This window comes from Saccopteryx leptura, chromosome 1, assembly GCF_036850995.1.
Source record: "Saccopteryx leptura isolate mSacLep1 chromosome 1, mSacLep1_pri_phased_curated, whole genome shotgun sequence".
NCBI classification, from domain to species: Eukaryota; Metazoa; Chordata; class Mammalia; order Chiroptera; family Emballonuridae; genus Saccopteryx; species Saccopteryx leptura.
In genome coordinates, this window is record NC_089503.1 from 188,981,564 (window position 1) to 189,125,742 (window position 144,179).

At 40.7% G+C, this 144,179-nt stretch overlaps 1 protein-coding gene and 1 pseudogene across 1 annotated transcript; one reads left to right on the forward strand and one right to left on the reverse strand.

Moving 5' to 3' along the window:
* Nucleotides 1–43,911: 43,911 nt before the first annotated feature.
* Nucleotides 43,912–50,422, reverse strand: ZP4 (zona pellucida glycoprotein 4). The gene is made up of 12 exons (XM_066360896.1): nt 50,248–50,422; nt 49,874–49,995; nt 49,695–49,797; nt 48,709–48,858; nt 47,830–48,017; nt 47,187–47,284; nt 46,276–46,406; nt 45,897–46,086; nt 45,677–45,824; nt 45,290–45,365; nt 44,217–44,321; nt 43,912–44,015 (listed from the first exon to the last, which is right to left on the reverse strand). Exons 1-12 carry the CDS (start codon nt 50,420–50,422, stop codon nt 43,912–43,914), a joined length of 1,590 nt encoding a protein of 529 aa, XP_066216993.1.
* A 14,474-nt stretch (nt 50,423–64,896) lies between these two features.
* On the forward strand, nt 64,897–90,751 carry LOC136388186 (keratin, type II cytoskeletal 8 pseudogene; annotated as a pseudogene).
* Nucleotides 90,752–144,179: the final 53,428 nt, after the last annotated feature.

Genomic DNA, 144,179 nt, shown 5'->3' on the forward strand with positions numbered 1-144,179 from the left:
CAAGGCACATATGAGAAAGCAATCAATGAACAACTAAGGTGCTGCAGCTATGAGTTGATGCTCCTCATCTCTCTTCCTTCCTGTCTGTCTGTCCTGTAAGGTATTTTTCCCCACCTTGAAGGAAGGAACGGGGCTCAGAGCCACCAAGTGTGGAATAACAAAAGGCTTTATTCAGTACAGAGCACGCATCCTGCTCAGCAAGGTTCCCTGGCCCCAAGGAAAGATGGAGGCCAGCGAAGTTGCCTGGATTAAACCACGTGGGAGATATTTAAAGGGGTCCCTCTAGGGAAGTCGAGCTAACATGACGTGGTGAAATCCCACTGGCTGGTAGACGGTCGCTTTTTTCCAAATGGTTCCTGTGAAGCCTCCTTTGGTGCGCTTGGTTGTGGGCAGTCCTAGACAAAGTTCGCAGGTCCGAGTTCCCCACCTGACCATCCCCCATTATCCACTGACCTTACATGTCCCTCTCTTAAAAATAAAATAGAGAGAAACAATACAATTCAGACATTCCATAATCTAAGAATCAGATGTCCAGCAAGAATCCAAATTTCCTATACAGAAAAATATGTCCCAGAAACAGGAAAATATAGTCATTATTAACAGATTTAACAAAAAGTTTAAAAACAATTAGAAATATTTTATATTTAATAAAATCTATAAACATGCAGATCCTAGATGCTTAACAAAATTGTACCCTAACACACCAGCACAACCAAAGTGCAGAAAAGCACTAGTAAAGAGGAAATAGTAAAAGCAGTTGGCGATATTATGTAGATGAAAAAAAATGACTATCCTCAGGAAAACACAAGCCAGAAGAAAACCTATTAAGTTATTTAACATACTTAAAGAGGAAAATGAAGCGGCAAGCATTTACAATCTATGCACAGCAAAAACTCCTTCAAACAATGAAGATTGAGCAGAACTTTTCCAACAAAATTCATTGGTAGCAGAAATGTATAGAAGATGTGCTAAAGCATATTTTATTTTGCCGGTTGAAAAGTATAAACTTGGATATGTAGAAAAGGATGAAGAGAAATAGAAAAGATAGTATGCGGTAAATAGAAAAGACTTTGTTTTATTATTTAAAAAATTTTAATAGGAAAATGTGAAAAATATATAGTATATCACAACAGAGTTACAGTGTCTATATTAGTATCAGAAGTGGTAGACTGCAAGAAAAAGGAATGTTACCACTGACAGTAAATGAAAGACATTTCACAGTGAAAGAGGGTTACTTCTTCAAGGAATTAATAAACCTAGCTATGAGTGCATCTGAAACAGCTGCAAAATGCATGAACCAAAACTGATGGAATTAGGAGGAATAATGGACAAATCCATGAAATAGATTTGAAAATTTCAACATATTTTTCATGAATTAATAGAACAATTACACAGAAAATCAAGAGATATACAGATGGACATAGAAGATATTGTGCTGAATGAAATGTCAGGTAGTAAAGACATATATACTGATACCATGTGAAATCGAAGGAACAAAATAAATAAACAAACAAAACAGAAACACTGATAAGTACAGAGAATTGACTGATGGTTGTCAAAAGGATGAGACTATTTGCCACCTATCCTGTGCATGCTGAAAATTTCAAAACACACTTTCTTATTTTTTAATTCTCTATCCCTATAAGCTTTGGTATATCACTTTTACATAATTGCATAATACCTATGAAAAATAATTCTGCACTTTTCAGCTAGGGCATATTCATAGTTTTAAGCATCATGTTATTTTGTTTGAGAAGTGCGTGCTTTGAGACAGATCATACAATTCACTTAGTTCATAAGCTGAAAACATTTTTTTGAAGTGCTATACTATTATTTTTTAATTTTTCAATTATAGTTGACATTGCATATCATTTTATATTTGTTTCAGGTGTATAGTATAGTGATTAGACAATGATATAACATATGAAGTGATCTCTAGATAATCTAGTATCCACCTGGCACTATACATGATTATTACAATATATTAATTACATACCCTATGCCAGGGATCAGGAACCTAAGGCTCGCAAGCCAGATGTGGCTTTTTTTGATGGCTGCATCTGGCTCACAAACCTTTCATACAAAAATAATAACGATAAAAATATAAAACATTCTCATGTATTACAATTCATTCATTTCCTACCGCTCATATTCATGGTTGTGGGTGGCTGGAGCCAATCACACCTGTCCTCCGAGAGAACATCAAATTTTATTGGATATTGCGGAACGTATACAGGTCGTTGTGAGGTCAGGAAGTAAACTTCCCTCCTTTTAATCAAGTAGTCAGCTAGCTAATTGCAGAAACCCTTTTGATGAAGAAGATGGCTAAAAGAAAAAAGATGAGGAGTATCATACTTTTCAGCAGAAATGGACAGAGGAATTCTCTTGTGGAGAGAGCAGGTTCTGCAATGCGTCTAATATGCAATGATAAAATTGCATCGATGAAATGGTCAATTATAAAGCAGCACTTTGACACACACCATACTACATTTGCATCGAAATATCCAGTGGGGGACAGCAGGAAGAAAGCATGTCAAGAGCTACTGTGCAGAGTGCAAGCTAGTAAGCAGCAACTCCGTGTTTGGACCCAACAAGGTGACTGGAATTTGGCTAGCTTTGCTGGTGCTTTAGCAATTGTGAGAAATAGAAAGCCAATCACAGATGGGAAGTATGCCAAAACATTCATGCTTGATGTTGCCAATGAACTTTTTGACTACTTTTCGGATAAATACAAGATAATCAAACAAATAATAGACATGCCTCTGTCGGTAAGAACTGTTCATGATCATACTATCATGATGGCAAATCAAACTGATGCAGCACAAGTTAAGGACATAAATGCAACACGATTCTTTTCTCTCGCTTTGGATGAGTCAACAGACGTAAGCCATTTATCCCAGTTCAGCGTGATTGCAAGGTATACTGTCAGTGACACACTATGTGAGGAAAGTCTTGCTGTTTTGCCTATGAAAGAGACAACAAGAGGGGAGGATTTATTCGTCTTTCACTGAGTTCGCTAAAGAAAAAAATCTACCAATGGATAAACTTATTTCAGTGTGTACTGATGGTGCTCCGTGCATGGTGGGGGAAAAACAGAGGATTCCTAGCTCTTCTTCGTGAACATGCAAAGAGACCCATCCTAAGTTTTCACTGCATCCTACATCAGGAGGTGCTTTGTGCTCAGATGTGTGGCGAGCAGCTTGGTGAGGTGATGTCGCTGGTCATTCGGGTGGTCAACTTTATTGTTGCCCTAGCTTTAAATGATCGCCAGTTTAAAACACTACTGGATGAAGTTGGGAATAATTATCCTGGTCTGCTTCTGCACAGCAATGTGCATTGGTTGTCGTGGCTTGTCTGAGTGAAATCTGGACTTTTCTTGAAATGAAAAATATTGAGCATCCTGAGTTATCTAACACTGAGTGGTTCCTGAAGTTCTACAATCTCATGGACATGACTGAACATCTGAACCAGCTTAATGTGAAAATGCAAGGCATTGGAAATACAGCCTTATCCCTTCAACAAGCAGTGTTTGTATTTGAAAACAAGCTGCAACTCTTCATTGCTGACAAGCAAACAGATTGTTTACTACACTTTGAAAAACTTGGAGAGTTTAAAAGATGCATGCACAGCAAATGACCCTGCTCAACATCTTGATCTCCAGCAGTTAGTGGGCTTCACATCTAATCTCTTGCAGTCATTCAAAGTGCACTTTGGAGAATTTCGTGAGCATACTCATCTTGTTAAGTTTATCACCCATCCACACGAGTGTGCAGTGGACAGCGCCGGCCTGAGTTACATCCCTGGTGTCTTCGTCAGAGATTTTGAGCTACAACCTGCTGACCTGAAGGCCTCAGACATGTGAGTGAATAAGTTCAAGTCACTGAATGAAGATTTGGGAAGACTTGCATGACAGCAAGCAGAGTTGGCGAGCAAACACAAGAGGGGAGAAATGAAAAAACTTCAACCCATGGACCAGCTGATTGTCAAAACTTGGAATGCACTTCCCATCACATACCATACACTGCAGGTGTGAGTATTGCTGTACTGACAATGTTTGTCTCTACGTATGCATGGGAGCAGTCTTTCTCACATCTAAAGAATGTTAAGACCAACCTACGATCATGTTTAATGGATGGAAGTCTCAACACCTGCATGAAGCTTAACCTCACCATGTATCTACCAGACTACAAAGCCATCAGCAAAACCGTGCAGCACCAGAAGTCTCATTAATGGTAAGAAGTATTTTATTTATTATTGGTTAGCAATAGCATAACAACATTATTAAAAAGAATTCAGAGACTTATTGTACTTTAAAAGTATTGGTCTTACATAAAATGCACACACTACTTTTATTTAGTGTTAAACATATTGTATGGCTCTCATGGAATTACAATTTAAAATGTGTGGTGTTCATGGCTCTCTCAGCCAAAAAGGTTCCCAATCCCTGCCCTATGTTGTACTGTACATCCCCATGACTCTTTTATAACTTCTTACTCCCTTCACCTTTTTCACTCATCCCCACCAAGCCCCATCCCTTTGACAACCATCAGTCAATTCTCTGTAATTATCAGTGTTTTAGTTTTGTTTATTTATTTTGTTTCTTAGATTTCACATGGTATATGTCTTTTACTATCTGACTTATTTCATTCAGCACGATACCTTCTAGGTCCATCTGAATTGTCACAAATGGTGAGATTTCATTGACTGTTACGCTGCATACTGTTTTCTTGCATATATATATAGCACATCTTCTTTTCCAGCTGTGTATTAATTAGCCAAGGTTGCTTCCATGTCTTGGCTATTGAAAATAAGAGTGCATATATTTTTTCAAATTAATGTTTTGAATTTCTTTGAATATATACCCAGAAGTGGAATTGCTGAGTCATGCGGCAATTCTATTTTTAATATTTTGAGGAACCTCTCTAATGTTTTTCAGAAAGGCTGGACCATCTTCATTCCTAGTGACAATGCAGAAGGGTTCCCTTTTCCCTCATCCTTACCAACATTTGTTTGTTGATTTATTTATAGTAGATGTTCTGACAGGTGTAAAGTAATATCTCATTGTGATCCTCTTTGGAAAAATGCCTGCCCATGTCTTCTGCCTGTTTTTTTAAATTGCATTGTTTGGGGGTTTTTGGTGTTGAATTGTATGACTTTTTAAATTAATTTTGGAGATTAACCCTTCATTGGATCTATCATTGGCAAGTATCTTCTCCCATTCAATAGATTGTCTTTTTATTTACCAGAAAAAAAAAAATTACTAAGAATAATGTCAGAGAGTTTACTGCCTATGAATCCTTCCTGAAATTTTATGGTTTTGGCTCTTATATTTAAGTCTTTAATCCATTTTGAATTTAATTTTGTACATGGAAAGTAGGTGGTCTATTTTTCTTTTCTTTCTTTCTTTCTTTTTTTACATGTATATATCTGTTGAATTTTTGGTGTATCTTTAGGGTTCTTTATATATAGTATCATGCTATTTTCAATCAATGACAGTTTACTTCTTTCCAATTTTGATGCCTTTTATTTCTGCTACTTATCTGATTGCTGTGTCTAGGACTTATAATATTATGTTGAACAAAAGTGAGGAAAGTGGACTTTCTGGTCTTGTTACTGATCTTCATGAAAATGCTTTTAGCCTTTCCCCATTGAACATGATGTTAATTGTGGGTTGTCAAATATGGTCTTCATTATATTGAGGTATGTTCTTTCTATTCTTATTTTTCTGAGAGATTTTATAATAAATAAATGCTAGATTTTGTCAAATGCTTTTTTGCATCTATTAATATAATCATATAATTTTATTTTATTTTTTACTTTATTAAGACAATTTTAACAGCGTAACATTGATCAATTAGAGTACATAGATTCAGAGAAAACATCTCCAGGTTATTTTGATATTTGATTATGTTGTATACTCATCAGCAAAAGTCAAAATGTCCTCCGTCACCTATTGTTTGGTTTTCTTTATGCCCTTCACCTCCTCCAACCCCTTCCTCTCTTTCCTTACCCTCCCCCTGGTACACTGTTGTCCATATACATAAGTCTCAATTTTGTGTCTCACCTATGTATGAAATCATATAGTTCTTAATTTCTTCTGGTTTACTTATTTCATTCAGTATAATGTTATCAAGGTCCATCCACGTTGTAAATGATCCTATGTTATCATTTCTAATGACTGAATAGTATTCCATAGTATATATGTACCACATCTTCTTTATCCAATCTTCTATTGAAAGGTTTTTGGTTGTTTCCATGTTTTGGCCACCATGAACAATGCTTCAATGAACATGGGGCTGCGTGTGTCTTTATGTACCAAAGTTTTTGAGTTTTGTGGGTATAAACCCATTAGAGGGATTGCTGGGTCATATGGTAGTTCTATTCTTAATTTTTTGAGGAACCACCATATTTTCTTCTATATCGTTGTATTACTTTACATTCCCACCAACACTGAATGAGGGTTCCTTTTTTTTCACAGCCTCTCCAATACTTGTTATTACCTGTTTTGTTGATAATAGCTAATCTAACAGGTATGAGGTGGTATCTCATTGTAGTTTTGATTTGCATTTCTCTTATAGCTAGTGAAGATGAACATCTTTTCATATATCTGTTGGCCATTTGTATTTTTTCCTGGGAGAAGTGTCTCTTCCCATTTTTTTATTGGATTGTTTGCTTGTTTGTTGTTGAGTTTTGTGAGTTCTTTGTATATTTTGAATATTAGTCCCTTATCTGAGCTGTTGTTTGAAAATATCATCTTCGATTTAGTTGGCTATCTGTTTGTTTTGTTGTTAGATTCTTTTGCTGTGCAGAAGCTTCGTAGTCTGATGTGGTCCCATTCATTTATCTTTGCCTTAATTTTCCTTACCTTTGGAGTAAAATTCATAAAATACTCCTTATGCCAAGGTTCCATGACTTTAGTACCTATGTTTTTTTTCTATATAATTTATTGTTTCAGGTCTTATATTTATGTCTTTAATACATTTTGAATTAATTTTGGTACAAGGAGACAAACTGTAGTTGAGTTTCATTCTTTTACATGCGGCTCTCCAGTTTTCCCAGCACCATTTATTGAAGAGGCTTTCTTTTCTCCATTGTGTGTTTTTGGCTTTCTTATCAAAGATGATTTAACTATATATATGTGGTTTTATTTCTGGGCTTCCATTCTGTTTTATTGCTCTGAGTATCTATTTTTCTGCCAATACCACACTGTTTTGATTATCTTGGCTCTATAATATAATTTGAAGTCAGGTATTATAATACCCCCAGCTTTGTTCTTTTTCCTTAGGATTACTTTGGCTATTTGGAATTTTTTATAGTTCCATATAAACCTGATGATTACTTTGTTCCATTTCTTTAAAAAATGACATTGGAATTTTGATGGGAATTGCATTAAATTTGTGTATTGCTTTGGGTAATATGGTCATTATAACTATATTTATTCTTCCTATCCAAGAACAAAAAATATATTTTTATTTCATTATATCTTTTTTGATTTTCCTTAACAAGGCTTTATAATTTTCATTATATAGGTCCTTTATATTCTTTGTTATGTTTATTCCTAGGTATTTTATTTTTGTTGGTGCAACTGTAAAAGGGGTTATTTTTTTTTTTTAGTTCATTTTCTAATGTTTCATTGTTGGCATATAGGAAGGCAATAGACTTCTGTATATTAATTTTGTATCCTGTGACCTTATGGCATTGGTTTATTGTTTCTAATAGTCATTTTGTGGAGTCTTTGGGGTTTTCGATGTATAGGATCATATCATCTGCAAAAAGTAAAACCTTTATTTCTTCTTTCCCAATATGAATGCCTTTTTTTTTCTTTCTCTTATCTGATTGCTCTAGCTAGAACTTCCACCACTACATTGAATAAGAGTGGAGAGAGTGAGCAACCTTGTCTTGTTACTGATTTTAGGGGAAAAGTCTTTAGTTTCTTGCCATTTAATATGCTGTTAGCTGATAGTTTGTCATAAATGGCCCTTATTATGTTGAGATATTTTTCTTCTATACCCATTTTGTTGAGTGTTTTAAACATAAAATGATGTTGTATTTTATCAAATGCCTTTTCTGCATCTATTGATAGGACCATATGGTTTTTGTTCTTTGTTTTGTTAATATGGTGTATTACATTAACTGTTTTATGTATGTTGAACCATCCTTGTGATTCTGGGATGAATTTTACTTGATAATGATGAATTTTTTTAATGTGTTGCTGTATTTTATTTGCTAGTATTTTGTTTAGGATTTTAGCATCTGTATTCATTAGAGATTTGGTCAGTAGATTTCTTTTTTTGTGTTGTTCTTTCCAGGTTTTGGTAAGAAGATTATGTTGACCTCATAAAATGTGTTTGGAATTATTGCTTCTTCAATTTTTTGGAAGATTTTCAGTAGAATAGGAACCAAGTCTTCTTTGATAGTTTGATAGAATTCACTACTATAGCTGTCTGGGCCTGGACTTTTATTTTTTGGAAAGTTTTTGGTATTTGTTTCTATTTCTTTCTTGCTTATGTGTCTGTTTAGGCTATCTACTTCTTCATGACTCATTCTAGAAAGATTGTGTTGTTCTAGAAATTTATCCATTTCTTCTAGATTGTTAAATTTGCTGGCATATAGTTTTTCAAAGTATTCTATGATAATTCTTTGTGTATCTATGATATCTGTGGTGATTTCTCCTCTTTCATTTTGGATTTTGTTTATATGAGTCTTTTCTTTTTTTTTCTTAGTAAGTCTTGCTAGTGTTTGTAAATTTTATTGATCTTTTCAAAGAACCAACTCCTTGTTTTTTTTATTTTTTCTATAGTTTTTCTGTTTTCTATTTCATTTATTTCTGGTCTGATTTTTATTCTTTCCTTTGTTCTGCTAGTTTTGGGTTGCATTTGTTCTTCTTTTTCTAGTTCCTTAAGATGTGACATTGTTTACTTGGACTCTCTCTTGTTTGTTCATATAAGCCTGTAATAATATGAACTTTCCTCTTATTACTGCTTTTGCTGCATCTCAAAATTCTGATATGTCGTATTGTCATTTTTGTTTGTCTGTATGTATCTTTTGATCTCTACTTTTATTACTTCTTTGACTCACTCAATTTTTAGAAGTATATTGTTTAATTCCCACACTTTTGTGGGTTTGTTTGCTTCATTTTTGCAACTGAATTCTAGTTTCAAAGCTTTATGGTCAGAGAATATGCTTGGTATAATTAGAGTTAGTCTGAATTTGTTGATGCTAGTTTTGTGGCCCAACATATGGTCAATTCTTGAGATTGTTCCATGTACATGGGGAGAAAAATGTATAATCTGGCCAAATGAGATAAAATGTCCTGTAGATGTTTTTCATACCCTATTGTTCTAGTGTTTAGTTTAAGGCCTATATTTCTTTATTGGTTATCTGTTTAGATGAATGATTTAGAGCCATCAGTGGTGTATTGAGGTCTCTAAGTATATTTGTATTGTTGTAGGTTTTTATTTTTAGATCAGTTAGTAGTTGTCTTATATACTTTGATGTTCCTTGGCTTGGTGCATGTATAATAAGAAGTGTTATGTCTTCTTGATTCAATGTCCCCTTTATCATTATGAAAGGACCATCTTTGTCTCTGATTACCTTTGCTGTCTTGTAGTCAGCATTGTTAGATATGAGTATGGCTACACCTGCTTTGCTTTTGATATTATTTGCTTGTAGAGTAGTTTTCCAACCTTTCACTTTCAATTTTTTATTCTTGTAGCTTAGATGTGTTTCTTTCTTTTTTTTTTTTTTCTTGAAGCTGGAAACGGGGTGAGACAGTCAGACAGACTCCCGCATGTGCCCGACCGGGATCCACCCGGCACGCCCACCAGGGGCGATGCTCTGCCCACCAGGGGGTGATGCTCTGCCCCTCTGGGGTGTCGCTCTGCAGTGACCAGAGCCACTCTAGCGTCTGGGGCAGAGGTCAAGGAGCCATCCCCAGCGCCCGGGCCATCCTTGCTCCAATGGAGCCTTGGCTGCGGGAGGGGAAGAGAGAGACAGAGAGGAAGAAGGGGGTGGGGGTGGAGAAGCAAATGGGTGCCTCTCCTATGTGCCCTGGCCAGGAATCAAACCCGGTTCCCCCGCATGCCAGGCCGACGCTCTACTGCTGAGCCAACCAGCCAGGGCCTAGATGTGTTTTTTGAAGGCAGCATACAGTTGGATTTCCTTTTTGATCCACTCTGCTACTCTGTGTCTTTTTATTGAGCAGTTCAATCCATTTACATTTAATGTAATTATTGACACTTAAGGATTTCCTATTGCCATTTTATATATTGCTTTTTGATAGCTCTGTTTCTTGTTTGGTTCTTCTCTTTTGTTTTTCTGTCATTTGTTTTTGGTTGTATTCCATACTTCTTTCCTCTGTTTCTTTTTTTTTTAAGTCATGTGTTTCTGTAGTGGTTTTTGCAGGGGTGGTTATTTTTAGGTAATAAAAAAAAATATATATTATATTCATTGTAATACACTATCTCATGAGTGCTTCTGCACTCCATACTCCCTTGTTACTGTTGTCCTCTCCCCTTTTTTGTTTTTGTTGTCACAGATTAATCTTGTTTTTATTGTGATCTTGTTGGAGCGTTTACTTGTGATTTTGTGTTAATTTCTTTGTATCTGGTTGGATAAGCTCCTTTAGTATTTCCTGAAGTGGGAGTTTTCTGGTGATAAATTTCCTCATCTTCTCTATATCTGAGAATGTTTTTATTTCTCCTTTGTATTTGAAGTATAGCTTGATGGATACAGTATTTTTGGCTGGAAGTTCCTCTCTTTCAGTACTTTAAATATTGGGGTCCACTCACTTCTAGCTTGTAGAGTTTTTGCTGGGAAATCTGATGATAGCCTAATGGACCTTCTTTTATATGTTGTATTCTTACCCTGGCTGCCCTGAGGTTTTTTTTCTTTGGCATTGGTTTGTGATAATTTCATTATGATGTGTCTTGGAGTAGGTCTGTTTGGGTTAAGGCCTTGGTCAGCAAATGGCAGTTCATGAGCCACATGCGGCTCTTTGTCCCCTTGAGTGTGGCTCTTCTACAAAATACCATGTGCGGTTGCTACCTTGATAAGTAATGTACCTACTTATATAATTTAAGTTTAAAAATTTGGCTCTCAAAAGAAATTTCAATAGTTGTACTGTTGATATTTGGCTCTGTTGACTAATTGGTTTGCCGACCACTGGGTTAAGGCAACTCAATATTCTGTTTGCTTCTTGGATCTGAGGCTCTAATTCTTTCTTCAGGCTTGGGAAGTTCTCATCGATTATTTGTTTGAATGAATATGTTCTCCATTCCATTTTCTCTCTCTTTTCCTTCTGATATTAGCATTATTCTTATGTTGTTCTTTCTGATGTAGTGAGACAACTCATGTAGTGCTTTCTTTTTATTTTTTTTAATTCATGAGTCTCTCTCTTCTTCTCTCTGTAATATCTCTAGTTGCCTGTCTTTTATGTCACTAATTCTCTCCTCTATCTGACCTGTTCTTTTAGCTAAGTTTGTTATTTCATTTTTCAGTTCATGTATTGAGTTTTTCATTTCTGTTTGGTTCCTTTTTATACTTTCAATTTCCTTGGTGAAGTAGTCTTTTTTGTCATTGAATTGTTTTTTGAGCTCTCTATATTGCCTTTCCGTGCTTTCTTTTATTTCCCTGAGTATTTTTAGGACTTCAATTTTTAATTCTCTGTCATTTAACTGCAAGGTTTCCAAGTGATTAACATTTTTTCTAGAGTTTTTTTATCATCTATCTGAGCTACATTTCTGTTTTTGGCATCCATGATATTTGATTTCTTTTTCCTTAATGGCATTTGAGAGTGGTATTGTTCATAACACTAATAGGAGATAATTTAAGAAAATAAAATAAAAATTGAAAAGATACAATGAAAACATAAAAATTCTATATTGATAAGTGGAACAAAAACTGTAGAGAACAGGGAGCAGGAATTGAAGGAAAATGACAAAGAGATAAAAAATGAAGTAAAAAACATGCAAAATGCCACAAAGAAAAATATGAATCCAAAATAAAATAATTTGTTGATAAATGATGATTGAATGAGTGAAAAAGAAAAAGAAAATAAGTTAAGGTTTTTGAAATTAAACCCTCATCAAAATAAGAATGAAGAATGTAACAACATGAATAATGAAGTTCAAAAGGAAAAGGAAAGAATAAAAAGAAAAGAAGACAAAATGTCCAAAGTGGAAAAAAAAAGAAAAGAAGTTATAAAACATGTAATTTATTCCTGGTTTTGAGAGGTAGCTTCATCTTCTTCTTCTTCTTTTTCTTTTTTTTTTTTTTTTTTTTTTTTTTTGGCAGGTAGCATTGTACTCAGGTCTTGCCCAGTGGGGCTCTTGAGCAGAGGTTTGCTGATGTGTCACTATGGCAATGACATAGGCTGGGCCTCAGTTACATTGTTAGGTGGGGCTTGTTAGGACTTGGAGGCTCCAACAATGGGAGACTTAGTTAGTTTCCCATGTGCCTCTCCCCATGTCTCTCCCTCTTGATCTAGCAGCCTGGGGACTTAGCTATGAGGTTTGCCCCAGCCACTGCTTGCAGAGCAAGAAGCTCTAAGAGCAGCCAGGTCCTTCTTCCTGTACCACTCAAAGCACAGTTCTGGGTAAGGCTGTGCCGACCAGAGTCAACAGGGAGAGCAGGCAGGGCTGCCAGCCCATTGCAGATCTTGGGCCTTTCTGAGGACCAGCAGACAGGTCTAGCACGTCTCAGTGTGCCGTGGACTGGGAGCCAATTGCAGATCAGTCACCTTTCTAAGGGACCCGGGTATGTTTAATACACCTCAGTGCTCCGTGGGTATAATCTCCACAGGCTTCTCCCTTGTGCATTGTTTGGTAGTCTGAAGCAAGCCACATGTGTGCCCAGCCATGAATTCCTCATTGCACAAAGAGGTTTGCTCCCGCCCACTTAGGCGCACAGCACCTGTGATCTCAATCAGAACAAGGAATGCAAGAATGGCTTTGAGACCTGTATCAGCTTTCATGGAGATACCCTGCCCAGACAGGTCCAGGCCTTGAGATCCCAGCCCTTGTGCACTTCTTTTGCTGTTGGTTGGGAAGCCAGAACTACACAAAAAGTTGGCTATAGCCCACGCAGATGTCCACTGCTGATAATTTCAGTTTAAGCCCTCCAGCCAGAGTGTGTTTGCGCCCATGCCAGAGGCGCCAGGTGGAGCCACATGCACACTGCCCACTATTGTGGACCCAGAAGCACACAAAGCTGCTCTGGTGTTGACCTCTGCTGGTCACCAACAAATTCATTGGAGCCTGCTACACATGCTAACCCCACGTCTACAATCTCAGACCAGGCCAGTGCTCTCCCTCTTCTGCTTGATCATCCACCCTACCCCAGCTTCTTCCTTCTGCCCCAGATCCTTCATTTCTCTCTTTTTCCAGATGAAAGCAGCCCTTCCTCAGATCAGTAAGGAAAATGGAATACTCCATTCTCTGTCTTATTTCCTTCAGAGTGGATTATATATTCAGCCACCTTTTCGCCCAATCGTACCTTTGTCTGGCGTATGTATATTTCAGGTGCTTCTGAGAATTTTTTCTCTTCTTTAGTTGTTGAATTTGTTGAAATTTCAAGGGGAGGTATTGGGAGCACCCCTCATGGTGCCACTTCTCTGACATCACTCAATCATATTATTTTTATACTTCATTTTGCTTATGTAGTATATCACATTAATTGATCTTTGAATACTGAAACAATCTTGCATCCCATAAATAAATTCTACTTATCATGGTGTATGACTTTTTTAATATATTGCTGTATTTGGTTTGCTAATATTTTGTTGAGGATGTTTGTATCTATATTGATTGGGGATATTGGTCTATAATTTTTTTGATATTATCTTTATCTGATTTTGGAGTCAGAATAAATCTGGCCTCATAAAATGTGCTTGAGAGCCTTCCTTCCTCTTGAATTTTTTGGAATATTTTGAAAAGCATAAATGTTAATTTTTTTTGAATGTTTGGCAAAATTCACCTGTGAAGCCATATGATCATGACTTCTGTTTGTTGGGAGCACTTTGATTACTGATTTGATTTCAGTGGCAGTAATTGATCTGTTCAAAATTTCTGGTTCTTTTTTATTTAATCTTGGAAGATTGTATGTTTCTATGAATTTGTCTCCTTTTTCAATATTGTCCACTTTGTTGGCATATAACTGTTTGTAGTTTTTTTCTCTCTATAATGTGTTGTCTCTCTGTGGTACAGTTGTCACTTTTATTTTTAATTTTATTTATTTGTGTTCTCTATCTTTTTTCTTGATGAATTTTGTTAAAAATGTATCAATTTTTTTTATCTTTTCAAAGAACCAGCTCTTCATTTTATTAATCTTTTTTATTGTTTTTTAAGAATTTATTTTGTTTATTACCACTTTTATCTGTATTGTTCACTTTCTTCTACTCAGTCAGGGCATTAAAATACACATTCTTTTTAAGTAACATGAAACATTCAATGAATCATAAGTTAATTGTTAAAAAATGTTGAATCCTTGACCTGTTGCTCAGTGGATAAAGTGTGACCCTGGTGTGCAGATGGCCTAGGTTCATTCTCAGTTAGGGCAAACATGAAAAGCTGTTGTAGACTGGAAGTGGCAAAAAGCCTTTCTAAATTCGAGGTTTAGCAAAAGGCTAAGTTCTCCCTCACTCAACCTCCATATTGGCTATGATGCTGAGTATTTGCATCAACTTCACTTGCTTGTTTAAGTTGCTGGAAGCAATTTACCTGCCCATCCTCTTACTCTTTGTTCAGTTGTTGGTTGATTTGGCTTATGTATGGGTGGAGGAATTCCAGTTTATGCCTTGGGAGAGTTCCTGTTTTTGCCTCAGATGTGTAACTTTGTATCAAGGACTTTCTTGATTTGCATATGGCTATATAATAAAGCAAACTGGGGCTATGGGACACTCAGATATTGCCATCAGCATTGAAGAGGCCTCACAATCCCATCCTCTTTTCTTAATAAGTCTGTTTTCTTAATTCTGCACCATTCTCACTCAAGAGCCAGAATTACAAACCATGCTGGTCTATGGCAAAAAGCGACCATCTCCTTCTTATCCCCTCTTTCCTCTTCCCGTTCTTTCTCTCTTTCCCTCTTGCAGCCAGTGGCTCAGTTGGTTTGAACATCAGCCTTGGGCACTGAGGATAGCTTGGATGGTCTAAGCATTGTCCCCAGACAAAAGTTGCAGGGTGGATCCTGGTTAGGGAGCATACAGGAGTCTGTCTCATTATACCCCCTCCTCTAACTTAAAAAAAAAAAGTTGAAATACTTTATATACTTTTGAAATTATCTAGTTTATTTTCTGACTAAAGCAGAATTGAATTAAAAAAATAATAAGATATCTAAGAAAGCAAAATATTAGAAATTAAGCAACCTACTTCTCCATAATCTATGGATACAAAGAAGAAATCACAAAGAATGAGGTAAAGAGCCTCTTTTGAAAGAACATGCTTTGAAGTTATTCAGACTTGTGTAAGAATTCATCTGTGCCAGCAGCTAATTTGGGTTCTTTGAAAAGGTTTCAATCCTTTATTTTCTTATTTTAAAAATAGCTAAAAGAATGTAAAATTTATTAATTTGTTGTGAATATTCAACATTTATACAAATAAAATGCCTTGCATTGCAATATAACACACTGTCTGTTATTCTACTTTAGATAAGTTCTCTGATGTCCTCTTTTTAGTACCCAAATTTTATTTAGAAAAAAAACATGTATGGTGTGTTCTGACTTTTCTGCATGCTGTTGTTTTTTGTTTTTGTTGTTGTTGTTTGCATGGGATTTGAAGGGCTATAAGAAGATGAAAAGTGCCAAGGTACCCTTAATGCACATACTCATTTTCTGTAGTACACAGTCCCTGCAGTTCTCAGAATCAAGATCTGTAATTGCTGCCTGTGAACTACAAATGCCTGGGTTGATTCAGGACAAAACCCAGCATAGAATAAGAAAGAAACAGGCAATCAAGACAAAGTAATTTTATTCAAAGGAAAAGAAAGAGTGTACCCTAGAAATCTGTAGATACATTTTGAATCCCAGGAGACAAATGACTGTTATGGAACAGATGGTTGCAATCAGATAAATGATCACAAGTCTTTATCCTGAGTCAGATACCATACCATTGGAGATAAGATAAAATACAAGCTTTAGTGAGTTGAGAATCAACCAAGGACTCACTCAGAATATATTAACAAACTTTTCAAAAATAATCACTTAGAACTTGCTGCCACCTTTACATTTTACTTCATGCAATATTGTCAATTTTTTCCAAAAATGAGGACATATTTGATTTATATGGAAAACATATAGTAAATGTAGGTGGTTTTCAATATTTACTAATTTTAATAATTTATTCTTCCCTGACCAAATGGGAGTGCAGTGGATAGAACTTCAGACTGGGATGCAGAGGAACCAGGTTCAAAACCCCGAGGTCACCAGCTTGAGCATGGGCTCATCTGCCTTGAGCCTGAGCTCATCAGCTTGAGTGCAGTATCCCTGGTTTGAGTGTGGATCATAGACATGACCCCATGGTCACTGGCTTGAGCCCAAAGGTCACTGGCTTGAACAAGGGGTCACTCGCTCTGCTGTAGACCTCTGGTCAAGGCACATATGAGAAAGCATTGAAGAATTGATGCTTCTCATCTTTCTCCTTTCCTGTCTGTCTGTCCCTATCTGTCCCTCTTTCTGTCTCTCTCTCTCTGTTTCTTTCTCTGTCACAAAAAATTAATAATTTATTCTTATTTTTTCTTTTTTCTATATACATGTTTGTTATGTTTTATAGTTGTAGTCATTTTGATTTTTTCTTGAAACATTATGTTTGAAATAAATACATACATTTCAAATACAATGGACTCTTTATTTATATTTTGTAGTAAATTTGGTAAACTTGAAGTATGTCATCTATTCTCTAAACATTTGCTAAATACTTAAGAAATAATGGGCCCTTGCAGGTTGACTAAGTGGTAGAGCATTGGCCTGGCGTGTGGATGTCCTGGGTTTGATTCCCAATCAGGGCACACAGGAGAAGCACCCATCTACTTCCTCACCCTTCCCCCTCTTGCTTCACCCTCTTTCTCTCTCTCTCTCTCTCTCTCTCTCTCTCTCTCTCTTCCCCTCCTGCAGCCATGGCTCGATTAGAGCGAGTTGGCCCCAGGCTCTGATGATGGCTCCATGGCCTCATGCGCTAAGAAGAGCTTGGTTGCTGAGCAATAGAGCAACACCCCAAGTGGGCAGAACATTGCCCCCTAGTGTGTTTGCCAGGTGAATCCCGGTCTGTGTGCTTGAAGGAGTCTGTCTCTGGCTCCCCTCTTCTCACAGAAAAAAAGGAAAAAAAGAAAAGAAATCAATAGGTGTCTTATTCCATTCAGGATACCATAAAAAAGAATACCACCAGACTGAATGGCTTATAAACAATAGAAACTTATTTCTCATAGTTCTGGAAGCTGGAAGTCTAAGACTAGGTATGAATATGTTTAAGTTCTGGTGCAGCTGCAGTCTACTGACTTATTGCTGTACCCTCACATGGTGGAAAGACTAGAGATTTTGTGAGGTCTTTTTATATAAGGGCATTAGTGCCATTTTTGAAGACTTCATCCTAATGATCTAAGCACCTTCCAAAGGCCCCACCTCCTAACACCATCACATTGGACAATAGGATTCTAACACGAATTTTGAGGACACACATTCAAACAGTAGCACTAGGCTAAGCTCTCACACTATGATAATGGTTAATGTAATAATATAATCAACATTTATATATTAAATATTATACACACAGTTAAGCAGTGGATTGATTTGGCAAGGGTTGTGTTTTAAAAATACTATCTAGCTGTATCATTGAAATTGATTTTAAAAACCTCTTGGCCAGAGTCATGAATATTATCTAGGAGAATTTCCTTCATTATCTGTAAGTGAATATAGTTTGGGGCTACATTGTGTTTCCATCTTCACATACTAAGGGAGTATTAAAAGGCATACCAGGGTAGGATTCAAAAATAATTACTAAACAATTTAATGTATTTCTAATGTGTTCTAAGAACATGCCAAACAGATAGGGTTATAAGGTTAGATTTATAATAAAGAACAAAATTTATTTCCTATTTCTGTTTCTCAATGTCTCACCTGTATTTCTAAATTATTCTTAACCTTTCTTCAACTACAGACTGAAGTCTCTGAAATTTCATTTCTAAACTCTATCTAGAAAGGCTCATTAGCCATTCTTTTCTTTTAAAAACCTTGTCTTGTGAAGACAGGTTTTTTTCAGCCATTTCTTACAAAAATTAAGACAGACTTTAAATCCTAGGGGACTTTTAGTTCTAGTTTGATCCATTCTTTTTTTTTCATTAAGTGAGAGTCAGAGAGTCAGAGAGACAGATTCTCACATGTGCCATGACCAGATCCACCTGGCAAACAGGTGATACTCTGCCCATCTGTGGCCACTGCTCTGTTGCTCAGCAACTGAGCTATTTTAGTGCCTGAGGCAAGGTCATAGTGCCATCCTCAGCACCCAGGGCCAACTTGCCCAAACCATTTGAGCCATGGCTTCAAGAAGAGAAGAGAGAGAAAGAAAGAAAAGGGGGTAGGAGAGGAGTAGAGAAGCAGATGGTTGCTTCTCCTGTGTGCCCTTACCTGGAATCAAACCCAGGACTTCCACATGCCGGGCTGACACTCTACCTCTGAGTCAACTGGCCAGGACTGATCTATTATCTTGATCAGCAAAACAAAGCCTAAGATTAGGTAAAACAGAATTTATTCTGTTATGTATCCATTCAACAAAAATTCATTGTCCTAGATAAAATTACAATCCAGGAATGCAATGATAATAGGGAAGACATTAAAATGGTGATCAAATTAAAACATAAACAGTAAATGGTTGAAAGGATGAAGGAAAGAAGACTTTTAAAAGTTAAATATTATGCCTTACCAGGCAGTGGCGCAGTGGATAGAGTGTCGGACTGGGATGCGGAGGACCCAGGTTCGAGACCCCGAGGTTGCCAGCTTGAGTGCGGGCTCATCTGGTTTGAGCAAAGCTCACCAGCTTGGACCCAAGGTCACTGGGTTGAGCAAGGGGTTACTCGGTCTGCTGAAGGCCTGCGGTCAAGGCACATATGAGAAAGCAATCAATGAACAACTAAGGTGTCACAATGAAAAACTGATAATTAATGCTTCTCATCTCTCTCCGTTCTTGTCTGTCTGTCCCTATCTACCCCTCTCTCTGATTCTCTCTCTGTCCCTGTAAAAAAAGAAAAATTATGACTTCCTAATTTAGCCAATGCTTATAATATTCTAAAGATGAACTCAGGTGTAGTAACAAGTAGAGGTGAGAAGGAAGATTTCCATTTTGGATATTTGGGTTCAAGTTGTTTAACGAACACACTAATAGAGGCATCCAGAAGACAGACAATTCATAGTCCTAAAATTCAGGACAGTTATCTACTGTAGAGGCTGATATGGATTTGGTTATCAATAAACTTCAGGTATAATTTAACACTATGGAAGGCACCTGATTTCATAAAAGAAAGCAGGTAGACTGTGGGAAAAAAAAGTAAAAAGTCAATTTTTACTTTAATAATTATTAAAATGAATAAGGGAATTACTTAAGGAAGTCAAGTTTAGAGAGCAACTTAAGAAGTTGTCCTGGGACTTTAAGAAAAAAATTGTATTCAAATTTTCTTTTGGATTTCTCAGAGTAGTTGGTTCTTTGACAAGAAGAAGTTTCCTTTGAGTTGTTAATATTGATACCAATCTTCAAAAAGTGTGAAAGGAAATGGAATCTTGGAATAACACATTGACTATAGATAACTTAACAAGTATAATTGTGAAAGTGAAAAAAATATTATGGGCAAGTATATTTTTCTGTGTGTTCTATTTTATTTTTGATTCAGAAATTCCCTTGTACATTAATTTAATGCTATTAGATTTTTGGAAATATGAACTCTGTTCACATGCAAAACTCAGGTTTTATAAGGATTAGAAATGAATACAATAGTCACTATGGCTTACATTCTGATAGATGGTGAGCACTGGGGACCCATTTAACACATAGAAGAGATGGATATTTGATGACAGATAGTTCTTGTCAAAGGTTGTGACCTATAAAAGGACTGGTTCTATTGAATACCTTCATTCAGTGATGTTGTTCGTTAGACCTGACCTCACCTTTTCTTAAATTATCTAATGTTGCCCAAGCCTCTACCTTATAGTCAATATTGACCTCTTTTCTACCATATGTTCAATCAGTCAATCAATCAGGAAACCCTTGGCTCTGTCTTCAACATAAACCTAGCATCTGACAAACTCTTACATCCTTTTCTCTCATGCTCTAAATTCATATTTCTAATTATGCTCTTGCTACCATAAAATTCTTTCTTAAATAGCAACCAAAATAGTCTTTTCTTTTTAATTAAACCATTGTTCAGCAAAACAATAACATTTGCAAGCTGCTGGTATTAGGGATAGATAACTCAATAAGGCAAGAACATTACCAGATTGTGGGCCCATGGCTGCCCATTGCATTATGGGAAAGTGCATAAACATGTGGACCTAAGACTGGGGTTGAGTGATGTTGTCCCACTTTTAATTGTGCCTTCAAGAGGACAATTATGGAAGTGTTCCTTGTGATTTGATCATGGACTAAGATCCAAAAGTGAGATGTCATGTCAGGTCCTTGACACTAGTTCTATCTGCCAGCCCACCACTGCAGAAGTACAATGCCCACTGAAGGGCTGGTGGCAGCCATACAGTATGGCATTGGGATGAGATGAACCAGGAGCATAATGTGACATCTCCACAGTGATTGAAGAGGAGAAGGGGAACTTTGATTCAGGTCTTTAGTTGACCAATATTATTGTTTAATTGCTGGGCTGTAGCTAGTTTCCCCAGCGCTCTCGCAGGCATCAGCCCTACTTCTGGGAGGCTAGATCATTCTCGGACAAATTAACTTTACCTCTCTGCCAGGTAATGTTGCTCTCCTACTAATATTCTCCAATGGCTCCTCAACCTCATTCAGAACAAAATTCAAGATCTTTAACATTACTACCAGGGCCCTAGATGATCCAGCACTCTTATCTGTCTCTCTGAGCTTATTGTCTACTCTCCTTTGGTTGTCACTGCACTCTAGTGAACAGACTACCTGTTCTTCTTCATGCGTGGCCTCCTGAGAACATGTTCAGTGCCACCGCATTGCTCTTGTCATCACCCACTCAAATACTAGTGTTTTCCAACATTCTGACACACTTTCAGTCACAATGCCTTCCATGGGTCAGTGTGTGAATTTCTTCTTTAGTCTGTTAATATAGTGGACCCTACTGATATCTTTTTAACTCTGGAAAAACCTTCTTATAAATGCTGTCATTTTAGGGGATATGTAGTGATATCTCATTGTCATTTTCATTTGCGTTTCTCTTTATTAAATCATGATAAGAATATTTTCATGTACTTGCCACCAGTATGTTTTAATTTAGAAAGTTTAATTCAAACGTTTTATCAATTCAAAAACTGGTTAATCCTTTGAGTCTTAGAGTAAGAGGGTTTTTTAAAATATATATTCTGGATATTCAGGATAATATATAAGTCTGTTGTCAGATTTCTGTTTTTAAATATTTTCTTCCTATTTGTGGATTGCCTTTTTTCTCATTTGTAAGTATGTTCTAAAGAATACATTTTTTTTTCCTTTTGAAGAAATCTAGTTTATCAACTCTTTTCTTTTTATAGGGTATGGGTTTTTGCTCCCTATTCAATATATTTTGGTCAAAGTCACTAAGAATTTCTCATACAACTTTTATATGCTTAACAGCTACATTTAGCTCTTTGGCAATGATGGTTGTATATGGTTAAAGGTAGCCATATTATTTTTATGCATATGAATATTCAATAGCTACAACAGAATTTAAGGAGAAAATTATATTTTTTTATTTAATGTCTTAAGACCACTGTAAAAATCAGACAATTTGGATAAATCTATTTCTGGATTGTTTTCAGCACCATTTATCTATGTATTCATTTTTATGCAAATTCCACATTTGCTTGATTGTAGTAACTTTAAAATACATTTTACATTTCTTTTTTTCTTTTTGAGAGAGTCGGGGAGAGAGAGCAAGATAGACAGGAACATTGAGTTGCCCCTGTTTGTGCCCTGACCAGGGAATTTAATTGATAACCTCTGTTTTCCAGGTCAGGGCTCCAAACAACCAAGCTATTCAATCAGGGCTTAATTTTTTTAAAATTTTTATTGATTTTTAGTGAGACACAGAGAGGAAAGAAGAGAGAGAGGTGAGGGAAAGAAAGCATTTATTTGTTTTTCCACTCAGTCATGCATTCATTGGTCACTTCCTGTGTGAGCTCTGACCGGGATTCAAAGTTAACAATTTAGTTAACTTGCAAATAATATGCAATGTGGGTAGTATAATAATTTTTCAAGCAATATAAAAGGTTACATATGAACTTCCCCTATTTATTTGACAAGAATAATATAGCTCTGATGATAAAACACCAAGAGTCTACTTATAACGTGTCTTTCCCAAGGCTTCAGTTCTCTGTTAGGAAGCAATGCCTGCATTTGGTTCTATCTTCTCTGCATAGGATAGAATTCCACGAAATTTTTTATTTTTGACTGTTCTGTGCCTTTGTTTACAGTATTCACTTTGCTTTTTCTTAATTTCATCTTAATTATGTGGCTGATTTTAGAATTTTGCTAAGAAATAAACACATGCCATTAAGCTTCCACCATTATTTTATAAACACTCTTGCTTTTCAAATGAAGGAATTATGAAAAACTCAGAACATCAAGGTTATAAAGAGAACAGGACATAATAATTAATTATTTCTGAGGCCTCTGCTTATTTCCCATCTCAGTAACTGGCGTTGCAGCTGTCCTAAATTAGCTGCAGATTCTCTATGAAGAGGACAGTACCAACTTCACAGATGACTTATTTTATTTTATACTAGTTCTAATCATAAGGAAGAATGAAAAGAGAAGATGTATGTTGAGCAGATAGTCTTTTTTTTTTAAGTGTTTATTTAATGACTTTAGCAAGAGAGGAAGGAAGAGAGAGAGAGAGAAACTGAAACATTGATCCGTTCTTGCGTGTGCCCTGACTGGGGATAGAATTGGCAATCTTTGTGCTTCGCAATAATGCTCTAAGCTACCAAGTTATCTGGTCAGGGCAAACAACTGGCAGTTTTATTTGCAGCTTTATTTAATTTAATTTTTTAGAGGTTGTGTGTCTGGGACTTGAATATGAGCTTACAGCCCATTAAAAAACATGTGTTGCTGTTGCACTATTTTTTTTCATGTTGTGTTTTTTACAATATTAAGTTGAAGGCATGGTGCTGTGTCACAAGGGAGGGGTGCAAGCAAGCAGTCGTGAAACATCTGAGGAGAAAGCTAAGAAATGACTACATCCATGTACATCAGTTGGCTATAAGGAATGACTATTAAAATTAATATATATATATATATTTGATATGGCAAAATTCTCATTTCTCATGTTGATTATTTTAAAGATTTTTATTCATTTTAGAGAAGGAAGAGAGAGAGTGACAGAGAGAGAGAGAGAGAGAGAGAGAGAGAGAAGGGGGAGGAGCAGGAACTATTAACTCCCATATGTGCCTGGACCAGGCAAGCCCGGTGTTCCGAAGTGGTGACCTCAGCATTTCAGGTCGACTCTTTATCCACTGCGCCCCCACAGGTCAGGACCTCACTTTGATTCTATTGATGGGTTAGAAGTGATTCTGAGAACACCACTTGCATATTATCATCATGATGTGAGAATGTTGACATTGTTTGTGATAATATTAGTAAAAATATCAATGTTGTCAATGTTCTGTATGTTGTTAAATTGTAAGAAATTTCTATTAAAAGTAAAAATTTAATACATTTATTATGCAAATTAATAGTAACAATATTACTTTATATAAATTTATGAATAGTACCCACTCAGTTGTGGTCCAGTTTTCTATGCAGTCAGGTTTTCATCTTGACTTTTTGTGTTTAAAATGGTGCAACATGTTTTTCTTTCCATTTTCTCTTGCATGAACAAGTTTGAAGCAACAAGTCTATAATTATCCATTTGTAATTTTCTACTGTATCGTTTACCCGCACAGAAAATTAAGCACACATCAAGAAATTATGTGCTCACTTTTGGTGTACTGCACACTTCATTTTACCTTTGGAAATGCTGATTAGTATTTTGGTTTGAGTTGGACTCCAAGAGTCTGTTTACATCTAGGCTAAGGTGCTTATAGAGGAGGGATGAATCGATTCTACATTGTCGCTTCTCTTGAGGAAAAATATGTTTGACATGATAAACTGAAATGTTAGAATATAAACTTTTGTTAAAAGACAAACTATTAAGTGTTGATTTTTATAGATCCTACCTGCCAACTCTCGGTTTATACCATTTGAAATTAAAGAGGTGTTAACCTCTTTACAATCTGTCTTTTTGTTTGTAGGATGGCAATTACAGTGTCTAATCCCATTCAATTGTCATGAGAATTAAATGATATAGCACCCCACACTATTTTTTTTTTCTGAACAATGCTTAGCAAATTGTACCCTTTGTCATACCTACATGCATGCTTCAAGCATGTGACAAACTCAGTACATTGGAGCTCCGTGGGGCTTTGGGTAGTTTAAAATGCTGCAAAGTCTAAGTGTAATTAGGGTTTGTGATCACTTTGCAGCAGTCTTCACAAGGGACTGTAATAAATTGCATATGCCTCAAGGTGAGTTTCCTTTGGCACTTAAGACTAAGTTTATGGTCTTTTCTGTTGCTCATGATTTTAATTTGCTGACTGGAGGCTGATAACCTGTGGTTGCTCTGTGCCCTCAGCTTAATTTATCTTCCACGTGATTTGCAGCCGGCTTCCCACTCATGTTCCTAGTCAGTTACAAAACACATTGTGTACTTTTAAATTCATTTAATCACCTTGATGAGAATTTTGAGAAGGGAGCTGATCACTTTATAAACATGTTGGCAGACTGGTGTTGTGTGGGTGTCCCCCCCAAAGCATCTTTTCCTCCCCTCTACTTCCTTCACCCCAATATTACTTTTTCTATTGTTGTCAAGCTCAGCCTGAACTTTTGGCCATGCCTTCAACCCCAGAACCTCAAACGTTACGCTTCTCAGTTATTGTTGGAGGAGAGTAAAATCGTGGCTTTCTTTTCTTATCCTTAGTCATTTCTGTCGAGCTGCAGCCAAAGATATCCACAGCACACAGCTCAATTCCTCATTCCTACAGAGGGATTGACAAGAATTCCTATTGTCAACACAGTGTCACAGCCACTAAATTGCCTTTGTTTCTTAATGACTCGACCTGTCTGTTCCTCTCTCAACACTTTCTCTTGTCTTTGCTTCATGCACTGTCTAAGAGGACCAGCCTTCCCATCTCCTTTCTGGGTTCTATCTCACCTCTGCGATTCTGTCTCCAACCCACTCCTGTGTGCCACACATTCTCACTGAAGATGTTCGTCTCCTGCCCCAGTCTTTCTCAGGCACCAGCCTTCTCCACTGTGTCATCTGAGATATCGACCTTGTCCAAATTTCTATTGTTTTGAATTAGAAATAGCACAGGCATATACCATAAGGCCTATTCTCCTCCAGTTTAAAGGGTATTTTTTTAAGGTTTTAGATTGATTCTTTTCAGGAAAATATCCCGCCATGTTGTGTTCTCTTCCTGAACCATCCTAGAACCAGAAATCATCAGTGATAACAACTAGAACTGCACACCCAGAGTGGACACAGTGAGTGGCCCCGTCCCCGTGGTCTCAGGGACCTGCCTAGTGCTCTCTCATTAACTTAGATGGTGGAGGTCAGGTTTTCTCCAAGATCGGTGTACAAACCTCCTCCTGTCAGTCCCTAATTGATTTCAGAAGACACCCTGGCCTTTCCATACAGCCCACTGTACTGTATGTAATTTCCTCCTGCTCTTCAAATGCACGATTAGCCACAATGTGATAAGTGTGTGAATCAACTCCCTGCCCTCTAGGGCTCTGAACATTTAAATTAGACCCTAAATTGCTTTTGTTATGCTGGAAATGTAGAAAAATGCTCCATTTGGATTACATTTAAGCCAAGTCAGGGGCAGATCGTGGTTTTAGAGGAGATGAACATCCCAATGCACCCTGTTATGTAAGGCAGACTATTCTCTCTGCCACCCACTTGCCTGGGGCTAGAAGTCACCCATGCTCCACTCAAAGTCAGCACAAAGCTTATCATGGGACTGTGTCTAGGTGGCTCTTGTACTCTCGGCACATGCTCCTGATGCCTTATGGTTGAGAATGTCACACTGCTGCTTCACTTAAAGACCTATATTCCTTCCCAGCTAACGTGCCTCTTAAATGTGTTTGCTGGTGTTTCTAAATGCATGTTCAAATTATTATGGAGATTTTTACAGTGTTCTTTGACACAATCGATAGCACCTGGAGTTTCCTTAGATAGGGCTGGGAATCACTTTAATTTTCTGCCTAACTTTTAGTTAGACATGAACAGGGTCAGATATAGAACTTGAGAAGAGTTGTGAAATTTGTGAAATTAGATTGGAAGAAAATTAAAGGACTGATGGTAGCCCTGCCAATTTTATGTCCAGTGTGTCATGTGGGTCTTTGCAGTCTATGCATTCCTCTGTCAGCTTTGGGCCAATGTCCCGAATGGTGCTGTGGACCTCTTGCTTCCTGCCCTGGACTTCTCTTGCCTCCTGCTGGAGGCTTTCAATCACCTGTGAGGTTGCTCATACATCTGTGAGCTTGAGTTTGTTCCCCAAAACTACAACCAAGGAAGTAAGTCCTGTGAGGTCACCATTGATTGATAGGGGACCGGCGCCCATGACTAAATCTGCTCTGACTTCCCCTGGGGAGGACAGGGCAGAGCCACTGTCAGGAAACCCCTTAGAATATGCCACAGGGAGAGCACCTGTGTGAGAGGAGCATCGTGTGGGAGGAACATCTGCATGGGTGGAGCCCCATCTCCTGAAACAGTGGTTGGCATGGTAACATGCCCTGCATTGCCTCTACTCCTTCCCTGTTTCTCTCCTCGGTCCCTCCTCCTGTCCCTGGGCTGAGGTGTCATGGCAACATGCTAGCTGCCTGCCCTGAAGACTTTTTCTGGGTCTTTTCTTTCAGGGAACCCACATTAGGACAGTAGTTGTTTAACCAGCTCAAAAATGGATCTACTGCACAACTTGGACCTCTGTTGCTTCTGCTCTCGGCTTTGGAGGGACATAGTGGCACCTGGGCACAGAATCCATGTAGCAAAACAGCTACACACATGTTAACAAAACAAAAGACTCACAAACTGATCACACTTTAACAAAGGGAAGCAAATCAGTAATTAGGATAAAATCTCCAGGAAGGCTGAGAAGGCAAGGAAATTACTTTAGCAAATGCATATCTGATGACTTAGCAAGATGAGATAGTTAGGCAGAGTCTTCCAATCCAGGGGAGAGTGGTGGAAAGGCAGTCACATCTGAGGGATCAAAGCTCACATATAAAATATTGAGTCTTAGTGCTGTTGTGGCCCAAGGGAATTTAATTTTTAAATATTTTATAGTCTTTGACTCCATGTTTGAAAAGCTGGTTCTGTGTCAACATCAGCCAGGTCAGTGTGAGTGGCACACAGACACCAGGTGGTCTTGGCAGGGGAAACTTCACAGCAGAGCCATGTCTGCATCCCAAGGCCACCCCTATGGGGCCAATTGGATGGACAGGAAGACAGGAACCTGGGGCAGGCCCTCTGCTGGTGTCTAATGCCTAATTTACCCCACAATCACCCTGAGAAGTAGGTGTTCTCATCCCCACTTCACAAACAAAAATGAGGAGCAGCTGGATTATTTGAAGGCCCATGAGACTTGGGTTCCCTGGAGCCCATCATTCCTGCTGATAGAAAGGGGGAGGTAAAGGACCCACTGGTGTCCTCTATACCCCCTCATGAGTGGGACACATGCCATCAAAAGTTGGCGAACCATCTTTAAACCCACAGACTAAGGAATGATCTTGTCATCCTACAGTTTTCCCACAGGCCAAGGGCCTCTCCTTGGCCATCACAGAGTTTGTGGAAGATGCACGTGTTAATGTTCTATGACTCGCTGGAGCCTTATGAGTTGGCTTGGTTAGAGTCTGTGTCAGTTCCTGAGGGAGGAATCAAGTCAGAAGAATGAGAAAGGCAGTTTCAGGACCTACAAAGTGGCAGAGGCCAAGTCCTCTTACCTGTCAGCCCTGTCATCTCCTTCCTGGGTCAGGGCTTGCTCATAGGAGCCTCTTGGCCCAGTCCCCACTGTCACCCACCTGGCTGAGCAGTAATGGGGCCCCACAGGGAGAGAGGCTAACATTCTGACAGAGTTATTATTATTTTCAGTTGTAAGTCATGTTCAGTCACATATCAATCAACACCATGAGGAAATTATGGAGTCAAAAATTATTTAATATGTGGCACCTACATGCTAGTTGCTATGGATATAGAGATTAGTGTTAATAAAAAATAATAGCTAAAACTTACATGGTATTTACTGTGTGTCAGGTACTATTCTAAATATATATATTAATTCTCATAATAACCTTATCATTTTCATTATACAGACAAGGAAACTGAGGCAAAGGGAGGTTATATAACTCAGTAGAAAGTAAGACATTTGAAGAGTTCACATAAATGATACAGAGATAGAAGAACTACCCAATACAGTGGTCCCTGGTCTATTGTGGGGCTTAGGTTTCAGAATCCCCCGTGATAGGTGAAAATGTGCGAAGTATAGACCTTATTTATTTTATTATTTATATATATTTTAAGGCTTTATAAACCCTCCCCACACTCTTATAAACCTTTCCCATGCTCTTATAAACACTTCCTATGCTCTTAAACTTTCTACACTCTTAAATCTATGTAATTTTAACAACATATAAAATTCTATAGGGGTACTCACCAGTCAATATACTACAACTTGAATGATAATGTTTTGATTAATATTTTTTATATTTTTTATATTGTTTTCCACTTTTTAGGCTAGAAAATGCTCATTTTACCAAAAATATAATTAAAATAATAAATATATAAAAATACCTATATACTGCAAAATCCTGTGATATAGTGAAAAATCTGCAATACAAAATTAGATATATACAATTTAAAAATCCGAGATACAGTGAGACCATGAAAAGTAAACTGTGATATGACGAGGGACGACTATAATGTGATGGTGCTCTGATAGAAGCGTGGTGAGATTTTCATTGTCTGGGGGTGCTGGGAAGGCTACCTTGGGCAGGTGACATCTGAGTGGCTTTTGAAGAATGAAAAATAGCTTTCCAACTAGGACAGGAAGGACCTAACAGAAAAGGTCATATGATGATGTATCATGGCTTTACCCCAATAGGAAGTAACTGAGATGCCCTTCATTTCAGGAACGGACAAGTAATCTGTGGTCCTAAAAAGAAATGGGGTAGCAAGCTATTTCAGGTACAGGGTTTGTTTGGTGCTTCCAGTGAAAGATCAATACTCAACAGGTCAGAGTTTGGAATAGGGAAAGATTTACTGATGGAGAAGCCTAGCTGGAGAATATAGGAAAACTAATTCTCAAATCTATCTCAGGAAAGCTCAAAATTCAGGGGTCCTAGATGTCAGAGGAATGGAGGATGGGTGAAGACTATTACAGCCAGGTCCTGAGAAGGGATCCAAGGAAAGAATGGAAGTTTCTAAATACCTTTGTTTTTGGTCAATCCCCTGATCCTTAACCCCCACCTCCCCCAAGAGTAATACTCTACTAAGTAAATACATTCTAGTTCTATAGCCATTTCCCTATGCTTGGATAGTTCAGTATTTTAGTTCCCTCCACTTTCTGCTGTTACAAAAGGCATAAAAGAAAGAGAATTTGAGATCATAAATAAATGGCTCTAAATCAAGCCTTGTTGCTGGTCACTCTGGGGCTTTGAATAAGTTTCTTAGTCTCTTTGAATCTATTTCTATTCTATAAAATGGGCACAAATAATTTCTATTATACAGGTTGTTTGGAGCATTAAATAAATATTATATATGAGGCACCACATACAATGCCTGACTTTTAGTGAATCTTTAATAAAATTATTTCTTTCCTAGCTCATTCTTAAGACATGAATGCATAAAAATGATTTAACTTCTGATGGGCATTAGTAGTAGACAATTGCAGGTCACTAAGGAATACAAGAACTTTGTTACCCGTGAACTGATGAGGCCTCAGTTCTTGTCTTCTTGAGAGAAGGAATTCCATCAAGAGACAAACTGCAGCAAGTTAAGCAAGATATTTTTTTAAAGATTTTATGTATTGATTTTAGAGAAAGGAGAGAGAGAAAGGCAGGTAGGAGGAATGGGAAGCATCAACTTATAGTTGTTTCTTGTATGTGCCTCTACCAGGAGAGCCTGGCATTTTGAAAAGGAGACCCCAGCATTCCAAATTGACACCTTACCCCACTATACCACCACAGGTCAGGTGCTAAGCAAGAATTTATTGGCCGTGTGAGAATACACTGAAAGGGGCTGAGTGGGTTGCTCATTTGAGAGAATGAGTGCCCTGATTAGTTATAGAGCCTGGTTGTAGATGGGCTTTTACTTTTTGGACTCTCTCGTTCCTGCTTTTTCAGCTTCTCCCCTCGCTTAGCTGTCTTCACCATGCTGTGCAAGTGCCATGCCTGAGACCGTATCAGGGAACTCATGACCACAATTCCAGATGTGGTGAGGCCTGTTCTGGTTTAAAGGCTTATCTGGACCGTGAAGATGAGTGGTAATGCATGAGAACAGTTTACCCCCTCCCCTTTGCCAGTCTCGGCTCATGTCTAACAAGATACCTAACCTAACACTTTGATTTATCAAAACAGCAGCATTTGGCCCTGGCCGGTTGGCTCAGTGGTAGAGCGTCGGCCTGGCATGCAGAAGTCCTGGGTTTGATTCCCGGCCAGGGCACACAGGAGAAGCACCCATCTGCTTCTCCACCCCTCCCCCTCTCCTTCTTCTCTATGTCTCTCTTCCCCTTCCGCAGCCGAGGCTCCATTGGAGCAAAGATGGCCCGGGCGCTGGGGGTGGCTCCTTGGCCTCTGCCCCAGGCGCTAGAGTGGCTCTGGTTGCGACAGAGCGACACCCCGGAGGGGCAGAGCATCGCCCCCTGGTGGGAAGAGCGTCGCCCCCTGGTGGGTGTGCCGGGTGGATCCCGGTCGGCCGCTTGCGGGAGTCTGACTGTCTCTCCCCATTTCCAGCTTCAGAAAAATACAAAAAAAAAAAAACAAACCCAAAAACAAACAAACAAAAAAAAAAACAGCAGCATTTTGTCCGAAAAGACTTTATAATTCAGAGTTAATCATTTTCCAACTGTACCATGAACCAGTGAAAAGTCTAATTTTAAACAGGATTGCACTAGATGGATTACCTTCTGAGTCAGCCCTAACATAAATTCCCAAAAAGGTGAGTTATCCATTTGGAAAGAATTACCCCTACCCCTGCAACACACACACACACACACACACACACCCATGATTAATATAAAGCATCTATCTATCATCTATCTATCTATCTATCTATCTATCTATCTATCTATCTATCTATCTATCATCTTCTGTCTATCATCTATTTATCTACATTAATGCCTGGATTTGTCAAATAAGTAAGTAGGCTTCCTGAGGCCACCCCCGGGCTCTGAAGATGGCATGGGCTGAAAGAGACTGCATACCTCTGTTTGCTGAGGGGAGGGGGACATGCTTACAGCTTATATAAAATCCATTACTTATGCATAATTTTGATTAAAGGCTGCCAAGGAACCACTAGGAACTGGGTCCCTAGTGATGTGTGTTCACTAGTGATGTGCATTCTCTCATTCCTTACTGAGCACCAGTGTGCGGCTGCTCTGTTAGGGGCTGCGCTGGGCTCAGAGGCAAAACACAGAGGGACAGGTGGCTCATAGTCCAGGAGCAAAGCACCGGGGAGCATCACCTGTTGTGGGAAAGTGATCTGATGGAAGCTTACCATCCTCTGCCATTCAGTTCTTTCCAGTCTGCTAATTATCCAGTACTGGTCAGATTCATGCAGAGGCTGCACAGATGACAGGAAAACATGGTCCCTGCCCTTGTCTGTCTGTCCATCCTGTCTAAGAGTCATTTGGCACTGGCAGCATTTTTCTATCTCTCTCCTGTCCTCATATGAATTCTGACCATGGAACCGTTGAAAATAGGACAACGAATAAAGCAGATGTTTTCCTCCTGGGAAGTCAGCGGGGGCTCTGGGATGGACTTATCTCTCGGCACCAGACCCGCCTGAAGGAACTTGACTGGCTTCCCAAATCCTGTTCCTCAGCAGCTGTAAGTTGGTCTGTTGTCCCTTTGCCTCAAAGTGGGTAATATTTATGCAAATTGGCCTCAGTCATGTAAGGATGATTAAAGTGGTTGTATAGGGTCTTGTCATTTCCTCAGCGCACAGAAGGAACTGGATCTCCTTCCCTGGCCCCAAACTGTCTTACCAGGAGCTGTGACTAAAGGGTGCCGTCCCGTCCTGTCAGTGCTGGGACCCTGTGTGCTGAGTCCAGTATTCTGTACTCAGTGCCCTCCCCCATCTATTCCTAAACCCTGGACTCTGTAATCACCAGTGATATTAAAGCTGTGCCCCATTGCTGAAATCAGTGGGACTTAAGATCATGGGTTGAATATAAATTATTTGAAATATTTCCTACTTTGGCCTGAGAAAAGTATCAGAATTTAAAGAAGCCTGTGTCCACTCCTGTAGAGATCACATCTGAGGCTTGATCCCTATAATCCAGTGGCTGCTTTGACTCAGGCCATTTAAACAGTATCTGGCTGGGTCTGGATTTCTGCTGCCTGGCTGCCCAGGTAGACTGGTGCTTGAACGTTCTGCATTGCCTTACTGCAGCTTTCTCACAAGATGGTAAATGACATAGAGCTGGGTTTTCATCTTGCTCACAGAACTTGTGAGCTGACTGGTTTTGTGCTCGTGTGTGTGTGTTTGTGTGTGTGTGTGTGTATTTGGTCTTAGTCCTGCTTCCATTCAGGGGTGGGGGGGTGAGTAGGTAACTCAAGTACCTCAAACTTTTCTGTGGCTACCATGATCTACCAAAAAATTTGTATATGGCTAGCTCGCTAAGGTCAGTTTGCCCCACCTTTTAATGATATATATATATTTACACACACTAACATGGAGCTGTTCATAGTACATTGGTGTATTTACTATCTATTGCCATATAACTTGCCCTCAGACTTAAAATAATAGTAATCATTTATTATCTTTCACAGTTTCTGTAGGTTAGTGGTTTAGACACAGCACAGCTTATCTCTGCTCAACAAATGTCTGGATTCTCCCCTTGGAGACTGGAAGGCTGGGGTTGGGAATCATGTGAGGCATATTTATCCTCTCAGGCCCTCTGGGGACTAGCTGGGGCTGGGACACCCTGTCATCTCCAACAAGTACTCTGTTAGCTAGAAGCCCTGCCCACATTCCCTTTAAAAGGAGAGGCCCCCCCACCTCTTTAAAAGGAGGGGTGTCAGAGAACATGAAAAAATATTTTCAAAGCACCACAACTGGCAAAAATCAAACAAAAAGAAAAAAGAAAAAAATGAAACAAGGACATAAAGAATAATCTTATTTGGTAAAAAGAAAAATATATATATTTGAAAAGTTTGGAAGAGTACATTCTCAGGGGTAATGAACTTCTCACTTCATGTGTTTTCTAAAATGTTCAACACAGATGTGTGCATTTTTATTTTCATTAAACATTATAAATAACACGTGTGTATGTTGTAAAGAATTCAAACACAGTGATATATAGTGAAGAGTAAAATTCATCATCATGTCTGCCTTTTTTATGTACCAGATTCATCAATATGAAGGTTTTCTTTGAGCTCTGCTTTCTTCTACTATTTCCTCAGTGTTCACAGACCGATGGCTTTATCATGTGCTGGACATACTAGCCGTTTGTTATGTCTGATGTTGGGCTTTTTCTCCTTCTAAATACCGACCTCTGTCACTCTAACCTGATCATTCACCAATCTGAGCCCCTACAGCCTCAGCCCTCCCCTTCCACTTCACATGTGTAATCAACACCCTTCCTTGTCTCTACCTTGTATTACTATTATATCAGTAAGTGAGTCTCTACACCGACTGTGAGTCCTGATCCTCTTAATCTGCTTCATGCAGTGCCCAACATAGAGAGTGCTTAAGAAATTGTCTTTGAACAATGAATTTTACTTTTGCTTTCATGAGGAGGTGTGCCCCTCAGTCTCACCAAGGAAAGCACCAGATGATGGGGAACCTATGATGCTCAGTCAGCCTCCTATGATGACCTCAGAAGAGACTTCAGGGTGGGTAAGTAGGAGTTCACTTGTCTGTGATTATTGTTATCTATAGATTGACAGCATACTAGGATGTTTAACAACTTTTGCTACTTTTGTTTGTGTCTATACATTCAACAGCTGTTGTATCTTTTAGGGGTACTTGGTTTAAATCCTAAGGGAATTTATTACCACACACAACTAGAAGTCTGGCAATAGGTTGCTGTCAACAGAAATCCAAGTATGTTTTTATATCCTCACTGTGACCTTAGGTTCCACATTTAAACGTATGTACAAAGTACATGGGCTATTGTAGTGTTAGCTGTCACAGCCATATACAAAAATACCTGAGGATAAAGAATGAATCCCTATAGCTCTCTCTTAGGAGTGAGATTTTACCAGCTTCTCTCAGGAGGAACTCTCCAGTCTCCGACCTAGGAAGTGTCCATACATTCACTCCAGAACAGGCTATTAACAGGGGATGGATGCCTCTTAGATCCAAGAGTCATCCTTCTAGCATGGCGTGGGGTCAACCTCACTTGAATATAGACCTGGTATCTGATGAAAAAGACAGTTCTGCTGGAAGGAGGATGGGAGGGGCCTCATATAGCTCATTTATTTTGTTTATTTTGCAGGAGGGGTTATAGGTTTATTTCTGCACTGCGCTGCACATAGCATATATTTAGTAGCATCCAGTAACAGATAACAGTGGTAATAATAGTGATGTCAATGTTGAGGATGTCTGCCATATTTGTGTACACTTTAGGTGCACTGAGAGGAGAGGCTCCCCTGTCTAGCTGTGGGGCTCAGTCCGGAGACCATGCCTTCTCATTTATACGTCCTGTGCAAGTACCTGGTAAATCATGGAGCCAAGGTTGTTAAATGGAACAGTCACGATATTCCCAAATTAAAGTGGAGAAAATAAAGAGGAGTACTAGGATGGGAAAGCCTGGAGTGGAGCATCACAGAGAAAAAAGCATGGGGTCAGAAAGTCTTTGGAATCAGAAATGTCACATCCAAATTTGGATTATCAAGTAAGTGAATTCACACATGCTCCGATTGCTTCCTGGGTTCCAGAGAGGCTGCAAAATCATGGAGCAGAAAGTCAGATGCTGAGCTCTGGGGAGGGGGATGGGCTGTCCTGGAAAATAGGATTTGACCTACTCCTGCTGCCTTTGCAGACTCAGAGTAGGAGGAGGGCTGTGGGAGGCAGTCCGCCCAGTGCTGTTTTCATTGGTGAAATATTTATGGAAGGGCTACTGTATACACCGTGCTCAGCTATATGGCATCAACTTTATAAAACTCAGAAATCTTATTTTTTTAAATATGTGGATAATATTACTCCCTTCATAGTTTACTGAGAGCATTAATAACCCATGCAAGTTTCTTACACTGTGTCTGCGCTAAAAATGGTAATTAGTTCATGCTTTCTAAACATTTATTTCCAGACTTAAAATGCACAAATTAATCTTTTCCTTTCAACGCCTTCTGTTTCATAGAAACCTTTCTCTTAGATAAGGTCACCAGGGTAAACTCTGATTAATTCTGCACTTCATTTTGTTTTTAATTTTGCATCATTAACATGAAATAAATATTACAATCATATTTCAATAACACTGCTTTTGTGCTCTGCCTGCTTTTGCATTAATGTATTCTGCTATGTTTTGTCATCAGACCTCTGCTGGGAAGGTCCCTTTATTATGCCATCATATTTCAATTATTAAAGTTTCTATATTTTTATTTTTATTTTGCAGCCAAAGAAGATGGTTTCTGAGGCACCAGATAAATTTCTTAAAGGCTAAAGTGACAATTTAGGAATCTTATAATATACAGTGAGGTGAAGTGAGGGGAGGACTTACAGAAGCACAGAACATTGAGCCTCTCACCTAGGGCACTGAGTCACTTGGAGCAACTGCAGGGACCCAGTATCATGTTGCAGGAGCCACACTAATAGATTGAATTAAGTTTGTCTGCATGGTAATTGCAAAAATGGTTGTCTCATTGAATTTAAATATGCCTTTGGCAGAGGGTTTCTCTCAGCCTTCTTTATGAGTGGACTTACTCAGAAGTTTTCTGTCACCTGTCTGTAGCTTCTTGGGTGACAGCATGCTCCCAGGTATAAACCTTGAAGGGCACAAGACGCAGTATCAGAACATTGTCATGAGTGTGGAACCTGATTCAATGCCTAATGCAGACATGACAGGCTCATATAATGCCGTGGACCCCAGCTTAGCCTTCCCACTCCCAGGATCTTCCTTAGGAAGCTCAGCCAAAATGCCAGCACATGCTGCTTTTCCCACCAGGGTCAAGTAAAAGTCACCTTCTATAGCTGATTTTTCTTGTATGCCTATGGGAGATCACAAAGCTATCATGATTCTAATAAATATTTATGTTAAGAATGGACATTCTGATCATCCTAAGAGCCAACCTGTTCTTATCTTTTAGAAGCTACAGGCCTCTTGAAATAAGCAGAAAACATATTCACATGCAGGAATACAGCAGTGTAAGGCCAATAGCTGTGGCCACCATCATAGCCGCCTGGCCCATGCAGCTTTAGGTTTGCATTTAATTCAGATCGATCGTAGAGAAACAATAGAGCCAAGAACTGGTGGGCCATTCTCCTCTAGATTCATACCGGCCAACGAGTAAAAAACAAACACACGAATACCAAAACCCATTCTTTCCAGTTTATTCCTGGAATCAAAGGCTCCCACCTCTGTTCACCTCCATTTTGGCTGCCTCCTCCTCTACCATATGGGCTCTCTCCCCTGGAACAATGTGGCCTCTCTCTCAAAATGGCCTCCTAGCTCCTCCTTTTAAAAGTTTTTGGCACAAAAGTTCTGCCCCAACATACATTAGCATAACCAAGTCCCTTCCCAAGCATGAAAGTAATCAGCCGCCCCATGTGGGGAGTGGCCATCTTTAATAAAGTGAGCATAAAATTAGTTTACAAACTTATCTGCCCAACAAGCAGCAACACTGAATAGGAGAGCTGGGGAGGTGGTCACTTTGTGAACCTGAGGACCTGCACACAAGGCTCATTTCTGGACTGACAGGTACAATGCTGTTGAAGTAAATTATTTCAGGAAGAGCAATTGGCTGGGAGATGACAGTTGTTCTTTTTATACTGCTCATAAAAATTAGGGGATAGTTCAAAATGAATATGAAGTGATAAAATGTCCCTTAATATTTGTGAGCAGTATATATGGTTTCGGTCATACCCTTAAGTATTTCTATTTGGAGTATTTTCAGCTCTTTTATGGTCTTGTCCTTTTTTAAAATTTAAAAATTGTTTATAAATGGTACTTGACAATATGAGACAAAAGGGAAAACAATAAGTGCAAACATTGACTCAAAGTGAAGGGGTGGAAAATGGCATCCAGAGAAAAGTAGGAGGAGACATAATTCTATCTGGCAAAATAGATTTCAAGATAGAATAATGAGAAAAAGATGGGCATTTTATAATGTTAAAGGGGACAATACATCAAGGATACATAACACTTGTGCACACACACAGAGAGAGTCAGGGAGCACCAGAATATATAAAGTATCTGTCCCAGTAGAGCCCAAGCTCTACGTTGATCAGGTGTCCCTGATTTGACTTCCCCATGCAGTGGGACACTCCTGCTTATTAGCAGGGCTGGCAGGCTCTTTGAGACTATTCTTGAGGTGGCTATGAGGATGCTACTGATCAGTGCTGAGACCAACTGCCACCGGAGGAAAAGCATGAAACCGACATACACAGAGTTAGTTGCAATAATCACACAGGCAATTTATTACTCACAAATCCTTTTGGCATGCCTGGGTACAGCTTAAGGGAGCTCCTTCGGTGTGCTCCTCTCATCTTTGGTCAGAGCTCAGAGCATTGTGGAGACAGTTCATGTTCACGTTGTAGTCTGGGTGACTACTGCAGCATGGGGCCCCTCAGCTTCAGTACCTTTTCTGGCCAACGCCTTCTAACATGTGTCAAACTACAGGATTATCATCTCAAACCACCTTTTTTGGGAGTTCTTTGCAGGTAACCTACTGAAATGTTAATCTACTGAAATGTTATATCAAACCACTTTTTAAGATGTTCTTATTTACATTAACTTACAAAATTATGACATCATGCCACTTCTTATCTAGGTATAACTTCACACACACTAACTGAGCCCTATTTAAAAGTCAGAGTCTGATTATCACATCTGCACCCACTATATTAATTAAATAAAATTATTTAATTTTCTTAATTATTTTTAATATATTTTAATTACTTTTATATATCTTCCATATTTTTTTTATATTTCTATATATTTAATTACTATAACATTATATTACTACAATAGTATCTACTAACAGTCAGAGAGTGATGTGTATTGTAGAGGTGAACTAACGTTGTATCCAGTGCAAGGAGGAGAAATGCTTAAGACCTTGGGCTTGACACAGGCTGTCTGGGTCTATATTCAGGTTCTGCTACTTGCCTGGAAGATGGCAATAAGGGGGCACAATACTACTTGTAGGAATAAAATGAAGATATCAAGAGACAGAAAACCTAAAAGAATGTAAGAGCCAAAAATTTAAAGCCAAAAAGATAAATTTAATTTAGTTCTTATTTCATGAGTGAGAAGGTTAAATCTGTAAAGATTAAATGCTTTGCCAAGAGTCATGGTTAGTATCCTGGTCTGATTATTCTGGGTGAAGATGGTGGTGGCAAGGGCTGACATTTTCTATTATCAATAACTTTTAGTGCAGATTTTATCAGGTAGAAGAAAGACAACAAAAATGAAGATAGGACAATAATTTATTGAATCTGAGGAACAGAAAAGAATAAAGTAAACAGAGCCTGAGGGACTTGTGGGAAATCACATGTGAACCAACATACTCATTGTCAGAATTCCAGAGGAAGAGTGAGACAAAGGGGCAGAGAGAATATTGGCCTGAAAACTCCCCAAATTTAATGAAAGACATGAATATAAACATCCAGGAAGCTCAATGAAACCCACACTAAGACATTATAATTAAACTGTCAAAAGCCAGAGACAAAGAGGATATTGAAGGCAGCCAGGGAGAAGCAACTCATCATGTACAAATAATTCTTAGATGATCAGCCAATTTCTCATCAGAAACTGTGGAGGCTAGGAGGCAGTAGCTAGAGGCATTCAGAGTGCAAAATTGCTGTCCTACGAAGTGACAAATTCAGACATTCCCAGATAAACCAAAACTGAGGGATTTTGTTACCACTAGGTATGCAAGATATGTTCCAGGGCATCATGGATAGTGAAATAAAAGAACACTAGGCAGTAACTCAAAGCCATACAGAGAACTAAAGAGGCCAATAAAGGTGAATATAGGGCAGTTATAAAAGCTAGCATTACTATAACAATGGTTTGTAACTCTTATTTCTTTTCTACATGATTTAAGAGATTAATACTTCTTTTTGAAATAAAATTACTCCTAATAAAGTAGCTTATGACAATAATCACCATTTCCCTCATGGTTCTGGTAGAGTAGGAATTCAGAAGGGGCTCAACTGGGTGGTACTAATATGGAGTCTTTCATATGGCTGCAGAGAGATGTGGACTGGACTGGAGGGTCCACCCCCAAAGATGCTCACTCACAGCTGTTGGCTGGGGTCCCCAGTTCAACTCCATGGGGCTGCACCAGCTCCTTGGAGAGACATAACAGCTGGCCTCTCCTGGGCAAATGACCCAAGGGTGTAGGCAGTGGCTGTGCAGTCTTATCTAACCTAGGACCAGTGACATCATCACTTTTGATGTGTTCTGTTGTCACAGGGCCAGACTTACTTATAGTAGGAAAAGAATACATAGGACACTGTTTATTAGAAAGGAGGCTGGCTACCAGTGTTTGTAGCAACTTTATTACTAATAACTCCAAAATGAAAACAACTCAAATGTCCATCCCTATGAAAATTGATAAACCAATATTTTTAATGTAACTTAGAACATAAAAGGAAAAACTGCTAACACATACAATATAGACAGATCTCATTATTAGATCAAAGACTTCAAGCACAGCAGAGTGTGTATTATTCTATTTAAATGAGAGCAGGCCTCTCCTCATCTACCATTTGGTACCTGTGTAAACGGTCAAGGGCAGGAAAGAAACTCAGATGTATAAATCCTCAAAGTTAGCCACGTGTATCATTTTCTCAAGTTGATACAGAATGATGCACCACCAGAGCTGGGTAGTGAACCCAGAGACAGGGCCCAGGGGTTATCCCAGGAAAGGGAAGGGCTGAAAGAGAGAGTCAGGCTGCCAGAAATGAGCCTGGAGAGGCCACTCCACAGCAGAACAAATGGTCGTGTTGTCATGTGAACACAAGATAAATTCGTGCAGGCACACAAAGAAACAAAATTAGCAATTTTATCCACAAAACCCACAAATATACAAGAATGAAATGTGTTACTCCAGCTGGAGTTGAACAATCTTCTAGGCAAAGTTTCAAGAGTTAACTAGAAATAAGTCTCATTTAATTAGGAGGAAAAGGCGAAGGCAGGGAATAGTTTGGGGTGGTGATATGAGACATTTATTAAGATGCTACTAGAGAATGGCTAAAGTTAGACAAACTTCAAGAAGTAGAAGTTTAAGAATGGGTCTCTAGTGATAATCAGGCTCCCAGTATGGCTAAGTGGATGCATACACCAAGAAGTTACTGCATTAATGATCCCAAGCAATATTTCACTTGAGAGCAGTGACTCAAACCCAAACAAGGTAGTTTAGGCCAGGGCTGCTTGATTCACAGATGCAGTAATAACTTCCCCTGAAATGTTCCTTTCTCCCTCTTGAATCGGCCAAGTTTTCATAAGGATTCCAGGGTAAAAAACCCAGAAACACTCAATCTACAAAATCTTGTTCTGCAGAACATTATTGTCCTATGATTCTCTGAAAAGGGGTTCCATGGTCAAATATGTTTGGGAAACAAGTCTTTAGCTCCAGTTGGAGGGTCACAGGGCATTAATATAATCAGCCTGAGAAGCCCCCCTCAAGAGAACCTGGCAGGTTCTAGGTCAAGGCTTAAGCACTAGGTTTTATCCAGTTCCATCCAGATTTTATATGTGTTATCACCCTCCCCTGAGGAAAAAAAAAGACAAAGGTGTAGGCCTGACACTCTGCTCCAACAGCCTACTTTGCCCCAGGGTATTGGACACCTGGCTTTTCAAACCAGTTAAATCAGTTTCATTTAGAGAAAACCACACAACTTGCTTTGTTTTAGAGGGGATCCAGGAACTCGCCACCAGCTCTATTTGGTTTTCTCATAGAAGGCAGACGTGACTTGGTAGTTTTTGCATTGTTTATCGCATGACATTTGTCTGCTTCAGTTGCTGGGCAGCTTCCATGGATTCTGTTGTCTTAGTCCCTGTCACATATTCTGTCCAATACAGGTTTAAGTTAAGTAAACTTCAGTCACACTGGGGCTCTCAGCTGAAGTGGCTTCTCATCAGATGCAAAAACAGACACTTGAAATGTGGTGAGCACAAAAATTTTTTTTGTTTAATTTTAAAACAGGTATTCTATTCAGCTGCTAAACAACTTTAGAACAATTTGGGTTTGTGAATCGTTTTCAACTGAAAATCTTATAAAAATCTGAAAATGTAGTATTGCTAGTTACTATTTAACCTGAAAATTGAGATTTGCTCTCAGTACATGCTGGATGTGAAAAAAAGTCAATTATATGAAATGTTTTAGATGTATTAAATGCAATTAAAATGTCTTACCTATGCAAGATGGCCAAGGTGAATTACTTAAGTGGCTCAATGAGCAAGTTGACTACTGTTCTTCAAAGACCACTTGCCTTTCCCCCTGAAATATCAGGCCTTTAACACAGTAGAAGACAGTCAGTAGTGATTTGCATCTAGACATCTAGCTTAGCCAGAGCTCCCAAGCATCAGGCAGATAAGCAAGCCCCAGAAAACCTGTCAAGCTGAGCCTGTACCACTGAAAACTGGTCCCACTGAAGAGCTGAGTATTGTCAGTACAATGTGGAGTTCATAGCCTAGTTCTGGGGTTAGGGTTCCAACTACAGCTGTTAGCATTTGAGCACTGATCCTGGCTTGTCTCATCAGTTTCATTGAGGAGCCCACCCACTGGCTTTGTTTTAGAGGGCAAGTAATTTGAACTTTGTCCCAGATCCTGGAGATTGGGGATGAATGCCCACCTTATTAGGTTTTCATGAGACCCAAGAGTGTTGTCAGGCATCTAGAATAGTTCCTGTCCTGTGAAAAGCATATAAGGTCAAGTAAATAAGTACTTGTTCCCCAATTAGCAGTTTGGAGTGTGGTTGGCTTGACTACAAAGCAGCTGTTCAAACGCCAAATTAACACCTTTTAGTTTGCTAAAAGGTCAAGTGACAAAAATTCCTTCTTACAGATGGGTGGGAAAACCTTATTTACTTGGGTTACTGTCAGAGCTCCATGTGTAGGACTACCCTAGAGCGTAACCAATAGCATTGGTTAGCAGGGAGCTCTTGAGAAATCTCCCCTGTGTTTCTACTAGTCTTAAGAACTACTGAGCTAAGAAATTACTTGATTTTGATTCAAAACTAAGCCACTTCTAATCAACCCACCTACAGTTAAACAATCAGACCAGATCCCTCCTCTTAGTCAATGTTCTAGACATTGATTTTCAAAGTATGGTTTTTAAAACAGGAAGATCAGTATCACCTGAGAAATGGTTAGAAATTAAGTTCTTGCCTGACCAGGTGGTGGCGCAGTGGATAGAGCATCAGAGTGGGATACAGAGGACACATCTTTGAAACCCCAAGGTCACCAGTTTAAGCTCAGGCTCATTGTCTTGAGTGCAGGCTTGCCAGCTTGAGTGAAGGATCATAGAAATGACCCCATTGTCGCTGGCTTGAGCAAGAGATCACTTGCTCTGCTGTAGCCCCCGGTCAAGGCACATATGAGAAAGCAACCAGTGAACAACTAAGGAGACTAAGAAGCTGCAACAAAGAATTTATTCTTTTCTTCTCTCTGCCTTCCTCTCCCTCTCTCTCTCTCCCTGTCACACACACAAAAAAGTTCTTAAAACTCAGCCTAGATGTAATCAAACTCAGGGTGAGACCAGCCATCTGTGTCTATCAGCCCTCCTTTTGTCCTGATGTTTCAACTGAGAGACAGTGGACTTAAGATTCAGGACTAGCTCCAGAGGCAAATTTAATGGCGGGCACACCCAGTGCACGATCTGGGCCCTGACTTCTGAAGGGCTCCGCAAAACCCCACTTTAAACTTTTTTCTAATGTAAGGGGCCCAATATTTTCTTCTACACCCAGGGCCTCAATGAACCTTAATTTACTTCTGACTAGCTCTAGACTAGTTCTGACTCAGTTTTCCCTTGAGCCTGTAAAATCCCTGCTAAGTCTGAGATATTTAGTTATTGAATATACTATTTGAATTGTCAACTAACAATGAAGTTATACTGAAATGTTATATTCAGAAGTTAAAAGAGCTTGGATAGAAAGAATAAAAACCATGAAAAACCATGATACCCTATTATTGGGTAAAACAGCTTTCCCGCCCCACCCAAGATGAAAAGTTGAGATGCCAACAACAGGTATAGAGATAACCTAAAGGCATCAGCCTTTCAAATGAGAAGCTGGGCACGAGTTGCTAGAGAATCTCGTTTTATTAGCATTTTGAATAACTCATCTCTGTTTCTTGATAGCCACATAGGACACTAATATGATGCCAACAATTAAGGTCCCGGAGACACCTGCCACCCACAGAGCTTGAGAATCTATCGGAGAACCTGGTGGGTGGAAAGGGAAGTTATTGTCATGACCTCAATCCTGATAGAGACTAGCAGTCTCTAGCTATAGAAAAAACAAGCTAGTCATGTTTTGAGATCCATGCTGATTATGTAAGTAAGGTAGAGGAATAGGTGAGGATGTAGCTTCTTGGCTAATGGTTCAGGTCACTGGTGAAGCCTTCTACTCACTTGAGTATTTACGAAGCTTGTCTGAAGCGTCCCTAGTTGTTTGGAGTAGAATCACAGGACCCTGGCTGGAAATCTGTGCAGTACTGTTGTGGGGACGGATGTCAGAGCTTCTTCTCCCTGTTGGAGAGATGAGCTAGGGACATGTTAGATTTTTGAATGTGGGGTTGGGGGAGCTAGGATATGAAAGTCTAATACAAAGCCAGGCTCCTCAAGATGTAGAGCTCCATTCCATGCCTTAAAAAAACACTCAAACAAAACAAAACAAAAAAAACTCATTGATGTGTTAGACTTCATAGTTATGTGTTAATACAAATCTGAGCAAGATCAACTGTTACCTCAGTTTCTCCAGGATTGGGGAGTACGGATCATGAAAGCAGACTATGCCTGAACTTCCATTCTTTCTTAAACAGTCACTTAGATAAAAGCATATTAATACCAAGACTCTCTCCGGTGTTACAAAGGGAACTGGTAATCAGTTAATAGCAGAGTTCTGTTTGAATCCAATGTCTTTAGCCAGTTAAAGCACCTTGGAAAAGTTAATCTAGGTGTGTTTTAGTCCTCTAGAAGTATAGATTATGTCACTGAAGTTAGATGTTCAATATGTCATATATTATTTTTCTTAACTATCATTTAATTACCATGAGATTTTTACATACACACAGTAGGAGCTTTGGGCCTCACCAACTAGCATGCATACTCAGCCTTCAATCACGTCCACCTGTTGGTCGTTAGGTCACAGAGCCAGACCTGCCTCCAAGCAGGTGTAGAAGTTTACGTTTTGTGAACTAGCCAGAGCTTTTTTTATTTTTTATTTTTTTTTAAACTGGGCCATATGTAGGCCATGCCTGTTTGATTCCCAGTTCAGTGAGAATTCATATGGAAAAAGCCAAGACTAGAGTTACTTGAGGATTTTCAGATTTAAAGGGCCTGGGATTTCGAAGCAAGTGGCCTTTCTGTTCTATTGCATTCTAAGATTACTATACTTAGAGAAGCCTCATTCATAGACTGAATCTCTATTTTGAGTCATTTGTGCACGCGGTGAAAGGTTAGACCCGGGACTCGAGTGTAGACAGCTTGATACTCACTCCGGGAAGCAGGACAAGTGACACAGGGCAGCGTCCCTGCAGACTGGCAGATGGACACACTGCAGTGCAGGTACACCTGGGAGTCAAGAGAGTGGGGATTGTGGTATGGCTCCTTGTCATGAGGAGAGGCTGACACTGCTCCATCTCCCCAGGAAGGAGCAGAGAGCAAGTTAGTCTTGATAGCCCAAGCCCTGTTACAACAGCACTTAATAACTAGGGTCTAATTCAAATGTCACTCACACCATGGGTGTCAAGGATTGCTCTGAAGCAATACCGACAGCCAGAGTTAAAGGCTAGCCTGGGCTGAGGAGTGTCAGTGAGGTAGAAGCAACGGAGTTCGGTCAGAGGGTCAGATCCCTACTGAGGAGCATGAAGAAGGAATCATACCGGTCCCTTGAGTGCTCTCCGAGCCATCACATCCATAAAGCTGAAGGTGAAGATGCTGAAACGCTGGTAGTGGGAAGGGAACAGCAGGCCCGTGGCATTAGGGATAGGGATCAGCTGGGTCTGGTAGTCATCTCCAGAGTAGGGGCATCTAAGCAAATATATCCAGTCAAGATAGGCTTCCCGGAGGGACCCTACCACAGCCACATGGAGAGCCACTCACCCCTCCACCAGCAGGGCCCACTGCAGCTGATGCAGGGGGTCTGGGCTGGGTGTGGCCCAACACTGATGCAGCAGCAGCCCGAGGTCAGGGTCAGTTTTGTGGCGGATGGAGACCTCCACGAAAATAGGGTCCCGGAGTAACTTCACTACTGGGTAGTCACCACCACTGTAGTATGAGCTGTAGTTTTTATCTGCAAGAGGCCAAAGGAAGTTGAAGCAGTAAAGACAGAGCCAGGAAAACTCTAGGTTGCTTAAGACAGACCTACAAACTCCTCTAGTGAGCATCTTATAAACAAGTTATAAACAAGGCAGGAGCTTCATGACCAGAAGAGTGACAGGACTCAGATGTAGGCCAGTCACTCAGCCCAAGAGGGTTGTACCTTTGGCAATCTGAAGGTCCAGAGTGAGGGGTCCAGACTGGGTCTCAAGAAGGGGTGGTGGGAAAACGAGAACCTGGACATTCACTGGGAGAATGCTGCTGCTCACAGCATAGGTGCAGCTGACTCGGAACCTGCAGAGACACAGTTGCCAGCCTGAGTGGGTCATGTCACCTTTTATTTTGTGCTTGAGGAGACATTAAGTGACAGGTGTTGGACAAGTTTGTAAACATGACTGCTTTGTTCCTGGCTTTGCGGGAGTCCTCTTTTTAGTTGGAGAGACCTATACGAAAGGGCATCAACATTTAGGAGTGGAATATACAGAAACAAAGCAGGCATGGGCCTTCGGGGAGAGAGCAGTTAGGGAAGATCTTGCAGAATTTGATGTGAAGGAAGATGACACAGTCACTGGGTGGTACTCCTGAGGGAGAGGACAGTTGACAAAGAACCACATATGGAGGAAAGAGCCTGCGTTCCTTTGGAGACTACAAAGGCTGTCGGGCTGGAGCAGAGTGGGTGCAGACTGAGGACGTGGATGAGGTTAGGCTGGAGAAGGGTCCTGCAGGTCACACCCCGAGATCATGTTAAAGAGCTCTCATTGTCATCCCATGGCTTGAAGTGTTCTATCTGATCTGAGGTACTAAAGAGCCCCTTTTCGCCACAGCATGGACTGTGAAGGTAGACAGGAAAAGCCAAAACTAGGGACAGGAGATGTGTTAAGTGAAACAGAATCTCAGATGAGTTTGAGACTTAGATCAAGTTGGTGGCATCATGGGTCAGTGAGGCTGGACAGCCAAGTCAGCAGACAGGTTGTGATGGATCGTTCTGTAGATTCAGGGCTTACTTATCAACTCCTGCTTTACACAAGAAGGGAAGTCATTCTATCCAAGCAGTCAGGTTAGCAAGATCTTTACCTGAAGATGCTGTCATGGGTGATAGAACCGTGGCTCCAGCTTCTCACATCCCTGGCTGCAACCAGTTCGTTCTCATATACAGCCTGCTGTCCAGTGATCTGGAAGAGCAGGTGAAGATGACTTGTTACTTCTGCTGGCCACAGCTGCTTCCTCAGGACCTGCTTTGGTCACAGTTCTCAGCAATGCTACCTAGTTATTGTATGTTGCATTTCCTGCTCTGTGAGCAGAGGCAGAGGCGGGCAGCATTGACTAACCTGGGACATCATTTCACCTTCCTTGAGGACAAAGGAAAGGAAGGGGCTTGGAGAGTTCAGATGAGGCAATTAGGAGTGCTATCACCATCGCAGGTGAGGCCTTGCTCAATTCCTAGGGCCATGGGTTAAGAACAGCCTTTTTCTTATTCACATCTACCTGGTGGGTGTGCCATTCCTGTGGGGCCCAGCTGGGATGGTCTGTGCCTGTTCCCAAAGGTGGTTTCAGAGTTCCCAGTGAATGAGCTCTCTCCTGTCCTAGGAGCCACCCCCACACAGAGCAGCATCAGGTATATCCCTCAAGGCTAAGTATTCCAGCTCACCCCCTGGCATTAGAAACATTCTTGCCCAATTTCTAGTTAGGAGCAAAGTGAAAGGTCAGCAGTTCTCACCCGCCTCATGGTGCCACAGGAAGAAAATGGAAACCGGAACAGGGCAAATGCTTGTGTTACTGTCACGGGGTTACAGTCACTGTCATTCCTGAAGGCCAGGTGCACAGAGCTCAAGAGCAGGGGTGGCAAGGTCACATTCCGGGCCACGGCTATGCAGAAGTGGCCATCCCGGCTACAGCGCGAGGTCACTGAAACACCAGAGGGGCTGGGCTGACGGCAGGCTACCTCTGCTGTTCAGCCAGCCAGACAAGAGGCTTAAGGACTTGGTTTTGATCACTCCCCTGAGAAGGTGGCATTCCCAGGTTTGAATCTTGCCTCCATCACTTACTGTATGACCTCAGGCAAAATATTGAACCTCCTTGCTATAGCTTCACCTGAAAGTGGGGACAGCAGTGCCTGTTTTGTGTTACTTATCAGTTATTTTCAGAGCTTAGAACCAAGTGTGGCCCATGCTCACTGAGGTTTGCATTAGAAAACCTTGGACCAGGACTTGGGAAATCTATAGTCAGTCGTCTTTGGAATAAGGCCCTCTAGACACTGAATCAGACCATCAACCCCTGGAGGGAACAACTTATTGTTTGGTCAGGTAGTATCTTGCACACAGACTTAGCTTCCTGAGGTCATTATGTTATTTATGTTTGATTTTTAGGAGCCCAGATAATAGAAGGCTGTGTAGGAAGCTCCATCACTGAGGGTCAGGGGTTCTAGTAGGCATGGTTTATGCATCAGCCTCTCAGCATGGGTCACCTTGAATATCTATCTGCCTTCTGACAGTGGTGTATTCTGACAGTGGTGCGGTGAGGGTATGACTAGTTCTCCAGGTTCAGCTGTAAGTAACGGGCACTTTTCCTTAGCTGGTTTCAGAGAGGCATCACACACCTGTGTTTCCATAGTAACAGGAGCTCCCACTGGTGTCGTAGCAGCAGCCCAATGTGTTGCACTTTCTCTGTGTAGTGGACAAAGAAGCACATGGCAGCCTGTCCCACACAGGGACGGAGTCACACAGCTCAGCCCCTGGAGCGCGTAGGGCTAGATATTGGAGAGAAGAGCAATTAAACACATAACAAAGCTTAGGGATTGTTACAAAACATGAAAACTCCCATCAACGTTCAGACCATCTGAGCAGAAATGTCCATGTTATGTACTAGATTAAGTCTCAGGAAGTTGAGCAAGTATTAAGTCACCTTGCAAGCAAGCATCCTTGAAATATCAGTACTTTTTGAAAAAAGTTTAACATGGTCAATAGAAGCTGTGGGCTTCTCAATTTCTTTCAAGTAAAGAGTCCACCTTGGAGGCTTCTCAGCCCAGTGCCCATGTGTTACTCATAGCTGTTCCTGATATGCAGGTTCAGAAGCAGCAGGTCAGCTTTCTCCCTCTAGACAATCTTTTGAGCAGCAAAGTTGGTGAGCAAGGGAGTTATAACTTCAAATCTGCTGTGTCTAAAAGTGGGGCTCCCAGGTCAGCAGGCGACATCCGAGTAGCCATCTAGTGCCCCAGCTAGGTGATCGAGTGGCCCCCGCATGGAAGGCCGAGTCCTGTCCTTAGTTCTTGCCTGCCCCTCGGGGGCCAGGACTCCAGACAGCTTCCATGTCCTTCCTGACCTCCCTCATGACTCAGGAGCTCCTGGTGCCGGGCCAGTTCCTGTTTGAGTCCCACTTGGGAGGACCCTTGGCCTCCCAAGTTCACTGCTGAGGCAGTGATAGCACTCGGAGCACCAGCTAGGGTCAGGGAGGGAGCATGCCGAGCCCTGCCCCAATGCCCTGTGCCGAGCACTATCAGGTGAAAATTATCCTAATGATGTGTGGAGGGAAGAGGTAGAGGACCATCCTGCATGAGTGTCGGGTGGTACTGCGCAGAGCACTGACCTGGGAGAACCTTGGCACACTTGAGCAGCCTGGTCTTCACCACTTTCCTCTGCCCAGGTGCATCAACCCCTTCTACTCTGATGGGCATGATGTGGAGGGAATCCTGGAAAGAGAGGTCCTGGCTTCAGCCTTGGCGGGGCACGGTGACCTCAGTGTTCCTGGGACTGGGTCATACTCACCCACTGGGTGACATAGCAGCTGCTGTAGGATGCCTCTAACACTGCAGAGCCACCGGGGCCCTCTGTCACCCAGATGCCGCAGCCAGAGTCGTTCTGCATGCTGTGTGGCAGTCCATGGTCATCTGGGGGGTGGGGAAGGGCAAGAAGCAGGTGGTCAGTCACCGCAATGACCATGCAGGGAAAGGACAACCCTGAGGGGCAACCGCCAAGGAGAGAGAAGAACCAAGGTCAGGTTCAGTGGTGAGGGGACAAGTCCTGGTTGGAGAAGTTGCAGAGTTTACCAACAGGGACTGCGTTAGGACAGGAAGCTGGGCTGGTGTTAGGCGGTCAAGGTGAGCCATTGCCAGCTCAGCCAGGTGAGTCGTCAGACCTACCCCAGGCGGTCAGTTTGGGAGGAGTCCCTGTCCCCAGGCTGGAAGAATGTGCAGTGAACCTAAGGCCTTGGGGCCCACAGTGGAGTTCGCCAGCATCTTCTGGGACCTCAGGTTCGTGCAGACCACTTATAGCCAGAGACAGGGGAAAGCAGAGCAGGAGAGACCGCAGCCACATGGTGCCAGCATGAGCCTTCCGCCCACGAGGCCTGCGCGTCCTTTGCCAAGCCAGGCTTCTGGGCTCTGGAGGGTCCCTTATATACAGGAAGGAAGCTGGGCTTGGGTGCACCGCTGGTGCAGCAGGTGGGCCTCCTGGAGGAGGCTGATTCCTTCAGCTTTGTTTATTGAGGAACAGCCTGCAGCTGCTTCTCTTTAAGTAGCACAATCCAGGTGGCCTGCAGAGCGCGGGCAACCTGTGCTTTGGAGCTCACGGGGGCTCCCTCGAGGGTGCTTAGGGCAGCACTGGCTGTTTGTGAGCCTCAGCAGGTCTGCCTCTGGAATTGCGCATGTTCCGATGAGGCCCAGCTCTGCCACTTCTGAGCTGTATGGTCTGGGTACGACACCATCTGGCAGCCTCAGACTTCTCATCTCTAACTTGGGCACAGTAGCTCCTGGCAGGAGTGTGCTTGTGAATGCAGGACAGGCTGTGTTGTGTGCTCTTCAATGAGGTCAGGGCCCACCAGGACCCTGCCACCTTCCCCACAGGTTCTAAGCTTTCATGAGAAGTCACTGCATAATCAGAGCCTGGCTGGAAATCCCAGGAAAACATAAACTTGGTCCCTGAGAAAAGCTAACTCAGAACCTTTCCTTTGTCCCAGGAGAAAAATCCACCAAACGAGTCTTACAAATCTCACAGCTTTTCTTTGACATTTACATATGTCTCAGTCACATTTTCATAAATATGTTGAGGTTTCTTATTTGCTTCCCACATTTTTGTTTGCCTTCTTGTAAGATACGGTTTATGTGCTCTGACCACTGTGTGGTTTAGTCACAGAGTCGGGCCAGTTTGCAGAGGTGTCCTGAGAGAGGTAGGGATGGATGAACCCACTTTTCCCTGTGATGTGACAGCATGGACTTCTACCAGTGTCCCCAAATGCTCGTCTGAGTATACTTAGCCTAATATTTATCATAAGAAAGAATGTCCCAAGTTGGCTAAAAGTTTTAGCCAAAGCACTGAGAACAACAGCCAGGTGTCTCTAATTCTCTTTCACTAATAAAAGAGTCCAAAGGAGCATGTGTTTTTCCTGATAAATTATGTGACCTGTTAACCACATGATGAGAAGCAGCATTGAGGGACTGTGAATTCCACTGGGGTTGTGGTTGGCCACAGGCCTGTCACATCCCATTTCCTTGCTCACAGGACTGGTTAACTTGTACTGCGAGACGACTTACTAACTCAGTATTCTGAATGGCTGTTGGGGACAGGACTTTGTTTTGTTTGTGTTGTGTCCTGGACGCCTGTGTGTGCTCAGAGGCACATACTAAGGAATGGATCAGTGACGTGCTTCCCTTGCAGCATGTCCCAAGGCTGACTAACCACCTTGAAGATGTGGTTTCCAAACCACACACGCACCACACTTTTTTTTAAATGATGAGCTCAATCTCACAACCTTTAGTAACTGTGCATGTAATTGCAAATATAAGAAAGCTTGACAATTGAATTTGTGGGAGATGCCCCAGGAGTGAAGAGCCAGTCTCCCAACTAGACTTTCTAGGTTGCTCTTTAAAGAAGTAAAGAGTTGAGGAGAATTACCCGCTGTGCTAATATTGGAGGCAGTATGCCTAGTGGTTATATGGATTTCGACAATGAGGGAGTCTGGGTACAACTTTTGAGTAACCATTTACTAGCTCTTGACCTCTTTCCATGAGCTAGTTTTTCCATTTGTAAAGTGAGGATAATAACACCCCCTTCACTAGAGAGGTATTCTTACAACTACCAGGTTGTTGTGAGATGAAATAAGATAATGTATGTACAGTACTAATTAAAAGCTTGCTGCACAGTCATTACTCATTAAATTGTCACTAACATCGTCAAGATCAGTTTACATGCTCGGGCGATAAAGGTGAGATGGGAGGTAGTCAGGATACAGATGCCACGCAATGGGCATCTTGGATTAGTGGGAAGTCTGTGGGATAGCCTATCCCTGTGGGATGCACACCATGTAAGGTTACTTGTTTACTGTACAATCAAGAAACAAACTTAAGCCTGAAACTGTGTTGTGGTATCTGGAAGTTCTCCCAGGCTCACATTGTCACCCTGATGTGACAAGGGGTCAGGATGAATCCCCAGATAATGTCAACAGTGCTGGGATTAGATGATGTCATGCTCACACCTGTTCTAAATCCTCTGAGGAGGTCTTCATTCAGCTATGCCATTCAATTTCAGGAGAGAAAATGCACTGATAACCTGTGATCCATCTTGAGAAGCCCCAGGTTTAACCATTAAACCACCTTATTCTTTATTATCTCAAAACTACTTGTCTGGGGACATTTTTCTTGAGTACCAGTTGAATGTTTCCATTTAGACTAAAAACAAGGGTAGAGCTATGCAAGTTACCAATGTGCTTTCACTGGAATGTAGGTATACCCAGCAATTTCTCTAGAACTTGGATACATTTTGACAGCACAGGGTTGTTGGGGCACTTCCTGGCTTTGGACCATGATTCTCGGGATGTGGCATCTATAATAGTCCCCACGCTGTGACTGGATTGGGTTCTCCTGAATAGAGGGTGAGATATCAGGTAAACAAAGCCCCAGCAAACCCTCTTTGAATGTGAAGAAGCAAAACTCAAAACTGCCCCAAATGTAGAGGGACGCTGAGGCCATGGTACTAATCAGTGACTTGGGAGCTATGAGGGGCACCTGGCTGTGCTCAGCCTGTGGTGAATGGGACATGTCTCTGCTGAAGGAAGATGCCACACTTCATTTCCTAAAAGAATGTGCACATTTTCTCTTTTTGACAAGAAAGAATGGAGCGTGAGTGGCGTCAGCTGTGAGGTGGTAAACCCATCAGTGGGTCTCCCTGCTGGGCCACATGACCTACCTCCCCAGTCCCACCAGCCTGGCTACCCCGAACCCACTGCTTGGGTGTTTGTCACCCTCCAGCCCCAGCCCTTCCTCTGTGGCCATGATCACAACCAGCAGAGGCTACAACGAAGGACTTACCAATGAGTTTGATATGTTTCTGGCCCTTATAGGCGTCTCTGTTGGAATGCAAATGCCCTCCTTAATTATGCTCACCTACTTACAGGTGGAACCCCAGTCACATGGATTAGCACCCACACAGATAGCCTCATTTTAAATTGGTTACAGCTATAAAGACCTTATTTGCAAATAAGGTGACATTCTGAGGTACTGGAGCGCAGACTTCAGCATGTCTTTGCTGGGGGGTACACAGTTACCCAAGGACACCTTGCACACCATCATCACACTGTATTAGTCATGCTAACCTTGGGCCCATTTGATTTTATTTCTAGATGAAATGAGAACTGTGTGCCTGTGAATGCCACTGTTTCTGTACTTGTACAATTTAATTTCCTTGTTAAAACTCCTTCTGAAAATTTCCAGCCTTGCTTTGGCTCAACTGAAGTGGTTTTTAGATTTTTGTTTAGGGGACAGGATCAGTTATGCCCCCAATGGCTGGCTGTTTTGGTTTGGAGATCAGGGGCAGGGGCAGGATGAGACATTGAGGAGGAAGGGTGCAGGCCATGTGGAAGCCACGCTTCCTTTGGCACTGCTGTAAGCGTGGTAACAATTCTAGCACAACCGCGCTCGGCTCACTGGAACTGACGAGCTCATGATCTACTAAGGCTGTGTGTCATGCTATCCTCAGGTGTCTCATTCTGTCCCCAACTTGACTGTAAGCAGCACATAGCCCTGCTTCTCCGACCACACACCTATATGTCCGTGCTTTCCCCCTGCTGGGGTGCCTACAGCCTCGTCACCTCTGGTGAACCAGTTCCTCACTTCCCTGAGGCCAAAGTCCTCCGTGTCCTCTTCCTGGACCAGCAGCATCTGCCTCCCTTGAGACTTAGTACCAATGTAGTTTTGGGGGCCTCACTTCTGACCTCATGGGTCAAATACTTGATGTGGGGTTAGCTACAGGTATTAATCGACTTATGACCTATGCAACTTACGACCATTCGACTTTACGACAACAATCGCTAGCCACAACTGCTCCACGTCTGGCAGCACAAGTGTTGCCCAGCTGGGCGTACAACAGTGCAGACCAGCTACCAGCAGCACTACCATCTCTGCGTGCACCATTTTAACTGTTATCCCAGACTCGGTACAATAATGAGAGAAAATTATGATAAAATATGACTTAAAGATTTTTATAACATTGACGTCACGGAAATGGCGCTGTGAGCAGCGCGTCCGACAGATCTCCCCAAAATCACAACAAATTTATCAACTAGAAACAGGAAAATTTATCTTCGGAGCATTACGGAGTTCCACACAAACTGAAAGCAAAAGGACTGTCATCACTTGAATCTGAGAGACGAGGGTGTGGAGGAAGCTACCGCAGGGACGTTCATTCAAGCCGCGAGGAAGTGCGCCTGTGGTAAGTCATCCCGCACTCAGGAGCCGCAAGCAGCAGCCGCGAGCAGCCACCACCAGCCGCCGCCTCCAGCCGCCGCCGCCAGCCGCTGCCGCCAGCCGCCGCCGCGAGCCGCCGCGAGCAGCGCCCGGGTCGGTTGCAGAGCGAGCACCGCCCACACTCCGGAGCGGCGAGCAGCCGCTGGCGCGCGCCCGGTCTGGTTGCAGACCGAGCATTGCAGACCGAGCACCGCTAACGTTCCCAGCGGCCCGCGCACGGGGAGCGGGAGAGGCCCCAGGGCGGTATTCCCTACTTGGGAGATTCTCTCCGCGGGCGGGGCACCTCACCCAGCCATTCAAGCTAACAATCAAGCGTTGGGGGAGGGGCGTGCGCAGGCAGCCTGAAATACCTTCAGGAGCACAGCTGCGACCCAATTACTAAAATTAACTTAACCCGTGAAATCTGCGCACCCTCGGGTCTAATTGATAAGATCTCTCTCAGTTCACCGACCCAAGACAAGAGGCGTGATATTTTTTAGTGCCTCTCGCTAAAGGGGCGGGGGCAACTTCTGATTGATAGAGCCTCCATATTCAGGGATAAATGCTAACAAGAAGGACTTGGCAGATAATAAGATCTATACCACACTAGTCGCAAGCAGAGACTAGTGCCTCTTCTTCCCAGCCAAAACAGGCTACAAAGTGTGGAAAGCCTGGGTTGAGAGGTCCAACTGAATGCTAGGCGCTGAACAGTCACCTTGACAACAATTGACTCCCACCCCCGCCTGATTACACTGGAGGCCCTGACTGTCAGAGCCCTTCCCAAAGCCTTGCACTGAGTGGGGATAGAGTGGGGATTTCCCAGCTCTTTGAGCCTCTTACTCCCCAGGCAGAAGCAGTGGCAGCCTTATAGCTGGATCACCAGGCTGCTAATTCAGGAAGGGGGGACTAGGAGAGAGAATCCACGAAAGCAAACTCTCTCATCGTTGGACCCTGCAAACGCCAACAAGCCTTGACTACCAGCAAGACTAAAGCCAATTATATGACATTGCCATAGAATCCCATCAACTGCAAATCCCTACCTAAATGTGACACAGGGGCAGAGCCTGGGGTACAGAGTCACCGACCAGGAAGAGGGAGAGAAAAGAAAAAGGAAGAAGTTAACATCTCAAAATCAAGAAAAATCCACAGACTTTACAACTTGTTCCACTAATTTTTTTATTGTTGTTGTTGTTGTTGTTGTTTGTTTCTTCTATCTTATTGCCTTTATTTCCTCAACCTCGGTCCTTCTATTCTCTGCCCATCTTATGCTTCCCTTTTCTTGAACTACACTACCCATAAGTGTTACATTTTATTTCTCTTCTTCATCCTCACCCTCCTTTGGGGTTATACTCCAGGACACTTAACTCTCACTCTCTCCTCTTTTGTTTGTTTTTTTTTTGCTTTATTTTGTTTTTTTCTCTTCCTTTTTTATTTCTTCCTTCGTTTTTCTCTTTTTCTTATTTTTTCCTTTCTATTCGTTTTTTCTTTTCTCGTTTTACTTTCCTCCCATTTAATCCTCAATCACGAACAAATTAGTTAATTTGGGACTCAAGGGTTTTTTTGGCTTTATTTTTCTTTTTCGCTTTTGTTTTTGTTTTTTTCTTGTTAGTTTATTTTTGTGGCATTTTGGGTCCTCCCAACCCAAGGTCTCCATTGTATTTGGTCTTTGCTCCACTTAATACAACATATTTTTACTTATTATTTTTATTTTTTTCTTCTTTATTATTCCTTTTTTTTGTCCTTTTTTCTGGTTCCCTCTTATCCCTCTCATTATATCTCTTAGTTGACCATCACCCGCAGGCAGATCAACTTATGCTTGTCTAAGATTTTCTTCTTTTTTTTTTTTTTTTTTTTTTTTGCATTTAGTAGGTCCCTACTCCCCTTTTTTTTTTTTTGCCCCTTGAACTCTTCACCGCAAACCAGGCCCTCCATTATAGGCATGATATTTCCCTGAGGAGGGGAGAGGAGGGAAGGAGAAGAAAGAAAAAAAAGGGGGAAATAATAAATTATTACTGCTTTTTTTTGTGGGGTGTTTTACCCTTTGTTTTTTTTTTGTTTTTTTTTTTTTTTTTTTTTTTTTTTTACTTTTTACTCTTTATTAATTCTAATTAGTGCTATCAACAAGACCACCCTCAGATGCCAAAAAGAAAGAGGAAATCGAATATTATGGATACAAAAGAAAGAGAGGTAACACAAATAGATGTGGAAAAATCTATGGAGAAAAGACTTAACATATTGGAAGCCTTGGAGCTAAATGACAGAGAATTTAAAATAGAAATCTTAAAAATACTCAGAGATATACAAGAAAACACAGAAAGGCAATATAGGGAGATCAGAAAACAACTCAATGAACACAAAGAATATATTACCAAGGAAATTGAAACTATAAAAACAAATCAAACAGAAATGAAAAACTCAATTCACGAGCTGAAAAACGAGGTAACAAGCTTAGCTAGCAGAACAACCCAGATTGAAGATAGGATTAGTGAAATAGAAGACAAACAACTTGAGGCACAACAGAGAGAAGAAGAAAGAGACTCAAAAATAATAAAAAACGAGAAAGCCCTACAGGAATTATCTGACTCCATCAGAAAGAATAACATAAGAATAATAGGTATATCAGAGGGAGAAGAGAAAGAAAATGGAATGGAGAATATACTCAAACAAATAATAGACGAGAACTTCCCAAGCCTGTGGAAAGAACTAAAGCCTCAAATTCAAGAAGCAAACAGAACACCGAGTTTTATTAACCCCAACAAACCCACTCCAAGGCACATCATAATAAAGATGACACAAACCAATGACAAAGAAAAAATTCTCAAGGCAGCCAGGGAAAAGAAGAGTACAACATATAAAGGAAGGCCTATTAGATTATCATCAGATTTCTCAGCAGAAACTCTACAAGCTAGAAGAGAGTGGAGCCCAATATTTAAAGCCGTGAAAGAGAGGAACTTTCAGCCAAGAATACTATACCCATCAAAGCTATCCTTCAAGTATGAAGGAGATATAAAAACATTCACAAATACAGAAAAGATGAGAGAATTTATCACGAGAAAGCCCCCACTCCAGGAAATACTAAAGGGGGTTTTCCAACCAGATTCAAAGAACAAAAGAAAACAACACCACAAGTAACAGCTCCACCAAGAACACAATAAAACCAAACTTAAACTGTGACAACAAAGGAAAAAAAAAAGGGGTGAGAGAATGGAGATTAACAGTAGCAAAGGACGATGAAGTGCAGAAATACTTATAAGATAGGGTACTACAATGAATATGGTAGGTACCCTTTTCATTACTTAATGGTAACCACCCTAGAAAAAACCACCACAAAAACACATGACTTAAAAAAGATAGCAACAGAGGAAAGAAGTATGGAACACAAACAAACAGAAACAAATGATAGAAAAACAAAAGAGAAGAATCAAACTAGATACAAAACTAACAGAAAGCAATTTATAAAATGGCAGTAGGGAACCCACAAGTGTCAATAATTACACTAAATGTAAATGGATTAAACTTACCAATAAAAAGACACAGAGTAGCAGAATGGATTAAAAAAGAAAATCCAACTATATGCTGCCTACAAGAAACACATCTAAGCAACAAGGATAAAAACAAATTCAAAGTGAAAGGCTGGAAAACAATACTCCAAGCAAACAACACCCCAAAAAAAGCAGGTGTAGCAATACTCATATCTGATAATGCTGACTACAAGACAGAAAAAGTACTCAGAGACAAAAATGGTCACTTCATAATGATTAAGGGGACACTGAATCAAGAAGACATAACAATCCTTAATATATATGCACCAAACCAAGGAGCACCAAAATATATAAGACAGCTACTTATTGACCTTAAAACAAAAACTAACAAAAATACAATCATACTTGGAGACCTGAATACTCCGCTGACGGCTCTAGATCGGTCATCCAAACAGAGAATCAATAAAGATATAGTGGCCTTAAACAAAATACTAGAACACCTGGATATGATAGACATCTACAGGACACTTCATCCCAAAGCGACAGAGTATACATTTTTCTCTAGTGTACATGGAACATTCTCAAGAATTGACCATATGTTGGGCCACAAAGACAATATCAGCAAATTTAGAAAAATTGAAATTATACCAAGCATATTCTCTGATCATAAAGCCTTGAAACTAGAATTCAACTGCAAAAAAGAGGGGGAAAAACCCACAAAAATGTGGAAACTAAACAACATACTTCTAAAAAATGAATGGGTCAAAGAAGAAATAAGCGCAGAGATCAAAAGATACATACAGACAAATGAAAATGAAAATACGACATATCAGAATCTCTGGGATGCAGCAAAAGCAGTAATAAGAGGAAAGTTCATATCACTTCAGGCCTATATGAACAAACAAGAGAGAGCCGAAGTAAACCACTTAACTTCACACCTTAAGGAACTAGAAAAAGAAGAACAAAGACAACCCAAAACCAGCCGAAGAAAGGAGATAATAAAAATCAGAGCAGAAATAAATGAAATAGAGAACAGAAAAACTATAGAAAAAATCAATAAAACAAGGAGTTGGTTCTTTGAAAAGATCAACAAAATTGACAAACCCTTGGCAAGACTCACCAAGGAAAAAAGGCACAGGACTCAAATAAATAAAATCCAAAATGAAAGAGGAGAGATCACCACAGACATCATAGATATACAAAGAATTATTGTAGAATACTATGAAAAATTATATGCCACCAAATACAACAATCTAGAAGAAATGGATAAATTCCTAGAACAATACAACCTTCCTAGACTGAGTCATGAAGAAGCAGAAAGCCTAAACAGACCAATCAGCAGGGAGGAAATAGAAAAAACTATTAAAAACCTCCCCAAAAATAAAAGTCCAGGCCCAGACGGTTATACTAGTGAATTCTATCAAACATTCAAAGAAGACTTGGTTCCTATTCTACTCAAAGTCTTCCAAAAAATTGAAGAAGAAGCAATACTTCCAAACACATTTTATGAGGCCAACATAACCCTCATACCAAAACCTGGCAAGGATGGCACAAAGAAAGAAAATTACAGACCAATATCTCTAATGAATACAGATGCTAAAATTCTAAACAAAATACTGGCAAACCGAATACAACAACATATTAAAAAAATAATACATCATGACCAAGTGGGATTCATCCCAGAATCTCAAGGATGGTTCAACATACGCAAAACGGTTAACGTAATACACCATATCAACAAAACAAAGAACAAAAACCACATGATCTTATCAATAGATGCAGAAAAGGCTTTTGATAAAATACAACACAATTTTATGTTTAAGACTCTCAACAAAATGGGTATAGAAGGAAAATATCTCAACATGATAAAGGCCATATATGATAAACCATCAGCCAACATCATTTTAAATGGCATAAAACTGAGGACTTTCTACCTTAAATCAGGAACAAGACAGGGTTGTCCACTCTCTCCACTCTTATTTAACGTGGTGCTAGAAGTTCTGGCCAGAGCAATCAGACAAGACAAAGAAATAAAAGGCATCCATATTGGAAAAGAAGAAGTAAAGGTATCACTTTTTGCTGATGATATGATCCTATACATCGAAAACCCGAAGGACTCCACAAAAAGATTATTAGAAACAATAAACCAATACAGTAAGGTCGCAGGATACAAAATTAACATACAGAAGTCCATAGCCTTTCTCTATGCCAACAATGAAATATTAGAAAACGAACTCAAAAAAATAATCTCCTTCACGATTGCAACAAAAAAAATAAAATACCTAGGAATAAACATAACAAAGAATGTAAAGGACCTATATAATGAAAATTACAAAGCATTGTTAAGGGAAATCGAAAAAGATACAATGAGATGGAAAAATATTCCTTGTTCTTGGATAGGAAGAATAAATATAATCAAAATGGCCATATTACCCAAAGCAATATACAAATTTAATGCAATTCCCATCAAAATCCCTATGAGATTTTTTAAAGAAATGGAATAAAAAATCATCAGATTTATATGGAACTATAAAAAACCCCGAATAGCCAAAACAATCCTAAGGAAAAAGAATGAAGCTGGGGGCATTACAATACCTGACTTTAAACTATATTATAGGGCCACAATAATCAAAACAGCATGGTATTGGCAGAAAAATAGACACTCAGACCAATGGAACAGAATAGAAAGTCCAGAAATAAAACCACATATATATGGTCAAATAATCTTTGATAAAGGGGCCAACAACACACAATGGAGAAAAGAAAGCCTCTTCAACAAATGGTGTTGGGAAAACTGGAAAGCCACATGCAAAAGAATGAAACTCGACTACAGCCTGTCCCCGTGTACTAAAATTAATTCAAAATGGATCAAAGACCTAAATATAAGACCTGAAACAATAAAGTACATAAAAGAAGACATAGGTACTAAACTCATGGACCTGGGTTTTAAAGAACATTTTATGAACTTGACTCCAATGGCAAGAGAAGTGAAGGCAAAGATAAATGAATGGGACTACATCAGAATAAAAAGTTTTTGCTCAGCAAGAGAAACTGATATAAAAATAAACAGACAGCCAACTAAATGGGAAATGATATTTTCAAACAACAGCTCAGATAAGGGCCTAATTTCCAAAATTTACAAAGAACTCATAAAACTCAACAACAAACAAACAAACAATGCAATAAAAAAATGGGAAGAAGACATGAATAGACACTTCTCCCAGGAAGAGATACAAATGGCCAACAGATATATGAAAAGATGCTCAGCTTCATTAGTTATTAGGGAAATGCAAATCAAAACTACAATGAGATACCACCTCACCCCTGTTAGATTAGCTATTATCAACAAGACGGGTAATAGCAAATGTTGGAGAGGCTGTGGAGAAAAAGGAACCCTCATTCACTGTTGGTGGGACTGTAAAGTAGTACAACCATTATGGAAGAAAGTATGGTGGTTCCTCAAAAAACTGCAAATAGAACTACCTTATGACCCAGCAATCCCTCTACTGGGTATATACCCCAAAACCTCAGAAACATTGATACGTGAAGACACATGTAGCCCCATGTTCATTGCAGCACTGTTCACAGTGGCCAAGACATGGAAACAACCAAAAAGCCCTTCAATAGAAGACTGGATAAAGAAGATGTGGCACATATACACTATGGAATACTACTCAGCCATAAGAAATGATGACATCAGATCATTTACAGCAAAATGGTGGGATCTTGATAACATTATAAGGAGTGAAATAAGTAAATCAGAAAAAAACAAGAACTACATGATTCCATACATTGGTGGAACATAAAAATGAGACTAAGAGACATGGACAAGTGTGTGGTGGTTACCAGGGGTGGGGGGAGGGAGGACAGGGGGAGAGTTAGGGGGAGGGGGAGGGGCACAGAGAACTAGATAGAGGGTGGCGAAGGACAATCTGACTTTGGGCGAGGGGTATGCAACATAATTTAATGGCAAGGTAACCTAGACATGTTTTCTTTGAATATATGTACCCTGATTTATTAATGTCATCCCATTACCATTAATAAAAATTTATTTAAAAAAAAAAAAGTAAAAAAACAAAACGGGAACAAATACAATATTTACAATAAAGAACAAGTAAATTTAAATCAAAAAAAAAAAAAAAAGATTTTTATAACATCATTTCACAGTACTGTACATATAGCCTATTCAACTTGCGACCAAATCGTGTTATGAGCGGTCTGTCGGAACCAATCGTGGTCGTAAGTCGAGCACTAGCTGTACTTAACAAAATTCCAGGTGATCTAGCTGCATACTCAGGCCCCGGAGCCACGACCTTGCAGCTGAACTTTCCACAACAGCTCCAGGAAGCGTCGCATCTGCAGCTGGAGGAGTGCAGGCTCCGTCTGCTTTGCCAACCATCTTTCCATGTTCCTCTTGGGAGAGTTATGATGCTGTTCTTCTCTTGCCCCTTCTTGAGCAGAAGGTCTCAAAGGCTGTCATTTCCTCTTTGTATCCCATGTTGCTGAATCCTGCGCTCAGACATTTTTGAGGTTAGTGAACTTATTATTTAAATGATCGGCATTGGGCGTTGCAGGACTGACTGGGAATCCCAGCAGCAGGTGAGTGGACCCCCTGTTAGCACAGTGCCCCATCCTCCTTGGTGTCCCTGCCCACAGGTCCAGTGTGGCCTCCTTCCTCCAGGTGGCTGGTCATTGGGCCTCTGAGGTTTCTCAGACCCTGACCTCCCTCTGCATCCAGCTGACCCGTGGGTTGTGGGCTGGGCTGCATTCTCTTCTGGGACATCCTCTCTTATTCTGTCTGCTTGTTTGCTTCTGCTTGGCTTATTTTTATTTATTTCATTGCATTTTATTCTTTCAAAAAATCTGGCTGAGGCAGTATTCCCTGAGTACTTTATGCCTTTTTTTCTCAGGACCCTTTGGGACATTTCATTGTCACTCTCACTGCCTGAGTCCTTCTCAGCCACAGCGTCTTCAAGTGCAGGTTCAACCCCCTCTGGCTCAATGCCTTAAGCAGAGCGAGGCCTCATATGTTTATGGAGTGGATGGGTTGTGTTCTGGAAAGTCAGCTTCAACAACATTTAGAAATCCCATTGCAGACTCCTAGCCCCTTGGCATGCTGGTGACTAGTAACCATCCTGTAAGGTTGGGTGGACAGCCTTCCCTGCAGCAGGGCTAAAGAGTGCTGCCATAGAACATCTGTGCATGTGCAAAAACCCCGTGAAGAAGGCCAGCTGCTGCCTAGACTTTCTTCCAAGCAGATATCAAAGGAAGGGTAAAGTTTTTGGGGTGAGATGTTTTTATCTAGCCTAGACACAGACAACTCTGGTCACACAGCGGAGTCAGGCTGTGTCACATTCATTCTACTATGTGTGTAAACAACATCTAACACACACAGGACTAAACTCTGGTCAGATGTTTCCCTAAATGCTAGAGTTGGGATGTAGTCCCTCCTGCCCCCGCCCTCATTTTCTGCTTCTTTCTCCATCCCTGTCTGGTTTTCATCAGGCATGAACTATGCTAAGTTCATAATCTAACAGTAACTAGGAGAGACTCAGTCTCACAGAGCCTCGGCTAGTACCTGGCAATGGATGTGTGTGAGTGAACAAATGAATGGGGCTGTAAAATCACAGAAAGCTAATTCCAAATGTTTGTACACATTTTACGGGAGAAGCAGAGGCAGCTCGAGTTTCATGGGTGCCTGTGACTGTCCCCTCTGATGATGCTAAGTGTCCAGAGAGACTGCCGCATCTCCTCTCCTTTCTCTCCACTTTCCTTCCCCTTTCTTCCTCCATGTGGCAGGTTACAATCAGAGTCAGAGAAGCCATTCAATGTTTTTTTTTCCTCTGTAAAATCCTCATTTTACAGAGTCATCTGTATCACTTGACGTTGACTTTGAAATAGGGTTTCTCCAAATTCATCAGGAGCCTGCCCACAACCAGAGTTTAATCTGGTGACTGTTACGGGGGGCCATGGGTTCAAAGGCCACATGGGCTGCCCCTGTGTGTTCCCTGGAGCTGACAATGGTGGATTCACTTGACTTCTCTGATGGACAGCAGCCCACCCTGCCACACTCCCGATCGCCTCTCCCGGTGAGGATCCTGGAAAAGTTAGACGCTTGCACAGAATTCTCTAGAACTGATAGGCAAGGATGCATTGAGATAACAGCTTGTGGAAGGGAGGTGCAGATTGGTTTCAGCGTTGGGTGATGCATGGTCCTGGTCCAGGTGACGGACTGGGGTCAGGAATATTACAGCCCCACGCACTGCCCGACGCTGTGGAACAGGCCATTGGCAAGGATTTATCACTGATGCATTAAAATGTCATTAGTGAAAAATTAATATTAAAAAACATTTTTAGAAGGGCCAAAGCAACCATCTGACTTTAGTAACAGAGGACAGTTCTCATAAATACCCTTTAATTCCCCTCAAGCAGAAAAGGATGAACATGTCAGGGTCATCAGATCCCCCCTCTCTTTTCAAACTGCAGTCTGAAACTGTTGATTATTTCACTTTTCTTCTTAAATTGGGTCTGGTTGTTGGCTTGTCATGTGACAGGCTGCACCTTTCCGTTTATTTAAGAAGACAGGAGACTGATGCCCATTGGAGGTAAAGGAATTGCTTCTCGTCGGTTGAAAATTATAAGCTTTGAAGATGGATTTTTAGGAAGTTGTTTGCTTCCAGTAAGTACTGAGCTGTGTTTATATCATTCTCTCCTGTGTGTTGAAGGGAACGAAAAATGGATGCTCTTAGCTTAATAGCAAAGGCCTTAGGAGATGAGGGAAGTTCTAAAGACACCTCATTTTAACCCTTGGGGCCTGCCACCTGCATAGAGCAGCCAGGGAATGAGCTTACTGACCTCATTCATGCTTTCTCCCTGATCGGGCATTTATTAGGTTCTTTTGTTGTTGTTTTTGTTTTTGTTTTGTTTTGTTTTATTAAAAAGGTAATAATAATAAAAATCAAAAGAACAAACCTGAATTTTTAACCACTAAATACAATCTTAGACTTACAAACTATTAGAGCCAGAAGACAAATTTAAAAATCTCTTATTTTTATATAAGGAAATAGAAAATCATTGGTTTCACTCAGAGTAGTTGAGAATTAAGACACAAAACTAGGACTTTGGTTATTTAGAGAAGAGGTTTGGGACTTCGATGGGAGCCAAGGCAAACCCAGTGAAGAAATTATTGTTTAAAGATTTTATTTTTATTCATTTTAGAAGGGGGGAGAGAAAGAGAGAGAGAAAGAGGGAAGAACAGGAAGCATCAAGTCCCATATGTGCCTTGATGAGGCAAGCCTGGGGTTTTGAACTGGTGACCTCAGCGTTCCAGGTCAACACTTTATCCACTGTGTCACCACAGGCCAGGCACAGCAAAGAAATTAATAAATAATGCAATAATCCCCAAACACGAACCTGAGGTGCTACATAAACAAGTGAAAACTGCGTGATGTTTCCAGATCTTTGCTATTGTGAACAATGCTGTCATAAACATGGGGGTGCATTTCTCTTTTTCAGCTGGTGACATGGTATTCTTGGGGTATATTCCTGAAAGTGGGATGGCTGTATCTGTCAGTGGACGAGTGGATTAAAAAGCTGTGGTACATATATACAATGGAATACTATGAGGCTATGAAAAAGAAGGAACAACATGGATGGACCTGGAAATTATTATGTTAAGTGAAATAAGCCAGGCAGAAAAAGAAAAATATCATATGACCTCACTCATTTGAGGAACCCAAGGAACAATATGAACTGAGGAACTCTAATTGAGACAGAGGAGGAATCAAAGGGACCAGAGGAAAAAAAGACAGAGGGAAAGGGGATGATAGGAGGGGATAAACCTGAAGGGAAGGGGGGAGGTGCTATAGGGAGGGGGGTAAGGGAGATGTTGAGGGGAATATGGGGGAGAGGGGGTGCATTCAGGGTGACCCTAGAATCTATGTAAACACAAAATCACAGCAACACAGAAACACAGAAAGAAAAAAACTTACTTTTAATTAATTAATTAATTAATAAGGCAGTGTATTTTCCTGCTCTGAGGCACAAAGGATTTAATGGCAGCTTGAAATGGACAGAACATTCAGAATCATGTGGGAATTTTATAATTCCATTGAATTCAGTTATTTGTGTGACTTAGGAAATAATTTTCCAAATCTTTCTCTTCAAAGAGAGGTTAGGAGTCTAATGGAATGTAAGTGACCCATGATGGTGACACTCTCAGACATTACATGGCATCCACTTCTCTAAGGGAGCAGAGGCCCATCCAACAGCCTGTTCTTTCCAGGGAGAGAAACATGCTGGCCTGGGAGTGAAGAGGACTGGGTCCTGGTCCCAGGAGATGATTCCAGGCACAATGCATTCCTCTTGGGATTGCGCACCCAGAGCTGGTGTGTAGGGATTGTCAGCTAATGTATGGGTGAATGAATAACAAGCCAGTTGTGGGACTTTGTGCATTTGCCTCTCTGGGTCTCACTTTCCTGCATTGGAAAATGAAAGCCTGCTGTTGACCATCTTTACTAAAATTCTGTGCCTTAGGCTTTATGAGATTCGAGCTCATGTGGTTTATCACTATGATTTACTCTGATCCAAACGTTAGCTACAACCTGTGATATATGAATTGAAAATCTTTTTCTATAGTTTTGATCATGATGACAATTCTGCTTAAGGCAATCACTACTTTCTTAAAAATCATATATAGATGAGTATGAATTGTTTAGGCATAAGAGACTGTATTGATACCAATGAAATATTATTTAAAAAATAGGAAGCTTTCAGTAAAATGTATAAGCTGGGACACATGACCTTGGTAATTTTAAAAATTAGCCCAAGTGGGTGATTTCACCTTTATGAGTTATCCAATAAGATATAGGTGATTTCAGGGAAGTGTTTCTTGACTCAAGGATTTAAGAAACACACATCAAGTCCGTGGGTCAATGGGGGATGTGGATTTGCTGTCATCTGTTTTGTTATTTTTATGTATCCTTTATAGATGAAGTGTGGTGCTCTTAAAAATTAAATTGGTACTTTTTTCCCAACTGAAAGAAGAGTTAGAGAGGGCTTTGAGCCCCTGCAGGGAACTGTTGGTTTCTCAACATGGGTACCAGTCCTCAAGGTTCCTGATGGGTCTCCGGGCTCATTTCAAAGCTTCCATTATACTGTCCCCAAAAAGTGGTTAGTGGTGGTAATGGAAAAATCTAAGCCCTCAATTCCGCAGACTTGGGAGTTTATTGAGTTCTTTTCACATGAAGGGAGTGGGTGGACCTACTGGAGAGCCGCTGCACTGGGCAGGCAGCATGCCCCAGGGCTCAGATCCTGCCCTCGGATCCTGCATAGGGATGGAGGCTATAGGGGGCCGTGGGAAACCCCAGGATGCCCTGCTTGGGGACCGAAACTCTGCCCTAGAGGTGAGGAACAGCTCAGAGGTAAAGAATGGACTTCCTGATAATGACAAAGATCGAGGCTTGAATCATTACTGAAAATTAGTTGAAAAAGTGACTGTGGCAACTTGAGTTTATGGAACAATTTGTATTGTTTTTGTACGTAATATGGACTCATTTATAAAATATGAAAAGTGCACAAAAGTAGGAAAAAGAGTAAAAATCATTCAAACTCCAAAATCCAATGATACTCACGGTTTAACATTTTGGTGACTATTCTTTTAAGAAAAGAGTATTTTAACAAGGAGACTACACGTATTACTGAGGCAACTAACTGTGTGTTATTTGAAAGAGTACATTGTTTGAAGGATGGTAGGTGGGTTTTGTATGGACTAAAATCCGGGTGAGGGTCTTGTTTTGTTATCTTCTGAGACCCTGTGGCTAGAACAGTGACTGGCCCCAAGCTGGCACTCAAAATATATTTATGAATAAATGAATGAATCAATGGGTGGATTTTGGTTAGGGTTATCATATTTAGCAAATAAATACTATACAGCACATCTGGTAAATTTAAATTTTCTATAAACCACAAATATTTTTTAGTATAAATATATCTAAATATTGCATGAATATACTTACATTAAAATTACTTATCTGAAATTCAGACTTAAGTGGGTGTTCTATATTTTATCTGGCATTGTTTTGATGAGGTTGAGTATTTCTGTTATATTTCCTCCTTCCTTGTTATTGGCATAATTAAGCTGTTCTTCCTAGAAAAAGGGAGGCAGATGACTGATATGTGATTTTTATGGAGCATAGGGGGCTTGTCATAGACTCTTCATGTGAGGGGTCCTTTGCCTGCACTGACCTGGCAGATATGTGTATGATACACCTGTGCTGCAAATCCCCAAGGGAACTATGCCTTGGGGACCTAGGGAGTGAACTCAATGAAAATTGGTCAACAGTGTAAACAAGTACTTGTTTAACCTTAGACTAGGAATCAAGGAAAGGTAACAGTATATCCATGAGAAATTTCATATTCAGGCATGTCCATATATCAGGAGAAAAACACGTGCAACTTTGGAAAAAATAAACAATACCTTTCTGCGGTGATTTCCAGAGGGAAAGAAGGAGGGGAAGAAAGAAGATGGTAACAGAGGGATAAATGGTCAGGAAAGAAGGCTTGACTTGGGGTGCTGCACATAACACAATATACAGATGGTACTCCTGAAACCTATATAATTTTTTATTAAAAAATTGTACTCCCAAAACCTGTATAACTATTAAAAATTATACTCCCGAAATCTATAATTTTATTAATCAGTGTTACTCCAATAAATTCAATATAATTCATCAATAAGAAGAATTCTCAATTTACTCTTGATAAAGTTCATGCTTGAAAATGATTGTTTGCATGAATATGTAGACCTGAATAAGGAAAGAACAGCAAACGCTAGTTTTTTTAGCTAATTATATGAATCAGTAATACTATTCCAGGTGTTAAAAATCAACATATCTTTCTTCTCCAAGTCATTTAAAGCAGACCATTTGTGCTGTGAACTGATATTTGACAAAGGAGGTAAGAGTATACAATGGAGTAAAGACAGTCTCTTTAATAAATGGTGTTGGGAAAATTGGACATCTATCTGCAAAAAAGTGAAACTAGACCACCAACTTACACCATTCACAAAAATAAACTCAAAATGAATAAAAGACTTAAATGTAAGCCATGAGACCATAAGTATCTTAAAAGAAAACACAGGCAGTAAGCTCTCCGACGTCACTTGCAGCAATATATTTGCTGATTTATCTCCACGGGCAAGTGAAATAAAAGACAGGATAAACAAATGGGACCATATCAAACTACAAAGCTTTTGCACAGCTAAAGACAATAAGAACAGAATAAAAAGACAAACTACACTATGGGAGAACATATTCGACAATACGTCTGATAAGGGGTTAATAACCAAAATTTATAAAGAACTTGTAAAACTCAACACCAGAAAGACAATCCAATCAAAAAATGAGCAAAAGAAATGAATAGACACTTCTCCAAAGAGGACATACAAATGGCCAATAGGCATATGAAAAAATGCTCAACATCACTAATCATTAGAGAAATGCAAATTAAAACCACAATGAGATATCACCTCACACCAGTCAGAATGGTGCTCATCAACAAAACAACACAGAATAAATGCTGGCGAGGATGTGGAGAAAAAGGGAACCCTCCTGCACTGCTGGTGGGAATGCAGACTGGTGCAGCCACTGTGGAAAACAGTATGGAGATTCCTCATAAAATTAAAAATTGAACTGCCTTTTGACCCAGCTATCCCACTTTTAAGAATATACCCTAAGAACATCATAGCATTGTTCTAAAAGGAGAAATGCATCCCCATGTTTGTGGCAGCATTGTTCACAATAGCGAAGATCTGGAAACAGCCCAAGTGTCTGTCAGTGGACGAGTGTATTAAAAAGCTTTGGTACATATATACTATGGAATACTACTCAGCCATAAGAAATGATGACATCGGATCATTTACAATAACATGGCTGGACCTTGATAACATTATACGGAGTGAAATAAGTAAATCAGATAAAACTAAAAACTATATTAATCCATACATAGATGGGACATAAAAATGAGACTCAGAGACATGGACAAGAATGTGTTGGTAACGAGGGGGTGGGGTGGCGGCTGGGGAGGGGGCAACAAAGGAGAGAGGGGGGGTGGGGGGAGAGGAGAGGCACAAAGAAAACTAGATAGAAGGTGATGGAAGACAATTTGACTTTGGGTGAGGGGTATGCAACATAATCAAATGTCAATATAATCAGGAGATATTTTCTCTGAACATATGTCCCTTGATTTATCAATGTCACCGCATTAAAATTAATAAAGTAAAACATATTTTAAAAAATATTAAGCAAAAAAGATAATTTGTTTTCGAATGAAATAACTTTTAACATCGAAAAAATTGTGTTTCCTTTCCCCTATAGTTTATGATTAAGCTGATTTAGATGAGACGTAACATCTACCATGAAATAAAATTTTGCATCCACTGATTGTTTCTTAGTTCTGAATAGTGAACACCCTTCTCAAGGAGAAATGCTTTCATTTCTGCTAATAGGAAGCAAAACATTTCAAAACGTTTCCTCTTGATAACCAACGTACCTTGTTATGCAGCAGAAGATCTGTGTACTCTCCATTTCAACTAAAAATTCTTTAAATTGGCAATGATTAAGAGCTTTAGTTATAATGAAGTTGATAATCTTAATCACCAATTCCATAACTTTGCAAATTTCTTCTGGAAATGTCTGTGCACAAAGTGCTTCTTGATGAATGATGCAATGGTAAGTATGTATTTCGTGATTAATTTTTTCTTTCAAAATAGCAAAAAACCCTTTTCTTATGCTGGTCATACTTTTCTCCTTGTCTGTTGAAATTGAGACAATTTTATTGAATGGAATATGATGTTTTTCCATGCACTCAATTACAGCATTTGTGATATCCTCTCTATGTATTTGACCTTTGAGTGACAATAACCCTAAAAATTATTTTTTAGGACCTGTAAATGAAATAAATCGTACAAAAGTGAAACTTGCACTGTATCATTTTTGTCACAAGACTTGTCAACTGCTATTGATAAAGCTGAAACCAATTTAAGATTTTTGACTTGCTAGATGGTTATATTCGAAGACATTTTGACTGTTCTATCTTTCACTGGTTTAGCAGACAATTGTAACTCTTTAAATTTTTTTAGAATATCTGCTTTGTTCTTAAAATCCCGAAATAGCTCTTTGGATGCATTTATAAAACAACTTTTTATGTATTTGCCCTCTATATACGGTTTTCCTCTCTTAGCAATCTCTTGACTAACCACAAAACTTGCAATATTAACATTGTTGGAAGATTGCATCCCATAATTAAATAAAGAACTTGATTTTTCTTGACTCTTCTGAAGTTCCTCAACTGCTTGCTTTCTTGCATCACCTACAGGATATTTAGTACTAAATGACGTGTGTTTAGTTGTAAAGTGTCTCTCCAAATTTGGTTTCTTGTTATGTGTCAATTTTTCCTGACAAATAAGCAGGTCAGAAGGCCATTTAAGTTTTGAATAAATGTGAAAGTCTCCGTCCAATCAACTTTAAATTCACAGTTTTCGTCTTCTGTTTTTCTTTGCTTCTTCTTTGTAGCCATGTCAGACAGGGCACCTAAAAAATGTTATATTTTATAATAATAAAGCCACCAAATCAAAATAATTACAATTTTTAAATTGATGACAAAAATACCTGTAGGTTTTGCAGCTGGTTGGAAAAATACAGATAACTTTATGCTCAAGTAGTTACTTTCGTCACCAGTGCGTGATTTGTGGACGCAACTTGCACTAACCACTGCACATGAGACTACTCACTGACTGGCTCACTCAACTTGTGCATGACTTGCGTGCTTCCCCTGTGCTGCGTATCCCGGGGCCGCCTGCCCCGTTTCTCCCATCACTCGACCAACACCCCCACGCATACCTGTGTGCCCGCACATGGTATTCTGTGGGAGAGTCACACTTAAGGGGCTAAAGAGCCGCATATGGCTTGTGATCTGCAGTTTGCTGACTACTGGGATAGACTATTGAACAAAATATACCTGATTTTGAGCCTAATTATAAAAATAGTCTTTTGGAGTAAACAGAAAATCAACTACTCAAAAAATAGATATATAAAAATTATGATAAATGCAAGAAAGATCAGCAGAGTGCTGAGAAACTGGGTAAGAATAACAGAGAGAAGGCTGGAGTAGGGAGAGAAGGGGGCATGGAGAGCACACTGAGAATTTTTTTCCTCGTCATGAAAAGGTTTTCAGTCATAGAATTAAGTAACAGGCTTGTGTTGGAGATGTTTACTGTGGCTGTGCTGTGAAGCCCTCATTGAAGGTTGATACTGGATATGCACAGGGCCAGTTATCCCCAGTAAGATACAGTGGTAGTTTGGCCTAGGCTGGTGGGTGCAGAGAGAGGTGGATGTGTGGGAAGTAGGTGAATGGCAGGGCTTGGTTATGTGCAAAGTGGGCTGGAGAAGAAGCATGGTGGTGTCCAGGTTGGCTCTCAGGTTTCCGGATGCACAGCCTGTTGGTGTCCGTGCCTTATGCTGAGATGTGGAAGACTGCAGGGGGATCAGGTTTGCAGGGAGAGACTTTTGTTTGGGACATACTGTGTATAATGTCTCTTCCAATATCCACGTGATGATGCTGGCTATGCAGTTAGATGTGTTGCCACTGGAACTCAAAGAAAAGGTCTGGGCTTCCTGTTGAAAATGAAACTCATTGATATTTGGGTGGTGTCTGAAGCCATGAAGTTGTCTAAAGGAGGAGTATAGAGTGAAAACAAGGGGGCCTGATGCTAATTCCTGAGGAGCCCCTTGGGTACAAGGGCATACAGAGAAGGATGGAGCAACCACGTGGGATAGGCAGTGGCCAGAGGGAAGCAGTGGGTACGGTGCTTTCAGACACCACAGAAGAGGGCAATTTAAGGAGGAAAGGGGACAGCTCTCTTGAAAGCTAAAGTGAGTTGAAGCCTGAAAACTCCCCATTGGATTTATTGTCACAACTGTCACTGAGACCTCTGTGAAGTTGTTTTGACAGAGCCTGGGGACAGCAAGGCAGAGGAGAATGACTTTGGGAGGTGAAGTAATGAAGGCAGTATGTTGAGAGAACACAATGATGACTGTCACTTTTTTGACTCAAGGAGAGGAGACAGGATGGCAGCCAGGATAAGTGGCACAGGCAGAAGTGAATTAATTCACTTGATGCAGGAGACTTCCAACATTCAACAGCTGATGAAGTGGAATCAGTAAGTAGAAAAAAATTCAGGAAAAGGAGAGGTTGTTGGTGTGAAGCATGGGCCAGAGCAGACGGGCCACACAGACACTGAGGGACTGACCATAGATAGGAGAAGGGATGTTTTCTCCAGAGTAATAGGCAAAAACAGATGCAGTTTACCTTCAAAAAGTGTGTAGATCAGACATTAGCAAGTTGAGCTCCTGATGGAACCTGTTCTTGGGCAGCAGGAGGTGAGGCCACTCATCTCCTGCTGATTGCAGGAGAGGGGCCTGATTGCATACCCTGTGTCCTCATGAGCTCCAGTGATTGCCAAGGGCCTCCCACCAGAAGGAGCGAGGAGCTTTGCTGGCTAACTGATGACTGAAATAGAGGCCGTGTGAAATGTGTCTTTTGAAAACTTGCTGATGTGGACACCATTAATGTTTTATTGCTCCCAATATGTTTTAGCTGTTAATAATCTATTTCTGCAAGCAAGCTATCTAATATAAAAGAGCTGCAATTCTCTTGAAGTATAATTAATTTTATCACAAAGCTAAAATATTAGACTTGAAAAGTTCTTTTCATTATGTAATGTAATGATTGTCTAAAAATGTGTTTCATTTTTATGCTTAAGAATGATTAGCAATTATTATCAACAACAAGACTCTTTGCTGAAACCACTGAGTGGAATTAGTTTTACCATGGCATATGTGATATTAAGAATATAAATGATCAACGTCAATGAATTAACAAAATATAACCCATTTTGAATTATTTTTCTTTAAACTATGTCTTTCTTTTAAGAGTGCAAAAAAAAAGTAATTATAAAGACCAATCTTTGAGGGAAAAGTGAAGGTTGGGGTGCTCACTGAATAAAAATATATCTCAGAAAAAGTTAATTTTTCTTGGACTTTGAATTAAATGAAGAAGAAATTACATCAGACTCTTTTTTTCTCATTTAGCAATTTGAAATTTATGCAGATTATATGTACATATATTTAAAACTTTAACACTTCTATTGTTCATCTGTCTTAATGCAAATGCCCTGAAGTTAAATTGCTGCTGAAAAACCCTTTGTTAACCTTGTCCAAACTCATATCAATATAGAATTATCTTTTGGTCAATAAAACAATTCCAGGCCTGACCTGTGGTGGCACAGTGGGTAAAGCATAGACCTGTAATGCTGAGGTTGCTGGTTCAAAACTCAGCACTTGTCTGGTCAAGGCACATATGGGAGTTAATGCTTCCTGCTCCTCCCCCCTTTCTCTCTCTCTCTCTCTCTAAAATAAATAAATAAATAAAAACTTAAAACAATTCCATAAAATCTTTTGAGCAAGTCACTGTGGTCTGTGAGCCAATTTCCTCCAATCTTGACGTTTATTTTTACAGGCTTTTGTTAGGGGCTGTCAGTCATATGTGTATGTATGTGAACTTTGTTAATTAGGTCACTGGAGGCTCTTAGGAGGAACAAGTAATTGTCTTTGCAATTTGGACCACATCAAACAAGATGATAGAGCTAGAAAGACCCTGAAAATAAGTGACTCTGACATATATGCAAGTATGCAGGTGAGCATGCAGGACTCTGTCCAAATGCAGGAGTTTTAGTTGATATGGTCACTAGGACTCACCGAGTAAGTATTTACTGGGGACATACTGAACTCTAGGCATGTACAGACAAACGCTGAATGTGTATTTTGCCCTTAAGGAGCTAGAATAACCAATAGCTGGCTTGTGAGAACAGACTTGTCAACTCTTGCTCATTTAGAAGACAAAAGAGAAAATAATGTTAGCTCAACGATCGGTTAAGCAAATCATCTAGTGAGAGACACTCTGGACATTCAGTGCTCTCTCCCTTCAGTAGGAGGTACAGAAATTTTCCTCTATGTCTCTTTAGCCAAGTGCACTCAATCCTATTCCTCACCTGTAGCATTTTCTTTAGTTCTTAGCTCTTTATGCTGTCTTCCCTGGTGGACTGGCTAAGGCACCTTCCACACTGGCCCAGCACATGAACAGTGCTGTCTACCCTCACTCACCACACTATTCTTCAGACTGGCTACTCATCCGGTCCTTTGTTTCACTCATACATTTCATCAGTGATCAGTTGTCGTTCTTTTATACTTTTCATCTTCTATCTCTCTTCAATCTTCCACTTAAGTACATAGTTACTTCCAGTCTGGCTTACCATCCACTAATTCTCAATTGTGTCTAACATACTTTTTAGCCTGTTCACTGCAATTTTAATTTTAAATGTTATATTTGATATTTCTAATAGTTATATTTAGTTATTTTTAGATCTCCTTACTCATTTATGATAGCCCCTTCTTGCTTGCTCATTTTTTTGTATTTATTTTAATTATTTTTCACACATTATTTTCTGTTCTGTATCCAGTAATTCTACATATTAACTGGTACTAGGGGCTTGCCATTTATTATCAGATTTGTTTATTGGCAGGTTGAGTGGTCTTCAATTGTGATTTCTTATTCAGTGGACCCTCTTCTGTATGGTTGTGAGGGATGAGTCGGGGGCCCTTCCTGCCACATTGTTCCTGGCTCTGCCATTTTCTCAGTTGGTTGGAAGAGATTGTAAACCATTATTATATTTTTCATACTGCTCTTATCACTGTAATGTTAAAGAATAATATGAATTAAGCACAAGTTTAAAATAAAAAAATTTAAACCTTAAGAAATTTAGTGAAAAATGTATAGAATAGGGACTTAATTGAGGGGTGTCAATGAAATATCAGAGGACTTGCTCTTCCTATGGGGTTGGGCTCTGGGAAGGGTGAGCACTGTAGGATACCCCCATCCCCCATCAGAGGACCCAGTAGCACAGGAGGTGGCCCTGCAGAGCTGCTGGGACTTTGAGGGTCCTGGGTAATAGACACAGCTTAGGCCACTGCAAGTACAGAAGGTCTGAGAGCACTGAGTACCCAGGTGGCCTCGTTGCTGGGGGAATGGGGACAGCACTGACTTGATGTCATTGACGTGGGCCTGAATTGCTAATGTGTTAGTGTCCTTGAAAAACTCATTGGCCTTCCTCAAAAAAACCTAGGGCCTGACCTGTGGTGGCACAGTGGATAAAATGTGGACCTGGAACGCTGTGGTCTCTTGTCCTAATCCCTGGCCTTGTCTTGTCAAGGCACATACAGGAAGTAACTACTATGCATTGATGCTTCCTGCTTCTTCCCTGTTGTTTTTCTCTCCCCTCCCTCCTCTCTCTAAAAATCAATAAATAAAATCTAAAAAAAAAGAAAACTTCAGTATTGTTCTCTGTTACAATGGGACAGCTACTTTATTATTATTACCACTAAGTGCCTCCTGGGTGGTTTCATTTCATTTTGCAATGAGATTACACACACATACACACACACACACTAGGTAGCTGTTAGTTATTAATATTAATTCACTGGGGTAGATTTCATCTTTGACACCCACATTGTCACTTGCTTTGCATTCCAAGGTTAAAGACTACCTTCCCAATCTAAATGCTAGCCTGTTAAAAGTTAGCCCACATACAACTGCTTGGTGAGTGCTGTAGCATTCTGCCTGCTGGCACCAGGCCCACCGCGTGTTATTGGAAGTCAGAGGGGAGGAGAATGGTCCTGGATCTGGAGCAAGGGAGCCCAAGGTCACTGAGTGCCTCAGTTGGGACTTGGGGAGACATAGGTCCAAGCAGGGGCCTTAGCTTAGCCCTGGGGGCAGACAGCCCCAAGTTTGCAGGTGTGAAATGGAGTAATTCATTTTGTCCATGGGGCTGGAAGAAGGAGACAGAGGGAAAAAGAAAAAAAAAGGCCAAAAAAAAGAAGTTATAGACACAGACAACAGTGTGTTGTTTGATGGGAGGGAAGAAGTGGAAGAGGGTATGAGGGGATTAAATGGTGATGTATAAAGACTTGACATGTGGGAGAAACACACAGTGTGATATACAGAGATGTTGTGGAGTTGGGAACCTAAAACCTGTAAGATTATGTTAACCAGTGTCACCCCAATAAATTCAATTTAAAAATAAAAATAAATGGAGTGGCAGCTCTTTCTGGTTAAGGCTTCTGCCACATTCCACACTTGCCTATTTGTTTAGTTCCATTGCTTTTGGTCAGAGATGACTCTGTAAGTATCTGGAATAGAAAGGAAAGTGGAACACTGAAAATTTAAAGGCACAGGATGAAAACAGCCAACATACCTCTCTGGCCTGTTGCTTCTTTTTCCCTTCGCTTCCCCATGGGGACGCTCTTGGGCACACTTTCAGAGGCCCACCAGCCTCCTGCAGCCTTGAACCTTAATGAAGTCACATCGTCTGTGTGCAGGATCCTTGTTAACACGGAAATGGAAACGGGGTCAAAAATATAAACAATGCTCATTTGCAGAATCCTGAAAGAAACAGAGAAACTGAAAACAAAGGACAGGCAATGCTTATGGGCTCTTTTTCCCTTTGAAAATGAATCATCCTTGTTATAATATTAATTGCTTAATAAGATTTTCAAATATACATAAACATTAGTTAAAATTGATTAGGCAAGCCTCAGCATGAACAGAACTATCCCCCCATTTAATTAAGTGGCAAAAATGCCAGACTATTTATAAAAGAAATTAATGAAAAGTTCAGAGGATTTATGTTGCCAACTTAATGTATATAAATATTTCCCTTCTAAGAGCTCATTCTGGGAATTACTTTGTACAAACATCTGTGAGATGTGTTTTGCAAAAATGCTTTCCTTTCAAATCAGTGGAGTCTGTTGTTTCAGGCCTGGTGGGAAAACCCAGAACCCAGTCGTAGGGAGACTGCCTCACTGCTGCTTTTCCAGTTTACTGGGGAATGTTGGCAAACTGTCTTGTAAGGTAAGGTGAGTCCATGCCATTCTGAGCAGGCAAACAAAAAAAAATATGATTAAAGAAAGAAAGAAAAATGAATTGAGGCACTGGATATGCCGAAAATGGCACTAAGTTATGTTTCTCAGTGTTGGAAGGGGAATTGCCAATGACGACTTTGAAATGACCCCGGGATGATCCTCACCACCATTAAATATCAATTTCACTGTGTTGATAACACAAGACAAGACGAGACAAGAAAGCTGCACAACACAACACCATGCACTGAGCTACTTTTTAGATCACAGAGGCACATGCTGTCTCAGGTGCAGACTGCAGAGTCCACCAAGCACCAGGACCAGCAGGTGGACAGCCTGCTGGGCTGACAATACAAAACAGGCAGTTGTAGCTCTTGGGAATGAAGTTATCTGATTGTTGTGCTGCTAGCAATTTTCTGGAGATATTAAGGCTAGTCACAAAAAAATAGGAATAAAAACACTAAGAAAACAAAACATTATTTTCTGTTTACAGATAAATAATGGTTATTTATGTAAAAAGTTGTTGGCACTAAGGAGTGCTGGGGGACTTTCCTCAGACCTTGAGGACATTTCAGGGAGAGAAGGGGCACTGGACATGCTCACTCTCTGTTCTGACACAGTGGCAGCATTGCAAGTGACTGGCGGGATAGCTGGGATTGGACCCTCCTCCAAACCCTGTGACTTGGGACAAGTCAGAGTCTGTTTTCTATTTTTAAAATGCAGATAATAATAGTACATACTTAATAGGTTTGTTGTATGTATGAGACTATGTATAAAACACTTAGAATACTGATATTTATAATTATGATACTAATTACTATAAGGATCATTTTATTTTTTTCTTGGATGATCAGACAGAGCAATTTCCTCTTTCCATGTGGGTGCAAGGAACAGGAGTGGGTGATATTAGTACGGCAGGTCATTCAAGATAATAAGGAACAGATGAATAGCACATTGTTTCAATCTAGTTTTTTGGTTGTTTTTTTTTTTTTTTTTGCCACAGGACATTTCTGGGCAAATATCATGAAGTATTATCCTAAAGCTGGTTGTAATTTCCCACAGGAACACCATCATAATTTAATCCATCAAATGCAAATTGAACACCTCTGTGTCCCAGGCACTGTGCCACGGGCTGTCAAGGTACAAGGAATAATAACATGGTATTTTTTCCACCTCCATCCCTACTCCTAGGTTCACAGCCATAATTAGGAAATCAGTGCTTACTCCACAGTCAAGAAGATTTATCCCTGACTAAAACACTTGGTTGGTTAGAGCAGCGGTTCTCAGCCTGTGGGTTGCGACCCCGGTGGGGGTCGAATGACCAAAACACAGGGGTCGCCTAAAGCCACAGGTTGAGAACCACTGGGTTAGAGCATTGTCCCAAAGAACAGAGTTTGCTGGTTTGATCCCCAGTCAGGGGACATACAGGAACAGATTGATGTTCCTGTCTCTCTTTTGTTCTCTCCCTTCCTCTCTCTAAAATAAGTAAAATAAACGTTAAAAAAAGGATTTATGCCTTTGTTTTTTTCTAAAGATTTTATAGTTCTAGCTTTTACATTTAAGTTTACACATTTTGAGTTAAAATTTTTATGTGATAATCAGTAGGAGTCCAACTTTATTCTTTTGCATGTAAATATGCACCACCATTTGTTGAAAAAGACTCATTTTCCCCATTAAATTCACTTGGTACCTTTGCCAAAGGTCAATATTTCTGGTCTCTATTCTATTTCATAGATCTATATATCTACTTTTATGTCAATTCCACATGGTCTTGATTACTGTATTATTGTAATAAGATTTGAGATCAGAAAATATAAATCTTCACACTTTATTCTTTTTCAAGATTGTTTTGAATACTGAAGTCCTTTGCATATATCTACATGTTTTAAGGCTTAGCTTGTTAATTTATGCAAAAAATGGAAAGTGAAATCTTGACAGGAATTATATTAAATCTGCAGATCAGTTTGGAGAATGGTGGCATCTTTATAGTGTTAAATCTTTCAATCTATGAATATGGGATTTCACTCCATTTATTTAGGTCTGCTGTAAATTCTGTCACTGATGTTTTATAGTTTTCAGTATACAAGCATTGTATTTTTTTTGTTATATTTATTTCTAAATATTTTATTCTTTTGAGTACTATTGTAATGGAATTTTTCTTAATTTCATTTTTGATCTTTTGATGTTATTATAGATAATAGAATTAAATTTTTGTATATTGATCTTATATTCTGCAACCTTGTTGAACTTGTTTATTATTAGTTCTAAGAGTTTTTTAAGTAAATTCTTTAGAATTATCTATTTTCAAGATTGTCATCTGTCATTTACCTCTTTCTTTCCAATCTGGATTTTCTTTTTCTTCTTTCTTTCTTTTCTTTCTTCCTTCCATCCTCTTTCCTTCTTTCCTTCCTTCCCTTCTTCCTCCCTCCTTTTCTCTTTCTTTCTTTCTTTCCTTCTTTTCTTTCTTTCTTTCTTTCTTTCTTTCTTTCTTTCTTTCTTTCTTTCTTTCTTTTTCTTTTTTTCTTCTTCCTTTCATTGCCATGGCAAGAACCAATTAGATGTAATTTTCATGACAAGATCCATGTGCTTTTTCTCTGGTACATCTGCTCACTTTCATCTTCAGCCTTTGTCTCCTACACTTCATCTTGGTGATGGGGGTGTGCAGATACATGTCAGTCCAGCAGCAAACAGGCAGCTCTGCCCGCAGTCTCCATGCAGCATCAGACTGGGATAAAGGGAACAACAATTTGGTTTTCCTTTCCCTCTTCCTTTCTCCCTTTTTACTTCAAAGATTAAGTAGAAAAACAAAGAACAGCTAATGTTTACTATGTGCAAGGCACTGAGTTAAGGGCTTTTAGATTGATTATCTTATTTAAGTCTCAGTATAAATCAATGAAGTAGATATGAGTAGTATCTCATTTACTAAAGGGAACTAAGTTCAGAGAGGTCAACCAATTTGTCTCAAGTCATATGGCTTTGAGATCATGACTACACAAATAGGTAAATTAATGAATGAAGGTGTTTCCCAGAGAGAACAGTGATATCGCCTAAGAAGAATCTTTCACAGGTGGATAATCAAGGATTTCCCATAAGAAATGTGAAGCTTCCCTTTCAGTGTTCATGGATCTAGCCTTTAAAGCTATTGTTATAATGTTAAAAAATACAAACTTTTGCATGTACAGGTCTCTAAACAGTGGGTTGTAAGGAAAACAAGTAAATGTAATACCCCCTGAAAATTCAGTAAATTTCTTCAAAGATTCCTTCCCTATTTAAGTTAATCTGGTCTTCACATATATGTTATGTATATGTTGCTGTATTTGTACGTAAAATTTTAATTTTAATGGTGTTGATGTAAAGGGTATTTTTATTTTAATTTCAAAACCAATTGTTCATTGCTAGTACATAAAAGTGATTTGATTTTTTGTAGATCAATGTTGTGCTACCTTGTTAGAATCATTTATTAGTTAAAAGATTTTTGTTGTTGTTACTGATTCTTTGGAATTTTTCTACATAGACAACCGTATCATCTGAGAACAATAACAATTGTATTTCTTGCTTCCCAATGTGTACGTTTTATTTACTTTCTTATTCCAATAGCTAGGTCTTCCAGTACAATGTGAATAGGAGTAGTGAGAAGGAAAATCCATGTCTTGATCGAGAGTTCAGGAGACAGACATTTGGTTTCTCTTCATTAAGTATGATATTAGCTGTAAATTTTTGTAGGTAATGCTTTCTCAAGTTGAGAAAGTCCACTTCTATTCCTAGTTTTCTGAGAGTTCTTAGCATAGATTGGGTTTTCCCAAATGCTTTTTCTGTTTCTATTAGTATGATAATAGATATTTTCTTCTTTAGCTTGTTAATGAAATGGATTAATGAATTTTTAAATCTTGAACCAGACTTGTATACCAGATAATACAATTTGGTCACAGTGTATAATTCTTTTTATACTTTGTTGGATTCAGTTTGCTAATATTTTGTTGAGGAGCATTGCATTTATGTTCATGAGAGATATAACTTGTTTGTTTCCTTTCTTGTAATGTCCTTATCTGGTTTTGATATTAGTGTGATGCTGGCCTCATAGAATGAGTATCAAGAAGTATTCCTTCTGCTTCTGTTATCTGAAAGAGATTGTGTAGAATTGTTATTTCTTCCTAAAATATTTGGTATAAGTCATCTGGGCTGATACTTTCTGTTCTGGAAGATTTTAAACTATCAATTCAGTTCCTTTATAACTATACGTCAACTTACATTATCTATTTCTCCTTGTGTGAGTTTTGATAGACTGTTTCTTTCAAGGAATTAATCTATTTCATCTAAGATACCAAACTTGTATGTATAGAGTTATTCATAGTATTGAAAGCAGTTCTCCAATCACAAGTGGTATTTATTCAGCACTCACAACAGGCCAGACACTGCTTTAGAACAGCAGTGGGCTCTGGACAGTTTGCTCAGCAGCAGAATGTCAGCCCTATGTATGGAAGTCCTGGGCTTGATTCCCAGTTAGGGCACACAGGAGAAGCAACCATCTGCTTCTCCACCTTGCCCTCTTTTCAATCTCTCTCTCTCTCTCTCTCTCTCTCTCTCTCTCTCTCTCTTTCTCTCCCTTCAGCCATGGCTCGAATGCCTTCAGCAAGTAGGCCCCAAGTGCTGAGGATGGCTCCATAGCCTCACCTCAGGTGCTAAAATATAGCTTGGTTGCCAAGCAAAGGAGCAAGCTCCAGATGGGTAGAATATTGTCTCATAGAGGGCTTGCTGGGTGGATCCCAGTTAGATGCTACAAGGAGTCTGTCTCTCTGCCTCCCCACCTCTAACTTAAAAAAAAAGAAACAGCAATGAACAAATTGACAACTCTGAACTCACTGAGCCACCATTAGTCTATTAGGACAGTGACAGTAAGAGATACCTGTGTATTAAATAAAGTCTGACATACCTGAGACCTTCATCACATGTCATGCACTATGTAAACACTTTCCAAATATCTCACTTCAAACTTTGTGAAGTGTGCCTTGTGAAGTGTGCAGAATAAAGCCCATTGAAGAGATAGCAAAATTAAACATAGAGAAAATGAGTAATGTACTTACTCCACAGTCACTAATTGGAAAAGTAAAAACTTTGACCACATCTTATATCTGTCCCTGACCCCCAAAACATTGAATGTTTTAAATACACAAATAATGTTTTCCTAAGAAGGTCCTCTTTAACTTTTCCTTATAAATTAAAAACTCAAGATTTTTCAAATGGAAAATACTTTGAACTTTATAAGAAACTTTAATTTTTGTCAAATAAGATACAAATTGATTAGGTCTATTGTTTATAATAATTAAAGCTCCACAAGTCACAGCAAATCCTTTGAAATTGATAAAAATGTGTGCTCTAATCTGACAGGAATCATCAATTTGTTACATTATTCCAAAGTTGCCTGCTATTATCTGTGACACTTGCCAAATCCTGAATTCAAGCTGTTAGAACAGCTTCTTTCATCAGCCATCTCTAGAGGCTCATCAAACTGAGACTCACATACTTGTTTGGAATCCATGTGGTACTAGTTTAAGATGGGCCCTTTGGAAGGTGATATTATGAATGTCTAGTCCCTGGTTGAATCAACACAATATTAATAAAAGCAGCCAGATTAATGCTAAATCTTTGTTTTTTAAAGTAACAGAAAACATTTTCTGAGAGAAGTAGTGACCATACACATTTTTAAATGTGGAAAGTCAGTGATAACTCTACCTTTTTTTTTATTAAATTTAATGCAGTGACATTGATAAATCAGGGTACATATGTTAAGAGAAAACATCTCCAGATTATTTTGACCTTTGATTATGCTGCATACCCCTCACCCAAAGTCAAATTGTCTTCTATCACCTTCTATCTGGGTTTCTTTGTGCCCCTCCCCTCTACTTTTAAAATTAAGTTTATTCTTCATAGTCTATTACCTGACTTTGTACTTTGTCATTATATGTTTATAATTTCATACACTTTCACATTGGCTTCCATATCTTCACAAAACCCAATAGACACAAAGTTTTTAAAACAATATTATGCACATTTTATTTGAATGTTTCCCTTTAGATTGCAAAAAAATAATATTGCCTCAAAAGCCAATTTAATGGTACCTATTGGCTTTTATCAGATAAATAAGAAAATAAAAGGTGTTATATTGCCAAATCATCAGCACTTAGAAAACACCCAGTAAAAAACAGGTAATGGCTTTCCAAAAACTCTCACTAACCCCAGCAAATAGACAAAAGCCTGATGAAGTTATAGGAATGTTTCTGCCAGTTCCTAGACCAAACATTATACGGACAGGACCAGACATATTGGTTTCTAGAGATTTCCAGTTTATAGTGTCATACAACAGGCTCCTACACCATTTATTTATGTATTTATGTATTTATGTATTTATGTATTTATGTATTTATGGTATTTTTCTTAAGTGAGAAACGGGGAGGCAGAGAGACAGACTCCCACATGCACCTGACTGGGATCCACCCAGAAAGACCCCTATGGGGTGATGCTCTGCCCATCTGGACACTTGGCAAGGCCATGGAGCGATCCTCAGCACCAGGGTCAACTTGCTCCAGTGGAGCCTTGGCTGTGGGAGGAGAAAAAAAAGAGATAGAAAGAAGAGGGGGAAGAGTGAAGAAACAGATGGGTGCTTCTTCTGTGTGCCCTGACTGGGAATCAAACCCTGGACTTCCACACACCAGGCCAATGCTCTGCCACTGAGCCAACTGGCCAAGGCCTGCTCCTATACCTTTTCATATATGTGTGAAAACTGGGAAAGTATAATTACTTGTCTTCCAACTTTTTACTGCATTTTGTTTTCTTTCTTTCTTTTATCTTCCTTTAGGTAAAATAGGATGCCAGACCAGGTGTTTTTCTAATAGTTCAACTGTGTCTTAAGTTGATACCTGGTATCTGATGGTGAACAGGCTAGGAGAGCCTGTTACCTCCTGAGGAATACTTTACCATAGATGACCCAGAGTTAGTTTCTCTCCTCACTTTGATTTATCTAGTTGGTGTTTCCAATAGTGCATCCAACTGGAGATCTATATGCAACAGGAGACCCAGGAAAGCGCTTGGATGATTTTTCTAGCTATGCAGTCTGTGCTTCATGTGAAACTCTATTTTCTGTTTTGGCATAAAAAATACTGAAATGGTATGAAAATAAGAGTTAAAATACTAAAAATATGGCTACTCCATGTCACCCAGAAAAATATACCACCAGCTTTCATTCCTCACAGAATTTTGGGGAGTACAGAATTACATCACTGGTAAAGTTTAAGGTCAAACAAAGTAAGAGTTAGTAGAGAAAATGCGGCCAGAGTGTTCATTACATGCCTACTCTGTGTGGCCTGGGAACCCAAGTTGGGGCCCTGCCCTGGAACATTCTGAAGGATAAAAGGGTGTAGAAGGTATTTTGGGAGGCTTAACTAGGCCATTTAAACTTTATGGTAACCCTAAGGAATAGAAACGCGGATTAACAAGTCCACTGTGGCAGAATTAGGGAGAGAAGACCTGAGTAGATTAATAATAAGCCTTCAATAAGCATGAATGACAATGAAGGCTGCACAATTCTGATGAATTTTATCTAGTCGGGGAGACAAATAGCAGGATGTGTGTCCCTGAGAACATGGGGCTTTATTTGGCTTCTTAAGGATGTGAATATTTGATTATAACAGCAGAAAGAGAGAAGGGATGAGAATGACAATCGATGAATTCTGGGTTTGTGGTAAAGAATGAAAGAAGATCTCAGGGGTGGGAAATCCCTAGTTGCACCCGGAGGACGGTTGGTGAGGGACTCAGGTGGAACCCTAGCTTAAGGCAAGGTAGGAATGGGAGGCTCACTGGTGGCTGGTGAGCAACACCCTTGAACGGCTGGGTGTTGGGAAGGTTGCGCAGAAGGTAGATTTTAGATATTCTCAGGAGTGAAGTGAGTTTAGGAGATTAGGAGATGGGGACTGGGTGGCCTGGTCTATCTTGTCCTCTGCAAATGGGAGAGCTGTGTTAGATTATTCATTAGTGTCAGAACACATGAAAGTTGGCAGCAGAGGTGGGTGGTTAGGAGTCTGGGGTGAAGTGCAGATGAAAAGAAAAAGTGTTCTGGGAAGGTTGTGGTGATGCTAACCGCTAATTGCCCTGCATCCTGTATCCCTTTCCTGCAGAGGAGCAGGACCTGGTTTTCTGTAGGCACAGGTCCAGCTGGCAAAGACCCTCCATTGTCAGCCCATGTGCTGGGTGATGTGGCGCTGGTCTGAGTTCTGGCCCATGAGACGGAAGCAGGTGTGTGGGCTTCTGGGGAGAGGTGAACTCACTCTGTTATTACTTCTTCCTTTTGGCCTAGAAGTGCCACGTAATGGCAGGAGGGAGAATTAAATAATCTTGTTTAGGTTACTCTTAGTTGGAGTTTTTCTCTTTTAAGAAAACAAACTTAACCCTGGCTGGTTGGCTCAGCAGTAGAGTGTTGGCCCGGTGTATGGAAGTCCCAGGTTTGATTCCCGGCCAGGTCACACAGGAGAAGTGCCTATCTTCTTCTCCAACCTTCCCCCTCTCTTTCCTCTCTATCTCTTTCTTTCCCTCCCGCAGCCAAGGCTCCATTGGAGCAAAGTTGACCTGGGAGCTGAGGATGGCTCCATGGCCTCTGCTTTAGGTGCTAGAATGGCTCCAGCCGCAAAGGAGCAATGCATTGCCCCTGGTGAGCATGCCGGGTGGATCCCAGTCGGGTACATGCAGGAGTCTGTCTGACTGCCTCTCCACTTCTAACTTCGGAAAAATACAAAAAAAAAATTAAAAAAAAGAAGATAAACTTGACTCCAACTATGGAAATGTCAGGTAACAAAAAGAAAAGAAATTATAGATGCAAAAATTAATCATTAGTGTTTGTTGGAGGGCTGCCAGATTGCTAACAGCAAGTATTGTTTTTGTTAGGGCGGATCACTTGAGGCTTCCGGACATTGGAGGGAAGACAGCTGTGTGCACACCTTCTTAGAAAGCCTTGTGAATATCACACTGCTCACATTCATTCTGGGAATAGGCACTTGGGCATATTTGCTCAGGTGAAAAATTAATTTTCCTAAAATTTATGTGTATCCGATCTCTTCCTCATTGTGATATTTTCAATTCTCCCCATCCAGCCACTTTCTCTGCTGCTGTGACTCTCCTGTCATGATTGCAGAGGCATTATTTCAAGAGGCAAGAAGGACAGCTTTCACGGTTCCATTTTGGGAAGTCTGCCCTGAATTCTTCCTCTCATGTGCTAGACTTGTAGATGCGCCTGTGCCCCAACTTCTTGCTACAGGGTTATGTTCACCTAAGATGGCCTGAGCACTTTGCTGAGACAGTCACACATCAGAGGTAATTAGTCTTCTCTTCAAGCCACAGAGTTAGGTGCTCCTATTGTAGATCTGGATCCCTGGGAAGCAGAGAAGAAGAGAGACTAGTGTGTAGGATGTTAATGCAGGAGAGCTCTTAGAGTGAACACAAGGGGAAGAGAAAGGAAAGAAGCAGGCCTGGGAAGAAGATGTGAAGTGGCCATACAGTCCAAACCAAGGCCTCTGCCAAAGTCAAAGGGCACAGCAGAAATGCCATTCCCTTTAGAGCTACTCTAAGCTGGGTGGAGGGCTGACTCTTTATACCTTCTATCCCTGGGGGAGAGCTGGAAGATGTGACTTGGGTGAGGACAGTCCTCACAGAGATACCCTGCAGCACAGAATAAACTCTTCACTCTTGATGGGACACCAGGGCAGTGTGTCTGAGCAGCGTCCCAGCAGGCAAGGCTTGGCAGGGCAGGGTGGTCTGAAGGCTGCTGCAAACATCAGAGGTCGGGGCAAGTGACTGGATTTTCAATATTGTGATTGGTACTAACAGATACAAAATATGACAAGATAGAATGAAAATAGCAAAGGAAAATGATGAAGTTTGGCCTGAGTGACAGGAAGGAAAGGTTGACATCCCAGCATCCACCATGGTCTTCATGCTGCTTAGAACTACTTCGTGTAACTTGTGATCAGCCCCTCAGGGCCCCGGAGCACCAGTTCCAGGGAAAACCTAGGAGAGAAAGAGATTGGACATACTACTGCCCTCTTACTGCACTTGGTTTTGGGGTCTTGGTCTTCTCTATTTACCCTCCCTCACTGGGAGGAGCCCAAGTATGTCCCTGGAGGTCACCATGTCCTCCATCTGCTTCTGTCACAGCAGCCTGGCCTTATGCCTGTGCAGGCGCTGACTCCTCTCAGTGCATGCTGCTCTCTCCCCTGGCACGAGGGGCCTGAAGTGCCCAGCTGGCGGCCATAGATAAGAATTTACAGAACACTTGCCGGGTCCCCTGGTAGAAGTGTTCCCTTTTTGCCCTCCTGGGCAAAGAAACCAATGTGGTGCCAGGCCCACTTGGGCAGGAACTGCTGCTGAAGGCATGGGAGCCAGGGGTGGACACCTTGTAGATCTCCTGGGTCACCCTGTGGAGATGGCAAAACTTGGAATGGAGGCAAGGAGATCAAGCCAGGCAAGTAGACTAGGGAAGGAACCCATAAGCTGCTTCTGTTTGTAATATTTTCTAAAAGAGATAATTTAGTAGACAATTTAGCAAGGCCTCTCAACCCACAGAGACTGGGTTTGCAGGAATGGGAGGTGTAAATTTACCAGTGGGTCACTGGGAATAATGTTAAGTAGGGAATAATTTCCATTTGTTCCTGGACCCACATATTCTACCTAGTGGGGTCTAGATGGCCCCCAGGGGATGACACCCTGTCCTGAGAAATAGAGCACACTTGTATGCATGTGTACAGACAGATATACAATGAAGACAGTTTTCACACCAAACGTCTACTGAATTGTCTCTTTTAGAAAGTATTACAAACAGAAGCAGCTTATGGGTTCCTTCCCTAGTCTACTTGCCTGGCTTAACCTCCTTGCCTCCCTTCCAAGCTTTACCATCTCCACAGGGTGACCCAGGAGATCTACAAGGTGTCCACCCCTGGCTCCCGCGCCTTCAGCAGCAGCTCCTGCTCAAGTGGGCCTGGCACCACATTGGTTTCTTTGCCCAGGTGAGTGGCAGTGACTGGGTTGGCCTGGGTGCCAACATAAAGCTGGCCAGGGGTTACATCAGGGCTGGGAGTATGGGGAACATCATAGCTGTCCAAGGGAACCAGAGCCTGCTGAGCTCCTGAAGCTGAAGGTGGAACCCAACACCCAGGCCATGCACAGCCAGAAGGAGCAGACCCAGATCCTCAAAATCAAGCTTGCTTCCTTTATCGACTAGGTGTAAGCCTGAAGGCCACAGAGTTCTAGAGACAAGCGAAACTCCTGCGGCAGCAGCAGATGACCCACAGTAACATGGCCAACATATCCAAGAGCTACACCTTCAGCGGCAGTTAGACATGCTGGCCCAGAAGAAACTGAGGCTGGAGGTGGAGGCTGGCAACACACAGGGGCTGGTGGAGGACCTGAATGATAAGGATGAAGACAGGCTCAACAAGCGCACAGAGATGGAGAATGAATTTGTCCACATCAACGAGGATGTGGAGGATGCTTGCACGAGCAGGGTAGACCTGGAGTCTCCTCTGGAAGGGCTGACTGAGGAGATCCACTTCTGCAGGCAGCTGCATGAGGAGATTCATGAGATGCAGCCCCACCTCCAAGAGGGCCATGGTGCTGTTCACGGATAATAGCCGCTCTCTGGATCTGAACGTCATCAGCGCTGAGGTCAAGGCTCAGTCCAAGAAAACTGCCAACCGCAGCCAGGTGGAGGCTAAGACCATGTCCCAGATCAACTTTGGGGAGCTGCAGGTGTTGGCTGGGAAGCACAGGAATGACCTGTGTCACACGAAGACAGATTTCTGAGATGAGCCTGAACATCAGCCGACTCCAGACTGAGATCAAGGGCCTCCAAGGTCACAGGTTTCCTGGGGGCTGCTGTCACTGATGCCGAGCAGCATGGGGGGCTGGCCCTCGAGGAGGCTGAGGCCAAGCTGGCAGAGCTGCAAGCCCCTCTGAGCTGCTTGAGTACCAGGAACTCATGAACGTCAAGCTGGCTCTGGACGTGGAGACTGCTGCCAGCCTCAAGCTGTTGGAGGGCGGGGAGAGCTGGCTGAAGGCTGGTGGGATACTGATCATGAGTATCCAGACCAAGACCACCAGTGGCTACTCAGCTACGGCCTGGGCTGCCAGGCTAACTTGGGCTCTGGCGAGGGCACTGATTCCTTCAGCCATAGCAGGGCCAGCTCCTCCAAGACAGCAGATGTAAAGAAGACTGTGACTCGTGGTGGGGAGCTGGTGGGTGTAAGTCACCTGATGTCTTGCCCAGGTGCACAGCTACTGCGGTCCCCCTTGTCCTCCAAGCCTGTGGGGAAGGGGCTGTGTGGGGAGTGGGGGGCACAGGAGACCCCTGAGGCTCAGCCCCAGTGCTCAGCTCACTAACTGAGGTACCGCCTCTTACCTATGCCCATAACTAAAAGCCAAATCAACTGGTTTTCCCCTAAAACAAAGCATCAGCTGGCTCTGCCAACCCTACCAAAAAGAAAAAAAATAAGTATCAGACACATCAATTTCATAAGCTATAGTCAGTATAAATTAAATCATGGTATTTTAATAGGAGACATACTTATCAAGATAACTGAATATTCTTTAAATTAATAAAATTAAAACAAACCCTGTGTCTAAGGCAAAAATCTCTGTGAGGTAGTGATCCTGACCCCTGTCTTTCCTGACTGCTAGAGGCTGGAACTGTGACTGGCTGCCCGCTGGTGGTGGGCACGTCTCCCCACCACTGCATGGGCTTTGGGCCGCTATCTCTGCATCTCCTGACCCAATTCCCTGAACACTGTTTGGGCTCTGGGTGGACACCCAACCCAGGATGGGTCCTTTTAATTATTCCTCAGGAAATAGAACTGGAACTGAGAGCCAGCAAGCCCATTTCTGCAGAGAAGTGGGGTGGCCGTTGCACCCCGGAAAGCAGAGCGAAGCAGGAAACCCTCAGGGACAAGAGAGACAGCGAAGCAAGGAGACAGAAGCAGGGACTCAGATCTCTGAGAGCCTGGCGGGTTCTGGTTCTGGCACCTTCCTGAGGTCCAGCGGCGTTTCTCCTCAAGATTCATGAAATACCATCTTTCCTCCTAACAACTTTTACCGCTTAGGCTAGCTTGATTGATTTCACTTAATTTGCCACCAAATGATCTTTACAAAGAACTCAGACAATATTATCGTTCTTTTGGAGTGTGGCAGTCCGACCCTTGGCATAGGTGACCCGCTGGCACGCAGAACCTCGAGGCATGTGGTGGTGTGTTTTCCAGGTCACACAGTGCACCCGGCACTCACCCTTCTCACCACACGCGTGTTAGCTCACTGCCAGAGCCTACAGATGTTGACATAGCAGTGGAAATACCATTGCATATCTTCTTTGACATTCCAGACTGCTAAACAAGGGCGGTTTTGATGACATGACATGGTATTTTGTTGTGACAAATCACCGAACTGGAAAAGGGAGCACACACAATTGATGCGCAGGTTAACCAATCAAGACTGCGGTAGCGATGCCACCTCCAGAGATTACCGCCATGGAACCCCAGGAGTCTGGCTCCTCCCGCTGTTACCACGTGTGTGCAGCTGTGTTCTTACATGCACCGAAAATGCTACTTCTGGATCTGGAGGGCTTTACTTTTATAATTTAGGAAGGAGATACTGGTTTATCAGGGAAGCAAAGCATTTCTGTTTTTAGAATAACTTCAACTTTGTTCTCTGATTTCTATAAACCAATCATTTAAAACAACAACAACTTAGAGACAGAAAGGACTTAAAATGTTTCATGCTTCATGTGAGCTTAAAATGTAAGCTGCTTGTCAAAAGCTGCAGGTCAAGTCCGGTTGCTAAGTGCACCCCCAACCACGGCCCCCTAGACATGGAGGAGGGGGGACACTCTAGGTACCCCAGGTTCTGTAGTGAGGGTCCAGGCGGTGAGACATGTTAAAGGAGAATTGGAATTCAGATGCTTCCTCAGTTATTCATTATAGAAAAATGGGTGATTATTCTGCCAGATTTAAATCATCTCGTGTGTAATAAAGTGCTTGTCACGAAGCGTAAAGAACCAAAGGAAGCATAAACACATCAGTATCTCACAGACGAATATTGATGCTGGACACAACTTTCTATCCACAGGTTAGTCAGACTGAGAGGTTCTTGACGTGCTATTAGCTTAGCTTATTTAGAAAATGATTAATAGTTCTTTCCCCTTATTTAGAGAAATGGTCTTTGGTCTCATTTGGCTGTTGGATGGAGGCCCCCAGGGCGACAATGATAGAACAGCGTTATTAGGGGTATATCTAGACTTTTTTTGCATGCTTCTCCCTTCTGCATGGTGGCAGATGATTCAGCCTCATAGAGGCTCTGCAAAGGCTCCCACTTGTCAGCCATGGGAGAGTCAAAGCAAGCGCCTGCGTTGGTCCTTGGCGTGGCTGGCTGGGGCCCAGAAGTGACGGGGCATGTGACCTCAGCTAGTGCCAGTTGAGGCATCAAAGGCAAGTTGATTTTTAGAAAGTGTTTTTCTTTGCTTTATTTTTGGTACATTTGAGGAAAAGAAGGTTTCATTTGGAACCTGAACAAACATAAAATTGCTCTTTGCTTAGATTGCCTATTATCAAAGCTGAGCATTAGACTAGCTGGTAGTGTTTGAAGCTATGTAAGTAACAACTGTTCTGTGAGTATTTGTTTCTCAGAAGAGATACGGGGCTCATGTCTGTGGACATGAACAGGACTAGGGTAGGGAATATGTTAATTACTCAGGAACAGACTTTTAAAAGTAGAAACTGTCTACATATTTATCTGAAAAAAATTTTTTTAATTTAAAAATAGTAGATTTCTATACTTAAGTTATATACTCAAAATCACATTGAATATATTGATTTTTCTATCAGCTCTTAGCTCCTTTGTCCTCATTTGGGGAATAATATGAATATATGGTTTTTTGCCAAATAGTATAAAATAAGTTTATGAGATTTGTTCCAGCACACAATGAGCTGCTCAGCGAAGGAAGCGTCTACTGCTCAAGAAGGTTGGGAAATGCTATATTTTGTGTTCTCTCTCTCTCAGATTTGCAAAGCTCATTCTGAGTGAAGTCTTTTAATAAAGGTGTTTAGCCTGGGATTTCCCAAGCACAAACCCTTTTCTGAATAATGTCTATGAACATGTCAGAGAATCGTTGGGGGAAAGCCGGTGGCAATGTGGTGGTTAGATTGTGCCGAAGCCTCTACCAGGAGCTAGGTTTCGACTCGAAGTTTTTTCAGGTGCTGATGGTGTTTTCAAAAGCCTGCCTACTTCCTAGTCTTCTGAAGAGTATGATCCTTTCCTGTGGACTCTCGTGCATTTGGGATGAGGTTTCTAAAGCAGCTACTGGGCGTGCTGGCAGATGCCTGACAGGTTGCTGTCCACCAGCACAGTTGCTCACTGCATGCCAAATAGACCACTGATAATAGCCTATATTTCTTCTCTGTACAAAATGTGGATGCCGGATGTTATGTATTCATTTAACAAATGTTTCTTGAGTGCAGGCATTCTTTTAGACACTGGTACAGCAGGGAAATACCAGATGATCTCTGCTCTATAGCTGATGTGGGGCATACCAAGCAACAAACAAACACTTCAATAAATAAATGAGTGCACTGTGTAGACATGAAGCAGGCCAAGAGGGCTGAGAGTCTGCAGGGGCAGCCACAGCTGCCGTGGATGTGGGGATTAACCGATCTCCTGTGTGTAAGAATCTGTGCTTCATCCTAAATGTCTAAGTCTGTTTCTCAGTGACCTCAGAAAAATGCCAACGATGTTATCAGGCAACGTGCTTATGATACAAATGATGCCATCTTGGTAAAGTGCATCTGAACTAGGGGGTTCTGCAGATAGACTCTAAGTGTCCAGTGGAGGGGCTATGCTTTGGGCTTCTCTGGGCCCATGAATCTTTTTTTTCCCTTTATTTTTTTAATCAATGAGAAGAGGGGAGGCAGAGAGACAGACTTCCACATGCGTCCCAACTGGGATCCACCTGGGAAGCCCGCCAGAGAGCAATGCTCTGCCTATCTGCGGTGTTGCTCTGTTGCTTAGCAACCAAGGTCTTCTTAGCACCTGAGGCAGAGGTCATGGAGCCATCCTCAGTGCCCAGGGCCAACTCACTCCAATGGAGCTATGGCTGCAGGCGGGGGGGGGGGGGAGGAGAAAGAGAGAGAGAGAGAGAGAGAGAGAGAGAGAGAGAGAGATAAGTGACAGGACAATGGGTGGAGAAGCAGAAGGGTGCTTCTCCTATGTGCTCTGACCAGGAATCAAACCTGGGACATCCACATACTGGGCCCATGCTCCACTGCTGAGCTGACCGGCCAGGATCTAGCCCATGAATCTTAATGGGAATGTTGGTTTTAGGGATTCTGTAAGGTATACCCAAGTATTTATTGCAAGTGTTACTGGCTCCAGTGGGGTTGGGAGGCTTTAATCCTGAACAGCTCCCTCATGGCCAGACATGGATCTCCTGAGTCATTCAGATCACCTCTGTAGAACAGGGACTCAGTTTTGCTCCTCCCAGGAACCTCATGCCACCTATGGTCCATGGTTGTCTCTTGAAACTGAACATCTAGTTTAACCTCAGAATTCTCAGGGGCATCACAAAAGAGATGGTCCTGGTGAGCAGAAAGGGAATGAGGGAGTGAGCAGGGAAAAGCATGTCACTCTGGGGGAACAGCAAGTATAGCGGCCCTGAAGCAGGAACAAGTTTAGCATGATTGAAGATAAGCAAGAGGGTACTTCACCCTGGGTGAAGAGCTTTAGGAGTTTTTACATTCACAATTTCAGCCATGAGGCTAAATTTGTGGACAAATAGGTGTGGTTGTAAGAAACCCTCCATGGAGTTACCTAGCTTCCACTGGGAGTCCTTTTTTATTTCTTTCCTAAAAATATTCATGTATGATAAAAAAATTATACTTTTATGTTGTTTTGAGGAAACTAAACTGATACTGATATTTTATAATATACACAGATGCTTTCCCTATAGCTGCACGTTTTCCCCAACCTGAGAACTCAGGGGAGAGGTTGCTGCCCCTCTAATACCCTCCCCTGCTGCAGCTTCCCCCTCCCTTCATGTATTATAGAAATGATATCACCCCAGGGTAAGGTAAGTGTTATTGTCTACAGTTTTCAGGTGCAAAAGTTAAATGTCTACTGAAAGTATAAGGTATGAACTCAAATCCTGACAATTTTTCTACTGTCCCCTAGTGATTGTGGCTTAGATTAGTGAGATTGTACCTGGCTTGCTCAGTTTCTATCTATGGGTGAATTTATTGGCTTTGAATCTTACTGTGATTTCCCTCTGCCTCCCAGAGAATCAGCTTCTGCTCTGAATCTTACTTTTGGACCCTTAACAGCCATATGACTTGCTCTAGCTACTTCCACTGTGGTATCAGCTGGTCTACCTCTCCTGCCGTTGCCCGTGCTGTGACAGTTGGTGAGCTGTCATCAGAAAGAGTCACCTACTCTGCTGCCTTATCTATCAGCTGCTGGGGGAATTCTTTGAGCTGGTTGAATGCCCTGTAACAGAAGGTGTACTCTCACTCAAAGGAGAAAGGCTTTATCTTCCTACTTTCCCATTACAAATTTGATCACTCACTTGTATCTCCGAAATAAATCTTAAGAAACTAATCCTGCTGGGATTTGATGGGTTTGGCTAGAATGGAAATCCAGCTGAGAGTTCAGCGGTTTCCTGGCTACAGCAGTGAGCAGCAGAGAGTTGTTGCGGGGAGGCTTTGGTGGACTGAGGGAAAAGGAACAGCTGAAGGAAAAGGAAGCCAGAGCCAGCAGCCATGGAAGACTGGGACAGTCCAGCCTTGAAAATGGAATGTGCAGCCACAGAAGAGAGGAAAACAGAGAACTCAGTGGAAATATAATCAAGCTTCAGATATGAGCTATGTCTGTTCAAATTTCCTAGTAGCCACATTACAAAAAATAAGTAAAAAGAAACAGATGAAACTATATTTTAACACTATTGTTTACCTAACACAATTGTATCTAAAATATTTTGATGTCAACATGTAACAACATGAAACATTATTAATGAGATACTTCACCATCTCTTTTTCACAGCACATCTTCAAAACCCAGAAAGTAGTTTATACTTAAAGCATGTGTAAGTTGGAACCAGCCACATTTTCATGTGCTCATGAGCCACATGTGTCCTAACCAGAAAGTAGTACAGTGGATAGAGCATTGACCTGGGATGCTGAGGACCCAGGTTCAAAACCTGAGGTTGCCAGCTTGAGTGTGGATTCATCTGGCTTGTGTGCAAGCTCACCAGCTTGAGTGTGGGGTCACTGGCTTGAGCGCAAGGTCACTGGCTAGAGTATGAGGTCATAGACATAACCCTCATGGTCACTGGCTTGAACCAAAAGTCACTGGCTTGAAGCCCAAGGTCATTGGCTTGAGCCCAAGGTTGCTGGCTTACACAAGGGGCCACTGGCTTGGCTGTAGCCCCCCAGTCAAGGCACATATGAGAAAGCAATCAATGAACAACTAAAGTGCTGCAACTATGAGTTGATGCTTCTCATCTCTCTCCCTTACTGTGTCTGTCCCTCCATTTCTCTTTCCCTCTCTCTCTCTCTCTCTCTCTCTCTTTAAAAAAGAATAAAATGAGCCACATATGGAGTGGGCTCCATCTCAGACATGATACAGTGAGAGAAAGGGCAGAGGAGCAAGCAAGACACTCAGGGAAAGAAAACCAGGAGGGAGTGGTGTTGGGAGCAGGAACAGCCATGACTGGCTCTGGACTCTTGATAAAGTGACAGCTTGAAGATTCATTCTTCAACTTTGCTTTTGAAAGTTAATTACAATACATTAAAAACAATAAAACTCTTTCTTATTTTATTTATTTTAAATTCATTTATAATTTTATTCTAAAACTTCATGTTTTATGATAAAAAACTCTTTAAAAGGTATGGGTAGGAAGTATAATATCTTAGTCAGAAAGTTTCCTGTGTGAATTACAATTTGTTTTCAGGTCTGGACTGAACTGGGATCAATCTGTTTTTCAGTTGGTTGAAGCTGCTCAGACCGCTGAGTTGAATAGGATTCTGAAGTTGTGTCTTGGCTCAGGAGGGAAGTGCACTGTGATTTTCTGCTCCAGAAGATGGCACGCATCTGCAGTCATGATGTAGTAAAAAGGGACAATCTCTATGACCTAAGGAGATGCTTCACAAATCATTAAACCTTATTGAACTTAGTTTGTTCATTTGTAAATTGAAGTAATTGTCCAGCTTTCCATGACATCTGCGATCCTCAAACAATGTAGTGCGTGTCAAGGTTCTGCACATAGGTAACAATACATGCTGATATCCTTCTGTGACACTATTTCATTGATATTTGTTGAGAGGCCAGCTTGTGCTCAGTATTATTCTACATAATCTGAGGATTATGATATACAAAACACTATCCTTACCTGTAAGCAGCCAGGTTACAAAAGCTATTGTATATTCAATAATGAATAGTCCAGTGCAATGAATGCTACCTTATTATGGTTCAGAATATGTGTTATTACTGTTAAATGGGGAAAAAGGGAAGTCAGGGAGGCTTTACAAAGTGAAGCATAAAAATCTTGAGTTAAACAGGTACTTAAGTTTATCAGGATATTCACAAGAAATAGACCATTTTAAAGGACATAGACTTAGAACTCTCATTAATTCTCAAACTTAATTCTTAAACCAACTAATTCAAACCTTGCCAATTCATAACCACAATTCTTTTTTTAATGTTTATTTTATTTATTTTTAAAGAGAGGAAGGGAGAGAGTGAGCAAGAGAGAGACAGACAGAGAGGAACATCGATCTGCTCCTGTATGTGCCCTGACCCGGGATCGAACCGGCAACCTCTGTACTTCAGGATGATGTTCTATCCAACTGTGTTATCCAGCCAGGGCTTATGACCACACTTTTAATTGTGGCTTATGCTAATGAGTAAGTGGAATTAATACTCTTACAGTCAGCTGTGGACATTATTATGCCTTGTTTAAGAAAGTTGTTAACTGATAAAAGTCAAAACAGAAACTTTTATTGTGTCATAAGTCTATGGATGCTGGACAAGGGCTGAGCAGGGTTCCAACCCAGAGCTTGTCTATGGTTGTGTCTTGGCTCAGGAGGGAAGTGCACTGTGATTTTCTGCTCCAGGAGACAGCACGCATCAGCTTCCTGGGAAGGCGAGAGACTGGTCCTAGAGCAGCAGTTAAAGTAATTTCATGTTTCACCTGCTTCAATTCTGTCATCTTTGCTTCCAAATCATTTTATTTCCCACAGCCAAAATGAGTCTTTGGACTTTGCAGTCTTTAATCAGAAGATTCATTATTCCAGAAACATGCCTATTTTTATGATTAAAATAAGTCAGACTGCACACATTTTATTTTTCCCATTAGAACACAGAAGCACCAAGGCAGCAAAGACTGTCAAAGGCTCACTTCTAACCAATATGGAAGCGGGTATTTCAAGTCCCGAGCTGTCGAAGGGATTCCAGACTCCAAGAATTTGTGCATTGAAGTCGTTTCTCCTTTCTTCTTCTCCTCCTTGTTCTTTCTTTCCTCTTCCTCCTTCATTCTAGGGGATCTTTAAAATTCTGCTGTGAAGCTTTCTTTCTCTATATCTGTTGTTTTCAATTTTTAAAATTTGCACTTATTTTACTTTGTGACCTAAGCAAACATGTAGACACATAACTAAAAGCAGAGCTTCATAATTTAACACCTGCATTTACTTGGTTTTTCTCCATTTCTCTCTTTTCTAATAGATTGATCTAAAAATGAAACTGATTTTACAAGCCACTAAATGATTGTGGCCCACAGTCTAAAGAGCTTCTTTGAACAATCCTTATAGTTTCATCTAGAAGGTTTTGAAGGATGTGTCCTTATTATACTTAGGAGAAACCTCTGTCAGAGCTGAAACTAACCACTAGTTTGCAGCAAAGATGGATCATAAGGTTCCAACATCAAAGGCAGAGGAGGGAGAATTTAGCTGGGAGTGGTGTTTGGTCCAAAGGTCCAAGTGGAAGGTCAATACAAATTTCCATTGAAGATATTCATTCCATGTCATTTCATGCAACATATTATTAGGCATATTTAATAATTATGTTTCTTAAAGTAGTTGATTTTTATGATACCACTAAAGGTAAAAAAAATCACATATGATAGCATATATAGTGTGATCCTCTTGTGGAAAATAAACATATTTATATAGCTATATAAATATATAAAATATTTGTTTTTTATGTATACAAGTATATGTGTGTTGTCTATTGTGTGTATATGTATATATGATGGGATATAGATTTTATTTTTGCCTTATTTTTTATAGTGATAAAAACTCTTCTTTTTATTTTCAATTTTAGTTGACGTTCAGTATTATTTTATATTAGCTTCAAGTGTACAGCATAGTGGTCAGACATTTATAAAACTTACAACGTGATCCCCTAATAAGTCTAGTACCCATCTGACACTGTGTATACTTATTAGAATATTATTGACTATATTCCCTAAGCTGTATTTTATATCTCATGACTATTCTGTAACTACCAATTTGTATTTCTTAATCCCATCATCTTTTTCACTCTGTGTCCCCCCAACTCCCTTTCCATCTGGAAACATCAGTCTGATTTCTGAATCTGAGCTTTTCTGTTTTGTTTGTTTTTGTTCTTTATAGTCTACATATAGGTAAAATCATATGGTATTTGTCTTTCTCTGCTTGACTTATTTCACTTAGCATAATACCCTCTAGGTTCATCCTTGTGATAATAGGTAAGATATCTTTATTTTTTTTAATTTATTTATTAAATTTAATGCAGTGACATTGATAAATCAGGGTACATATGTTGAGAGAAAACATCTCCAGATTATTTTGACATTTGATTGTGCTGTATACCCCTCCCCCAAAGTCAAATTGTCTTCTGTCACCTTCTATTTGGTTTTCTTTGTGCCCCTCCCCTCCCCCAAACCCTCTCTCCCCCTTGCCATCACATTCTTGTTCATGTCTCTGAGTCTCATTTTTATGTCCCATCTATGTATGGATTCATATAGTTCTTAGTTTTATTCTGATTTACTTATTATTTCACTCCGTATAATGTTATCAAGGTCCATCCATGTTATTGAAAATGATCTGATGTCATCATTTCTTATGGCTGAGTAGTATTCCATAGCATATATGTACCAAAGCTTTTTTATCCACTTGTCCTCTGAAGGACACTTGGGCTGTTTCCAGATCTTCACTATTATGAACAATGCTGCCATAAACATGGGGGTGCATTTCTTCTTTTCATACAGTGCTATGGTTTTCTTGGGGTATATTCCTAAGAGTGGGATAGCTGGGTCAAAAGGCAGTTTGATTTTTAATTTTTTGAGGAATCTCCATACTGTTTTCCATAGTGGCCGCACCAGTCTGCATTCCCACCAGCAGTGCAGGAGGGTTCCCTTTTCTCCACATCCTCGCCAGCACTTATTCTGTGTTGTTTTGTTGATGAGCGCCATTCTGATTGGTGTGAGGTGATATCTCATTGTGGTTTTAATTTGCATTTCTCTAATGATTAGTGATGTTGAGCATTTCTTCATATGCCTATTGGCCATCTGTATGTCCTCTTTGGAGAAGTGTCTATTCATTTCTTTTGCCCATTTTTGGATTGCATTGTTTGTCTTCCTGGTATTAAGTTTTACAAGTTCTTTTTAAATTTTGGTTATTAACCCCTTATCAGATGTATTGTCAAATATGTTCTCCCATTGTGTAGTTTGTCTTTTTATTCTGTTCTTGTTGTCTTTAGCTGTGCAAAAGCTTTTTAGTTGATATGGTCCCATTTGTTTATCCTGTCTTTTGTTTAGGGTTTTCTATATAAAATATCATATCATCTGCAAATAATTATCATTATTTTCAGATTTTCTGCAAATAATGTCCAATTTGCAGCTTTGGACATTATCTGCAAATAATGATAATTATTTGCAGAAAACCCAAAAGAAGAAGTTTTACTTCTTCTTTTCCAACTTGAGTACCTTTTATTTCTTCTTCTTGTCTGATTGCTGTGGCTAGGACTTTCAGGACTATGTTAAATAAGAGTGGTGAAAGGGAGCACCCCTGTCTTGTTCCTGATCTTAAGAGGATTGCTTTTAATTTTTGCCCATTGAGTATAATGTTGGCTGTGGGTTTCTCATAGATGGCTTTTATCATGTTGAGGTATGTTCCCTGTATTCCCACTTTGCTGAGAGTTTTGATCATGAAAGGGTGCTGGAATTTATCAAATGCTTTTTCTGCATCTATTGAAATTATCATATGGTTTTTCTCCTTCTTTTTGTTTATGTGATGAATCACATTGATTGATTTATGAATATTGTACCAGCCTTGCCTCCCCAGAATAAATCCCACTTGATCATGGTGTATGATTTTTTCCATATATTGTTGGATCCGGTTTGCTAATATTTTGTTGAGGATTTTAGCATCTAAATTCATCAGGGATATTGGCCTATAGTTTTCTTTCTTTGTGTTGTCTTTGCCTGGTTTTCGAATCAGAATTATGCTCGCCTCATAAAATGAGCTTGGAAGTCTTCCTTCCTCTTGAATTTTTTGAAATAGCTTGAGAAGGATAGGAGTTAGTTCTTCTTTGAATATTTGGTAGAATTCAGTTGTGAAGCCATCAGGCCCTGGACTTTTCTTTGTTGGGAGTTTTTTGATAACTGTTTCAATCTCATTTGGTGTAATCAGTCTGTTTAGGTTTTCTGATTCTTCCAGATTGATTTTTGGAAGATTGTATGTTTCAAGGAATTTGTCCATTTCATCTAGGTTGTCTAGTTTTTTGGCATACAGTTCTTCATAGTATTTTCTTACAATATTTTGTATTTCTATTGTGTCAGTTGTTATTTCTCCACTCTCATTTATAATTTTATTTATTTGAGTCATCTTTCTCTTTTTCTTGGTGAGTCTAGTTAAAGGTTCATCAATCTTGTTTACCTTTTCAAAGAACCAGCGCCTAGTTTCATTGATCCTCGGTATTGTTTATTTAGCCTCTATGTCATTTATTTCTGCTCTGATCTTTATTATTTTCTTCCTTCTACTACATTTGGGCTTTACTTGCTGTTCTTTTTCTAATTCTTTTAGATGCTGGGTTAAGTTGTTTATTTGAGCTTTTTCTAGCTTCTTAAAGTGTGCCTGAGGTGCTATGAACTTCCCTCTCAGTACTGCTTTTGCTGTGTCCCATAAATTTTGATTTGTTGTATGCTCATTGTCATTCATTTCTAGGAATTTTTTTATTTCTTCTTTGATCTCATTTTTAATCCATTCATTATTTAACAACCTGCTATTTAGTTTCCATGTGTTTGAGAATTTTTGAGCTTTTCTTTTGTGGTTGATTTCTAGTGTCATGCCGTTATGATCAGAGAAAGTGCTGGATATGATTTAAATTTTCTTAAATTTGTGGAGAGCACTTTTGTGCCCTAACTTGTGGTCTATCCTAGAGAATATACCATGAGCACTTGAAAAGAATGTATATTCTGCTGCTTTAGGATGAAAGGTTCTGAAGATATCTATTAAATCAAGTTGATCTAGTGTGTCCAATAAGTCTGCTGTTTCTTTGTTAATTTTTTTTCTTGAGGATCTATCTAGTGATGTTAGTGGAGTATTGAAATCCCCTACTATTATAGTATTGCTGTTGATCTTGCCCTTTAAATCCACGAAAGTCTGTTTTATATATTTATGTGGTCCTATATTAGGTGCATAGATATTTATAATAGTTATATCTTCCTGTTGGATTACTCCCTTTATCATTATGTAGTGGCTTTCTTTATCTCTTACTATATCCTTTATTTTAAAGTCCAGTTTGTCTGATATAAGTATTGCTACTCCACCTTTTTTTTTCATTTCCATTTGCATAAAATGTTTTTTCCATCCTTTAACCTTCAATCTATGTGTATCTTTTGTTCTAAGGTGTGTCTCTTGTAGATAGCATATGTACAGGTCCTGTATTTTATCCATGCAGCTACCCTATGTCTTTTGATTGGATCATTTAATCCATTTACATTTATGGTTATTATTGATATGTAGTTGTTTATTGCCATTTTATTCTTTAAAGCTGTATTCTTTTTTTGCTATATTCTTTTCCAACTTTGATCTGTTTACAACAGGCCCCTTAACATTTCCTGCAGCACTGGTTTGGTTGTAATGAATTCTTTGAGTTGTTTTTTGTCTGGGAAGCTTTTTATTTTTCCTTCCATTTTATATGATAGCCTTGCTGGATAAAGTAGTCTTGGTTGTAGGTTCTTGTTCTGCATTACTTTGAATATTTCTTGCCATTCCCTTATGGCCTCAAGTGTTTCTGTTGAGAAGTCAGATGTCATCCTTATGGGGGCTCCTTTGTAAGTGATAACTTTATTTTCTCTTGCAGCTTTTAATATTTTCTCTTTATCACTTAGCTTTGGTATTTTAATTATGATGTGTCTTAGTGTAGGTTTCTTTGGGTTTCCCTTTAATGGAATCCTCTGTGCTTCTTGGACTTGTGAGAGTTTCTCTTGCATTAATTTAGGGAAGTTTTCAGCTATGATATGATTGAACAAAGTCTCTATCCCTTGTTCTTTTTCTTCTTCTTCAGGAACCCCTATGATGCGGATGTTATTTCTCTTCATGTTGTCACAGAGCTCTCTAAGAGTTTCCTCAGACTTTTTGAGTCTCTTTTCTCTTTTTTTCTCTGCTTTCATGCCTTCATTCCAGTTGTCCTCCAACTCGCTGATTCGATTCTCAGCTCTATCTATCCTGTTTTTAATTCCTTCCATTGTGGTCTTTATTTCTGATATTTGTCATCTCCGTCTGATTCTTTTTTATACTTGCTATTTCTTTATTTAGGTGTTCATAATGACCATCCATTTTTGTTCTAAGATCTCTAAGCATCCTTACAATCATTATTTTGAACTCCGCATCTGGAAGTTTGATTATTTCCATATCACTCAGTTCATCTCCTGAAGGTGTCTCTTGTGGTTTCATTTGGATTGCACTTTTTTGTTTTTTCATTGTGTTTGGGTGTTTTATTTGTAGAGTTGGTTGAGTCTAGGCTTGGTATTGTCTGCCTCCAGTTTTCAGTTGTGTTATTTCTAGGTCTTTGTGGGTTGGTATCAGCTATTATTTGTAATCCACTTTCGGATTTGGGCAGCCTTGAAGTCTTGATTTGTTTGTTTTCTTAACAGGTGAGAGTCTTTTTTATTGATCTCAGCAGGGGGCTTCCTTGAAACTGTATCCAGGAATGCATGGGTGTAACCTGAGACTCTGATGGCCTCTTCAGCCAACTAATCTCTCTGGGGGCATGGTGTTTTCTCAGCTTCAGTAGGGGGAGGTGTATCTCAGATCTCCATGGAGACCTGAGTTACTGCCCCTCCTCCCTACTTCTTTTTTTCAGCTGTGTCTTGTTGCACTGATTGGAGCTGGAGAGATGTCTGGAGATCTCTGATCCAGAACCAATTCAGTACTGTTTTGTGGAAGGTTCAGTCCCTCCCCCAGCTATGGCTGCTTCCAGCACAGATGAGTCAGCTTTTTTAGTTCGTTTCCTGCATTCCTTAGCCCCTCACAGTCTGTCCCTCTTCCTGTCCTTTCCACTTAGGAGATAAGCTGGTCTTTTCAAGACACCTCGCTCCCTGGTCACCAGGCAAGTGGCTGTGAGCAGTATTTTCTGCTCTTTTCCCTTGGGTGAGATCCCCTCTGGGTTCTCAGCCCCCCCCCCCGTTCCTGTAAGCAGAGGAGATTCAGGCGCTCTCTACCAGGTTTGTTGTGGCTTCTTCTTTGCTCCTTGGTTTTTGAGAGCTGTTCTTGTAGTCCAGAGTTGGTTTTTCATGCTGATTTTTCCTAAATTGATTTGTATTCCAGTTTGATGGTGAGAGCTGGGCATCTGGGCATCTGCTTACTCCGCTGCCATCTTCCCATCTCCCGATATCTTTATTTTTTAATGACTGAGCAATATTTCATTGTATATATTCAGCACTTCTTCTTTATCTACTAGTCTATTGATGGGCACTTAGCTTGCTTCTATATCTTGGCTATTGTAAATTATGCTGTGATGAACATAGGGTTGTATATATCTCTTCAATTTAGTGTTTTGGATGTCTTCAGATAGATATCCAGAATTAAAATTGTTGGGTCATAAGGCAGTTTTATTTTTAATTTTTTGAGCAACCTCCATATTGTTTTCCATAGTGTCTATACCAATTTGCTATCCCACCAACAGTCTAAGAGGGTTTCCTTTTCTTCACATCTTGTCCAACACTTGTTTACTGATATATAGATGATAGTCATTCTGACAGGTATGAGCTGGAATCTCATTTTGGTTTTAATTCACATTTCTCTGATGATTAGTAATGTTGAGCATCTTTTCATCTGTTTATTGGCCATTGGTATGTCCTCTTTGAAGAAATGTCTATTCAGGTCCTCTGCCTATTTTTAATTGGATTGTTTGGGTTTTTTGTTTGCTTGTTGGCTTGTTTGGGGTTTTTTTGATGTTAAGTTGTATGAGTTATTTATAAATTTTGAATAAAAAATGTATTTTTTGCCATTATCAGATGTATCATTGGTAAATATATTTTTCCATTCAGTAGGTTGCCTTTTTGTTTTGCTGGTGGTTTCCTTTGATTGCAAAAACTTTTACAGTTGATGTAGTCCCATTTGTTTATTTTTTCTTTTGTTTTCCTTGCCCAAATAGATTTGTCAGAAAAAATATTACTAAAAGCAATGTCAAGGAGTTTACTGACTATGTTTTCTTCTAGGAGTTATATGGTTTGGGGTCTAACATTTAAGCCTTAAATCCAATTTGAGTTTATTTTTGTGTATGGCATTAGAAGGTGGACTAGTTTCACTTTTTTTCATGTCTGTCCAGTTTTCCCAACACCATTTGTTAAATAGACTGTCTTTACCTCATTATATGGTCTTGCTTCCTTTGTCATAGATTAATTAACCATATAGGCATAGGTTTATTGCTTTTCTGTTTCATTGATCTATGAGTCTGTTTTTTATGCCAGTACCATAGTGTTAAATTATAGCTTTGTAGTATAGTTTGATACCATGATACCTTCACTTTGTTCTTTTTTCTCAAGATTGCTGAGGCAATTAAAAAACTATTTATTATTAAATATAAAGATATTTACATATTACTCTAACTCCATAGACTAGTCCCAGGCTCTTAGTGCCATGTAACATTCAGTGGGGAAGACAAAAGAGCTCTAAGATGTCTAGATGATGTTGCTGCTCTTCCTGCTCTTCCTTTAATAGAGAAGGCAGGAAGATGTAGTGAGATGAAGAACTAAGTTTGAATCCAGTTCTAAATGTGATTGATTATGAATTTTGTTAATGCAGGTATTATTCTACCCTGACCTTGCTTATTGGTAGTGAGACATGGACTCTTTCCTGTCTAGTCAACTGGTGCTCACCAACAGAAAGGTCACCTAGGGCTGCCCAGTTTGGGCATTTTATCATTAGCCATGAACTTAGGTAAAACTAAGTGACTCATGTGGGTCAAATCTTGTATTGTCTCATTAACATCTTGTATGACCAGTGAACTTAATAGTCCATCTGTAATTTATGAGTGAGTAGTAACAGCTCTGCATACAAATATTAATTCTTGTTACTTTAGTGTGAGAATCTGGGAAAGTTGTGCAGTGGGATCACTCAGCTGAAAATACCTAGGGGGTTCACAAGGTTTTTATGACCCACATACCAGGTTTAGTTGATTTTTAACAAACCTAGTCTATTTTTCCTCTAGTTTGTGTATGCAACATATGTAACATAAGCTTCAGATGATTGGCAGGGCAAGCAGCTTCTAATCCATTCTTATCATGTCACTATATCCTTAGGGTATCATTGACATACAGCTGTCTTACACAACACAAGTTAATGCCTCTATTGAAACTCTTAGACTGTGACTTACTATCTATCCAGGGAATCTTGTATGTTGTGCTTCTGATGCAATGCACCATATTGGTTCCATGGGTGTAGTTAGGGTTTATTATGCCATTTTGCTTGTAGGAATCACAGAACATACTGGTCCATGTGAGCTGAGTAGTAACAGGTATTAATGATTCCCAGAGATGTTGCTGAGTGCAAGTAATTGATGTTTGAAAAGATGTGCTTGAGAGAAGCTGCCACATGTGGAAATGAGATGACCTACACCTGCTCCCCAGCTGCCACATGATGATGGGCTGTGCCACACGTCTCCATGCTGTGTTGGCGCATGGCATTGCTCTTCTTGTGTTTGTTCCAGGATAGCAACCACCTTCTCAACAGCAATGACCTTGGTGTCTCCATGGCAGTTCCTGGTAGCACACCTTGCATAGCACCAGTAATGCCCTGTGTCCTCCGTGTGAGCATGGAGGAGAGTCCTCGTGCCCCTGGGCACACTCTGCTTCCTCCATTGGCAGTGCACATATCAATTTATTGTTTTAAATTCTCCCTTTTAGGAGTTTATAGCAAAAACACACTTTATCCAATAATAAAATATAAATGAGAATACAAATGTTACCATCAGAGAAATAGAAATAAAAAATAACCTAGAAATTTAAAACAACAAGGAACACTTTTTTCCTGGGAAGCTCTTACCTTTTTGTTTTAAACCTCATTAGAAACTAAAAATTCTGGAGAGCTCCTTGCCAAAAAAAAAAAAAAAAGGGCAAACTAAAACCAAACAAACTCTTCACCCCTACCCCTCACAGGTCTCCCTGGATTCTCTGAAATCCAAGCATGGACCATGTTAAGGAGCAATGAACCCACATTAAGACCCATGCTTAAGCCTCACTTTTGTTTGCAGGATATTAGCTGAGATGATCAAGAGAATTCATGGAGAGAGAATATCCTATGAGAACATGGCTCACAATGTGGGCTCTGGTGCTAACACAGACTGCACTTTCATGCTAAGGAATATATGCAATGACCAGACGCAGGTTTCAGGGGAATACATTGTACGTCATTTCCTGAATTTGGTGCAGTCCTTGACTGTTGGCCTTGTGTCTTATTGCTGAATTCAGGTTGTAATGTTTCATGAACTACAGAGGTGATGAATGTCTCTAAATAAGTGAGTACTTACAGAATATTGGAGCATTTCTTCTTTGACCCTTAAAACACAGCAGAGCTAACCTTTCTTCCTCCATGACTACTGATTTCCCTAAGTCATCTTAAAGATGGTTTAAATAATGTCCTCCTAAATGCAACCTCCCAAGTTTAGGATAAGAGACAAGCCGGTGTTTGGTGGAGGAAAGAAATATTCACCTCATGTGTTTCCCTCATCTCCCACATACCGTAAGCAGAGTGTGGAGCATGGGGTACTGGGATGGTGGAAAGATCACAGACTTCAATGCTAGACAATTGAAAACCTGACCTTACCACATAATAGCTGTGTGAGTGACCTTGATCAATGTCGTGTCCAATATATAATAGCTTCTCAGCCTTTCTATCCTGTATAATCCCTTCCTCTTTGAAGGCTCAGGGCAATTCACCAATGTCAAAGGAAAATAATTGATGAAATCCTTTGTTCATCTGTTTATTCATTCATTTCTTCATTCAATTTGGCAAACAGACTTTGAATATTTTCATGCAGTAGGTATCAAACTGAAGTGAATGAGTTATGGCTTCTGTCTGCAAAGTAATTACGGCTTGGGAACATAACAAATCCTAGTTAAGATGTGATACTTCCCTAAGTTCCAGGGCTGGATCTGCTCACTAAGCCTTTACTTTTTTGTGAAGTCCTCACTACATTTCTATATCTATATCCTAAGACAACAGGAACAAGGGAGTTTTCAACTATGACATGGGAAGAAAAGGCTCTGACAGCTCCACAGTGAGCAGATTGGAGGGCATGGAATGATGAAACAGCTGTACCTGCCAGGTGATCTTACCAGTGCTCCAAACATCCAGCTAATTAATACAAAAGTCAAAGTATTGGTTTAGTTTAATCACTGACGAGCCTCATAATGCCATAATGCTAAGTTGTGTATGCATTATTTAGTCTTAAAGGCGACTTAATATCTTAAGAATGCAAACATCTGGTGAGGAATATAAAATAAGGACATAGTAACCATTAATGACTTTGGTTCTCAAAAATTCTTTCAGTTTAAAAAGACATTCCTTTTGTTTGAATAGCTCCCGATATAATTGGAAGAACATTAATATAGGCCTTATGGTTTCTTTTAATCTATGTTAGTTTCTTCAGGTATCTATCTTCAAATAATTTATGTATGTTTCAGGGACAAGAGAGTACATTCTTTTATTCTTTCCTTGTTTTTCTTCTTTTTCCAAGTAAGAGGAGGGGAGATTGAGAGACAGACTCCTGCATGTACCCCTACCTAGATCTATCTACCTGGCAACCCCCATCTGGGGCTGATGCTCTGTTCATCTGGGTCCATGCTTGCAGCTGAGCTATTTTTAGCACCTGAAGTGGAGGCCATGGAGCCATCTTCAGTGATTGGGGCCAACTTACTCTAACCAATTGAGCCATGGCTGCAGTAGGGAAACAGGGAGAGAGAGAGAGAGAGAGAGAGAGAGAGAGAGAGAGAGAGAGAGAGAAGGGGATGGAGAAGAGTGGAGAAGCAGATGGTCACCTCTCCTGTGTGCCCTGACCAGGAATCAAACATAAGATATCCACACACAGGGCCAATGCTCTACCACTGAAACAACCAGCCAGGGCGGGAGTACATTATTTTCAAAGACTTTAATTCCATATATATAGTTTTATTCTTTAAATAAGACTCACAGGTAACATTTTTCCAGTTTCAAATGTTAAACTCAATGCATATTACTTGCATTTGAAATGAGAAAATTATAAAAACCCTCAAGTGTTGCACCAGGGAACATAAACCTTAAAATGTCAATGAAAATTAATGGAGACAGTTTGGGTTTTAATTTTGGTAAAGCAAAAACATCAGGTCTCTAAAAAAAAAAAATTAAAAAGGAAGAAAAAGACCTCTAGATTTGGGAGTTTCGAAGCTTTCAGAAAAATCAATGTTGGAAAGAGCTTTACTAATTTTATTAAAACTTTCTGAAATAAAGTACAAGAATCAACACATCTTCCCCCCAAATATGGTATCTATAAAGAGGAAGCAACCAATGTCAAGGCAACCTATGCGTGTGCAACCATACATGGCTGGGGCACAGCACCATTTCCTGTCAATGAATGTAGTAAGGAGGTAAGAAGAGAGAAAATTTATGTCCAAGAATTTGTGACCACTTTTGAGTCACAAATGTTTACCAGTTCCTAATTTCTAGTTTAGTCCTTTTCTCCACGAGAATATGCTGTTTCTCTTTCTTTCTTCAATGACTGTCCGATGTAATGAATCTCTCTCTCTCTCTCTCTCTTTTTTTTTTTTTTTTTGGTGACGGAGACAGAGAGAGGGACAGACATACAGGAAGGGAGAGAGATGAGAAGCATTCATCTCTCTCATCAATTCTTTGTTGCAGCACCTTAGTTGTTCATTGATTGCTTTCTCTTATGTGCCTTGATGGGGGGAGGGGGGACTACAGCAGACCAAGGAACCCCTTGCTCAAGCCAGTGACCTTGGGCTCAAGCTGGTGAACTGTGCTCAAACCAGATGAGCCCACGCTCAAGCTGGTGACCTCGGGGTCTTGAAACTGGGTCTTCCGCATCCCAGGCCAATGTTCTATCCACTGTGCCACCGCCTGGTCAGGCCTGTCATGAGTCTTGATGGCGTTTCCACTATGCTCTTTTCCAAGACAAATTTTCTCCCCTAAGGTAATAGAATGCTTTGCAATCTTGGAAAACACATCATTTTTGTTGAGAAAAAGACAGAGCTTCTTTTATCTGGCAATAGAAAGCAATTTAAATTTCTAAGATTTTGCATAACAAGGCCAATTCTAAGAGAGAGCATTTATAGTAAAGGGAAGCATCTGATATTGCCAGTAAGCATGCTGTTTCTGCCTCCACTGCTGCTTGAACAAAAGCCATTATGGTCACTATCCATCTTCCCTGTTTAGTAAAAAAAAAAAAAAAAAAAAAAAAAAAAGAATACCTTGCCATTAGTTTGGAAGCGCTTGACTAGAAAAGTAATTTTGTGCTAAGTAATTTTGGCCCCCGTGGGGAGGCTGATTGGAATCATTGTAACTCCAACTAAACATGCTCCTATGAGGCTAAAAAAATTTATAAATCTATGTAATATTCAAACAAATAACTGACATGCAGAGCACGTGGCTCTTTTTAGCCACTAAATTAACTTGCCCTTCTGTTTATCACCAGAAGCAGCCACAGTGAGCTTGCCGGCCCCGGCCAGCTTCCATGTGTCCTCCTTCTCCCTATATTCTGTATGCTTCCTCCAAGCAGGAGAACCACAGAGAAAACAAAGTGAGATTTTCTGGGTTTGCACTGCTCCTCAGGTGTTGTCACCTGTGTCAACTCATGCCAACAATTTCCTAATTCTTTAAGAGCTAACTCATATGGTTCATTGTAATAGAGATGATAGTGTTGCCACAGATGTTCTACACTTTACTTTGTTCTAGAAGGAGATGCAGGTCCCTGGCTGACCTGGTGCTAGGGGACCCTTTTGTTTCACGTGGCTGCGTGCTCTAAGATGGACACTGATCCCCCATGGGGACAACCAGATTCTTAGAATAAGGTACAGAAACTTGAACGTGGAGACCCAGGGCTCCAAGAGAAGACTTATCTTTTCTCCTCTGTTTGGCTATTGTTCCCAAACTTGCCTAATTTCTCTACATGAGGGTAAGATTTCTGTGTGCAGGGATGGTGTTCTGGTCATTCTTTTAACTTTCTCTGTGGCACCCGGATAGTGTCTTTCACATATCTATATATATATATATATATATTATACTCATTTAATTTAACGGTATAAAATTTTGGACATCAATTACTAATACTCTGGGGTGAAACATTAAAAATGGTCCAGAGTAGATGTGGCCCCTAGACTAATGCTATATGTACTACATAAATGGACTACATATGCAAAATTTGGTTATGGAAATAATGACTTTTAAACTTAATGCACTGTAATTTTTTTTTTTGAGAGAGAGAAAAAGAGAGAGAAACACATACACAGACAAATAGAAAAGAAGGGAGAGAGATGAGAAGAACCAACTCATAGTTGTGACACTTTGGTTGTTCATTGATTGCTTCTTATAGGTGCCTGGACCAGCGGGCTCCAGCTGAGCCAATGACCCCTTGATTAAGCCAGTGACCTTGGGCTTAAGCCAGCAACATTGGGATCAGGTTGATGAGCCTATGATCAAGCCAGTGACCCTGCAGTCAAGCTGGTGAGATCACACTCAAGCCACTGACCTTGGCGTATCAAACCAGGGACCTCAGTGTCCCAGGTTGATACCCTATTCACTATATCACCACCTGGTCAGGCTGCACTGTAACATTTTTAGCTTCATAATAGAGTAATAAAAACTCAGTCTCTATTACTTCAGGTAAAAGTCTCTAAATTATATATGATTAGATGGAAACATTTTTATGTTTGTATGCATGCATATGTGTGCATATGTATGACATTTCACTGTCTCTATCTCCCCTCCAAGGTACAGCTGTGGCATATTCTTTACTATATACATATGTTCCATGCTGAGTTTAGAATCTAAATCAGTGGTTCTCAAAGTGTGCTCCAGGGCACACGTGTGTGCCCTAGAAGATTTCCGGGTATGCCCTATGGTATTCCAGAGAAATACATATGTGCCTGTTGGGGACCAAAAACCCAACAGAGTTTTTGGAGTTTAGATTTTGGGGGGACAGAGGTGTGGGGAATTGGCTGTAAACTGACAGTCTGCCCAACCCCCCACCTCACTTGCCTGATTAGGTTCCAAAAGGCTGTTAAACTGTGGTGCTGGACTGTTTACACTACCCCCCATGTTCCCCAGAAAGACTGGAGGCAAGTTTCTTCTATCCTTTGTTTGGTGTAAAGTTAAGATGATATGTATGGTGGGGTTTTTGGATTGATGATTAAACATAAAAAATTGCCTCTTGAAACCTTTTAGATTTCTATAAAAGAAGAATATGTATCAATATCTAAAAAAGCTTTGAACATTTTACTACAATTTTCAACATCCTATTTATGTGAATTAGGATTTTCTACCCTCAACACAATTAAGAGTAAAAAGAGAGGAATTCTTCAATGTATTGATGAGGAAATGAAAGTTTGCCTTTCAAATATATGCCCGAACATTGAAAAAATTGCTAGAACACATCAAGCTCATGTTTCTCATAAACACAAGACTGAAAAAACTTAACACATTCATGCCAGGACCTGCTGAATTTACTAAATCTTACTAGGAATGTATCTAGATATATAAAAAGATAACTTTTCTGTCATTTTCTTATTTTTAACCTGTCTTTTATATAAATTCTAAAAAGCATAACTCAAAAAAGGTAACATAAAAATGTTTTTTTAATGTCAGAATAAATTTAAGTTTTTTTGTATTTATTTTGTTTAATTACCATAAAAGCATGCTTGGACTTTATATTTTTTCTTTAATATTTGACTTAATTATTATAACATATTTCTCAGAAATTTGTATATAGTGCACCTACAATTATTTGTAAGATTTTAAATGCGCCTCAACTTCAAAAAGTCTGAGAACCACTGCTCTAAATCAATGAAATAATGGCCAGATAAATTCTACTGAATGTTTTCAGAAACCACTAGAAATTTCTCGCTTTTGGTTTCTCCCACTAGCTTCACTACTCTCTGTGATCCTCTTTCCCAAGATAACATTTTCTCTTTGCAAATCAGAGCTAGTGCCTTTGCTTACTCAGGAGTGCCACATCTTCCAACTCCTTTATGTTCATAAACTCAGAAAGCCATCACGAATGTGCATATTGGAGCAGTGAAATTCTATCAAGAAAAAAGACCCTGGACTTAAAAGTTAAGAGTCCTACATTCCATCCTGCATGGGTCTGACATGAGCCAGCCCTGGGACCTTGGGCAAGTCACATAGCCTGACTGACCTCAGGCACTTCCTCTGAAACTTGGAGATGTTAATTCCAACTCTAACTCCCTCACAGGACCTTGTAAAGAGCAAATGTGCAAAAGTTTGTGGAAAGTGTTTACTGTGTGATCCCAAAAGTTCACTGAAATTTTAATAGATTTCCTTCTTTTTATAGCTGAATAATATTCCATTGTGTATATAGATCACATTTTCTTTATCCATTCATTTGTAGATGTACATTTAGTTTGTTTCAATATCATGGTTACTGTGAATAATGCTGTGAACATGGAGTGTGTACAACCATTGAGATCTTGATTTCAATTCTTTTGGATATGTGCCCAGAAGAGGAAGTGCTGAATCATATTGTAGTTCTATTTTTATTTTTAAAGAAATTTCCAAACTGTTTTCCATAGTGGCTGCACCAATTTATATTCTTACCAACAGTGTACAAGGTTTTAATTTCTTCTCATCCTTGCCAACACTTATCTTTTTTAAAAATATTGATTTTGGGAGAAAGAGGAAGAGGGAGAGAGAGAGAGAGAGAGAGAGAGAGAGAGAGAGAGAAACACATTGACTTGTTGTTCCACTTATTTAAGCATTCATTGATTGATTTTTGTATATGCTCTGACTAGGGATTGAACACACACCTTAGGGTATCAGGATGATGCTCTAACCAACTGAGCTACTCAGCTAGGGCTCATTTTTTTTAAATTACAGTCATACTAACAAGTATGAGAAGATACTTCACTGTAGTTCTGATTTGCATTTCCCTGGTAGTACTGCCATTTGTCACAACCAGCATAAACCTGTAGGACATTATGTTGGATGAAGTAAGGACAAATCCTGCATGATTCTACTTATCTGAGGTAAATGAAATAATCAACTGTTAGATGCAGAGGATGTGGTAGTGGCTGCCAGGCTAGGGAAATGGAGAGCTGTTATCAATGGTAAAAATCAATGGTGCAAAGTTCCACTTTTGGTGCATGAACAGTTCTAAAATTTTGCTCTACAACACAGTGCCTATAGTTAACATTATTGTGTTGAGTGTATTGTGCTCTGAAACATTTGTTAAAAGGTGAAACTCATGTTAGGTGTTATTAACACAAAAGAAATAGTCAAACAATAACAGAAGAGATGGAAACTTTGAGAGTGATGGGAGTGTCCACACCTGGATGGTGGGGTGTTATCGTGGGTATTTGCCTATGAGTCCAACCTCATCAAATTGTGCATATTAAATATATCCAGTTCATTATATCTCAGCTCCTAATGTTGACTGAATAGGAAAAATAATAGTATTACTACTGCCTGACCTGTGGTGGTGCAGTGGATAAAGCGTCGACCTGGAAATGTTGAGGTTGCCAGTTCGAAATCCTGGGCTTGCCTGGTCAAGGCACATATGGGAGTTGGTGCTTCCAGCTCCTCCCCCCTTCTCTCTCTCTGTCTCTCCTCTCTCTCTGTCTCTCCCTCTCCTCTCTAAAATGAATAAATTTAAAAAAAATTTTTTTTAAATAGTATTACTACTAATTGCAGCATGAACAATAATAAAAAGAAGAAAATCTAGAATTTAAATGGAATTTTAGCACACTCAAAGGAGGAAAATATATAGAATCTAAGGAGATAAAAATAATTTCATCAGTGATCATTTTAGGAAGGGAATTATAGCTAACCCTTGAACAACATGGATGTGAACTACATGAGTCTACTTATGTCTGGACTCTGCATATTTACAAAAGTATGCATTTCATTTCAATACTGTATACTATACTAAACAGATGACACAAACAGTATTTATAACACAGTACAATACTATAAATATATTAAATGTATTTTCTCTTCCTTATGATTTTTTTTCCTTTCCAAGTGAGAGGAGGGGAGATAGAGAGACAGACTCCTGCATGTGTCCTGACCGGGATCCACCCAGCAATCTTGTCTGGGGACAATGCTGCCCATCATGGGCCATGCTCACAACCAAGCTATTTTTAGCACCTGAGGTAGAGACTTGATGGAGCCATTCTCAGCACCCAGGGCCAATGTGCTCAAACTAATTGAGTCATGACTGTGGAAGGGAAAGAGAGAGAGAGAGAGAGGGAGACAGAGAAGGGAGAGGAGGAGGGGGAGGGGTGGAGAAGCAGATGGTCACTTTTTCTGTGTGCTCTGACCAGGAATCAAACCTGGGACAGCCACACACCAGGCTAATGCTCTACCATTAAGCCAACTGGCCAGAGCTCCCTATGATTTTCTTAACATTTTTTTTTCTCTAGCCTACTTATAAGAATGCAATATGTGTGTTAATCAACTGTGTATGTTATTGGTAAAACTTCCTGTCAACAGTAGGTTATTAGTAGTTAAGTTTTAGGGAAATCAAAAGTCATACTCATATTTTCGACTGTACAAAGGGATAGTGTTCTGATCCCATGAATTGTTCATAGGTCAGCTGTACATATGTCAGTAAAATTTTTCTGATTAGTACTTGGGGTAAAAGAGAAGAGGAGACCTGGGTGTGTGTGGAGTTGATCAGCACATGGAAATGGGAGACAGCTTTTCAAACACTTCAGGAAGGAAGGATGAGTGATGAGAGAGAAGGAAGTGGGTATATATAGAACCCCAGAGATGGCTGGTTTTTTCCCTCCTGTCATTGGATCCTATATCATTACTCCACCCAAAGCATTTCTTGTGGAGCTGTGAAGGTACCATAGCACCTGATATGTGTAGCACAGGAAGGACGAGGCGGAGAGAAGCATGTGCCCCTGAGCCAGAGGGACTCATGGAAACTCTGGGGACTATGGACAGTTACTGTGATGGAATTGAACTTCAAAGGTCAGCTCTCTGCAGTTTTTTGAAAGGCAGTGAATATCTGGGATATACTACACACCAAACCCACCATTGTTACACCAACCTGCCTCCCATGTCTATGGGTGGCTTTACCTATAGTTTATTTTTTCCTTCTGTTTTTTGTATGTAGATAGTACCCAGCCCCTGGAAATTTTTTATTCAACTATAAGCAGAAGTTATTTAAAATATGCACAAATCAGTCATTTCTAAACCTGATATTCTTTTTCCTTGCCAATTTATATTGGTTTCAGGGGAGTCTGGACTACATTTAACATTTACAGTTATTAAATATAATGCTGTCATTTCCTGCAGAATTGTGGATAGCCTGTCCACTGTTTGTTTAGGACAAATAGTCTCATTGTAATGAGCAGCTATTAGTGTTGCTTTTATTTACACATGCTTTCATGAGAGAAAGCCAGGCTGTGCAGGGGAAGGGTGAGTGATGAAGGAGTTTGCTGGGTGCAGGGTCTGCAGCAAAATAGTCAAGTTCTGCCCAAGGGTTCAATGTCCCCTCAAGGTTGTTTGTAGACTAAACAACAACCTGGGTTTTCATCAGATATTGGATCTCTTTGTGGTTATTTTCATGCTTGGGTAGGAAATAATCTGCTTGTCACTCTGGTTCATTTCCTGCCTTCATTTTGATCAGACTGCCCAGAGAAGGGAAAGGGTTACACAGGCACTCTGAAGCAGAAAGCCGTTGGCTGCTTGTTCCAGACTTTCAGCACTAAGGCTGAAAGGAGGAGAAATAAGGAACTAGATTTCTTGTCTCCCCACCTGACTGTTCTCTTTTCAAATATTTCCAAAGTAAATCATTGGGATGTTGACAACCCTTCCAAACCCTTTCATTCTTTTGAAAATTTAAAAATGTTCTCCTAATATTTAAAATTATTTGTAGTCTTTTTTTTTTTTTTTTTTTTTTGTTGTTTTGTATTTTTTCAAAGCCAGAAACGGGAAGTCAGTCAGACAGACTCCCACATGTGCCTGACTGGGATCCACCTGGCATGCCCACCAGGGGGCGATGCTCTGCCCATCCGGGGCATTGCTCTGTTGCAATCAGAGCCATTCTAGCGCCTGAGGCAGAGGCCACAGAGCCATCCTCAGCGGCCGGGGGCAAACTTTGCTCCAATGGAGCCTTGGCTGTGGGAGGGGAAGAGTGAGACAGGGAGGAAGGAGAGGGGGAGGGGTGGAGAAGCAGATGGGCGCTTCTGTGTGCCCTGGCCGGAAATCGAACCTGGGACTTGTGCATGCCAGGCCGATGCTCTACGACTGAGCCAACCGGCCAGGGCCTATTTGTAGTCTTATACATAAAGTCTAGGGTAGTGATTTTCAACCTTTTATACTTGGGGACCAGTGAAAATAGAATTGTTTTGGGGACAGCTAAAGCAGAAATCACCTTGAATGTAATGATCGAATTTGACTCAGATCATTGGGTCTATAGCCTTCATACAATATCAGGGTGACGAACTCTTTCACAGACCAGCAGGAAATTGCTGGCAGAACGGTCCGTAGACCAGTGGGTGAAAAACACTGGTCTAGGCAATGAGTTTGATCAATATTGACAGCTTTAGTTATTCTGTCCTGATTTATCTTGGTTTTATATTTTCTTGTCTGGACATTTATAGTAGTGAAATTAGTTATAAGACTAGTGATGATGTTTAAAGCAGAGGAAGCTGGGAAAAGGGCCTCAGGTCACAGTAAAAAGGGAATAAATTAGTGAGAGCACCGATCTGGGTACCACGGAAAGTCCAAACCCTTTGTTGACAGGTATATCCCAGAGGGGATTTGATGGGGCAGGGTCACTGTCAGGGAAAGAGGGAACCAGATGTCTAGGCAGATGCATGACACTGGGTCAACATCAACAATGGGTGGGGGAATGCCAGAGAGGAGGGTCAGGGACAGGGGCAGAGGCAGGGGACAGGTTGACAGGAATATGAACCTAGAGGGAGGCTCGGGAGCAAAGCAGCAGGAATGATTGACCTCAGCCCATGGAAGAGAGCAAACTCTAGCCTCAGCCTCTATCAGCACAGGGATGGAGGGAAGCTTGTGTCTCTATTGATACCGAGAGCAAATGACTAGTGGTGGCTCAGGCAAGGAGATCAGCAGCTTGAGAAAACACATTTGCAGTGTCACAAAAACAGAAGCCTGGTGTCTGAGATGCCAGGCAGCCTCTGACAGCTGGGCAAACAAGTGTTTGTGAAGGACCAGGTGCCAGTTAAATATTGCCTTCAACAATGCAGGATGTTCTCAGTTTTGTTCCTTGGTTTTGTCTCCCCTGCATTCTGCATCATCTCAAAAACAAGGCTGTGCCTTATTTCCCTTGGTTTCTCTCCCCCTGGCACGTTCTTGGCACAGGTAGGCACAGTTGTTCCTTGGCACCTGTGGGATATTAGTGCCAAGATGCCTGCGATCTCCAAATCTGGTATCATTATATAAAATCAGGTCTTTTATATAAAATGATATAGTATTTGTGTATAACCAATGTACAGCTTCCTGTGCATGTTAGATCATCTCTAGATTACTTAAAATACCTACCACAAATCAATGCTGTGTGAATAGTTGTCATACTCTATTGTTTAGGGCAAAGGTCCCCAAACTTTTTACACAGGGGGCCAGTTCACTGTCCCTCAGACCGTTGGAGGGCTGCCACATATAGTGCTCCTCTCACTGACCACCAATGAAAGAGGTGCTCCTTCCAGAAGTGCAGTGGGGGGGCCAGATAAATGGCCTCAGGGGGCCACATGCGGCCCACAGACCATAGTTGGGGATGCCTGGTTTAGGGGATAATAACAAGAAAAAAATGCCTATACAAGTTCAGTGCAGACCAGATGATCATAGGCTTAACCACACAGTTCACATCAGCAACAAAATAGTATGTTTTTTCAAATACTTTTGATCTATAGTTCATTGAATTCATGGGCATGGAACCTGTGAATTCTGTGGGCCCTGTATATTGAGAAAAGTTAGTGAACTGCATTAAGTCATGGACTGATTCAAAGGCACATACCAGAAGCTAAGAAGCGGAAGTCCCACATCAGGGGGACAAATGGAAGCCTGACTCAGTGCTAGGCATGTGTCAAACCATCTGAGTACTTACACCTGCATGTAGGGTCACTACTGGTCCCAGAGTCTGGGGTACACTGCACTTACAGAAGACCCTCTTGCTGCGGAGTCTAAAGTGTGATGATGGTGGCTAACCATTAGTTACAATGATTTGTTTTGGAGTAACTGTCTCATAGGGGAAAAAAGGAGAAAAGATGGTTTTATCAGTTAACATTTTTGCATAGCATTCCACTCCCAAAATTAATGATGTTAAACAGGGGTCGGAAACCTATGGCTCACGAGCCAGATGTGGCTCTTTTGATGGCTGCATTGGGCTCACAGACAAATATTTAATAAAAAAAATAATAACATTAAAAATATAAAACACTCTCATGTATTACAATCCATTCATTTCCTACCACTCATGTTCATAGTTGCAGGTGGCTGGACCCAATCACAGCTGTCCTCTGGGACAACACCAAATTTTTATTGAATAATATGTAACGTACACAGGTCATTATGAGGTCAGGAAGTACATTTCCCTCCTTTTATTCAAGTAGTCAGCTAGCTAATTGCAGAAACCCTTTTGACGAAGAAGATGGCTAAAAGAAAAAAAGATGAGAAATATTATTCTTTTCAGCAGGAATGGACAGAGGAATTCACCTTTGTGGAGAGAGCAGGTTCTGCAGTGTGTCTAATATGCAATGACAAAATTGCATCGATGAAACAGTCAAATATAAAGCAGCACTTTGAACACACCATACTACATTTGCATTGAAATATCCAGCGGGGGACAGCAGGAAGAAAGCATGTCAAGAGCTACTGTGCAGAGTGCAAGCTAGTCAGCAGCAACTCCGTGTTTGGACCCAAAAAGGTGACTGAAATTCAGCTGGCTTTGCTGGCGCTTTAGCAAGTGTGAGAAATGGAAAGCCATTCACAGATGGGGAGTATGCCAAAACATTCATGCTTGATGTTGCCAATGAACTTTTTGATGACTTTTCAGATAAAGACAAGATAATCAAATGAATAAAAGACATACCTCTGTCGGCAAGAACTGTTCACGATTGTACCATCATGATGACAAATCAAATTGAGGCAACACAAGTGAAGGACATAAATTCAGCACCATTCTTTTCTCTGGCTTTGGATGAGTCAACAGACGTAAGCCGTTTATCCCAGTTCAGCATGATTTCAAGGTATGCTGTCAGTGACACACTACATGAGAAAAGTTTTGCTGTTTTGCCTGTGAAAGAGACAACAAGAGGAGAGGATTTATTCAAGTTTTTCACTGAGTTCACTAAAGAAAAAAATCTCCTGATGGATAAATTTATTTCGGTGTGTACTGATGGTGCTCCGTGCATGATGGGGAAAAACAGAGGATTCGTAGCGCTTCTTCATGAACATGAAAAGAGACCAATCCTAAGTTTTCACTGCATCCTACATCAGGAGGCGCTTTGTGCTCAGATGTGTGGCGAGCAGCTTGGTGAGGTGATGTCGCTGGTCATTCAGGTGTTCTACTTGATTGTTGCCCTAGCTTTAAATGATTGCCAATTTAAAACACAGCTGGATGAAGTTGGGAATAATTATCCTGGTCTGCTTCTGCACAGCAATATGCATTGGTTGTCAAGAGGGAAGGTGCTCAGCCACTTCGTGGCTTGTCTGAGCAAAATCCTGACTTTTCTTGAAATGAAAAACGTCGAGCATCCTGAGTTAGCTAACAGTGAGTGTTTCCTGAAGTTCTACTATCTCGTGGACATGACTGAACATCTGAACCAGCTCAATGTGAAATGTATTGGAAATACCAGTCTTATCCCTTCAACAAGCAGTGTTTGCATTTGAAAACAAGATGGAACTCTTCATCTTTGACACTGAAACAGGTCATTTACTACACTTTGAAAAATTGGGAGAGTTTAAAGATGCATGCACAGCAGGTGACCCTGCTCAACATCTTGATCTCCAGCAACTAGTGGGCTTCACATCTAATCTCCTGCAGTCATTCAAAGCACACTTTGGAGAATTTTGTGAGCGCACTCATCTTTTTAAGTTTATCACCCATCCACATGAGTGCAGTGGACAGCACTGACCGGTGTTACATCCCCGGTGTTTCCATCAGTGATTTTGAGCTACGAGCTGCTGACCTGAAGGCCTCAGACATGTGGGTTAATAAGTTCAAGTCATTGCATGAAGATTTGGAAAGACTTGCAGGACAGCAAGCAGAGTTGGTGAGCAAACACAAGTGGAGAGAAATGAAAAAACTTCAACCCGTGGACCAGCTGATTGTCAAAACTTGGAACATGCTTCACGTCACATACCACACACTGCAGCATATGAGTATTGCTGTACTGAAAAGGTTTGGCTCTACATATGCATGTGAGCAGTCTTTCTCACATCTAAAGAATGTTTAGACCAACCTACAATCATGTTTAACGGATGGAAGTCTCAACGCCATGAAGCTTGAGTTTAACCTCACTTGCATGAAGCTTAACCTCACCATGTATCAACCAGACTACAAAGCCATTAGCAAAACCATGCAGCACCAGAAGTCGCATTAATGATGAGAAGTACTTTATTCATCATTGATTAGCAACAGCATAACAACTTTATTAAAAAGAATTCAGATTGCAGAGGCTGCTAAGAATGTTATAGCTCATTGTCTGTATGCATTGTTCTATTATTGGATTTCCTAAACTGGTTAAACTGAAAATTCTCCTGCATCTGGAGCAAAAGCATTTACTGTATTTTGTCATTCTTACAATCTTTAAAGTTAAGGTATTATTGAAGTGTACCCTGCAAATATTTTAAGGTCAATTTAAAAAAAAATTTAAAAGGGGGTAGTCATATCCTGGAACTCCTATGGGTCTACCATATCATGCTTTTTACTTAAAAAAAAAAAATTAAATTTCTTTTGAATGCTGATGAACAGGAGACGCCAAATCTTTTTCGCCTGCAAACTACTACCTTCTTTATTTGATCCAGCTAATAACACTGTTTTGTCTTTTCCCAAATAGCTCCAGATATATGGAAAAGATTTATATAGGCGGATGGGGATCCTCAAACTCCTCAGCGAGATCTTCTGAGCATGGCCTTTAAGACACCAAGAGGCAGAAAAAGCCCAATAGAGATCAGGGAAACTACCAGCTTTTAGGATACACCCTTAAAGGCTCCAACGTCCCAAAGGGGTCTCATAGGATGTCATTTGGGTCCTGCTTCAATAGTGGAAAGGAAGGTCATTGAGCTAAAGCCTGCCAGACTTACATGCCTCTGCTGTGAGGAAACAGGGACACTGGAAGGTAGGCTTCTCCCTCGCTCCTCTAAGGGAGGGTTCAGTCTCTTCCAGCCCTGCTCCAGCCACCTATGACCTAACCTTGCCCAGAATGCTGGGGTTTGCCACTGAAGCCTGAAGGTGCCCACGGTCATCAGCCCCATCTACGACACTGTGGACGAGCCTAGGGTATTTCTTCCAAGAAGCAGGTAAACTGATCTCATTTGCACAAGAGCTACTTAACTATGTCTTGCCTGAATAGTCAGGTTTTTTTATTCTTCCCTCGAAGATCTCTGTTGTGGGTGTTGATAGTCCTATTTTCTGCTGCTTTGTTTAATATATAGTGTTTCCTTTATTCCTCCTACCTCAATGCCCCACTCATATTTCAGGCTGGGACCTACTGCTAATTTAGAGCTCTGTTTTCCCCTTTTGTGAACTTCTATTATGAATCTACCTTTGCCATCCAGCTTAGTGTATCCCAAGGTTCTCTTTACCAAGCCACAGTCACAGAGCTCCAGGGAAAAGCAACCTGGTCTCATCTTTCCAGGCAGAGGAGAACAGAAGCTCCATATCCACACATGCTGCAGATGGCTTTTCCAGTCTACCTGAATCATTACCAGCTAGAAGAAGCAGTCATTAGGGCTTGGATGTGAGCTGCAAAGTATAGAATTGTGACAACAATTCCAGTGCCATGCGGACTTTTCCTAGATGTGGACTTTTCCTGGACTCCTGCTCCTTGTGATAGCTCCTAACAGACTGAACTGGGGTTGGGTTGCATTTTTCAGGGATTTGGCATGGTGTTGGGACCAACTTGGACTCGGTGAACATGTTAAGGACACTACTCTTTTATGGATTCTTGCTGTATTGGCCAAGAGTTTCCTTAAAGTCTTTAATCACTGTAAAAAACAAATAGAAGACTAGATAAAGAAGATGTGGCACATATACACCATAGTATACTATTCAGCCATAAGAAATGATGACATCGGATCACTTACAACAAAATGGTGGGATCCTGATAACATTATACGAGTGAAATAAGTAAATCAGAAAAAAACAAGAACTGCAGGATTCCATACATTGGTGGGACATAAAAACGAGACTAAGAGACATGGACAAGAGTGTAGTGGTTACAGGGGGCATGGGAGGAAAGGAGGGAGAGGGGGAGGGGGAAGGGGTACAAAGAAAACTAGATAAAAGGTGACAGAGGACAATCTCTCTTTGGATGATGGGTATGCAACAGAATTGAATGACAAGATAACCTGGACATGTTTTCTCTGAATATATGTACCCTGATTTATTGATGTCACCCCATTAAAATAAAAATTTATTTATAAATAAAAAAAAAAGAATTCAGAGACTTATTGTACTTTTAAATGTTGGTCTTACATAAAATGCACACATTAATTGTATTTAGTGTTAAACATATTGTATGGCTCTCACAGAATTACATTTTAAAATATGTGGCGTTCATGACTCTCTCAGCCAAAAACATTCCTGACCCCTGGTCTATGGACTGGATGGTATTCCACACATCTGCTTGAGAAGTTGCTTTTGAGAGAATTTATTTTAACAGCAGTGCCATATTTCACATGGCTTTTCTTCTCCCTCTGAAAACCTGTGTCAGGTTGGAAAAATACAATAGTCTGTGTTCAATAACATGGCTTTCAGTCAGTTTCTAGGGACGTAACTGCCACTTTGATTCAGACCAGTTGGTAATTTCACCTGGAGCCAGAGCGGACAGGTGCAGGCCAACCTCCAGTGTCCCCTCTGAAGTCCCATGGGGACCGTCGGTGACAGGGTTTTATACTGCTAGGATTCTCTCTCTTCATTCGGGTAAAATAATTTAAGTTTCCTTCCATCTGTGTTAAAGTCACTGCAGCCTTTTCCCCCCAGTTGTCCCTGTTTCTGGTTTCACTTGCCTTTAAAGGCAGCTGGGCTCATGGAAAGTGGGGAGAGAGGAGGAGGTGGAGAATGGGGTAGGACAGATGGTCTAACAAAGGATATGGATGCCAGGCTATAAAAAATTGTAAAGCATATTTTTTATGACAACATTAATTCCTGACAGAATCTAGAAGCCTCTATGTTGGCAGATGTGAATGTCTCTCCAAGACTGTCACATGCATGGCTGTTACCAGGAAAGCCCAACTGTCTCATCATCTTTTTCCTGATGGATACACCATGTTGATTAAGTAACTTCTGATTCATGGGGACTGTTGTCATTTTTACCCATAAAATAAGCTTTTCTCAAGATATTCAGGGATGAAACTCACCCCAGCTAAATTTGACACAGGCTAAGCAAGTTCCAAAATGTACTAAGTTCTACATTCTTGAAATAATTTTAAAGTGACAGTAATATTTGTGTGTGTGTTTGTGTCTGTTGTGCCTCAAACAAGATGAGTGCATATTATAAACAATTTAGTAGATAAAGAAAAATTTGGGTTAAAAAAAGGCATAATATGAGGATTTTTAAATTTTATTTTATTACGGAGACAGAGAGAGAGAGTCAGAGTGAGGGATAGACAGGGGCAGACAGACAGGAACGGAGAGATGAGAAGCATCAATCATCAGCCTTTTGCTGCGCATTGCAACACCTTAGTTGTTCATCGACTGCTTTCTCATATGTGCCCTGACCATGGGCCCTCAGCAGACCAAGTAACCCCCTGCTTGAGCCAGCACCCTTGGGTCCAAGCTGGTGAATTTTTGCTCAAAACAGATGAGCCCACGCTCAAGCTAGTGACCTCGGGGTCTTGAACCTGGGTCTTCCACATCCCAGTCCGATGCTCCATCCACTGCGCCACTGCCTGGTCAGGCCATAATATGAGGATTTTGTTTTGAAATAGCTTTATTTCCAACTTTCTGAGCATCGTATCAATAGCATTTATGACAATATTATTTTACCTATGAAGAACTTATATAGAAAACAAAATTATATGGGGTACTTTTCTATAAGGACTTCATTCTTGATGAACATACATTTTGCTAAAAGCTGAACAGTTATAAAACTATGCTGTACTATCCCACTTTTAGGAATATACCCTAAGAACACCATAGAACTGTTCCAAAAGGAGATATGCACCCCCATGTTTATGGCAGCATTGTTCACAATAGTGAAGATCTGGAAACAGCCCAAGTGTCTGTCAGTGAACGAGTGGATTAAAAAGCTGTGGTACATATATACTACGGAATACTACTCAGCCATAAGAAATGATGACATCGGATCATTTACAATAACATGGATGGACCTTGATAACATTTTACAGAGTGAAATAAGTAAATCAGAAAAAACTAAGAACTATATGATTCCATACATAGATGGGACATAAAAACGAGAACTCAGAGACATGGATAAGAATGTGATGGTAATGGGGGTGGGGGAGGGGGCGAGGAAGGAGAGAGAGGGGGTGGGGGGAGGGGAGAGGCACAAAGAAAATCAGATAGAAGGTGACAGAAGACAATTTGACCTTGGGTGAGGGGTATGCAACATAATCAAATGTCAAAATAATCTGGAGATGTTTTCTCTGAACATATGTACCATGATTTATCAATGTCACTGCATTAATATTAATAATAAAAAAATTTTAAAAACCTGTTTGGTCAGATAAAAAAATATTAAAGTTTCTTACATAGACATTAAAAAAACTATGCTGTAAATTAAATGTTTATTACAAACATACAAATCATTGTGTATTGCAAGGTCACTGGAATATTAATTTTTTAGTCTTTGTACAGTTATAATCGGTTTTGTTACAAATGCTAAAACTCAACTCAAGCTTTGAAAAAGAAATAAATTTACTATATATTTGAATGAGGAGTTGAACAATCAAGTCACAGGGGTCAAATAATAGCTAGACTTTCAGAGTTTTTGAAATCAGAGGCTTGAACACTTCCAGAATATTCTATCACCAATATGTGCTTCTGTTTCTCTCAATTTGCTTAATTCTCATCCACTGAACAAGGTTTTTACCTGTGGTGGGGAACGTGACAATAATAACTTCTGATGTTCACATCTTTTTCTTAATTTATTTTATTTTATTTTTTTTTAAATTTTTTGTGTTTTTCTGAAGTTGGAAACTGGGAAGCAGTCAGACAGACTCCTGCATGCACCCGACAGGAATCCACCCGGCACACCCACCAGGGGGTGATGCTCTGCCCATCTGGGCCGTTGCTCTGTTGCATCCAGAGCAATTCTAGCACCTGAGGCAGAGGCCATAGAGCCATCCTCAGCACCATGGCCACCTTTGCTCCAATGGAGCCTTGGCTGCGGGAGGGGAAGAGAGAGACAGAGAGGAAGGAGAGGGGGAGGGATGGAGAAGCAGATGGGCGCTTCTCCTGTGTGCCCTGGTCAGGAATCGAACCTGGGAATCCTGTACACCAGGCCAATGCTCTACCACTGAGCCAACTGGCCAGGGCCTGATGTTCACATCTTGTGGTTCTCAGCAAAAGAGAAGGCTGTCCTGAGTTTTTAAGTCTCAGGGGAGTGATTTCATTAGTCCAGCTGGGCAAGGTGTAACTCTAGATCAATCAACAATGGCCAAGACAGGAAGGTGCTAGAGGGGCCCAATTTGGGTCATTTGTCTACCTTTGATCCAATGAATGTGGCTGGGGTCAGAATAGTCAAGAACCTGGAGGCTTTAGTGGACATGAGATTGACATAATGAGCAGCTCCATAAGAAAGAATGGATGGGGAGATGGTGTCCTAAATGCTCCCTAAAACTCACTGATGTTTTAAATACATGGAAGAGATGGTTACACAGAAGGGAAGGGAAACATGTTACATCGCTTCTTTGACCTTATTCAACAAGCCTCATGCCCTGCGCATGCCATTGGTATCAGGTTCATGAATAGTTTTTTCTTGGAGATGTACTGAGGTTGTTGTAATTTTCCTGTAACCCTCTCTCCCTGTCCATCTTGGATTCTGTAGCTGTGTTTTATTTGAATAGTGTGAATGAGACTAAGATGGCATGCAATTCAAATGATTAAGCACTTTTCCATCTAATCTTTTGGAAGAAATGTGAAGAGTAGGGTTTTCATAAGGTGAGAAAGAACACAATAAGGTGGACAAACTTCCCTGAGCAAAAGAAACACATAGTTCCAGTGGTTGAGTGCTTTGAGGATTGATGAGAAGAGATAGCACTTTCCTACAGGATCTTAGGAGGATCGGCCCATGAGCTCAGTGGGACGCGTTAGGTCTTTGAAACCAACCCATCCAGAGACAAATCTTTCCCTTACCAATGTTGACTACCTCTCCTAGTATAATCACTTGCATAATTATGGCAACAAGCCATAATTATATGGAGACCACCTTCTATATGGAGACCACCTTCTATTAGCATTGGCGGAGGAAGAAGGTGGACTCATAATTTTGGCTTGCTGGAAACTAAATGACATGAGATTAAAAACATTACTTTCTTCATTTCCCTACCTTTAGTAAAAAAACTAAGGGTAGTTAACTGAGCGATTAGAGGCTTAGTTAAATTCACTTTTATGAAGCTGTTGTGGGCTGTTACATGAGGTTTTCTGCAGACTATAGCAGGTGCTTACTGAGGGGAAGGAAGAGAGCGCATTTCAGGGTTACAGAATGATTTTATGTCAATTGCCTCACTACTGATTAGAAACATTCCATAACACCAGCCGTACCACTGATACATCATTTGCCCTATACACACTTTTCACGTGAAAAGTTCAGCTCTTTAAACCCCTCACAGACACTCTGACCACCCAAACCTGCGGTGACAGGGTCGCACAGCAGCTGTGCTCTCGCAGCAGTCAGGGCCCTTCTGTACTGACTTCAGTGGAGACCGCTAACATGTTCATGTGCTGAGAAACATTATTTTATGCTTGCAGTGCCAGGCGACATCCCTTCTCCTCCCATTTCTGACCATGTGCTCTGAGTGTCCAGTGAGCCAGTTACACTGTCACACATGGGCTGGGTTTGTGGCAGAGAAAATATTTGTAGGCCAGCCCAGGTTTGGAGACAGTAGAGTATAATATAAAAGCATGAACTTCAGAGTTATGTGAAATTGTCTTTGCCCAACTGCCTTCCATTTACTCTATTCTTATTATAAAAACAATTAAGACTTTGGCAAGAAATCCAAATACTCTTAACAAATTACAAAATAAAAAAGTCGAAGTCTCCTGACTGCAACCCATTGTTACTATACAGAGAGGATCCTTGTGATTATTGAGTTCTACTAGTTCCCATCAGAACCCTAAATTAAGTATTAGCATGCATTTATGTAGCCATTTGTCAGTTGTAAACAGTGTCTCCTGACTGCCCTGCAAAACTAACTACCCTCCCTAGTCACTAGTTGAACTATTATTTGAGTTCTCCTGGTTAACTTCAAACAGGCTGTTTGCCTCTTCTGTGAAATAACAACAGAAGTGTGTAGCAAGAGGACTTGTAGGAATCACATGAGATACATGTGTAACTTTAGCACCGAGTCTGGGGCAGAGTGAGTGTGCAAACCTGTGTTTGTGCAGCCAGCCCTGGTGGCCCTCGGGCCGTCCTCATCTGGCTGGCTGCAGAGGGGACATGGGCAGTGGCTCTGCCCTTCTTTCTTTTTCTGCCCTTGTTGTTCCGAACACTTCACAGTGTGACCCTGGGATCCCACAGTACTGCCGCGTCTCTATGTAGGGGCTGGTGGCCTCCTGAGGACTCGTCATTCCCGGTCAGCTGTGTGGGCTCTTGCCTCCCCACGTCCCAGCTCCACTATCATATGTCCTCTGCCATAAACACTCAGGATGCTTCTGCTTCTCTTGTTGGATGCTGACTGTGGAAGTGCTAAAGGCAGACCCTCCTAGCCTCGGTTTTGTATTTGTTTGGAGCCGTTGTCATCACAGGGACACTTCTGGCCTCCAAGCCTCTTGTCCACTGCTCCGAGGTTTGGCACAGGGACAAGTACAGCAGCTCATCCCTTCCTCTGTCCTGGTTCCGGGCCGGCTATGCCGCCTGGTGCAGAGGGCAGCCCCTGGCCTGAGGCCTGTGGGTCCTGCGGAGCTGAGATGCCAGAGCTTTCTATAGGCCCGTTGCTCCTGAAGTCCAAGTTTAGGTTTTCCAGTTACTTTTTTATGAGTCAAGTTGAGGCCTTGCTCTCTGTCAGAGTACCTCTACTGTCTATCTCCCACATGGTTCCACAGTTAGGCAGAAACAGAGTCATTGGGTTAGCCTCTGAACACAGACCATGTTAGCTCTTATTTGATTATAGGAATGGTGACAATGGTGAGGACTCCAGCCCTTGCATCCCGCACCTTCAGGGGATTTGGGGGCTTACTGGGGACTTTCCATGTGGCCATGGGGAAGGAGGCAATCCAGAGAGTGTGGGTGACAAGCTGTCAGGCTGGGCCCCAGCAGACTGTCCACACAACAGAGAGAAGAGGCACTCACACCACACAGGGGCACTAACCCTTCCTCCCAGGAGTTGCCTGTGACAAATGTCACCTTTGCCAGGTGGTTTGCACATTTAGGGGTTGATGAAGTTTCAAGGCAGTTTGATAACAAAGCTGTTCTATAGGCTTATCCACAATCAATCAGGCGGCCTCGGGCATGACTCCAACCCATCTCCCCACAGGAGGACTCAGGGAGGGGCGAGCCCAGCGGCAGAAGCAACCCACCTGACCAGCCTTGTTTGTTCATACTTTCCTTTGAGAAAGTCAACAAACGTCTCTTCTGCAGTGTCCCCTTTCCATTGCCCTGTTTCACATTTATTCTCTTTCATTATTCGTCCTCATTTCAAAGACTTCAGAGGGGGTAGAAGCTACACACAAGTTCTTAATACCTGGTCTAAGCCTTTATTAACCTGTCAGAGCCCTGAACTCTTTTCTGAAGCACAGCGACAGTTACATAAAGCTTTAAATCTCTCAAGAGTTGGCATTCTGCCTATTAAGAACTCAATAAGTGACAACTTTTCTTCTTATACTTATGTGATATAGATGGTGGTTTGGGCCACCTTGGTGACAATAAAAGCAACACTCAAATGAGCTTTCACTGGGGCTGTTCACAGATATTCTAGAGATTCTGGCTCTTTTTCGCAAAAGGCACATAATAGGACTATACCCCTCCCACACTAGGAGTTAAGGGTATCTGCAGGACTTTAGTCCATTCAATGTGCTTGGGAGGTCTTTGTGGTCATTCAGAAAAGAGGCCATGGGGCAAGCATTTTCACCTTGGTCTTGGTGAGTTGAATACTTCAGAGTCATGGATGCAGGATTATCCCAGTTCCTAGAAAGCCAATTGGACCTAAACTGACCAATGGTGACCTTTAGCATAGAAAAGAAATAAATCTCTGTGGCGTTAATGCCCTGAGTTGGGGGACGGGAGGGTTGTTAATATCATAATCCAACCATTCTAAATGATTCATGTCACATTAAACCCTCCTTCCCCCACCCACCCAGCCTCCTTCACATGCATGTCTCATCCTCAGCGTCAGATGTCTTCCCTGGTAATGTCTCAGGTCCACAGCACAAGCTGGATAGCTCATGCTGCTGCCTAGGTTGTGAACTGCATTTTGAATGTGAACAGGATTAAAATTCTTATAGTTTCCTATGCTTTAAACAATGATGAATTGATATTATCATTCTGAGACATTATTTTGTATGGAAAATGTATGATTTTGAATCCAGACAGACCAAAGTTGACTGTCAGACCTTCCGCTCACTATATGGCCAGGTACACGTATCTTAACCTCTCTAACATTTCATTTCATCACCTGAAACAAATGAAAACATCTGAACCTTTAAGATCTGGACACTTTATTTTGGCAAGTAGTTTCTTTCCACTATCATTGTGTAGAAGCATCTGCATCCACAATGAGTTTATCTCTGATTTATCAACGTGAGCAGACCCCATATGGAAGGGGCTCTATTAAGTCTTGTCCTAAAATCCATCCCTCCCCATGAGTCAGAGGCAGGTCATGTTTACAGGTTTTTGAGGGCAGCGTCAGTATGCTGAGAGGCAATGTGCACATATGGAAAAGAAGATGAGCTGGTCATTTGCTCCGAGGCTGTAGGAACACCTGTAGTGACATCTAATCACTGCCTGATAAAACAGGAGAAGTTACCTATTCTATCTACCAAGGTAAATCAAACCGGAAAATGTCCTGTTCCATCCTGCCCCAGAATCATAGGTCTGCTTGCCTTGCCAGTTGGGTAATCACATGCAGAACAAAGATCACTTTGAGTAGCTGGCTGGCCATCTGTGTTGGTTGTGATCTGGGTCACAGCTTTGGAAGGGGTCTGTCCATCTTTTCAGTGGCCCTGGTTCTCTAGGGTTTGCATCTAACAGCAGGGAGAATTTTCTGGACCCTCTCCCTACCCCATCCCTGGGCCACTAATCTCATCTTTGTCTCATGAAACCAGTGAATCCTCATTCTGTTTTTCAGAGCATTTGGGCTTAGGATTTTAGCGTGCCTCCCACTCAACCCACAGGCATGGACATGATCCTGGAAAAAACAGGCTGCTGAGCTGAGGCTACAGGAGTCTGCACCGAACCTCTGCTTGTTACTTGTTTCCTGACAGCCGCCCTTTGAGGGGCAAAACTCAGATCATCATGTCTGTGCCCCAAATTGGCCATTGCTTTGTGGTAAATCAGTGCATTCAGCTCCACCCACAATTCATACTTCCAGTAACTCTCTCGGCTGCCTCCAGATATGTCAAACCCATTCCTGGTTTTTTGCTATTTATTTAACTTTTCTATATAGTTACAGTATTCTCAATGGAGGGCTAGTCCCCCAGCCAGAAGATTTATAGTTTTGCTTTTCCCATTCTTGCATTTCTTTTTTTTTTAAGTGAGAGGCGGGAAAGCAGAGAGATAGACTCCCCCATGCGCCCAACCGGGATCCACCCACAAGCCCACCAGGGGATGATGATCCACCCATCTGGGCCTTTGCTTCTTTACAATTGGAGCCATTCTAGCACCTGAGGCAGAGGCCATGGAGCCACCTTCAGCACCTAGGCCAACTTTGCTCCAATGGAGCCTTGGCTGCAGGAGAGGAAGAGAGAGATAGAGAGGAAGGGTGGAGAAGCAGATGGGCGCTTCTACTGTGTGCCCTGGCCAGGAATCAAACCTGAGACATCCACATGCTGGGCGGATGCTCTACCACTGAGCCAACAGCCAGTGCCCCCTTCTTGCATTTATTTATTGATCAAATAGAAATGCTCTACGTGCCTCATCCTGCAGATTACTTCTGTTACTTAGAATTGTGTCTCTAATCTTCAGAAAGAGTGAAATCTTTGGATTCCATTTTCAGATTTTATGGTAATCTTTACACACACACACACATACATTTGATGTATGTAAATATTGTAGTTATCTATTTATCTATCTCCATTTTCCCTCTCTTTTAATTTGCAACATAATATTCTAATATTCCCAAAACAATTGTGCTCCATTTAAACACTTTCTCTTTAGATTGGCATCAAAGTGATTTCATTGTTAAAGAGTTTATTTATTTTAGTATTATAAACAGGACAAATTAAACAATCATGTGCATATGATTTTCATAAATAGTTTGAATGGCATCTCATCATACTAAACACTCAAAATAAAAGATCATGGTTTCCAGCTACATCCATGATAACAGCAGGAACAATGGAGAGAATGAGGTCTCCATGTGGTCTCATTATGTTTTTTGGTTTTATCTCCATGAGACGCAGGTAGAACCAACTACTGAGTCAAGACCAAAAGGAAGTGCTTGTACTTAATAAAAGGGTTATTTGAGGGAGGAAATTAAACCAGATTGTGAAGGAATATTATGACAATGATGTGAAATGAGGCAATTAATTGTCTTAGTTTAAGGAGTTATAATGACCTTGAGTCATGACAAGTGAGGCAGGATTATCAGTTGTATTTCTCCTAGATGGCTGACATGTACTTTACACACTCTTCAAATTTTCTTGGAAGCTTTGTAGTTAAAACGATTTTGAGATATATTTTTCCAGAAATTATAACTTAAGTAGGACTGATATTTAGAGATAAATAATGTTCTAATTGGTTTAATGTGCTTTGTGCTTAGACAATGTACCAAAAGTGTTGGCATGCTTACTGGCCACTTTTGCTAAATTGAAATAAAATATCAGAGATAGAAGGAGAGGGCTATAGAGAGAGGAAGTGTGGGAGAAGGGGAGAGTGTGGAGAGAGCAGGGAGAGATTGACTTTAAGGACCTGGCTCACATGAATACTGTGGCTGCAGATCTGAAGTCTGCAGGTCAGGCAAGGAATCCAGAGACCAGAAAAGAGTTGAAGCTGGAGGGAGCCCAAAGACACCTGGAGGCAGAGTTCCTCTTTCCTGAAGGACCTCAGTTTTTCTCATCCGTTGATTGGATGAGGCCCATCCACATAGGGAAAGTAATCTGCTTTACTCAAAGTCCACTGACTTAAATGTTACTTTCCTTTAGGGAAACATTCACAGTGACATTCAAATAGGCATTTGACCAAACAGCTGTGCACAGTGGATCAGCAAAATTGGCATGGAAAACCAACCACTGCAAACCTATTAAGCAAACAAGACAAATTTAGATATGGTTGAAAATACAGAATAAATGTTAACCTCAACAATATAGAATTTAATATCTAGGTGGCTGAAGGTGGAAGACGGGAGGATAGAGGAGAGGTGGTTGGCATTGTAACCTAATGGGAGACACAGGTGACTATCCAGAGTTGAAGAACCAAAAATCACAAACTTAATATAAAAGTATAGAAAATTAATTTAGCAGCCTAAGTATGGAAAGAAGGATGAGAGAAGAGAGAGTCAGCATGTATCAGAAGGTGCATTGTCCATGGTGGAGAATCAGTGTGCAGGTTGAGGATACTGGTGTGAGCACAACCATCGTTGAATTTTCTAAGTAGGAGCTAGAAGAAAGTAACGTTGAGGGACAGGCATTCCTGAGAACTGATTTTCCAAATTTCTTTATCCCTATGTCATTCTCTCTCCACCCAAGCCTCAGGAACCCTGCACTGCCTCCATCAGCTTTGTGTGCAGCATTAATTCCTTACCCTGCTACATTTTGCATCACAAAGGGAATATAATTCACTCTTGAAACACATTGGCATGCAGTCATTGTTCCAGGACAGAACATAGCTGTTGCGAATTAGTTATAATGTTTTGCTGCATATAGCAATAAACAGCAACTGTTTATGTTGTCTAGACAAACTGCACAGGCTTTGTATGTCCCCCAGCACTGAGTTTGCCAATTGTCAAGGTGAAGAAGACCAAAGACAAAGTATTCATGTGGGCTTTCTCAGGGAGAGTATGATTTGTGGCCCCCAAAGAAGACTGTATGTGGAAGATAATGCTTGGCTCCTAGTTACAGATGAGAACATCACGTTAATTTAATTTACAAAAGGAGAGACAGCACTCATTGTGGACCTCTAAAAGCTACCAGTGTTTCATTTCAGAAAGCAGTGTTAGCAGAATATCTTTTTACTGGCTCTCTTTAGGGGTAACTTTCAATTAGTAGCTGGATTCAGTTTCTCTTTTTGTCTTTCTCTACTTTCTCTCTGGGTTTATATCCCACCACTCATTCACCTAATGGGTTTAACATCAGCTTTTGCCTTAGAATTAATTTAATTAGCATTTGCAAAAAAAAAAAAAAAAAAAAAAAAGTATCATTTTTTTATACATTTATTAACAAGAATTCTTTAAAGAGCTTTCCTTTGCTGACAATGGAATTTGGTTATCCTGAAGTTCAGTTCTCAGTAACTGCTTGATTATTTCCTTTTTAATTTTCAGATTGAGAAATTGGTTTTCACAATCTCTTGAATGGTGAAATAAAAGAGAAATTCTTGGCTTTTGTGAGTGTTATTGGGGACTCATGCATGTCCAATTGACTTAATGTTATACTCTTGTCATTATTTCAGCCATTGGAAGCCCCTTCAAGCTGGTCACTATACTCTTTTGACATGACATTAAAAGGGTCTTTTTTTTTTTTTTTTGTATTTTTCTGAAGCTGGAAACGGGGAGAGACAGTCAGACAGACTCCCGCATGCACCCGACCGGGATCCACCCGGCACGCCCACCAGGGGCTACGTTCTGCCCACCAGGGGGCGATGCTCTGCCCCTCCAGGGCATCACTCTGCCGTGACCAGAGCCACTCTAGCACCTGGGGCAGAGGCCAAGGAGCCATCTTTGCTCCAATGGAGCCTTGGCTGCGGGAGAGGAAGAGAGAGACAGAGAGGAAGGGGGGCGTGGAGAAGCAAATGGGCGCTTCTCCTATGCGCCCTGGCCGGGAATCAAACCCGGGTCCCCCGCACGCCAGGCCGACGCTCTACTGCTGAGCCAACCAGCCATAAAAGGGTCTTTTTGTTTGTTTTTTGACCCATTAAGATGTCTGAAGTCTACCTCTTGCCAAAATGCTCGTCTTTGGTGTGAACATTGCTGGGGACAGGTGTGTGTGAGCTCTTGAAATCTGCCACATGTATATTGATAAGGGGGGAAAAACACAGAATAAATATTTATTTGGTATTTATTATCTGTTCTAGGTGCTGAGAATATAGCAATAAAACTGATATACACTTTCTGTGGTTTAATGAAATTTACATTCTAAAGAGGAGCTGGAAAAAATACTTAAATAAGTAAATATTGTATATGAATTATTACAAGAGCTAATGTGGAGGGGAAGTAATAGCACACATTGGAAAGGAAGAGACAGAATATTTCTGGGGATAAAAAGTATTTAGACTTTTAAAAAAGTTTTTTTTGTGTATATGTATGTTTTTTTAGTGAGAAGAGGAGAGACAATGAGAAGGTTCCTGAATATGCCCCGATCAGGATCCACCTTACAAACCCCCATCTGGGACTGATGCTTGAATCAACTGAGCTATTTTTAGTTCCTGAAGATGATGGGCTATCCTCAGTGCCTGGCCAACACTGGAACCAATCAAGCCACTGGCTACAGAAGGGGAAGAGAGAAGGAAGGGGGAGGGGGAGGGGGAGAGAAGCATATGGTCACTTCTTCTGTGTGCCCTGACCAGGGATCAAACTTGTGACATCCTTATGCCAGGCTGACACTTTATCCACTAAGTGACATCAACTGGCCAGGGCCAAAGAGTTCATCTTGTGACTTAAATTTGAACTTCCTTGAACATATTATCTGAAATACCCATGTTGTTGCACTCTTAGAAATATTCTTCTTGAAAATGTATTCATTCATTTTGTTATTTTTGGCAAATATTAATTGATTGCCTGTTGTACAGCAGGCATTTTTATTTGATTTATTTTTTATTCTAATTTTTTATTAATCAGTGAAACTCTTTTATCATTTACATATCATGCAAAGGGTAGGTAGTAACCTTACTGAAGGATCGACTGTGATGTGCTTCATCTCTACTGCTGGTGTTTGCTTATAAGAAATCACATTGAGAATCTTAATTGCCATTTCTTTCTATATGAACAATTACAATGACTTAATGTGATCACACCATGCCTAATAACAATGAGCAAAATATTAAATGACAAATAGAAAGGAAGAGTGAATTTAATTTCATGGCTATTTGTTTTCAATAACTTACTGGTGATACAAGTCTAAAACACTCAATATCATTCAGTCCTGTTGAGCTTTTGGGTTTATTGAAATTATTGATGTAGGATGCAGCAAAGCCCAGGCAGAACAAAGCCTAATGAAGGCAGAATTATCCCAGAACACTGCTCACCTTGGCTGTTATAGTGAAATTATTGAACTCATGCATTGATTTATTTATGAGTCATTCTTTACCTCGAGACCTTATGACTGTTATAATATGATTTGATATAATTGGCTGACTCAAACTCTGAAGTAATAGATCATATACAATGAATTGTAAAAGCTTTGTGGTAGATTCTAACCACAAAAGAGTTCCAGACTGGGTCCATGTTTCTGAAGAAAATCAGCAAAAACTGGAATTGTGATTTTCTTTGAGGCTTACAGAAATGATGATTTTCTTTGAAGTCAATGAAAGTTTAGTACATGTTTACAGCAGTCAGAAATGCTGTGTGTGGGCAGCCCGTTTCCTGTCTCCAGTCCTGGGCCCTGTGCTTGAGGACCTGGCCTGGCGGCCATGCTGGCTGGTGACCATGACAGAATGGCTTCCCCAGAGCCCACCTGGGAGACTACGCTACTGTGGGGCCATGTCTACTCAGAGGGCACAGCCAGTGTCCCTGGATAGTCACGTATACCACATTCCCTGTCTGTCTGAGCCAGAGTAGGTGTTAAGCCCTCAATACTAAACTCATATTCCTTAAGCCCACTATGATGAAGGCTGTGTTTGTGTAATAAAATATTTTAAGAATTTTGTCTCTGTTGACTCAACTAAACCTTATGACAACAGTGATGAATATGTTATCAGCAAATAGAGGGATTTTGTGACAACACCAACACAATTAACTTAATATGGCAAAGTGAACTAAATTCCACTGCACAGTAATGAGGGGGAAGCAATAATAACCATGTCCTCAAACTTAAAGTGTCTTTTGAAAGGTTTTGTCCCACAATAATGAATTTTGCAAGAGTGTTTTATCTGCCCTCTAGATGTGAATTGATTACCAAAAACTACTGTCTCATACACCAAGTAGCAAGCATAATAATTTCACTAGCTTCCCATAAGTGTGTTTGCTTGTTCAATAGTTTGTTATTCTAAATAAAACACAACTCATTCTACTACAAAACTTTGGGAAATGCAGAGAGATTGAAGTAGAAATGATATCTAGAATGTATTCCTAGAAATAACTTTGTTAATACCTTGTTATATTCACATCTATTTTTTTTTTACATAGTGAAAGTATACATGCTTAACATGAGTTTTTGTGATTTTAATCTAGTGTCTCACTGGGACCTTTCCTCATGTTTAGTCCAGGGGAGTTTGAGTGGCATTTATTATAGTTGCTCACCTACCCTTTATGCCTTCAATGAAAAGCCGGAGATAAGCCCAGGAGAAATATCAGTGACAAACAGTCTGTGGTGTATAATATGGGTAAACAAAACCCAATAATTAATGGCAAAAATATATATAATATTTACATATTATATATATATGCCTTGAAAATTAAAGACAAAAAATGCTTACTAACAACAGACATCAAAAGCCTACAAGCCAATTTTTTTTCATTTTTTTAAATTTTTTACTCATTTTGAAAGGGAAAGAGAGAGAGATAAGAAGGGGGGGAGAGGGAGGAGCTGGAAGCATCAACTCCCACATGTGCCTTGACTGATCAAGCCCAGGGTTTCGAACCAGTGACCTTAGTTTTTCAAGTCGACACTTTATCCACTACACCACCATAGGTCAGGCTACAAGCTGATTTTTGAGCAGTGTCTGAAGCAATATTAAATGGCTTTTACAGCCCTGGACAGTTAGCTCAGTGGTAGAGTGTTGGCCTGGTGTGTGGTTTTCCCAAGTTCAATTCCTGGTCAGGACACACAGGAGGAGAAGTGACCATCTGTTTCTTCACCCCTCCCCCTATCCCTCTGCCTTCTTTCCCTCTCTCTCTCTCTCTCTTTTCCCCTCCTGCAACCATGGCTAAGTTGGCCCTGAGTGCTGAGGATGGCCCCATGGCCTTGCCTCAAGCACTAAAATTACTTGGTTGCCAAACAGCAGAACAACTGCCAACAACATAGCTTGCCAAGTAGATTCTGGTGGGGCACATGCAGGAGTCTGTTTCTGCCTCCCTTCCTCTCATTTACAAAAAAAAAAAAAATGGCTTATGCACTGTTTTTGTCTTTTCTTGTCAGGGCATGGTGTTGCTTTTACCATATAAAGGCATTTTTATACTATATAATATAAATAAACAGAATGAACAGTCATCACCTAAATATGATTTCATGATGAAGTGCTTAACAAATGAAAAAGATAGGAAATAAATTAATGTATTTACACATAATTCTTACTGTGGCTAATGCATTGAACTTCTAAACATTAATCTGACTCGAGGGCATCGGAAAGCATTACAGATCATGACCAAATCAATATTCAGGGAGGTAAGATTTTTGGTAAAGCATTTCACTAAGTGACACGATTACCAGCTAGTTGTCTGCTGCTTAACTATTCATCAGTTCAAGTTTATGTTACATAATTTTCTGCTTTGTCTGAAAAACAATCATAAATGTGGAACCAAATCTTCTTAGCTAACTTTGAAGCAAAATGTATCAACTGTTGTTGATGAAGACTTAGGGATATAATCAAATCAAACAGTAGGTAGGATTGTTGTGATAAATGGGAGAACCAAGAAAATCCAGCCTAGGAAGAGAAGGGATACTAGAAATTGGTTTTGTAAAAGAAAGGAGACTCGCTCCATGAATGGGATAAGGTGAGGGCTTTAGTGAAGATACACGTAGTCTGGAACTGGGACAGTCAGCACCAAAGGCAGCCCCGGCGTCAGCTTCTTCCACATGGCCTTCTTGTTTCCCAATTGATGATTAGCTCCACTAATACCCAATCTTTTCAATTTTTATAACTTCCACTTTGAATTTGTTTGGCTTGCCTTTGTTTCCACTACCAGGTGTCTAAATATCTGTTTCCCAATCCCCTATTCTGGTCAGAGGAAAAAGAAGAGCCAAAGGTACATTTTGAAGATTGACTGACAGGTGGCAGCTTTATTGGCCACTCTGTTTGGATCAGGGGCCAGAACTGGTTTACCAGCCATTGCCAGAAAGTACGTGGATAAGAGGCACAGATGTGGTTAGGTGTGGAGGCCATGTGGGTGGTCTGCAGGAAGAGAGATGGGCAGGCAAACATGTAAGCAAGGAACAGAAGCCAGGTCTGGAGCCAAAAACAGGTGCATTATATTTACTATATATATATATGATATTGCAGTAAAAAATTGATTTGTGCGGTAGACAGACTCTTAGGTGACTCCCAGTGTCCTCACTTCCTGGTGTTCATGTCCTTATAAAACTCCCTGCCCTTGAATGTGTGACTTCCTTTTAACCAAGAATATGGTGAAAGTGAACGGATATCCCTTTTGTTAGTACATTATGTTATATAAACATTTGCCTGTCTGTCTAGCAGCCTTACTTTAGGGACTCTATCTTCCTTCCAGCTTCAAAAAAGTGATTGGGCATATTGGGGTTCCGTGTGGTCAAGAGTTGTGGCCACATGTAGGAGCTGCAGTGACCTCTAGTATAGCCAACATTGAGCCATGATCCTTGGTCTTGAAGCTTCAAGGAAATGAACTCCACCAACAACCTTCACCACTTGAGCCCAAGGATGAGACCCCAGCCCTGACTGCTGCCTTGGAGACAACCCAGATAAGCTGTTCCCATGCTGACCCACAGGGATTGTGTGTTTTTAAGCTGATGAACATGGTCATTTATTATGCAGCACTAGGTAACAAGTACACACTGCTTGCTGGTTTAAAGGCATCAGAGCTGATGTAATTTGGGTACTGAAAATTTCAGAATCAGGCTTGCCAGCAAAGGCAGGGTGCCTATGCCTTTCCTGATATTTGTAACCTAGACATCTGCCACTTTCCATCTGAGTATCCATTCCACTCTCCACACTTCTCCACCCGGCCTTATGACCAGCAGGCTGATCCGCATGGGTGGCCCTCTGGATTCTGGTCTCCAAAACAGTTCTGTTGGCTGGAGGAGAGCAAGCCATTTATTTCTTCAATCCTCCCCTGCCGCCAGGTCAGTTGTGGACCCCTGCTGATGGTCATAGATTCTCTCAGGTGACCTTTCCCCAACAGCTTCCTTTGGACTGGGAAACTCCACTCAACCTTTTCCCTGCAGGCCAGCCAGAAGGCTGGCTCCCCTGTTCTGAGCTCCATGGTCTGCACCATGTCTTGTTGCCTGCTTCCTCCCTTGTAAATAGTCTTTTGATTAATCTTGGCTGGTTGGCTCAGTGGTAGAATGTCAGGCCAGCATGTGGATGTCCTGGGTTTGATTTCTAGTCAGAGCACACAGGAAAAGCATAATCTGCTTCTCTACCCCTCCCCTTTCTCTCTTTCTCTCTTTCTCTTCATCTTACCCACAGTCATGTCTCGACTGATTTGAGTGTGTTGGCCCCAGGCACTGAGGATGGCTCTGTGGAGCCACTGCCTCAGGTGCTAAAAATAGCTCAGTTGCAAGCATCAGCCCCTGACTGGGATTGCTGGGTGGATCTCAGTTGGGGTGCATGTGGGAGTCTGTCTCATTATCTCCCCTCTACTCACTTTAAAAAAATAGTCCCTTGATTACACTACCATTGCATTACCCAAATTGAATACACCATCAGTTTTCTGATAAATAATACAAAATTCAACAATGTTTCCATATGACATTGTCTAGAAGTAGAAGTGAGATGTCTGTACATCTAGGCTCTGGATTGGAAGGGCCATTCCTTGTCAGGCTTTACAATTCTAGAGGACTGTGGCCTGTCAAGGAAGGGACAAGAAATGCTTCCCAGGGGCCAGCTGTGTGGACTGCAGCCCAGAGTGGGGAGTGTGACATGTTCGGTGTTGTAGAAGCCTGTAGGGAGAACACTCTGTTCTTTAGAAAGAACTTGGAATACAGACTGACAAGGATTAAGGAGATATACTAGGATCTTTTCCATAATCTTCAGAAAAGGAGAGATGGCCCTTTGTCCAGCTGGCAGAGGCACAGAACTTTGTGGGAGGTTCTTTCTTTCATTTCTCTTTTTCCAAACTTTAAAACCAAATGTTAATACAAAATTGTAGAATGCTATGTACAATATTCTAGCTCAAATGTGTACAACACAGAGGTGAGTCTGGGAACTCAACATAGTATCTAGATTTTAAAAGAACCTAGCTTTTCCCAAAGTTCACAAAAGATGGGAACAAGATCAATGCCACTGAGAGCCACATCCCGGTGCCCTGCAACTGTGTGCGGCTCTCCAGAGAGGCCCAGCATGGGGCCTGCAGAGACGGAGATGGGCCCTGCTTCCACAGAACGGAAAGCTCAGGGGAGATATACCTGCCCCTTGCCCTGTGCCCCGACCCCACTGAGTCTGTCACTAAACTTGGTGTGGAATGTTGGAGCTGGGAGGGGACTAAGGGGGAATCTAAGCCAATGAAAATAACAGGTTTGTCTCAGCTCACATAGTGTGTGTGAGTTTAAGCCTAACCTACTATTTCCAAGCATGTTCTTCTCCATCCAGGTAACTGGATTTGCCCAGAAAGCATTCACACTCAGGATTGCAGGTGGAACTCAAACTAGCTTTGGTGCCATTGCCTGTGTTCCTAAAATCTGTGGGGGGAGACTGAGGAGGATACTTAGCGAAGGAGAAATGTCAGCGTTGTCAACATCAGGTGGGGTGTAGCCCCCTGCAATGTCACAGAAAGTGACAAAGTGACCTGCAGAGTCCTGAGGGAGCCCAGGCCTTCCTGTTTCGTGGAGGGAACAGCACCTGCCCAGGTAGGTGCTTTGTCCTTGTGAGAGGGAAGACACCGGGTTCCATTCTGGGCTCATTAGGAGTACTTTGGGGTCTCCCTGGCATGGCCTGGCAGCCAGGGCCGGGCTTCCCTGGGAAATGAATTCACCAGTCATTTCTAGATACACTGCAAAATGCTTCTCACACACCTATGTTTCAAACACAGCAATTTCTGTTTCAGTTCAAATTGCTAAATTGTAATAATTACTGCAAGTTTTATATCTAATATTAATAGTAATACTCAATTAATTCTGAGTACAAAGAAAAAACATGTTACAAACAGGTAATTTTAGGTAAGGTCTGATCTACTTCCCCTGAATAAGTTGCCCCAAAGCAGTTGCTCATGACATGTGCAACACATTCATACACCACACAGCCTCTCACACACATACAACCCCACACACAGACATCACATGCCACACACGCACACACACCACCACACTG

What these genes read in the sequence shown, in the direction of transcription:
- ZP4 (XM_066360896.1), bottom strand. Translation starts at nt 50,422, where the DNA reads ATGTGGCTGCGGTCTCTCCTGCTCTGCTTTCCCCTGTCTCTGGCTATA. An exon ending in ACCCATGACAGCATCTTCAG is followed by an intron (nt 46,407 to 47,186) that starts GTAAAGATCTTG and finishes GTGTCTCTGCAG; the next exon opens with GTTCCGAGTCAGCTGCACCT. An exon ending in CACTTGTCCTGCTTCCCGGA is followed by an intron (nt 44,322 to 45,289) that starts GTGAGTATCAAG and finishes TCTCTCCAACAG; the next exon opens with GGAGAAGAAGCTCTGACATC.